Here is a 144179-nt window from a genome sequence, read left to right as displayed (position 1 = left end):
GAGGCTGGAAGAAGGGGTGTCTCTGGGTCTGTTCCCTCCAAACACGGTGGAAGCAGAAGACAGGTCCGGCGCAGAGGGCACTGCCCGAGGGTATTTTTCCAATGATTTTTAGGGAGAGAGGAAGACTGAGGGAACATCAATGTGAGAGAAACACATGGATTGGTTGCCTCCTGCATGAACCCCAACCACGGTGGGAGCTGGGGAGGAGCCCACAACCAAGGTATGTTCTCTTGACCGGAATCAAACCCAGGACCCTTTGGTCTGCAGGCCGACGCTCTATCCACTGAGCCAAATTGGCTAGGGCTACTTTTTCTTCTTTTTATTGATTTTAGAGAGGAAAAGAGAGGGATAGAGAGATAGAAACATTGATGAGAGAAACATCCAGAGGCTGCCTACTACACGCCCCCTTCCCCCCGTTGGGGATCAAGTCCACAACCCTGGGAATCAAACTGGTGACCTCTTGGTTCATGGGTCTATGCTAAACCACTGAGCAACACGAGCCGGGTAGAGGGAGCCTTCTTATTTATTTATTTAACTATATTTTTATTGATTTCAGAGAGGAACGGAGAGGGAGATAGAAACATCAATGATGAGAAACATTGATTGGCTGCCTCCTGCATGACCCCCACTGGGAATCGAGCCCGAAACCCAGGCATGTGCCCTTGACCAAAATCAAACCCGGGACCCCTCAGTCCACAGGCCGATGCTCTACCCACTGACCCAAACCGGCTAGGGCGGAAGGAGCCTTTTTAAAATGTAAGCCATCAAAAAATATTTACCCGGTAAAATAGGATATTATTTCTGTGTATCTGCTCCCACAAACACACTTCCTGTTTTATCAGGTTTTCCTTTGAAAATTACAACATGGGATAGTCCTCAAAATGACCCCTTCATAGTGGAATGTTCTTATTTATTTACTTAGATGGCAGTGATTAAATGAAAGAGGCCATGGTAGCAATGTGTTTATCTTGTTAGTGTATTTATCACTCATCTTTGAAATGGTCATCATCAGAGTATCTGTCTCATTGAGTTGTGGGGGATTGATAAGTTATTAATATATTCCTGGCACATAGTATATGTTCAGTAAATGTTAGCAATTCTTGTTATGGAAAATGATTATTCATTTTGTAAATGTGTTTGGGTGGAAAGGAATCTACATGTGTAAAGTGGAAAGGGCAGCGGAATAGAGTGTTTTGGCGTGGCAGTGGAAAGCTGGAAATCGGAGCCCTGTGGCTTGAATAGGATGTATTTTGGGAGCCACTAAAGCCAGAGAAGGTATGCAGGTCACCCACGGTCTCAGCTGAAATCCAGGACCCTTCTTCTCATTAGGATGCTGGCTGCATCCTTTCACTACAGTGCCGTCTGAGAGCATGTGAGAGCCCCTCAAACCAGCGTGTCGATCGGTATGTTTCTAGAAACACTGTGAGCTAATTGCTAAACGCAGACATTATTAAAATTTAAATTACATAAGCTTACAAAAATTAATTATAGTAAAATAAATATCATACATACTCAAAACTTAACACTGCAAAATTATTTTCCATCAACTTACTATTATTTATGCTCCTGAGGTTATTGCCATTGGCCACCGTGGAAGTATGATAGGATGCTGTGCTACTGTGTGTCTCTTTCTCACTCCACATCAGGTGAGGGCCTGTGGATAGCTTGAAGTTGGCCCTAGTGGCAGGACCAGGCTGTTTTGAGTACGGTGGCTTTGTGGTATAACTGATATCTGGTATTGTGATCCTTCCAACTTTGTTCTTCTTTCTCAACATTGCTGCAGCTATTTGTTTTTATTTTTTTATTTTTATTCCATATAAATTTTTGGAGAGTTTGTTCTAGGTCTGTGAAATACACCATTGGTATTTTAATAGGGATTGCATTGAATCTGTAGATTGCTTTGGGTAGTATGGACATTTTAATGATGTTGATTTTACCAATCCATGAACACAGTATATTCTTTCACTTGTGAATCTCTTCCTCTATCTCTTTTTTCAACGTCCTGTAGTTTTCCCAGTACAGGTCTCTTATCTCCTTGGTTAAGTTTATTTCTAAGTATCTTAATTTTTAGACCAATGGAACAGAATAGAGAACCCAGAAATCGACCCAAGCCATTATGCTCAATTAATATTTGACAAAGGAGGCAAGAGCATACAATGGAGTCAAGACAGTCTCTTCAATAAATGGTATTGGGAAAATTGGACAGATAAATGTAAAAAAGATGAAATTAGACCACCAACTTAGGCCATACCCAAAAATAAACTCAAAATGGATTGAAGACTTAAATGTAAGACATGCAACCTTTGGCAGCAAAATTTCAGACATCTCTCGTAGCAATATGTTTACTGATATATCTCCTAGGGCAGTGGTCGGCAAACTCATTAGTCAACAGAGCGGCAAACCGCGGCTCGCAAGCCACACGTGGCTCGCGAGCCACAGTTTGCCTACTGCTGTCCTAGGGGTTGCCACCTTGATCCCTAGTAGGGGGCATGCAGGAGGCTGCCGATCAATGATTCTCTTTCATCATTGATGTTTCTATCTCTCTCCCCCCTCTCCCTTCCTCTCTGAAATCAATAAAAATATATATATTTTTAAAAAGGCCATGAGGTACCACCTTACACCTGTCAGAATGGCTAGCATCAACAAAGGACAAGTGCAAGCAAGGATGTGGAGAAAAAGGAACCCTTGTGCCCTGCTGGTGGGAATGCAGACTGGTGCAGCCACTGTGGAAAACAGTATGGAGTTTCCTCAAAAAATTAGAAATGGAACTCCAATTTGGCCCAGTGATCCCACTTCTAGGAATATATCCTAAGAAACCCGAAACACCAATCTAGAAAGAATGTATGCACCCCTATGTTCATAGCAGCACAATTTACAATAGCTAAGATTTGAAAACAGCCTAAGTGCCCATCAGCAGCTGCATGGATTAAAAACAGTGACACATCTACACAATGGAATACTACACAGCTATATAAAAGAAAAAAGTCTTACCATTTGCAACAGCATGGCTCGACCTGGAGAGCATTATGTCAAGCAAAATAAGCTAGTTAAAGAAAGATAAGTATCACATGATCTCACTCATATGTGGAATCTAATGAACAACAGAAACTGATGAACAAAAATAGACCCAGAGACATAGAAGCACCCAATAGACTGTCAAACCTCAGAGGGAAGGCAGGGGATGGTGGGTGGGTGAGAAGAGATCAACCAATGAACTTGTATGCATATTTGCATAACCCATGGACACAGACAATAGGGGGTGAAGGGGTGGGCTGGAAGAGGTCAATGAGGGAAAAAGGGGACATATGTAATACCTTCAGCAACAAAGATAAAAAAAAAAAAAAAAGAAATTGGCCATAGTGGCAGTATTTATACCCCACAGAGCTGAATTCTAGAAATCACTCTCCTTCTATGTATTCTTTATTTTATTTTTTGTAAGCTGGTTGTAAAATATTTACTAGTACATCACTGGTTGGATATTGACCCCTTTTGTTAGTGGAGAAAGTGGGATTATAGGTATTAAATTGAACCAACTTGTTAGAAAGAAATGCTGGGAAGATGATTTCAGGGCAGTAAAATGAGCAGAATGGGAAATTGATTTTAGCTGTTAATGAATTCTAATGAACAGCAATGCTAGAATACTGAGCTCCTGGTGTAAATTGATCCCTCATAAAGGACTGTTTAGATCAATGGGTGAGACACTGATGGGAAATCAAGGGGGGGGGGTTGTTGTTGTTTTGTTTATTTATTTTTAGCCAAAATTCTCCCAAAGATATCTGTTTGTTCACAGTATTAACAGCAAGAATGTACTGAGTGGTTATAGCTGGTGGATAAATGAAATGAATGACAGTGATGTTACAAGAATGGTGGGGAGGAATTGGGAATACTCTTGTTCTAAGGTGCTTCTGCGAAGGCATACAGTTTTACTTGAACATAAGTTAAGATTAGTTGTAAATGTATATTGCAAATTTTAGGGCAGCAACTAACCTTTAAAAAAAGAAATATAATTGTTAATAAGAGGGGAGTTATATAAAATGCTCCAATGAAAACAGGAGACAAAAAGAGGGTAAGATAAAAGAAGCAAACAAGGAACTGATTTTAATTATATGTAAGGCAAAATATTTAGACCAGCAAACACAGTATTAAAGGAGAGGAACAAAGTTAGAGGATGGCACTACTTGACTGCAAGACTTACTATAAACTTACAGTAATCAAGACAATGGGGTAGTAGCAACATAATAAACAAATAATCAATGGAACAGAATAGAGAGCCCAGAAATAGATTCACACAAATACAATCTACTGAATATTGGTAAAGGAGCCAAGTCATCAATGGAGATAGGATAGTGTTTTCAATAAATGGTTCTGGAACTTTGGAAATTGACATAGAAAATGAATTTAGACACAAATCTTATACTTTTTTTACAAAGATTAACTCAAAATGGATGATAAACTTAAATATAAACAATATTATACATTTTCAGAAGATGGCGTAGGACCAAGTTTAGGTGACCTTCTGTTTGGTGATGAGCTTTTTAGCATAGAACAGCAAAAGCATGATCCATGAAAGAAAAACAACAAAATAAGTTGAACTTTATTAAAGTTAAAACTTCCTGCTCTGAGAAAGAGAGCGTTAAGAGAATGGAAAGACAAACCACAGACTGGGAGAACATATTTGCAAAACAAATATCAATAAAGACTTGTAATCAAAATATAAAAATAACTAGAGGCCCGTTGCATGAAAATTCGTGCACTCAGGGGGGTCCCTCAACCCGGCCTGTGACCCTTGGGGGATGTCCACCTGCCGGCTTACCACAGTTGGACATCCTTAGTGCTGCCGAGAAGGCTCCCGCCACCACCGCTGCACTCGCAGCCCTCAGCCTGGCTTGTGGCCGAGCAGAACTCCCCCTGTGGGAGCGCACTGACCACCAGGGGGCAGCTCCTGCGTTGAATGTCTGCCCCCTGATTGTCAGTGTGCATCTTAGCGACCAGTCCTTCCGTTCTGCTGTTAGGGTCAATTTGCATATTACCCTTTTATTATATAGGATTCTTAAAACTCAACAGTAGGAAACCAATTAATCCAAATAGAAAATAGGCAAAAGAGTTGAAGAGACACCTCATCGAAGAAGATATAAGGGTGGCAAATAAGCATATGAAATTATTTTCAGCATCATATGTCATTAGAGAACTAGAAATTAAAACAACAACGAGATACCAGTACACATCTATTAGAATGGCTAAAATCCAAAACACTGACCGAGTGTTGGTGAGGGTGGGTAGCAACAAGAACTCATTCATGGCTGATGGGAGTGCAGAGCAGCATGGCCACTTTGGAAGACAGTTTGGCAGTTTCTTACAAAGGTAAACGTGACCTTACCATATGCCTGCTCCCAGGTATTTACCCAATTGGGTTGAAAAATTATGTCCACACGAAAACTTACACATGAATGTTTATAGCAGCTTTATTCATATCTGCCAAAACTTAGAAGCAACCAAGTTGTTCTTTAATAGGTGAATGGATAAACAAGCTGTGGTACATCCATACAATGGACTCTTATTCAGCAATGAAAAGAAATGAGCTATTAAATCATGAAAACCCAGGTAGGAACTTTAAATGAATATTGCTGAGTGACAGAAATCACTTTGAAAAGGCTATATTCTGTGTAGTTCCAGCCATATGACATTCTGCAAAAGGCAAAACTATAAAGACAGTAAAAAGATCAGTGGTTGCCAAGGGTAGGGGGGTAGGAAAGACTAGGTGAAGACATTTTTAGGGCAGTGAAATTATTCTGTATGATACTGTAGTCATGGATACATGACATTATGCATTTGTCAAAGCCTACAAAAGCCTACAATACAAAGAGTGGACCATAATGCAAACTGTGAACTTCAGTTCCTAATGATATATCAATACTGGTTTCTTAATTGTAACAAATGTACCACATCAATGCAAGATGTTCATAATAGGGGACACTGTGCCTGGGGGAGGGGTATATAGGAACACTGTGCTATCTACTCAATTTTTCTGTAAATCTAAAACTGCTCTAAAAAACAAAGTCCATTAAACTTTAGGGGAAAAAAGTGTTCATTTTCTAGATGAAAAATCTGAGGCTCAGTGTTAGAGAAATTAAGTAGCCTGATGACAAACACTAGCAGCGAATGTAGTGGAAAGGGGTTATCCAGGTGAAGTCAGCAGTGGTCTCAAAACAGGACCCACTTTTCCTAATCCAGGTGCAAACTCAGGGCTTAAGGAAACCAAGGAGAGCCTGGCCAGTGTGGCTCAGGGCTTGAGCATCGACCTATGAACCAGGAGGTCACGGTTCAGTTCCCGGTCAGGGCACAGGCCCAGGTTTCATGATGGATCCCCAGTGATGTGTGTGCAGGAGGCAGCCCATCAATGATTCTCTCTCATCATTGATGTTTCTCTCTCCCTCTCTCTCTCCCTTCCTCTCTGAAATCAATAAAATCATATTTCTTTTTTAAAAAAAGAAACGAAGGAGAAGCTCTTTTCCTAAACAGGTATATTCCATTGTGGCATGAATTTCGGGTCCCAGAAACCATGGTGTAACAAAGCCTCCAGGTGCTCTGATACCACGAAGGCTTGATAGGGCAGAGCTGGAGGCAGGCTGGCTGGACAGTGGGGGGAGCAAGCGGCTGGGGCTTTGGATGGACACCTGTCTTCTCCAGGAAGCCCCACCCACGTGCTGTGCGGGGCTGGGCTGCGGGGGGGGGGGGGGGGTGCGCCTGCAGAAAGCACTCAGAGCAGAATGTGTCCTTTCCCGTGTGCAAAAGTTGTCTATGGAGTTTAGGAGAAAAACACTCTTTCAACTCATTTCTTTGCAGTGAGAGTAAGAAGGGGATGCACTGTCCTTGTCCTTATCTTGGTGATTTAGTGTTTGAAGCAGGAACCATTCAGTCATTTAACACATATTCACTGAGTGTTCTCTATGCCGGGCCTTACACAGGCTCAGGGATGCAGTGTAAACAGATGATACTGGTACTGGTCTCAGGGAGCCTTCATTTTCATTCTGTTTATTATTATTTAATTTTAAAAATCTTAATTGTGGAAAGTATTACATATGTCTCCCATTTTCCCCATCGACTCCCTTCACCCCCCCCCACACCCCTACCCCCACCCCAGGCCCTCACCACCCCACTGTCTGCGTCCATGGGTTATGCATACAAGGTTGGAGAGTTTCTTTTCAAGGGGACAAACAGACGAATAGTAGGTAGGTTTTCAGGCGGCATTTCCAGGTCCTTTTCGTCTAATAAAGCCTGTGTGTGCTTCTCTCCTGAAGCGTGTGCTGGGAGGAGCCGCCGGAAGTCCTCCTCCTCAGCTTCTCTGCCATGTCAGGTACCGCGTGGCTCTGCGGTTGGGGTGAGCAGATGTCCAGAACCGCCCCCCATGCAGAGAAGAATTACGTGCTTGAGTTGTTGCTGAATTCACTCTCCATGTGAGCAGGGAGGTACATTTCATGTTGTTTTGAATATTGAATGATAAAAAGGAAGAGGAAATAAACCATACAAGAATAACCGCATGAGATTAGTGCTAAGGTTTTAATTCACCAAAACAAGGAAATTCCAAATTAGGGCCAACTATTTAAGACCACACTGCCTCTTCCACCCCACTGATGTGGGCGCTACCCGCCCGGATTCTTTCTTCACCTGGTGATTTCTTGGCTTGTCATTGGGACACTCGGCAACTGAGTCGCTCCTCAGAGAGGAATGGTCCCCAGCCTCTTAGGTTGGCCTCTCTGTTTTCTTTGCTGGGATTGGCATTTAGAAGAATTTTTAGCAAGCAGCTTCAAACAGACGGGTTTGTTTGTTTCAACGTGGTCTGAAAGTTGATCTCTATTAAAAGCTGTAGTGTTGAAAAGCAAAGAGCAGAATTGATTTCAATAACATTTAATAAAATATCTTCACTCTAACTGAAAATCAAGGAAAGCCAAGGAGTAAATTCCAAAAGAAAGGAGGCCGTTAGAGAAATTGTAGAGGGAGCGCAGCTAAGCCCCTGAACTTGGCCCCAGTGTGTGCTGGGGTAGGTTAGGAGTTGCCAGTTCAAGTCTGTGCTCTACCAAAGAGAAATCAAGATAGCTTCATCCCTGTTATTATAATGTTTCTCCCTGCCTTGCTAAATCTACTCAGACTAGCCTTCTCCAAGTTCGAAATCAGCAGCTTTGAAACTGGACTGCACTCAGAATCACACGGGGAACCTAAAAAAATCCCAATGCCCACGCCACAACCCAGGGCAGTTATATCAGTATTTCTGAGATCTGGGCATCAGCATTTTTATTTATTTTATTTTAAAATATATATATTTATTGATTTCAGAGAGGAAGGGAGAGGAAGAGAGAGGTAGAAACATCAATGATGAGAGAGAATCATTGATCGGCTGCCTTCTGCACGCCCCCTACTGGGGATCAAGCCCACAACCCGGGCATATGACCTGACCGGGAATCAAGCCATGACCTCCTGGTTCATAGGTCGATGCTCAACCACTGAGCCATGCTAGCCAGGCAGCATTTTTAAAGTTCCTCAAGTGAGGCCAATGGGCAGCTAAGTTAGAGAACCAGTGCTCTGAATAACTAGTTAGTAAGCCTCCTCCAAGCCTTATTGTGCCAATGCCCAAATCCCTGGTCTTTGTCAGAGAAGGATGAGCGAATGAATGTCATTGATCAGGTTTTTCTCACCTTTTCATCTGAAAGGCAAAAGAAAGTTAAAGAAGGTTCAAGAGAGACTTGACACTCAGTTAAAATCAAACAAACTTTAACGTACAACTTAGTCCACATAAAGCTGAAAGTGTGCCAATTGGGTTTTTCTTTTCGGTAAGAATGTGCACCCATCATACTAGAGGAAAGAAATTAAGAGGCTGTGGGGATGAGGGATTAAAATACAACCTGAGCAAGCCGAGAAAAACAGTGTTCAAACACGCCTTCATGGAAGGTCTGATTCATCACAGGTGGACAGGCAGCGTGGGGAGTCGGAAGGGCACAGCGCTGATGGGGAGCTCTGTGCTGGCTGCTAATAAGTTCAGGGTGAAGGTCCAGGAAAAAATATTGCTGAGTTTTTCTAACTGAGGTGGGAATGAAAGTAAATGAGAGAATATTTGCACAAATAGTACTTTCCTAGTATTTAGTGGTGGACTACCAGGGGGTATGGTACTGTTAATGGTGATAAAGGGAAAAGGAAGTGGTGGAGTATTAGCACCTGGAATTCGTGTGGCACTTGGTATTGATAGCACTTGTGTAGGATGGGCAGATACTGTTTTCACTACATCCACAGTTGGTAAACCGGGCACAGAGACAAACAGGGCCTTTTTCAGGGTGACATGGCTAATAGGAGAATAACTGGGTCTGACTCTAAGTCCACTGTGTCCACAGAATAAGTGGTGAGCACTGGTAACACCGAGGACCCTTCGGAGTAAATGTGTTTCTGACTAATAAACATATTACTTTCGATACCCCCATCTAAGAGATGAGCACCAATCTCAAAGTAATCTTTTGGTTTTGTGCTTGGAGAGGATGAGGAATAAGGAGAACTGGGGCTTCTCTGGTCTTTTTGGATAACCTGCATTTAAAACCCACAGATTCTCCAGAAGCAAGATTATCTAATCAGAATTACCGGCATAACTGATGATAACTCTTCTGTTCATTATGTTTCCAGATAAAAATGTCTCCAGATAGATAAAAATGTAAATTAAATGGAGTTGGAGGCAGGATGCAGACTCTGTCCAAGTCGCTCTATTACTCTTTGATCTGCCCCCCAGGTCCACGCCCACACAATGTGGCTAGAGGATCAGGGTAGTGAAACAGTAAAGAGTTAGACGGTCCCTGTTGGAAATCTAGTGCTACCTTCTCCTGGCTGTGAGGCCACCAGCAAATTTTGACATCTTTGAGCATCAGTTTCCCCATCTGTGACAGGAAGAACTTACCAGCAACTTTGGGCTCAGACTACCCAGTATTGTGTCTGGCACGTTGGTGGAATAGGCGCTCAACCAATGGCAGGTGTTGCTGTTGTGTTGTTGAATTACTGGTTCTTATTTAAAGACTAGAGGCCCGGTGCATGAAATTCGTGCATGGTGGGGTGTGTCCCTCAGCCCAGCCTGCACCCTCTCCAATCTGGGACCCCTTGAGGGATGTCCGACTGCCTACTGGAATCGGGCCTAAATGGGCAGTCAGACATCCCTCTCACAATCCAGGACTGCTGGCTCCCAACCGCTCGCCTGCCTGCCTGCCTGCCTGATTGCCCCTAACTGCTTCTGCCTGCCAGCCTGATCACCCCCTAACCACTCCCCTGCCAGCCTCATTGATGCCTAACTGCTCCCCTGCCAGCCCAATTGCCCCTAACTGCCCTCCCCTGCCGGCCTGGTCACCCCCAACTTCCCTCTCCTGCAGGCCTGGCCCCCCCCCCAACTACCCTCCCCTGCAGGCCTGGTCCCCCCCAACTTCCCTCCTCTGCCGGCCTGATCATCCCTAACTGTCCTCCCCTGCTGGCCTGATCGCCCACAACTGCCCTCCCTTGCAGACCTGGTCACTCCCAACTGCCCTCTCCTGCTGGTCATCTTGTGACAGCCATCTTGTGTGTTGGAGTGACAGTCAATTTGCATATTACTCTTTTATTAGATAGGAAGCTCCCATCAAGTTGTCCTACCAATAGATGCAATATTTCTATGCGATGGCTACATAGGCCCAGATTTGGCCTGGTGTCTTGAATCACCAGAGACCTATAAATGTAAGATATTTGTTTCGCAACTGCGCATTTGTTGTAAAGTTCATTTTGAGCCCTTTATCATATAGGAAAATGGTGGTTTAATGCATGTCTATAGCTAGCTTGGAGTCAAAATCAACTCTCTGGGTGCTCTTAAGTCTATATAAATTATCAAATGATGTTGAAAATAACCTCTGACTGGCTCACTAAGAGTTTAAAAATGAAGAACTTCAAATCAATAGAGTATGAACACCACCAAATGATCGTTCGGATTTTGTTGGATTTATATGTGTGCAGGCCGACTGGTCACCCCACAGAGCTCAAGGTTGACTGGTTGAGAATGAGAGCTGTAAGTCTAGACAGGAAGCACCCAGGCGTCTTTGTCACTGCATCCAGCCTCATCTAAATTACCCCACAGGTGGGATGTCTAGCAGAGGAGGGGTCATGCCGTGTCTAAGAGTGCGGGGCTTGGGGGTCAACAACGTGGTGCTCAAGCTCTGCCCCTGCTGCTCAGTCACCATCTTATCTTGAGCAAGTTACTTATATTTCCTGATTTTATTTCTTCATCTGCAACAGTAATAAGCACCTACTTCAAAAGACCATGATGAGGCTTAAATGAAATAAAGCACATAAAAGATTTGGCACAGTGGGTGGCAAATGACACATATTAGCTATTATCATCATCATTATTATTGTATCCAGGGACTCCTTCTAGGGAAGAGGAGGTTCAGGGAAAAGGACATGTAAAAGTTACCCCCAAAAAAGAAAACTGAGTTGCACGTGTACTCAAATGTAATCCAGCTGATAGCCATGACATATCAATTTGATGTAGGTTGTGATGTGGATAGGAGTCTGTGTACTCTTAGACCATGTGCTCCATGTGCCCTTTTTTAAAATCCAAAACTACTATCACCTTAGAAAATTGTTTCATCATCACAGAAAGATGGAAGACGTACCTCTTGATAACTTATAATCCTGTCACTAAGATGAACATATAACTGAAGGTTGTTGCCTCCTTTCCTTGCTTTCTTTTTGGAAATTTATTTTGTAATGTACAAAAATATATTCATGAGATGTCTGTTTCTCCTCAAGTACACACCACATCTAAAGGAACCCCAATAACACTGCAGACAAATTTCAGTCAAGTTGCGGAAGCCAGGTTGGTCGCCTGGAATTCTTACCGGCTGCCTCGTGTCTAAGGGGAGAGTTCCTTTGGGGAGTAAGACGCAGGGGCAAGAGGCCACCAGGGCCGCCGGGAAGGCCTCTTAGACCCAGGTGTCTGGGTTTCCAAAGGCGGCCGAACAAAGTGCCACAAACTGGGGGCTTACGACAACAGATTGGCTCCTGGTTCTGGAGGCTGGAAATCTCAAATCAAGATGTCGCAAGGGCCATACTCCCTCTGAAACTGATAGGGGAACCCTTCCTTGCTCCTTCCTCACTTCCAGTGGTTTGCCAGCAATCTTGGGCTCTCTTAGCTTATAGATCCATCACTCCAATCCCCCATCTTCACACACGCCATCCCTGTGTCTCTTCACATTGTATTCCCTCTGTGCATATCTGTCTGTGTGCCCAAATTTCCCCCTTTATGAGGACACCAGTTATACTGGATTAAGGGCCCACCCATCAGGCTTCATTTTAACCCGATTACCTCTGTAAAGGCCCTATTTCCAAATAATAGCTTAGCTTCAATATATATATAGAAGCTAAGCTATTATATATATAAAATTATATATATATAATATATATATAAAATTTTTATAGAGGGACACAATTTACCCCATAACACCAGGGATCCTCATGCTTAGCCTGGATGAGTCTCAGAGACTCTACATAGAGTTGTGACAATTGAGGGAGGACAACATGCATGGGACAAATTCAATGTCTCTCCAAACTACAGGGCCATACATTTCAATTCCTTAAAAGTAAATCTTGTCATTATATTTTTTGGGGTTAAAATGTAAATTTGGAAAGGGTAGACATTTAGAATTTACTGTAAATTTGGTAATTCTGCCATTTTGATTACATCAGGGGCCTAAGAGTGAGAGTGGCTAAAGCCTTTGAAACTGAGTCAAGTGTATCTCCAGGACTTAAATGACTTGATTCTCTTTTTCAAGGATTTATTGCAAGGAGGCAACTCTCATCCCTTAATCTTCACTTTTCAGTGCAGAAACATTCAGAACAGAAAGTCATGTGATATCCTCCATGGTTAAGATAAATTTCAGGAAAAGGGGATAATAGTTATAATAATCACAGAAAGACTGAAGAGCTACCTCCTGATAACTTATAACCCTGTTCTTACATGTGCCTACCATTGGGCTAAGAGCTTTCCTTCCATTATGGAGCCCCACACTGCTAATGGTTCGACTGATGGAATTTCATTATGTTTCGTGGTGAAATACAAACGTGTGATCCAGAACTTTATTGACTGTGTAGCTATGAGAATAAATACAGAAAAATCTCTCTTTTTCAATTCTTGGTTACCTAAAAACTCAGCATTCTGATTTTTTCCCCCCTTTCTGCTGCTTGACTTGATGACGGTGGGTGTTGTTTTCACAATTTCTCTACCTCTTGTTCTAAAAATCCAGAAATGGGACTCAAGGGGAAGTCAGTTTCTGCCTTCCTGGCACCTGACCTGCATTGAATAATGATCGAGTGGCTGTATTTAAACAATGGAGATGTGATTTGTGCATTTTATGGAAACATGTACATGTTTAAACACTGTGTGAAATGTCGTTGTGTATCCTATTCTTACATTTACTCTGAAACTTCCCAGTCCTTGAGGTATTTTTATGGTCAGGCACATATGCATGCAATGCCTGTGTGACCACCCTTGGCTTAGGTATTGCATCTAATGAAATTAGCTTTTCTGCTCACCCCTGGGCAACCTTTGGAAATAAGACAATAGCATCAGTTGTTTATTTCCTGGAGAAATGTTAATGATTAACTTGAAAAAGGAAGAATTTATTTTACCTCACTGCCTAATTTTTCATAATTCCCTACAATTGCTGTGTACCTTATCTTTGTGTAATATGTCCCATGCAAGTTATTAACTTCTGTAACACTGGTGTGCATCTATTTCTGGCTAAGGAGAAAGCACTACTGTACCCAAAGACTTTGGTTCCTTCAGTGGGGGTGATTGTTCTTTTTATATGAAGCCTTGTCTGCAGCCAGAAATATTGAATCCAGGTTTTGCTTTAATGGTTGTTAGATAAAGCATCAATCTGATTTATTTGGATACTAACTACCTTTTGCCTGAATCCACAGAGCAGCTAATGTTTTCCACATGTGCTTGGCAAATCTTTATTGGCGGACTGACTCCGGCACGATCTGAACGAGTGAGGACATGTGCGTTACTATGAGTGGGCTGAGGGTCTTCAGCATCTTGGGAGTATCTTCAGGGCAGGCTTCGAAGGGCAACTCGATGCAAAACCCGGGAGATGACCTACGGCCCTGAGGTAGATGAAGCATTTGACCTGTAGTCATGGCTGTTTGCAGGGTCTTTTGTGATGGAGGGGAAGGGTTCTCTGTTTTGGATTAGAGAGAGTGGTCTCTGGGCTAACCCAGGGGTCCTCCAGAACAAGCTGGGCTGAAGAGAGAAGCCAGTTTGCTTGTCTGATGGCTTGGTGTCTGTATGTCTGGACTGGGCATGCTAGAGGCTTAGCCCTGAGCCTGTATCTGTACTGCCTCTTAAGAGCACTGTGAGGGAGATACTAGTACTCACTCCTATTTTATTAGGAGGAAACTAAAGAACAGAGAGATTAAGTGCCTTCTCCTTGGCCACAGAGATAGCAACAAATGGAGCACAGATTTGAACCCTGGCAATTGGACTCCAGGTACCCCTTGTGTGGGGGGGTTAGCTCTTTATAATCCCCCAGGGAGGCTGTATGATAGAATGCAAAGGGCATGGCATTTATGTATAGACAGCCCCGAGTTTGAATCCCAGATCCACATTTATTAGGTAGGTGTCTCTGAGTCCATTATTTAAACTTTCTGGGTGTCAGTCTCATCATCTGTAAATAGGTTTTCTGTGAAATTGCGATGAGGTTAATCCATATTACTATATAGCCTGACAACTATTATGTGTTCAAAATTGCCAGCTCTCATCCCTTCAACCTACTGGCTTATCTTCCACAAGGACCTTAAATAAGGGTCTCCCCATATGGCCCTTAATGGTTGAGATGGGAATGGCACCCCAGTCACGCTGCTCAGCTGCCATCACTCCAATAGATGCTTCTCAGATTTGGGGCTTGGCCAACGTTACAACATTTTTATTTCCACTCAAGCAGAGGTAAATCCACCCAGATGTCCTTCTTTCAAGTGCCGAGGGCTGCATCTGTTTCAGACCAAAAATAATACCTTGTGATTAGAAATGTTTCAGAAACATGATTGTGTGTTTTATTGAAGCAGAGGTTACAATTATTAGCGACACCAGGAATGTCAGACATTTAAACACAGTCTTGACTTCTCCCGAGCAAACCACATCCCTGGGCAACTATTAGTTTATCTAAACACCTTCCATCCAAGCCCTGAACCGAGCCGGCCTCTGTGGGAGGTGGTCCCTGGGAGGACAGACTCTGGTCCGGGCCGTCGGTGGCAGCAGGCAAACCTGACACTCAGCTGGGGGTCGCATGAAAGGTGACTTAGGTGACTTGGTTCTATTCGCTAGCAACGTGCTACCTGGCTTGGGTCACTTCCTAGTCACTCCCAATTTGTCTAGGTCTCCCGACTCCCTGTTTGAAGCTGACCTTAAAGATTTAAAAGAATTAAAAACAGCGTTTTCCTTCCCTTGGAGCCCACCCCTTCTGTCAGATGATCTCTTTTAGTGTCCATTTCAGCCTGTCTCTCATGACCCAACATCTGTGCGAGAGAAGGAAACTCAAACAAATAAAAAAAAAACAGCCCACCTATCCCTCAAAGCCTCAAGATCTGAGCCCCAGCCTTGGGCTAAACATTTTTGTTGTTATTTTTGCATATTTGTTTCATTTTAGCAATAGTTTTTAATAGAAAGAAACCATATGCCTTCTAAGTTTGATGTAAGTAATCCAAATAGGTGGACATACTGTATTCCCAGAGAAGGTAAGTTAGGTGTCCTTTGAAAGGGGCATACCCACCAATTGATCCTCACCATTAATTACCATAATATAAGAGTATGGTCTCCACCTACAGACAAGGGACCGAGGCTCACAGGGAGTAAGACCCGTGTACATGATCACACACAGGTGGTAATGCCAGGCTTTTGACCTCGGTCTATGCCACTCAAAGCCTGTAGTTTTCTAACCTCTTCCCACTGCTTACGTTTGGGAAAGGCCAAGAGGCAAGGCTTGCAACCACAATCACAGACCCCAAGCACATGTCACCAGTGATGGACCCTGACAGGCGATGTGTGCTGCTGCTGTTGTTCTAAACCTGTCTATTCTCATTTAAAAATTAAACACTTACCTGGACAGTCTGGAAGTTACTAATGCCCTTATGTTCAGCAGGAGGTGGGAGTTGAGTGTGCTGTGGGCTGCCCTGGGAGGTGGGAAGGCATTCTCAGAACTGGGGCGAAGCTGGGAGCGACGGAAGACTCTCAAGCAGGAGTGTGAAGCGAACCTACTTGAGGGTCAGGAAGACAGTTGACAGCAGTATGGAGAGTGGAGTAGGAGAAGGCCGAAGGGAAGGTACTTCTGAAGGCATTTTCTGGCCCAGGCAAGAAGTCACAAGGGTCCAGCCAATACTCGCTCACACCAAAATTAAAGAGGAATAGTTGGAACCTCCTGTGGACTAATGCACCTGGCGGGGTTTCTTAGTAAGCTGTGCCAATATTGGCAAGTTTCCCTCTTTACCTACCCACCTCTGCCATTCCAGCACTTGGGGGAGGCAACTATTGCCTCCCTTTTTCTTTTTTTAAAATATATTTTTATTGATTTCAGAGAGGAAGGGAGAGGGGGGGAGAGAGAGAAACATCAATGATGAGAGGGAATCATTGATTGGCTGCCTCCTGCACACCCCACCCTGGGAATGGAGCCCACAACCTGGGCATGTGGCCTAATTGGGAACCAAACCATGACCTCCAGGTTCATAGGTTGATGTTCAACCACTAAGCCAACTGGCCTACCTTCCTTTTTCAAGGCCTAACTCATCTGGTGTTGGGGGCACGAGTGGCATTTTGAGGATGAAACAGCCGTAGCCACTGAGAAGCCCTGTGCAGCTCACATGGCTGGAGTAGAGGAGGGAAGCAAAGGAAGTCTCTCTCTCTCTCTATATATATATATATAGAGAGAGAGAGAGAGCACGAAATTCATGCACAGGAGGGGGGGTCCCTCAGCCCAATCCAGGACACCTTGGGTATGTCCGACTGCCGGTTTAGGCCTGATCCCACAGGATCCAATAAAACTGGCAGTTGGACATCCCTCTCACAATCTGGGACCACTGGCTCCTAACCGCTCACCTGCCTGCCTGCCTGATCACCCCTAACCACTCTGCCTGCTTGATCACCCCTAACCACTCTGCCTGCCTGATCGCCCTTAACCCCTCTGCCTGCCTGCCTGATCACCCCTAACTACTCCCCTGCTGGCCTGATTGCCCCTAACGGCCTCTGCCTTGGCCTCCGCCACTGCGGCTTTGTCCAGAAGGACATCCAGAATGACATCAGGAAGGTCGTTTGGTTGTTTGGTCTAATTAGCATATTACGCTTTTAATAGTATAGATTACTCTCATAATTCAACTTTCCTCAACCTCTTGTATCACAACCCCTGCAAAATACCTGAGATGCCCTGTTGTAAGACACCGGGCACTTTATTCTAAATGTCATTTATTTGTCCAATTTTTCCACTAAAGATTTATTGAGTACCTCCTACATGCCAAGCGCCATTCAGGCCCTGGTGTTGTAGTGGTGTAGTAGTTAGTCCCGTGGAGTTTAAGTGATAGTGAAGGGAAATTATCAGAAAACATGGGAACAAATCAGGAAGTAAATGTCAGCAGTCTGTTGGAACGTTGCCATACCCCTGTACCATCATCGCATGAGGCTTATTTATTTATTTATTTATTTATTTTTTAAATATATTTTATTGATTTTTTACAGAGAGGAAGGGAGAGGGAGAGAGAGTTAGAAACATCGATGAGAGAGAAACATCAATCAGTTGCCTCCTGCACACCCCCCACTAGGGATGTGCCCGCAACCAAGGTACATGCCCTTGACCGGAATTGAACCTGGGACCCTTGAGTCCGCAGGGCAATGCTCTATCCACTGAGCCAAACCAGTTAGGGCGCATGAGGCTAACTTAAAAGAAGAGACTGTTGGTGGAATGGGACGTGCATGCAGGCTGTCGTGGACTTCCGGGCCCTTTCCATGGTGCAGTTGTCTGGGATCTGTTGATCTCTGGGGAGCACTCATGTGCCTTTCAGTTTTTTGTTGAGGTTCCTGAACTGACTCCCCCCAACTGCTTCTCGGCTAACTGTCTGCCTGTGGACCCAGGGAGGGAGGAAACAAGTTGTGAGATGCTCCCTCCGGGGGCTGGGAGGGCGCCCCTGGGCGCAGCGTGGAGTCCCCCGGGGATGTGCACACGCTCCCGCTCCCAGGAAGTCCTCCGTGGGCACTGGGAGTGGGAGTGGGCGCCCGGAAGGGGGGGTGGACCTGACTCGCTCACCCAGGTGTCTTTAAGCAACCTCTCCCTTAGTTAGCACGCAGACGCAGACCTTTTCAAAACAAAGCTCTTCAAACCACAAAACCAGGTGATCGTGCATTGAGGCAGTGGGGCCAGTCAAGACTGCGCTTGATGAATGAATAATCCGAGGGCTTCTTCAGAAAAGTGACGGGTTTTTAAATGGTCACCATATGGGGGCGGGCAGGTGGCTGGCAAGGTTTCCGTCCCGCTCTCACTAGACAGGCTGCCCTCCAGCGTGCTGTCAGCGAAGGGCAGTGACACGGGAGCCCCCTGAAGCCATCGCCAGGCTGTGTCCTGACAGAGGACACCCCCTCTGAGCAGGCGGCAGGTGCGGGGCCGGGCTGAGCCCCCAGCTCGCCCGCAGTTACGCTGTCAGCCTCTCTCAGCTCTAATGCTCCGTGACAAGCGCCTACCTGGCCCGGGATGACGGCAGGAAACCTCTGCAGCGTTGATGGGGATTTCACACGGCAGAGTGGCTGCTCCTGTCCGCTGAGGCAGAACGCTCTGCTTCTGTTCGCCAGAGGGGGACAGACGGGCAGGGTCACGACCTGGGCAGCGGTGGAGATCTGAATCCAAATGGGCGGCGGACACGACCTCCTCCCTGCCTCTGCGCGGCACATGCATTTGTTTTCTCTCCGGTGCCCGAGCCTCGGCTGCTCTTTAGAGAAAACGCCAGCAGAAGATGATCTCTGAACTGGATGCCACGTGGCGTTCAGGAACAGAGAAGGCTGACAGCAAAGGCTGTGAGGAGCCGACGCTTCCCCTCAGGATCAAGCAGGAGAGAAACCTGCATGGTCCTTGGTCGTCTGGATCGAGCGTGAATTGCACAGCGGATAGAAGCATGTTCAGCGGATCACAGGTGACCATTTATGCGTGGCCACTTAGCATCCTACTTCTGTGTGCATCCAAAACACCTCCAAACCTCTGTTGGCATTTGGCTCATCAAAATGATTAAAACTAGCCTGGGGGTATTGCTCAGTGGTTGAACACCGACCCAGGAACCAAGAGGCCACCAGTTCGATTCCTGTTCAGGGCACAGGCCCGGGATGCAGGCTCGATTCCCTGTGGGGGGGCGTCCCGGAGACAGCCGATTGATGATATTTCTCTCTCATCGATGTTTCTCTCTATCCCTCTCGTTTCCTCTCTCTCTAAAAAATCAATAAAAACATATGTTAAGAAATTACTAAAATGAAATGAAATGGACCTCGTTGTTTGGTTTCCTGGCCTTTAGGAATGGGAACGATAGCGCTAACCTAAGACGCTCCGAAGAGCTAAGGCGTAATCAGAGAAGTAAACTCCGAAGCCCTCGTTATGGAAAATCAAGTGAAATAATGCTTGAGAGGCGCTTATCAAGATGCTCCAATAACTGGCAGCTTTCCCCGTTTATTATTACACACTGCTGAATTACCACCACTGGCGTGCCAGTCCTTGTCCGGATGCTGGCATTTCCCCTTCCTGTCACCTTGGTGGCGCAGAGGCAGGGACAGCAAGAGGGCTCACCGGCCCGTGCATCCCTGTTAGACTCTCACTGAGCAAATCCTGTCGTTTTCTTTCAGAAACTGGAAATTGCTCCGAATTGGTTGCTTTAACTTTCAGCGTGTCAACGTTTTAGTGTAAAATATACCTCTGCTGTGGCTTGAGAGTGTACAGGTCTCTAAAACAGATGAAACTTGAGGCTTTTGCTAATACTGTCTAATTGATGGAAATACTGTATTATTCTATCATCACATCGAAAACGGCCTCTAATGAAAACATAAGCCGAATAGACTTTTTCATTTCCTTCGTTTTTAAAGTTATTCAATTACAGTTGACATGCAATGTTATATTATTAGTTTCGGGTGTACAATGTGGTGATGAGACATTTATCGAGGAAACATTTTAAAGTAAAAATATCCACTTCCTCCCTCGTCTTCCCTCTCCCTGGAGACCCCTGGCATCCCAGGACTGGCTGTGCCTCTGTCCTTGTCTCATCCACCAGAGGATTGCTAAATAGGCAGCCAGGAACCCACTTCGATGGCGAAGGTATTTTGGAAAGATAAAAAGTCAATGATATGGCTATCAAAAATTTTCCTTCGGCGTTCACAGCTTTCAATACTGATATTGTGCTTATTTTATAAAACAGAGGTGTTGGTAGTGTTTATTATATACCAGGTACTATTCTAAGCACTTTCCACATACTGAGTCACTGAACCTTCACAAAACTGTGAGGTGAGTATCATTATGAACCCATCTTACAGGTGATGAAACGGAGGCAACGACAATAAGAGGAAAAGGCTGTGTAGTTACCACCACCTGGCCTCCGTATTCAGTGTTGGGGGGACAGCCATGCTGGGCTTCAAAGAATACATCAAGCTTTAAGGCCGAATTTTCCCATAAGAATTTGGGGGTCTTACAGGCTATCTTAGTAAACTTCAGAGAAGTTTTGATTTTGTAATTTTCTCTTTAAAATGGTTTTAACTTGAAGCATTTCAACTTCGACTGTAACATTTTTGTCTTTAAGAGGCTTTGTCATCATAGTCCTTCCCTATTCTCATCGCCTCAGGTAGTTTTAAAATAAAATTGAAAAAAGGAGCTGACAGCCTGGACACGTGCCCGTGACCGCCCTGTACCTCTGGGCACTGCGGGATCCACTCAGGTGGGAGGAAGCTTAGCCGCGGAGGTCTGGGGGGCCCGGGGAGGCGCTGCGGGCACACAGCACCCTGTTCCCAGGGCATCGGAGGGAGAGCCTTGCTCTGGGGCCGGGGAGACGGGGCAGGTCCTGCGGCTGCTGGGAGGGCCGCTCTCGGTGCAGAGGTCCTTGTTGGCTGGTGGCACTTCAGGACTGGTCTCCTAGGAAGCCTCCTGTCACAGCCTCCAAGCCCCCCGAGCTCCCCAAGCCTGAGTGCCTCGGTGCTAATGGACCTGCTCTGTGACATGAACACGGACCACATGGGACAAGCAAAGGGGTCCCAGGTACTCGACAAAGACAGGCCAAGCTGCCATGGATGGAGGAAGACTTAAAGACAGAAGTAGAGGGAACTTAAGGAACAAATAAACCAACAAACGTATTGCAAATGCTTTAGCAACACGGAAAGATAAGAACAGTAAAGCCAACATTGTCAAGTGAAAACAATTCACTGGCAGAAGGGAAAGGAGAATCCATACCACTGAGGAGAAAACGAGTGATCTGCAAGGTTAAATGGAGGAACCGTTCCAAACACGGAGCAAAGAAATGAAGTGCAAGAAATGAACAGCAGCCATGACCCATTTGGCTCAGTGGATGGAGCGTTGGCCTGCAGACTGAAGGGTCCTGGGTTTGATTCCGGTCAAGGGCATGTGCCTCTGGTTGCAGGCACATCCCCTGTGGGAGGTGTGCAGGAGGCAGCTGATCGATGTTTCTCTCTCATTGATGTTTCTGACTCTCTATCCCTCTCCCTTCCTCTCTGTAAAAAAATCAAATATATTTTTTTAAAAAAGAAATGAACAGCATGGCTGTAAAGATGGGATGAGAAATAGGTCGACAAACCCAGGAGATCTACTAAGCCAATGATAACCATGACTGAGGAGATAAAGGAGGAATGGAAGCAAAGAGTGTGGGCATGCTCATGACCATCCATGTGTGGATGTGTGAGGATAAATCCCTGAGCTGAGGAACCACTGAATTTTCAGATTGATGGGGCTCATCAAATCTCAAAAAGGATTAAAATTAAAAACGCTGTCAAGTAAGCACATCATTCTCCCCTGCCTCCTCTGGGTGATTACCTACTGAAGATGATTTTTCCTGCCTTGCAAAAACAAAACACATCAACAAAAAACTCCCCCAAACCCACACATAATAATAATCCAGTTAGTTTCAGTGCAAAGCACTTTTCCACAAGGTAGGATTACAACAATGAATAAAACAGATTCAATCCCTCCTCAGAGCTTAGAATCCAGTGGGGTAGACAAATCAGTATTAAAATGTTGTGTTGCCCAGCAGGTGTGGCTCAGTGGTTGAGAGTTGACCTATGAACCAGGAGGTCAAGGTTTGATTCCCGATCAGGGCACGTGCCCAGGTTGCAGGCTTGATCCCCAGTATGGGAAACGCAGAAGGCAGGTGATCAATGATTCTCTCTCATCATTGATGCTTCTCTCTCTCTCTCTCTCTCTCTCTCTCCCTCTCCCTTCCTTCCTCTCTGAAATAAATAAAATATTAAAAAATATTGTTTTATACAATGCATATTAGGATAAACCCAGGGAGCTGTGGGCATCTGGGTGAGGACCACCTAACTCGGACTGGAGGAGGTGCTGTCTGCACTGAGACCCTAGGTAAGGGAGGGCATGTTGGAAGACCTGAAAGAAATATTGCTGGCAAGTTTCAGGGGTGAGGAGGCAGAGAGAGATTAAGCAGAACCACTCTGGCGCCATGTGAATTGTCAAGAGCTTTCAAGCTTTGGGCACTGCTCTGGGTGTTTTAATCCTGTGATGGCCAAGCAATATAGGCACAGACCCACTTTCCAGATGAGGACATTGAGGCAAGGAGAGGTTAACCGACTTGCCCAAGGTCACCCAGATAAATAAATGGTGGAGCCAGGCAGTCTGGCTCCAGAGCCCACACCCTAAGAATGTTGACAAAGGAAGGATTGTATTTTTCAGCACTGGTTGACCTTAGGAACCGTATCTAGTGGTTTCAGACATAAGAGGATAGTCTTGGCGAAGCCACCCCTCACGCAGCCCCACTGCAGTAGCTGACACATGCCTGCCTGTCGCATCTGCGGACTTATCTGCATGCTCTGAAGCCAGGGTGAACGATCCCCAGGCTGTCTTTACGATAATTAGAAACAAATGGAAAATAGTTCTCCTCTATTATCAAGAGCATATCAGCAAAACTTGTGTCTTAAAATGTGCATTCAATTTCTAATATTAAAAAACATAGTTGAAGCCATATGTTGGATATTATCACGCATCTTTGTGAAATTAGTAGGGGGCCCATTTGAATAACCATTTTGTTTAAATCAAACTTACTGGAGGTTTTTTGCTTAAGTCTTTCCTCTCCTTTTCCTCCGACCCTCTGCAAATCGAAATATGAAAGAGAACTTCCGTGTGTAAATGTGTGGGTGTGTGCGTAGGTGGGAATCATATGCGGGTGCCTGCAATGGGTATGAATTGTCAAAAGCCAGAATCTTATATTTGGGAAATTGTCATTTGGAGATACGGGTGAAGCAATTGTTCAAGAAGAACATAGTATGCTGGTCATTAATGCATGGTGGACCCCAAAGGGCTCTCCCCTCCCCTTCCCTCCCCTCCCCTCCCCCTTCCCTCCCTTTCCTTTTTCCCTCCCTCCCTTCCTCCCTCCCTCCCTCCCTTCTTTCCTTCCTTCCTTCCTTCCTTCCTTCCTTCCTTCCTTCCTTCCTTCCTTCCTTCCTTCCTTCCTTTCCTTTTTGCCTAGAACTTTGGTGGCGGGGAGTGCTGCTCTACTTTGGTTAATCTTATAGTTATTCCCCTAAAAGCCTAATGACCATATCATGTGGCTCTAGGAGAAAGCCTTTAAAACCTTGGCCCAATCAAGGCTTGGGAAACTTTAATCATTGTTGTTTTGCTAATTCCCCCATTTAAGGCCCTAATATGGAAGTAAACATTGGGTAGACTGGATTTTCTGAAATGAGCAGTCCCTTGAAAGATATGCCTTCAATATTCCCTTCTGTTTCTAGAGAATGAGAATCATGAAAGGAGTTACATTGTTACATATGAGAATACCATATGGTAAACAACCATTTGTACCAACTAGTGAGCCATCTACATGTTGAGCAGACATAAATTTACAGTGGGCCCTAATGAATGCTGGGAAGAAAATCCATCAATATTATCAGCCAGGCTATTAGAAAGCAAGAGTCCTGCGGATTCCTACAAATTAAAAAAATATCACGTTTTGTAACAAATTAGTTGGATTTCCATAGAAGGCATGAGCAAAGAAGTAGATGGCTTAAAAAAATGAAAAGGATAAAAGCATATGTTTGATCACCAAAACTGAAAGGGCCTTGTAAAACACAGAGTTTAGCCAAGGTAAGAAAAACAAGACTCAGGAGTAAACATGGAATCAGTTGATTTAGTCTGCCTTAAGTAAAATTGAACAACAACAAAATCTCTTGATTGTAGGAGCTGAGTCAGCAAATAGAAGAAAAATCTCCCAAAGAATCAACCCTATATTTACAACCCACTTGAGGTTTTTCACTCTGACAGACGAGTCACTAAGTATAGACGGTCCTCCCACTGTTGGTTTGTACAACTTTAAATTTGTCTCTTTCTTTGGTCTGGGCCCCGGGATATATTCTAGCTTCAGACTGTGTCACTTTGTGCTTTTTAATTGGTGCTTCATCTGTAACAAAGAGGCTAAGATTTTCCGCGAGAAGCTTTCCCATGGAAAAGCCTTGTGGACAACTCACCTCGTTGCCTACTAGGGGCAAAAATCAAGAAGGCCGTGCGATTCCATGCCATTTGCTTTGGTAAATATGTATGATACCTACTTTGTGTGAGACACTCAGATAGATCAAGATAAGCAGGCCATCGTTCCTATCTCCAGGCTGTGTGCATTCTGGTGAGAAGATAAGATGGGTGAATATTCCAGTTGGAGATAAGCAGGGCTAGAAAAGAAATAGGGTTTAAAAGGTTAAAAAAAAAACACCAGAAAATTGAATGTTAACGATATTGAGTCTTCCAATGTATGAACACATTATTTATCTAGGTCTTTAATTTCATCAGTCTTCAGTGGTACATTATTTTAATGATTAGTAGAGCATAGACTGTGGACTCAGATCTGTGTTCAGCTCATGGCTCTGCCAATGACTATGTACGTGACCTTAGGCAAGTTACTAAGCTTCTGTGAGTCTCCGCTGTCTCAGTTATAGGGATAGTACCTCGGTGATGTTTGCAAGGGTTAAGTGAAATAATGTATGTAAAGGGCCTAACATGGTGGGTGGCAAAAAGTTAAGTGCAAAATCAAAGTTGGTTGTTGTCATCATTGAAAACAAACAGACAAGCAATCAACCCCACAAAGTATTATGTATGTTAAAAAAGGGGGGGGGGGGAGCATGAGCACCTGCAGATGAGAGGCTGAGGAAGACCCTGAGGAATGAACGGGGTCTGAGAGGCAGGGCTGGGGACTGGAAGTTTCGGAGGAGAAGGGTAAAGAAACTTGCAGAAGGAAGTTGGTGGTGGTGCACAGCCACAGGGCCTGGGAGGTGTGAGTGGGGAGTAGTGGACAGAAGTCATTGCTTCAGAGCCTCACGTAGTCCCGTAGACATTGGAGAGTTGCGTTGCGCTGTAGAGGAAGTAGTGCTAGCAAACACTGTCCGTCTTGTTTCACAGAAGGCAGCGATGTCAAAGAAGAGAACAGCATAACAGCCAAAAGGTACACTAGTCCCCCTTATCTGCAGTTTTGCTTCACAGGGTTTGGGTTACCCATGGCTTGGGAATATTAAATGGAAAATTCCAGCAAGAAACAATTCATGAGTTTTAAACTGTGCGCTGTTGGGAGTAGCATGAAGAAATCTCATGCCATCCAGCTCCATCCCTTCCGGAAGTGAGTCATCCCTTTGTTCAGTGTCTCCACGTTAGACGCTCCCTGCCTGTTAGTCACTCAACAGCCATCTGGGTTATCAGATTCATTGCTGTGTATCGCAGTGTTCATGTTCAAATTGCCCTTCTTGTACTTAATAATTCCACAGTCACATAAATTTTGTATTAAGTATATTTTTATTGATTTCAGAGAGGAAGGGAGAGAGAGACAGAAACATCAATGGTGAGAGAGAATCATCAATGGGCTGCCTCCTGCATGCCCCCCTCTGGGGAGCAAGCCCAAAACCCGGACATGTGCCTTGACCAGGAATCGAACCGTGACCTCCTGGTTCATAGGTTGATGCTCAACCACTGAACTACACTGGCTGGGCTCACATAACTTTTATTACAATATGTTGTTGTAATTGTTTTATTTTGTTAGTTATAATTGTTAACTTCCTACTAATTTATACATTCAGCTTTATCACAGGTGTGTATGCGTGGGAAAAAACATAGTGTATGTATAGGATTCAGTACTAGCAGTGGCTTCAGGGACTCACTGGGGGTCTTGGAACTTGTCTCACACAGATAAGGTTTATTACTATAATTTTAAAAGAATGGCAAACTTTGCTTATCTTTCAAAGCTAAGTTAAAGGGATCTGACTCATGACCCCAGCCACCTTTCTCCTTTCTTGGTTTCTCTCCTCAAATTCCTCATGTTCAAGCTTTCAGAACCTCCCATCACCATCCTCCTTATTCCCCACCCCCAGTTGATATGGACTTTATCTCCTCTCTCCTTCATCTCTCTAGGCTTATATCTTTCCTCATAAGCTGTTGGAGTCTCTCTCTTGAGTTTCTTTCCTCCTTCGGCCCTTTTGTCCTGTCAATCTTTGCTCATTTGAGGGTGGAAATTTAATCCAGGGCTAGTTCTCTTTTGTTCTCAAGTCCAAGGGGCATAAAAGAGGACTGAGATAGTGACAACAGAGAGAAAGCGGTATATCTAGAGACCTTTAGTGGCAGGAAAACAATAGCATTTAGCAGTGGATCACGTGAGAGCGACGAGTGAAAGGCAGCTTTAGGATTTTAAGTGAATGGCAAATGGTTGGCAGGTGGACAGGAAACTCTGGGAGAGGAAGTGTGGAGGAAGGTGATGATTTCCATCTCAGGGGTCAACATAGTAAACCTGAGGTTGGTTTAGATGGAATATTACAGATGATAGAATTTGAGAAGGGAGAACATTTTCCCAAGTGAAAATTAAAAATTATAAAAATTGAAAAAACATAAACCACATAAAATTCCTTGCACAATGTCATAAAACTGGTTAAGAATGTAACAGTGGTGATTGGGAAGCATGGAAGAATCAACAGAACCAGGTCCTAATTGAATCTGAGTGAATGGAAAGGAGTCATTGATGAATGTTGAACTTCGGTTCCTGGAAGTGAGACCATAGAAACAGAGAAGGGAGGAGGGGGAGCTGAGAAGGGCAAGGAGGGCGGTCCTGCCATGTTGAATGGAGGAGGTGGCCTTGCCCTCAGGACCTGAGGAGGAGATGTCAAGCCCCTGGCCTCCAGGCCCATGATGGAAGTGGCCACCAGCCTCTGGACAGCCCCAGGGCCATTCTTTCCTCTCTATAACCTTTACTCATGTTTACTGCTGCTAGCTGTGCCTGCCCATTCCCTGCTGGTAGACTCCCAAAGGCATTCTTTCATTCTGTCCTGGTCTGTCCTCTTCGGTCCAGGCTGGCACTGTTTGAGCTGAGCTCGTTGATTGGATCCACAAGTCACATGCTCATCTCTTTAGCGGGTGGTTGTCCACACACACCCTCGAAGTCTTCACCAGAGCATGCTGTCCTTGTTTGCAACATGGGTAGGCTGAGTATTTTTCAAATCTTCAAGTTGTACCTCTTCAGCATATCTCTCTCCTCTTGCATGTTATTATAAGCAGCAAGGAGAAGCCAGGTTGTGCCTTTAAAACTTTGCTTAAAAATCTCTTCAACTAAATATCCAGGTTCATTAGCTGAAGTTCTGCTTTCCATTCCATAGAACACGATTCAGCCAAGTCCTCCACAGCTTTGTAATAAGGACCCTCTCCTCCAGTTTCCTCCTTTTCACCTGAGACTTCACCAAAAGCACCTTTAACGTTCACATTTCTAGCCACAATCTCTTCAAGGCACTCTAGGCGTTTTCTATCATGTACCTCAAGCCTCTCCCATGCTCTACTCCTTACCCAGTTCCAAAGCACTTCTACACATTTAGGTGTTTGTTACAGCAGCCCTCTGCTTCCTGATACCAAAGTCTGTATTCATTTGCAAGGGCTGCCATAACAATGGGCCACAACCGGGGTGTTTCAGCCAATAGAAATGTATTGTCTTACATTTGAAGGTTAGAAATCTGAAGTTGAGGTGTTGGCTGGGGTGGCTCCTTCAGGGCTGTGAAGGAGAAGCTGTTCCAAGCCTCTCTCCTTGGCATATAGATAACTCAGTGCTCCCTGTTCTCTGGGTACCTCTTCATATGGCATCCTCTCTAGGTGAGACCCCTCTGTGTCCAAATTTCCCCTTTTTATAAGGACAGCAGTTGTGTTGGATAAGGACAGCGGTCATGTTGGATTAGGGCCCACGTTAATGATCTCATTTTAACTACTTCTGTAAAAACCCTATCTCCAAATAAGGTCACATTCTGAGGTGCTGGGAGTTGCGACTCCAACCAAAATCAATCAATCTCTCTCTCTCTCTCTCTCTCTCTCTCTCTCTCTCTCTCTCTCTCGATACAATTCAGCCCATAACAGCTGAATTATGAAGGTTGAATCAAGGGTGTCTTAGAAGCAAATTGTTTACATAGAGATTTTCTAAGTTAGTCTTGTGATTTCAGAGACTACAGTCTTTGACATTTCTCATCTGTGTTGATGAGAGCCTTCAGGTCCAGGAGAAAGCAGGCGAAGAGATAGCGTGATGCCTTTTGTGGATGATAGTATCATAAGGGGGTGGGGGGAGCAGTGAAAGGGTAAAACCAATTCATTTGCAGCCTTGCCCATGTGTGGGTGTCTTGGCTCCTGACACAATGAGCTTCCTTCGATGATCTGCTTTTCCATTTTAGTCTTTTTTCTGCCAGAGTAGAAGTCCCTTCTGCATGGAGCCCTTAATGAGGACATGCAGAATTTACACCTCTTCGTAGACTTTCACTGTCCAGTGACCTGCCTCAGATGCTTTCATGTGCAAAAGGCATCATTGTCAATAGCTATTTTAGAGTTTGTATTGGAGGTGACCTTATAGAAATTACAGAATAGGCTCTTTATGGTGGAACATCAACTGAGTGTTGCATGATTTGAAAGAGGGTTCTAACAAGAGAAAACTCCCGAAATTCCAATGTATTTGTGCTCCAGTGATGATATTAGAAATATTAACTTCTGAAGCATTTTTCCCTCATGTCATTATATTATCCTTTATGGATCCAAAATACTCAAGATTTCTGTACTGTACGTGTAGTTATTTGTTTTTCCTTTGTTTTCCCCCTTCCTTCTTGCCCCCTTTCTTTTATTTTTTGCTGTGATATACTTCCTGTACTATGTGAAATAAGGCACTTGACCAGAAATATTCAAATCTATGCGCATACACACGGAGCCGAGCCTGCTTATTATCTATGAAATCTGGATCAGACGCGTCCTGATTGTCTGCGACACTTTGTCAGCCCCGCCGTGAGTCCTGGCACCTGGCACAGGGCCCTTCCCGCACGGAAGGCCTTCCCAAGCCCGTGTCTGGTTGTCAGCTCCTATCCTCTGACTGACAGAGCCGACTTTCTCTGCGTTGATCGTCACCCCCTTCACCATGCCAAGGAGACAGATGGAACGAAAGAAATAGGAATCAATAAGATTTAAAAAAGTTTAATTTCCTTGGTCTTCCCACAGTTGCCACCTTCATGCTAAAGCCAGAGTTTTCAGAGGAATGAATATGGCTCCTTTAAAGAAAATTAGAGCTTTGGAAGCCTCTTGATTGCTTTGGAGTTTGCTTTGCCACAGCTTGACTGTTTTCTTCTCCTTCTTTTTTCTTCATAATTACAGTATTTATTCTGAGTCTAATTTCCCCTCACATTCACTTTTGTTTTGACTGCATGTTAGTTATGAAGGATGAGAAATATGAAAGAGCCCCAAATCTAAGTGTGACTATATGCACGGAGGTTGTGAAGTGGAATAGAAAGAACACAGACGTTGAAGTCGAACAGTCCATTGTTCAAGTCACGGCTCCGTTATTTACAGACTCTGTGATTGTGGCAATTGGTTGAATCTCTTTGAGCCTCAATTTCCCCACTTTTAATAATAATCGATTTTGCCGTGTTGCTGGTGGGTTTTGAGGGGAAGCCCAGGGAGTATCTTGAAGAGTCTGATACTCTGCTGGCACCCACCGATGGTGGCCATTATTACTATTTACCTGTGGACCACTGACACACACAGGCAGGCACAGAGAACAATGAACATACAAGAAATGGAGAACCTTCTGAAAGGTGGTTATGAGATTTGCTACCTGTCTTTCTTTTTCCCTTTCTCTCTTTCTTTCTCTCTTCCTTCCTTCCTTCCTTCCTTCCTTCCTTCCTTCCTTCCTTCCTTCCTTCCTTCCTCCCTCCCTCCCTCCCTCCCTCCCTCCCTCCCTCCCTCCCTCCCTCCCTCCCTCCCTTCCTTCCTTCCTTCCTTCCTTCCTTCCTTCCTTCCTTCCTTCCTTCCTCCTTCTTCTTTTTTTTTTAGGGAGTGGGGAGGACGAGGAGGAGGAAGAGGAGAGATGGAGAGAGAAATAGAGAGACATCGATATGGGAGACACACATCACATCGATCTGTTGCCTCCTGCATGCACCCTGAATAGGAAGTGAACTCCCAACCTAGGCATGTGACCTGACCAGGAATCAAATCTAGGACCTTCTGGTGCACAGGATGATGCTCTAGCTAATTGAGCCACACCAGCCAGGGCAGTTTGCTACCATTCCATCTAGAACAGAAAATAAACCTTTTGTCACAAATTAAGAAACTGATAGTAAAGTTTTAGACACATGCTAAAATATTTTATAGCTTTTAATGACCTATGGGATTTTTGTGCTTGGAACTGGTTTTCTAATGTTATTGAAATTATAACCATATACAAAGAAGCCCAATGCTTCCAGGGGGATGCAAGGGGAAAAGGTATCTAACCACGTGTAAAACATGTTGATTGACAGCATTGTCATGGAACTCTCTGCAGAAATAAGTCATAACTAATTTTGTTAGAATATTTGGTTTCCCTATATGAGCTGAAATGGTAGAGAAGATAAGAATAAGCTTCTGTGGAAGATCAGACACTAGTGGGAAGGAAAGATTTTCATCAGTAACATGCTCTTACAACAGGGGAGAGGGGCCAGCATGAACTAAATGAACTTCGGTTTGTACAGACGTGGTGGGAGTTTGGAAGGGAGAATGCAGAGGTAGTGAGGGGGGTGAGTTGGAGCTCAGCAGAGGAGGGGAATGAAAAATTCCAAAGGTTTGGTCAGTGTGAATGCTGACGGTCAGCTGTGCCTGTTGCGGGCAAAATTATCCAAGTAAGGCCTCTATTCTCCCAGAGTCTGAGACACACCGGCCCTTTCCTGCGTGATGATTACCTCATACAGGAGTGGCTTTCAGGTCCTTCGTTATAGGGGATGCATATACATCTCAAAGGGACAGAGGAGAGATTTGCAATCAGAAGCCCCCCTTAGTAAATGCTCTAATGAAGAGTGGTCAGGGGTCTATTCTGAGGCTTTGGCTAGAACGGACAGTCCATTCTTTTGGCAGCTTGAGCTTTCTGAGGCAGGCACTTTAAGGGGGACTGTGATGTGGCCTTGAACTGTTAGGAATTATATTCATGTTTGTTTAAGTCTTTCAATGTGGGGGAGGGGGGGTGGATGATGTCATGCATATTGCGAGTCTGTAGTTTCCCTGGCCAGGTGCAGGCCTGGTCAAGAACTGCGCTCAGAGGACCCTGTTTAGAGTTTGGTCAAGGAGACAATCTTCGTCATCTCAGGTCAAGCAAATATGCTGATCTAGCCCTGGCTGGTTTTGCTCAGTAGTTAGAGCGTGGGTCTGAGGACTGGAGGGCCTCAGGTTCGATTCCTGGTCAAGGGCATGTACCTCACTTGTGGTTCCATCCCTGGCCCTGGTTGGGGTGTGAGCAGGAGGCAACTGATCAGTGTGTCTCTCACTTAGATGTTTTTCTCTCTCTTTCTCTGCCCTGCCTTCTCCCTCCTTTCCACTCTTTCTAAAAAAAAAAAAAATCAATGGAAAAAATATCCTTGGTGAGAATTAAAAAAAAAAAATGCTGATCTACAAAAGCTCTTGTAAATAAAAATCAATCATTTTTTAATGAATGACTTTGACCACTAGTTACCAGGCCCTTTGCTAAGGTCTGATAGGAATCTATCTGCTCTCATAGAACTTATAGTCTAGAGGGGAAGACAGATTAAAAAAAAACAAAATCCATAATTTAATTATAAATATAATTTATTTTTTAGATATGTAAAAAATTTAAAAGATAGGTCAAAGAAAACCATAATCTATCTTTTTTCTTTTCTTTGTTTTTTTGTGGGGGGAGGGGGTGGTGTCCTTGCCTTGGTAAAAAATTTAAAAAACTGATAAAATTGAGGAAGTTATTAAGTTAAATACTCTCATAGTCCATTGATCAAAACATACATTGGTACCATTATTTCTTGGCAACTATTTTGGCAATATATGGGAAGAAATATGTAGGGAAAGTATATATAACCTATCTCTTTTTTCTATAGGAGCAATTTCTGGAAGTGGAAATGAGAACTAAAAGGCATGAATATGTTTTATATATGTGTGTGTGTGTGTGTGATGTTCCAGTATTATTTAAATGGTCAATAATTAGAAAGAGTCTAAATGCCCAATATGATGGATTATTAAATAATCAGAGTTTACCTTGTATGTTTTATCACATAAGATATAATTTTATATTATTTATTAGGCATGCCTAAAAAGAAATTTAGCAACATTTTGTTGTCGGTTTCTCTCTATATGAGTGCATGGTGTTAAAGTGCTTTTAATTATCTTCTTTAAAATTTTCCATGTTATTTTTTTTATAAGAAACGTGTTTTATCATCGGACATAATCACTGCAAAACTGTGTGAAATTTTTTGAAGTACTGTTGCTTAAATGAAATTCATCTTCAGCTCAAAGTGCTTTCTAAACTGTACAGTGCAATCAAATTGAAAGGGATTCCTATTACTGTTACTAGAATGGCTGTTTGTGTGTTCAGTGGACTGCATGTAAAGTCTTAAATATTTAGGTGGGCGCTTGACTCTACTCAGGTTTTGTCTTGGCATGTACATTTTTGGAAGGAAGTGTAATTCTAATACTATTGTAATTAAAAAACTACTTTATATTCCTCAGATATACAATATGGCATAGAATTCAATATAGAAATGGACTGGACATAGTAAAATACAACTTACATTCACTTAAACTGCATTTGGGTGAATGTAGACAGCCAGAAAGTCAACCTCTGACCACTGTCAAGGTTTTTTCCTTCCTTCCTTCCTTCCTTCCTTCCTTCCTTCCTTCCTTCCTTCCTTCCTTCCTTCTTTCTTTCTTTCTTTCTTTCTTTCTTTCTTTCTTTCTTTCCTCCTTCCTTTCTCTCTCTCTCTCTCTCTCTCTCTCTCTCTCTCTCTCTCTCTCTCTCTCTCTCTGTTGCTGCTTCTCTATTTTGGATGCTGCAAAGTTTTCAAGACATTTAGGAGAGGTATGTGACTATTACCAGCCCTTTGTGATACCTTCAGAACCACAGATCCTTCCTGCTGAGACAACTAATTAAAGGACGCCGCCCTCTGTGTAGGTAGGCAGGGTCACTTGTCTCAATTCCTCGCAAATGTGCCATGTCTTAAAGTTTCCGTTTCTCTCAAGAGCCTCTCTGCCTCGCTCCAACATTCTGCTCCGCGAGTCCTCATTCTTGCGATGCCCTTTGGTCTTCACGTTGCATCTTGTGGCTACACCATGAATAGCTATTCTTCGAGCCTTTCCTTAGCTGCTGATGGCTCAGCTGTGCACCAGTGAGGGTTGCACGAGATATTAAAGGGTGGACAGCATCTTCAGAAAGGTTCATGGACCTTGGCATAAGTAACAATGAGCATGTGAGGAGGGAGTAGGGAGTTGGGTACCACAGGAATCTTCACTGGGTGGCAGGTGTTAAGAGGCCTGTAGAGGTGGATGAGGATTTTTATTATTATCTTACCAGGCTTTATGTTCAGTGGTTGAGCTGCCATAGAAATACTCACAATGCTCTCACTGCTTGAATCAAGGTTAAATAGACAAATGCATAGTAATGTCCCTGGCCCCTTAGTTAAAGCTCTCTTAGGTCCTTTCTAACAACCTGCCACATAGAACAATATGATTTTCCTGGTTTATAATATCAGTGGCTATTGAAGTCATGTAGGAATTTCAATTGAGATAGTGTCTGTTAAATACTTACAACATATGCTAAAAAGGATTTACTCATTGCTTCTGATCTTCACATTTTTGATAAAAATTTGAAAACATAGTCCCAATTAAAATAAGAGAATAGCAAAGCACCAGTAAGAATCCCCGAAGACTTGACTTGTATTCAAGAAAAAAAAAAAGGTTTTAAAAACATCATCAAACTTCGCAAGACATGGATACTAACTTGTCAATATATGATATGAATAAAGGAGTTCACACTAACAATTGTAATGAAGAAATTGGAGACTTTTCTATTAACAGTTTAAAGAGAAATATACAATAATTAGTAGACTGCATTGAGCAATATGAAAAGCATTCAGGACAAATGTAAATCAACTTATTTAGCGCATACTTGTTTGCCACTACCGTGTGCTAGTCCCCATGTGAAGGATATGGAGATGCGAAGCTGAGTCACACACACAGCCTGCACAGAAGGAAGACAGAGTGAAGACACGTGGAGAAGACAGCCGTCTATGCAGCTACACCTTCTAGCCAGCCAGTTGGGTAAGATTATTGAGGTCTTTGTATTTATCTGATAGTGGTTATATCTTATGTGATTGTCACTTCATGGTGGGGTTTTGTTGTAGAGAGTGAACAAAATAATGAATGAATTAGGATGTCGATGCCGAGGATCAAAACATTTCAAATTCCTCTTCTTCTCTAGCTGAGATGGCCACAAGGGAGAACGGAATGCTTAAGAATTCTCTGGAAGGCCATCATGAGACGTAGACAGAAGAAGGAGAAAAGGGAATTAATTACGTAAAATAATAAAATAAATGGAAGATGAAAATTACAGTGACAAGAGAAAGAAAGGTAGGAATTATATGACTGGATATGGGAAGGGAATGGAAGGCTATGAGTGCTACCTCAAATAGTACTGGGGTTTGTGGCCTGATTGTTTCAAGACTAAAGACGTTGTAGTTTTAATAAGGTTTCCTGTTTTCTAGATTCCTTAGATATTTCAAAACATCTCACTGTACGTAACCATAACACATTGGCTATAGAACGCATTGCCCCATGGTTGTTGTGGTATTTGGCTTTCAATCACCTTTAAGTGTAGAGGACATTTAAAATGAAATAATCCATGAAGTCATCTAGAAAATAAGAAAACATGAGAGTGCCATGCATTTATTGGTGATTCCTTGCTGTCTCAAGCCAGTGTGACTACATGAAAAGAAGCCTTTTGTAATAATCCAGCTGTAACCACATGCCTCATTTAGAATGTATTAGAAATATACATCGTAATCTTACTGCTGATTTAAAAAGAAAGGCTATCAGAAAATTATCTCTTCATTTGAGTTTATTAGGAAATTGGGTATAAATTATGCCAGTTATAATTAAATTTCTGCAATTTATTATATTATACTCTGCATGAGTAGTCAAAGAGGTCATGGCATAATATATATATATATTGCATGTCAAAGATGACATGGTATAGAATATATATGTTATATTATACTCTGCATGTCAAATAGGACGTGGTATAGAATGTATATATTGCAAGGATAGTTTGAGTACTATGGTGGAATACCTATTCACAAGATCAGGATCCCATTTGACCCTGGGATCAGAGTCAAATTCTAATAATTTGTATTGTGCAGCCGTGAGACCTTGTGGTATAACACATGGTGTAATCTTCTCTTGTTGTGCATTGTGTGTTAGAAATTATTTGTGGGAGAATTCTTCAATTTTGCAGCTCTCTTTGTCTAGGCTCTGCACGGAGCATCTATACTGTATAATTTTTTCACTTTGTTTATTTTGCAGCAGCTGTTTGCTATAGAAACATAAGGAAGGGTTTTGAAAACAATTGATGTTTTTAAAGGAGATTGGGGGTTAGGGATGCTTTGGAGATGTTCATTCTCTTCCTATTTGAATTTAAAACCGCTCTGAGCAGGCAGTTCATTGTTAGGTGTTGTGATTGAACGGGGCACCTCTGTGTGAAACTATCACGTTCTTCTTACAAGACCTTCCAAGCAGAAAATAACCTTTCATTTCCTGGCCTTCACCTCCCAGAAGGAGGGGGAAAGGGTTGTAAATAAACCCAGGTTTATGCAAATCAGGAATATATAGTGTAATCCATTGGGCCTTTGGAATGGCCAGCTTTAACTACAGAAGAGTGGTCTTCTGGCCAAACCATTTAGAGTTCACCAGCAGACTGCTCTTCTAGAAGTTTAGGTGATCTAGCCATATTGTTTTGTCTTAATCTTCCTACAGTATTAATACAGGAAGCAGGAAATGTAAACAACAATGAAGCTGATGGCCAGATTAGAAGTGCCATTGTTTAACTGATCCTCTCATCCCTGTCTCTTCTTCTTTAACATACCTGAATTATTTAGTTCTACCCAAGTTATTTCTTGGAGGGACTTAATCATAATAATTGTGCTTCTGAGTCTTGCTGCTTGTAATTAAGTGCAGTTTGCATTCTATCATCTATTAACTTCTTCTGTCTGTTGAAACTGTAGGAAAAGGCCTGTATCAGTGCAGTAAATTCTAGATTTTTTTTTTTTTTTTGGTAAATTTGATATATGTAGGAAGAGGTACTGGGACTTATTATAAACATGGATACAATTCTTTACAGACCTGTTTGAATGCTTTTACCTAGTCCATGGCTGGCCTGTTCATTTTACTAGTAGTTTTTTTTTTTTTTTTTTTTTTTTGATAAGCAGTTTTCGGTTTTCATGAAGTCTATCAGCTTTTTGTGTTATGATTCCTACTGTCTTAGTCTTCTATAAAAATTTATATCTGCCTTGAGTCTTACCTTTTGTGTTAGGTTAATGGTTCATCTCTAATTAATTTGCCCGTATAGTTTGAGGTTGGAGCAAGATGAAATTTCCCATCAGATGGCTAGCTGTTCCAGCACCACTATTGAGAAGCTATCCTTTTTTGGCCTAATGGTTGGTTTGGCACATTTGGAAAAAAGAACTCACCATGTAAGGGCAGGTCTATTTCTATTCCATTATGTGTTTGCCTATTCTTAACTCAATGTCACACTTACTTGATATCACAGCTTTATAGCAAGTCTTCAAATTAGTTAGTGTAAGTCCTCCAACTTTCTTTTACTTTTTCAAGACTGTTTTGACTATTCTAGTCCTTTTCATTTTTAACATAAAAATTTAAAACCAGCTTGTTAATTTATTTTAAAAAAAAACCTTGTTAAGATTTTTTTAATTAAAACTATTTTTAGAGCATTTTATGATTCCCAGCAAAATTAAAAGAAGGTACAGACAGACATTTCCCATAAACCCCTTGCTCCCACCCACACAGACTCCCCCATTATTACTATCCCCCATCAGAGTAGGACAATTACAACAGAGGAACCGAATTGACACGTCATAATCACCCCTAGTCCATGGTTCACATCACAGTTCATGCTTGGTGCTACACATTTCATGGGCTTGAACAAATGCATAATGACATGCATTCATCAGTATGGTATCGTACAGAGTATTATTATTGCCCTAAAATTTTTCTGTGCCCTGTATATTTATCTCTTCCTCCTCCTCAGTCTCTGGCAACCACTAATCTTTTTACTGGCTCCATAGTTTCATCTTTTCCAGAATGTCCTATAGTTGGAATCATACAGTAAGCAGCCTTTTCAACCTGGCTTCTCTCACTTAGCAATATGCATTCAAGATTCCTGTATGTCTTTTAATGGCTTGGAAGCTCATTGTAGTTTAGTGCTGAATAATATTCAATTGTCTGAATGGACTACAGTTTATTCATTCATTCACTTTCCTGAGAGACATCTTGGTTGCCTTTGAGTTTTGGCAACTATAAGTAAAGCTGCTATAAACATACCCACATGGGTATATTAATGTATTTGATTGGATAACATTTTAAAATTATTTTTGCATCAATTTTCATAAGAGATAATGGTCCATAATTTCTTTTCTAGTAATTGTGGACCATTATCTTGTCTGGTTTTGGTATAAAGGGTATGGTGTCCTTTATAAAATGATTTAAAACTGGTCCCTTATTCTCTCATTTCTGAAAGAGTTTGTATAACGTTGGTATTACTTTGTTTAAAGTTTTTTGATCAAAAGTTTGACTTCTTTATTAGATGTAGAACTATTCAGAATTTTAGTATTATTGTATCAATTTTGATATTTTTATCTTTTAAGGAAATAATCTATTTTATTTAGATTGTTGAATTTATTGGCATAATGATGTTTATTCAATTAGTATCTTTCTAGTATCTGGTGGACCTTTTTATTGCTAATATTTCTTCCTCCCTTTCTTTATTTTTGATTATTAAAACTAGAGTTTTATCATGTTTAGAATTTCTTGAACTTTTTGAATCTTATGTTGATACTTTTCAAGAATCAAATTTTTAAAAAATTAGTCATTAAGTTTTCTGTTTTATCTTACCCCAACCTCCCCCTCACCCTTTTTCTCTGGCTCCAATCACATATATAAGACTTCCAGAAACCTTCTCATTGTCTTTGATACAATGTTCAATTTTTCCTCATTTGTTTTTCTCTCTGGACTTTATTTTTTCTTGAAGTTTATTGATGCATTCTTTTATTTTGTTAAATCAGTTATTAATCCCACTCAAAATTATTTTGTTTCAAATATCAAACACATTAGTTATAGTATTTCTCTTTTCAAATCACTCCTGAAATTCTCCATTGTTACTTCTTCCTTTAAAGCATAACCTTCCTTTGCCAACCCCCTCTTTTAATACAATCTGATTCAGTTCATCTAAAAGAGCTTGTTTTAAAGAAGATGAACAAAACTGATATCTCTAACCAGACTGAACATGAAAAAAGAAAAAAGAACCCAAAGTACCAATTCAGAAATGAAAGAGGACATCCCGGCCGACCTTGAAGACATTAGAAGAATAAGGGAATTTTATAAGGAACCTATGGCCATACATTGGATAAACTAGCAGCAATGGACAAATTTATTAACAGACACAATTTCCAAAGCTTACTCAAGGAGAGAGAGGTAACATGAATAATTCTTTATTTATTTTAAAAATGGAGTTCATAGTTAAAAACCTTTTAATGAAGAATGCTCCTGGCCCAGACGGCTTCACTGGTGAATCCTGCCAAACATTTAAAGACGTCATACCACTCCTCCACCAGCCTTTCCTTAAATACAGAAGTGGGGGAACTATTATTTTTTCATTTGCTTCTTAAATATCCCATATTGTTGTTCAGTTTTTCATGGGTGGCTGTCTTTCTATCCTTTGAACACACATCCCCTCCCCCTCTCCGCACCACAGGATGCCAGGAGACACTGTGGCTCCCTTCCCCACAGCCTCCTCCTGTCCTGAATGCTCAGAAAATAGCAGAGCTTTGCACACAGTGGATGCCTGATCCATGCTTATTGAACGAATAAATACGCAATTCTCTGGCCCAACGGGAGCAGTTTTAGAATTTGTGCTTAGAAGCAGACGTACCCATAGGAAGGAAACCTTACTTGGAACCCCCACACATGAACAAGAGACAGCAGAGTCTCCAGCGGCAGCTTAGGGGAGGACTGGGGTGCTGGCAGGGCTGGGGTGGCTACCAGAGAGCTGAGTGCTGTTCCTGCTGGATCCTTGCCCTCCACAGGCCCTCCCTTGGGCCCTAAGGCTGCTTAGAGGAACCAGCAGGCCCCCTGGGATGGCTGGAGCACCTCGCTCCTCGGGCAGTTATTCTGGGGGGGATGGAGGAGGAGGGCTGTGTGCCACATTCCTGGTGACTCAACAGCGAATTCAAGACGCGCTCTCTGCATCAGAGTGAGGGCTGCGACCGTTTCCAGGCATGCTTCTATCCCGGCTCTTTAATCATAAAATGTTTATCTAAAAGTCAACGGAAAACACCCTCTCCCTCTTGCCAACTCTTGTTTTATCTCTTCTTGGTCAGAAGCACTTAAGGGGCAAATTCATAAAATGAGTATTGAGGGTTATTTCCTCTTGCGCATCCAACACCAGGCAAATACCTTGGAAAGAGCGTTGTTTCGGGCAGTCACATACATATCGTAGCATTTCATTAAGCCCTGTGCATTTATGCTCCCGACTCTGTGAAGGCTGCTGACAGTTGATTTAAAATATGTATTACGTTAGCAGGGGAGAGGACATAAAATCACTAAATCAAATTTGCCATGAGCATCAACTTGAAAAAATTAAGCCTGTGGACAGTCACCGAGGACAAAAGGCCAGGGCACACCCATGTATCTTCTCTTCCGATGGTGCCAAGTGGCGGATTCTTCTTGCCTTAAGCGCGACTGTGAAGTTTCCATCCAATAACCTCTGTAGTGTTTAGTGGCTGCTGCTTCATGCATCAGAGGGACCAGAGCAGATGGCATAGAAAGAGAAGTGTTACAAACCTGCTCGTTTTCCAAGGTGCAGGGAAATCAAAAGTGTGCTTTACAGCAAAAGTAATCAATGGGCCTCTTGTGTCTTTTTTGTGTATTTTGCTGGAGCCAGAACACGTTACTTCTGACAAGAGTCCTTGGCAGTACTTTGTTCTGTCAAAAAGCGATGCCAATGTTCACATAGTGACACATTGTGAAATACCCTTTTTATCCCTGCCTTCTTCCCAGGCCACTGCCTCTCTTCTTACCTTTTTGATGTCTGACATTTCATTGCACAGACTGCCGGGTGTAGGTGAAGGAATACGCTTGTACATGTCAACAGAAAGAGAAAAGCGGACTTCTCCTCCATGCTTCTTAGCTGCACTTTGTGGTGGGCCAGGTAGCAAGAGATCGAAGTGCACCAGGGCTGGCAGACGTGTCCTTCACAGATGAACCAGCTCAGATGAGAACCAGCTCAGTGACTTCAGCGTGAGTGGCTATGGGTCAGCATCACTCGGTTGAAAAGGCACTAACACATTTTTTCGTCAAGTGCAAGCTGTATTCTGAGGAGTTCCCATGCTCCACCCACGTGGTAGGTACGGAGGTTCTGGAACAGCCTCTGCCTTCAGCGCACTGGTCATTGGCTGCTGGGAGAGAGGGGATGCAGAAGAAGCGGTGCAGTGCGGTGTGGCATACTATGATAGAGATCTTGCACTGGATCCTGGGTAGGGCTACTGGGTAGGGCTACTTCAGGTTGTACAGGCCCCCAGGCATGGATTTGTTCAGTGATCCAGTCTATGTCAACAACTTGATTTTACAACGTATTATAAGATCCATACGAGTTTATTGCCTTTTTGGTGAAGATCTAAAATAGTGGGGACAGAGGAAGTTTGCTACATTATTACTCACGATGCCATGGCTGTTGGGGGCTGTTTGTATTTTAACAACACAAATCTTTCGGCTTCTGCAGAGGCAGAGTTATGACAGTGGGTTGGAGGTGCGTGTTGGGCTCCGCACGAGGCAGATTGAAGAGACTAGGATGATAAGCGGTCATCTGATTTGAGTGACTGGGCAGAGAGCAGTGAGGCGAGGAGCTGGGATGAAGAGGTTTTTTCGGAAGAAGATGTTGAGTATGCTCGAACATCCATTCCACTGTGAATAGATGTTTGGGTGGTTTCCGGTTTCAGGCTATTACAAACAGTGCTGCTAACATTCCTGTACGTGACTTTTGGTAAACATATGTCCATATTCTAGGGGCATGTTTACCTGGAATTCTGGGACATATATCTTCTGATTAGTCGTTACCATCAATTTTTCTAGTGGTTGTACCAAGTTATACCACCACCAGCCAACAGAACACAGTGGCTCACGTTTCTCTATGTTCTCATCAATACCTGGTACTGTTTATTTTTCTTAAACAGCCAGGCTGCCGGCTGTGCAGTGGCATTGAATTTTCCTGAGGACTTGGTGAAGTTGATCACCTTTTTCTGTATTTATTGACCACTTAGATAATATCCTTGTTGAAGTTTCTGTCCAAGTCTTTGTCCACTGCCTATTGAATTGTCTGCCTTTTTCTTACAGGGCCTGGACTTTTGAATTTCAAAAATCTCAGTCTTCTCTGACGTAAGGCACGTACTGTGTAGTTAAATAAAATGTACCAAACAATAGTAGACGAGACAAGCGACCTGGCTGAGATCAGTCCTTTGAAACCAAGGATAACTGATAATCTCAAATAGAACGAAAACAACAACAATAATAAAACTAATACATGGTAGAAGCTACAATTTAACATGTACCAACTCTGTATAAGACACTGCTGTTTTCTGAGAAAAAAACATCCTCACACAATGAAAAGAGGTAGGGGGGAAGCTGATGGCTAGAAGAGATAAAAACAACCACATTTATTCCTAGAAAACTGAAAGCTACAGATGGACATACACAAAAGAGAATATGTGATTATTTAAATCTCGATGTTAATTTTAAAAATGACTGTTATGAGAAAACAGATAAACAGCATCATTTAAGTTTTAAAGTAATGAATGAACTCGTATTGTCCCCAATTTACTAATTATCTTCTTGCATCATAGCTTAATTGTTCCCTAATGAATGCCTTGCCATTTTCAAATACTGATTAATTACATTAAAAAATTCATAATTTTCTGACTTCTTTGTGTAGATTGATTTAGATACACAGACTCCAGTTACACATTCTGGGTGGGGCACCCCAAAAATCTAATAAGGACATTGTTAATGAAACTATTACCCAATCCATGCTAATTCTGGGAAGAGATGCAGGAACGAATTACAAACTCAGTGAGTGAAAAACAACCCCCCCATGTTTACGTGTTTACTGGTGTATTTTTTATGTTAAAAGCTAATGAACAAAGGGACAAAATCCCTTGTTTTATAACTTCTTCCAGTTCCCATAATATGTGCTATGTTTTGCTCATTGCACTGGTATGTCATCACTGCTGAAGGGCCACCCTACTTTGTAGTTACAGATATATCTCCTCCTCGTTATATAAAAGCACATTTTAAAATATACTTTTATTAAATTCTGACAGGAAGGGAGAGGGAGAGAGGGAGATAGCAACATCAATTGCCAGGAACCAATTCCAGCATGTAATAATTACAAGAGTTTCACCAAAAGGTTGGTGAAGCTTGGGCGGCTCAACAAGGGTGAGCCACATATGTAATTTACCTGTTGGAAACGGCTAAATGGCACTTCCCCCAAACCTGAATAGGATTGTTAACTGCCAGACAGCTCAGGGCATTTTATTGCCTCCTATTGGACAAACACCAGAACAGCTGTAGGCTATTCCCCAAACTGACAATGCTTCTGTATATCCTTTGGTACCTTACCCTTTGAAGTGTATTATCTCCACCTTGCCTTAGGACAAATTGTATTAAAAAAAACAGGGTCCTGAGTCGAGGAAGGAGTCTTCAGTTTCTTTAGCTGAAACTCCTCTGACCCCCAATGCCATTCAAAATTATCTTTCATCTTTGGACTCCTTCTTAATCATCTATGCGCAGCCCCTTTCTCTAGAATGCTGAACCCTTTGTAAGGCTGGGAAAAGAACCCCGGCAATCAGTGATGAGAGAGAATCATTGATTGGCTGCCTCCTGCATGCTCCCTACTGGGGATGGAGCCCACAACCTGGGCATGTACCCTGACTGGGAATCGAACCGTGGTTCATAGGTCAACGCTCAACCACTGAGCACACCAGCCTGGCTGAAAACATTTTTTAAATTGAAAAACCCACAAACACGGCATTTTAAGAACCTGGCTTCCTGTCCTGTAATCTGTCTGAGTGTCCAGGTTTGAGTGGGAACCACGTAGAGGAGCTTATCCTTAAACCATTAGAGGGTCCCAGCACTCCGAAGGGTAGGGACCAGGTAACCCACATTCTCCCTGATTTTGAAATGGGGCTGAGCACCTTAGGAACACAGGCTCTGACTCTGTGGGCTATGCACACATTTTGACCTTGGCCTTGACCTCATTAGCACATGGTGCAAATCACCGAATTCCCGTTACTGATAAGCTAATTGATTGACTGATGGTGATTTACCTAGTATTGCTCGTTGGTGGCCTCAGGTTGGAATTCGTTAACCCTCTGGAGAGGAAAATAACTCCTGAAACCAGATGTTCTTTTTTTCTCTCTTTGACATTATCGCTGTCTGTCCCAGAGAGCACTGCTGAGTACCATCTTTGAAGTTCAGCAGACACTGGTTTGCATACGTCCTCTCCATCCGCTCAACAGCAGTGTGACCTGGGACAAGTCATTCACAGAAACTGGGCCTCAGAGGCTCTGCATATTGATGGAAATACAAATTAGTTACTAGGTGCTCAATACTTGGTACAGTGTCATGCGGTAAATGCTGAAAAAATGGTGGATGGCAATATTATTATTATTCTCATAATAAACCTTGCATCGAAATTATAGTCCCTTAAAGGGAGAAGAAAGCATGAAGATTATATGGGGAAAGAACTTGAGGCCCAGAGATCTGAACTGACTTTTTCAAGGTCAATAACAGAACTGAGTCTAGAAGAACAAGGTTTCCAAATTCCTTCCCATCTTAGCATGTGGCTTTCTTGTGTGACATGACTGAGGTCTTCTGCAGTGAGAAAAAACATCCAAAGCTCATGCTATTAAAGAAAGAAGGTACATCAGACTAGTTAAGTGCTAAAACTGTCTCCTGCAAAGAGATGAAAAGCTGGGGTTAGATTAGATGAAAGAGCAAAGAGGGGCCTGCCTTGTGAGACCCCACAAACAAGGAAGCTCAAAACAGAGTTGGGGTGATTTAAATAACTCCTTATAGAAATAACTCATTCATTTCATGGAAATGTCCATTTTACTGCCAATGGCCACCCCTGATCACAACTAATTATCTTTCTGCTGTTTTTTCTCTCCCCTCCTCTTTCTCAATCTCACTCTCTCCTTTTCTTCCTTTTAAATTTTGCTGGAGATAGACCACCGCACTCATTCTACATTGGTTTCTTCCCTGGGAAGAGCTGCTTGAATTTTTTCTTCCCAGTAAGACAAAGTGAACACTTATCTTCCAGTTTCGAATGCCCCAGCACAACAGGAGATACGAACGTATGCATTTTGCCTGGGCTTAAGTCCTGAGAGACTCTGGCTAGCACTTTAAGTTGAGGCATCGTCTATCATGAATGCTGAAGATCAGAGACAGAGCGCAGGACCGTGATGAGCTCATGATTTTAGAGCAATGTGAAGCACCAATACTTGTAGTTCTCAGATCACCAACATAGACATGTTAGACAACTGATGCTTGTGAAGCTCTACGTGCCGAGTATAGTAAGATAGATGATTTATTTCTATGAATTAACATATTAATGACCCATATTTTTTTAGCCTTTGGAATCTTCCTTAAAACGTAGGATAAAATACATTCCCCTCTTTCCCCAGTAGATTCCAAATGAACGCAAGAGGTCCCTGGCCTCTTCTATCCTCACAACTTCCCATTCTAGTCAATTTCCAAATATGTAGATTGGGCTGAAGTAACGTCAACCAAAGCTACTACTTTATTTATGTGTCAATAACTTTAAATGGCACTTTCAGGTACTGTTCTAAACACTTTGTAAAATATAAACGTAGGTAATTTGCATCACAAATTGGTCAGAGGGTACTGCTATCATGCCCATTGTACAGATGATAAATCAGAGGTGCCCAGAGGGAAAATCACATGCCAAGGTCACACACAGCTCATACGTGGGAGAAGCAATATGCAAGGTTAGCAGTCTGGCTCTGGGGTCCCTGCTCTTACAGATGAGGAACCTGAGACGAGAAGAGGTCAAGCAGACAGGTAAGGGGCAAAGCCAGGACTAGGAACCAGGGTTTCCCTCTAGCACCACCACCTCTTGCTTTTGCCACCCTGTCTCTCTGCTCTCATAAGCAATATGCTTCTGCTAAGTTAAAAGACAAATGATGTCCCTCCTTTGGCCAACATTTAGTTATTGCCGTATTCGTCTTAGGAGCTGAATGCGCTGACCCTGGGGATTGAATTCATCAATAGATCTGGATCTGCCTTCGGAGAGTTCCTAGTCTATAGAGAGACCAGGGCCAGAGAGGTTCAGCAGGAGGCATGGCAAGCATGTGTCACCCGAGAGGCAAAAATGGAGGGTGGAGGTAATTTTGTCTGGAAGAAAAAGAGGGAGGAGACTTCAGAGGTGGAGATATCTCTGCTTGACTTTGAAGGATGTGGACTGTGGATGAACAGGACTGACGTTTGTACAATATTCACTCATTTCCGGTATTTCCTCCCTCCCTCTGCACCTCCCTCCCCCTTTAATCCAGGGCACTGCCCATTTAAACCTCAGGAAAGGATGTAGCAACAAAAAGAAGGGGAAAAGGAGTGTCCTCCACTCCTCCTGGTGTCTGACTTTCTCAATCTCCGCTCTTAAAAACAAAAAATTCCAAGAATGAGAGGTTCCCAAGATGGCCTCCTCTCCCTAACCCTAACATCATGCTGCCACCCTAGACATACTTGCCACAAAAATGCCTTGTGCAGAGAGGGGGGTGAGGGAAGTAATGGAGAGAAAGGGTGAAGGGGGAAGTCGGGGGAAGTGGAAGGAAAAGGCGTGAGAACTGAGTCTGGTGCTCCTGGTCTGAGCTCCAGGAAGGCCAAACCATTCTGCAAAACCTAAGCACAGAGGAATCATCCTTTGTTTCTTGGATCAAGCTCCCTGGGGGTAAAGGGCTCAGGGGGACAGCCTCTGTCTGGTGTGTGGCAGATGGGGCCTAACACAGCTTCTTCAAGGGAGCATTCTGCCCTCAGTGCAGTGTGGGAAGAGCCTCACCCCCAGGGAACCCCGCCAGGAGAGAAGAGTGTGGGATGGCAATAAGAATGTCACTGGAGCAGATATAAATAAGGCCTGAGAACCAGGACCAATAGGATGAGGGATGTCAGCAAATGCCCTGCAGCCAGGTGACACAGGCCTCTTCTCCCTTCTCCCATCAACGCATTGCCACTCTGCTAGACTCCTGGAACTCAGCGTGACCCCAGGGGAAGGGGAGAGCCCCAAACTAAAATGACATTTACTTTCCAAAAACCCATGGGAGTCGGGCTGGGGGAGTGGAAACAGATTAAGATATACAGTCAGACGAGGACCATCATGTTCTTGCACAGCTGGGTTCATGGATTGACACCCATACCTGCTGCAGACTGATCCACGCCCCCCATTTTCTCACTGTTAGATCATCTCTTCATTTGTTGAACAAGCGTTTATGAGGGACCTCTGGCTGCCAGGCTCGGCACAGGTGGATGTCAGAACGCAGTCCTAGATGTGAGACTCGCCTGAGAGTAAGGTTTGAAATGGGCACAGGGGAACAGAACACCATTACCTTGCTGTTTAAACTCTCCCACTTGAAAGGTAAACTTTGGCATTTTGAGTCTTCTGGGAGAAAACCAGGAGTTAATAGCACTCGTTAAAAGAAAGCAAAGTTTCCTTCCTTGTACCCTGGACTGTTATTTATTAATCTATTCTTAGTGAGTGTTAACTTGCAAAATTAACAATGCAGCGGATTAATGGGGAAAGGAGCACAAATGTTAAAAACGAGTGCTTGAACTGCCAGCGGAAATGTTTTTATTGGAATCATTAACTGCATTGCCACTCGGACTGATATGGCACTGGCCGCCTTTACTTTCAGACAATATGCTTCTGACGAACAGGCTGTTCATTGTGAGGCTCTTTTGGAAAACTGGTTGGCGTTCCATTTAGGTTCTGAAGCTCTGATCAATATTTATTCAGTCTCACTCTGTGCACCCTGATTTCTGTGTTCACAGAGAATCCCCTCGCCTGCTGCCAGCACCCTTAAATTCTAAAATTCTCTCCATCTCTAAGCACGGAACCCACTTCCTGGGTCCCAGCCACGCATGCTCCGTGTTTCAGCCACCACACTGAGGCTCAGAACATTAATGCCTCTGGATCCCCGTAGGCAGACCTTGAGATGAGTGCTTGTGTAAGTGAGAGAGTGCAGTGGGACCAGGAAGGAAGGAGGATGAGGGAGAGCACAGCATTCTCTAAAGTCCCACAGAGAATAACTTGGGCTCAATTACTCAGGGGAGGTCTGGAGACACCTCAGAAAACCTCCCCCCCGCCCCCCGAAACAATTTTGAGAGAGAATTAAGTCCTAATTCCCTATGGTTTCCATTGTCGGTGATGCATTAATTTCTCTTCCATGCCTCTTGAATGGTATCAGTTGTGCACCATCTTTGGAAAAAGTGAGAAAGAAGTCATTCAAATTCTGTTGTGTTGGTTGGCTGGGGAGTCCTGGCTTGGGACATCTTCAGGAGGTTCTGATCAGGGGCAGGGGAGCGAATGTGTTTTGTCTTCCATTTCTGTCAGTCACTGGCAGTAGGGGTCCACAATGACCTGAAAGTTGTAGCTTTAGGTTTAGTGGAGCCCTTGATGTTTCCCTAGGTGGGAATGTTCTCCTTCTGATCCCCAAGCAGGAACCATGTCCTCTAGACACACGAAACCTAATGTCACAAGGAGGGAAGCACACGTTCTCCAATAGGGCACCGGACACGATGATGGGAGGGGTTCACTGCAACTTCACCACTTGGTGCTTCGACCGATGGATTCTACTTATTGGGGGCACAACAGACCGTATGATTCAAGTAGATATGTCCACCTGAAGAACGGAGCTCCAGCCCCACAGGAAATCATTTCTAACCTGGGCCTGGGCCTCACTTGCATCCTTAAAGCCATTTTTAAGTTCTATAAGTAAGCAGCTTTGAGATAATATGGTATATGGTAGGACCAGTGGATCCTGTTATCAAGCATCCACCCTTGCATCTTTTCGTTGTTGTTGTTTTGCTGTAAAATGGGTCCTTTGGTCTGAAGCGATGTCACATGGGATCCTGGATGTATAAATCAGACTCTGGGATTCCTCAGATAGTGGTGATGGCTAAGGTTCTTCTGATAGAAAATTCGAATCCCTGTCCAGAACATGTGTCCATCCTGGTTCATACAAATTAATGCATTGTTATTTTTTCTATAGTAGAAGCGATCGGTTATAATGAACTTGCCACCAAAAGGCTGGTTGGTGTCCTCAAGGGATGCTACCTTATCATAAACTCAGCATTTATCTCTGTTGACAGGGTAGATGAACCCTGTTGTAGCTAGATCAGCCTTGGGGGTAGGAGTCCATGTTATTGGGTCCATGTAGAGTCTGGCTATTCTATTTCCATTCCATTCTTGGGGTCACTGTTGAAGCCCTGATGGTCCAGGGCAGAGGCTGGATGGCATCTTACAGATGAATCTTCCCATCTACTTCATTGTGTAGTGTCTACCCTACAGTGGATGTCTCTGGTGGGCATTTATATATAAAAAAAAGAACCACACACTTGGTGCCCACTTCCACAGGCACATGTCTATACCCACACTCCTTTTACCAGACTTCTTTTCCTCTCTCTTCCAATCTTGCTCCTGGCCAATCTATTTGCCACTTCCTAGGAGCTCCTGTATAATTTGCCTTAGGCTACTTCTTTCTCTCCACAAAGTGAATGGCTATGTGTACGATCAAAGTTCTGCCTGGTGGAAGGTTTTTCCCCTTACCACAGTCTTTCAGGACCACCCATTAGTGAGTAAGAAAGTCAAGGTATTCCTGAGATAAGACCATGGACACAATCATGTGTATTGTTGCCTATTCCTAGTGAATGAGAACCGCTTCTAACATTACTTATAGATGGGTGTTGGAAATAATTCATTAGCTAGATCCATAGCTGCACACCAACCCCAGAATCCTATCTTGAGAGTCTACTAGAACCTAATCTAGTACCAGGATACTTAGATTAGATTCTCCAGAAGCAGAACCCGAGGCAGAGCCATGTGAAAGAGATTTATTAGAAAATGTTTCTAGGAAAAACTGACAAGGAAGTGGGGGCACGTGACCGGGAAGGAAAGGGGGCCAAAGGAAGGTGTATTATCAAGCAAAGTTGTCAACTGGTTCAGCCCTCCCCGCTCCCACCCCCAGTGCTATAGGACCTCAGAAGACACTATAGGTAACAGGTCAAAGTGCTCTGTTGGGGACAAGGGCATTAGTTGGAGTATTATCCTGCCACAATCAGTCAATGTCTAGGACTGCACCTGAGGTGACATGAATCCTGGCACTTCTGGCTCTCTGTGCAAGGAGACAAACAGAGTTCTGGCAGCCAGGGCAGCCCTCCCACGAGGAGATACAGGTTCAGGCTGTGTGTGGACTGTTGTGCAGAAGCATTTTAAAGACATCAGAGGGCATATGGGTGGAGCACCGACAGCATCTGCCATCATCACCTACTGAAAAGCATTTATTAGAAGGTTCACGTACAACTAGGGTAGCATTCCCGTAGAGGAGAGATTATATTTGTCAGCTTTTCATTTATCTTCCCCACACCATTTCTATTATTAGAGGTGACTACCTTTACAATAAACTTATGTGCGTACCAGTTTTTCTCTTAGTCAAATTTTGTTGCAATGAGTAGTCTGCATGAAATTAGAGTCCTACATGAAATCGTTGTGGACAGATTAAGAATGGAACTGAACCTCATCTGCTGCCCAGTGAATTGCTGAATGAAAATAATGCTCTGAGAAAGCTAGAGAGAAGGGTTGGGCATACAACTTTAAGCCTTTCTCTTCTCTCCTCTAGATTGGTTGGTGTTTGGTAAACAGTGAAGATATGGCATTTCTGTGTGAGTAAAATTCTTATGTTGTAAATATTGGATTCAACTAATCTCTTTTGTTATGTGAAAACCATGTTTGTACTGTGAAGACAGTACCTCTTATATTTTTTTAAAGCCTCACCTGAGGATATATTTTTATTCATTTTAGAGAGAGAGGAAGGGAGAGAGCAAGAGAAGCATTGATATGAGAGAGAAACATCCATTAGTTGCCTCCCACCTGCGCCCTGACTGGGGCTCAAACCCACAACCTAGGTATGTGTCCTGATTGAGAATTGAACCCACAACCTTTAGGTGTATGAGATGAAGCTCCAACCAACTGAGCCACCTGGCCAGGGCCAGTACCTCTTGTATTTGAGTTTTAATTTAAATAGCATGTTTCCTTAAAAGAGAGATACACCAATATTCCAAAAATGTAAAAGGAAGAGATTTCAGCCTACTCATTTGATTGAGACTTTGGGTGTAAGTGAGTCTTTCTAGCAAATGGGAAGTGTGCTTACACTAAGCATTGCTGTTTCTCTGGCTTATATGTATGTGACCATCTCGGTGCTCCTGTTGGGGAACAAGCACAGATAAAGGGACAGTCAGTGGGATGCTGATGATTGGGTGTCAATTTGCACCAACCCATGTTTCTTCTTTTATTTTATTTTGGTATTTAAATAAGCACTGGGGTAGAAATTTCAAACACCGTTATCTTCGTGCTGGATAAAGAAGGTTTTCATTCTGAGCTGGCTCAGTGAGTGGTCTCTTGGGTGGAAGCAAAACCATCTGCTACTTCTGTCTTGATTTTCACAGTCCAATGTACACCTTGCTACATAAATATAATCTATGCATGTATTCTTAATAAAATGACACCCTATTTATTTAATGGAAATTCAGAAGGTGACAGGTAAATGGCCAGTCACATGACCAAAAGAGGGTTTTTCATTTGGTCTAAAGCTCTTTTTTCTTGTCTAGAAATTGTCTTTTAAATTTATTTATAAAGAAATGTAATGAAATCGAGTTTTTTTGTGTGTGTGTGTTTTTTTTTTGCCAATCCAGAAGCAGAAAATGGAAGGTATCAATGATTACTTTTTTAAAAAAGTAGTTATCTCATGCTATTTCACTCTCTTTTACTTCCTGCTCAGGTATTTAAAAACCACACAAAGACACACTCATACCAATAAACTGTAGAAGAAAAACTATGAAGAATATTTATTCTGTTGAAAAGCATGCTTTCTCCCCATCAAACGAAGCTTTTTTTTACCAGTATTTTGCAGGCAGTATACATATTATTGGCAAGAATAATTTTTTTAGTAATTACATAATTTTTCATTTAAGATAACTATTTGAAATTGTGATTTTTATCCATGTGGCAATTTGAAAAGGTATTTTAATGTATGAGATGTTATACTTAACTAATACATTCTCTTGGGTTATTTCTAGATTAGATGACTAGATTTCGATCACTTATATAAATGAACAATATAAATGACCAGGAAATTTCATTTGAACTTTTGTTCTCTCTCGCCAAGTTTTCTAGCTCCAATAGCATTGCTTAGATCCCTAGTTTATAGCCAATGTCACACCAACACATTTAATAAAATAAAGATAAATAAATAAAAATCCCTAGTTTAACTCTACATGGGAAAACTCTTTCAAAAATAATTTATTCTCACTCTATTTTTTTCTAGCCCTTCCCAGTAGCTCTTTTTGATAGTTCTCAGAAATTCCCATGTACCCTGTAAACATGAGGTTATTCTTAGTATATTAACAGTTATTATCATGGGAGAAGAATGATTTTAATATTAATAAAAATAATTTCCACTCAGTGCTGGAATAAATTAGTTTATTTTTAAAAGATGGTTCAGTGATTGATATTTATAGAATGTTAATTTTTTTTTTTAAAGACAGCTCTGTGTGGAGTCAGGCAGTTTTGGGCCTCTTTGTCTACCCTTCAGAATAAAAACTCAGAAATCATTCTGCACATCAATTGGAAACCCAATCCCCTAAACCGAAACAATAACCCCAAGCACCGATGGTCTATCATGCTTTGCTGAGTCAAAGCACTTAACAAGAATTAACAAATAAAATCTTCAAAAGACTCCCCTGAGGTAGGTAAATGTTTTCTTGCGCATTGTTTTCGAGACTATATTTCAGCTTCCTTGCCAAAGCTAAAAGGTCACTGTTGCTGATGCCAGGAGTGCCAAGAACCTGCTCGCTAATCCGGTTTTTAGAGGGTTGTAATGAGAGCTGGATATAAACTATGCCTAGTTTTGCATTTGGTTCGAATTAACAATGAAATTTCTTGACCCATTTAAATTATGTTATAGTTAATAGAATTGTAGAGTTGGAAAGGTCCTTCCAAATGATCTAGTTCAAATCCCTTATTTTATAGCTGCTGAAAAACCGAAGCTCAGGGATGTAAAACCCTGCTCAGATCTCAGTCTTGCCACCAATGGACTGGCCTGCAAAGATCTGACAGCCATGGCTTAATCTGGAAACTGCCCAGCAGTTCAACAGACTTTCCAAGAGATGGCATGAGCTTAGTAGAGTAGGGAGTAAGAAAGAAAAAAGGCGAGAGAAGATATTTTATAAAGAGAAAGAATTTGAAGGGTTTTGTTCTGCTTTGTTTCTGAACAAGCTTCTTTCTGTGCTAAATGACACCATGCCTAAGAAAGCCCATATTCTATTTCTTAGAAAAATGCCTCGGCTCAGAGCCATCCCCACAGTCCTCCTTAGACACCCAAAACTGGCTAGGAATACTTGCTTAAAAGAATTTTTGTAATATTTCCCTTGAAAAGTCAAGGGTGGTAGGAGGCAAGGGAAAAGGGAGAGGCTGTGAGGGGGAAATCTGAGTGCAGATGTAGCAAAGAAGGGGCAGATCCACATGAGGATGAGTGCTGGCTTCCCAAATATGGCATGCTCTGTGCTGCTTGCAGGACACACCCTCTGAGAACCCAAGCAGCACTTCGAAAGTCTCCCTATCTTTCTGTAATATATATGTATATAAATATAAATTTTTAAAAGTTGATTTCAGAGAGGAACACAGAGGGAGACATAGAAACATCAATGATGAAAGAGAATCATTGCCCTAGCCAGTTTGGTTAGTGGATAGAGCATCAGCTTGCTGACTGAAGGGTCCCCCATTCCATTCTGGTCATGGACACATGCCTGGGTTTTAGGCTCTAGTAGGGGCCATGCCGGAGGCAGCCGATCAATGATCCTCTCTCATCATTGATGTTTCTATCTCTCCCTCTCCCTTCTGCTCTGAAATCAATAAAAATATACCTTAAAAAAAAGGAAGAAAAAGAAAGAAAAAAAGAAAGAAAAAAAGAAAGAAAGAAAGAAAGAGAGAAAGAGAGAAAGAAAGAAAGGAAATCATTAATTGGCTGGGGATTGAGCCCAAACCTGGACATGTGACCAACCAGAATGAAACCTGGTTCATAGGTTGATGCTCAACCACAGCCATGCCAGCCAGGCCTGCAATAATATCTTAAGCAACATCCAAACTTCTTCTGCACTCCCTCTCATTCCAACTGCCTACTTGAAAGATCTATTTTAATGTCTACTAGATATCTCAAAAGTAACATGTTTAAAACTCACTTCTCATCTCTGAAACCTTCTTCTCTCAATGTCCTTCCAAACCCAGGAAATGACAAGTCCATTCTTCTAGAGACTTAGGCCAGAAATCTTGCAGTTATCCTTAAATCTTCTCTTTTCACACATCATATCCAATTTGTCACGGATTCCTATCGATCCATACCCTCATTCCGGAGGGGTCTGGAGCCTTTGGTTATCTTGCTCCTCTCAGACCATGGCTGCTGTCTTGTTTGCTCATTTACTATGAAAACTGGGAGGAGGCATACCAAGAGTGACCCTCGTGAATTGTTTGCCAACCACATCCTTTCTACATCATACAATGAATAAACTTGCCTCCTGTTGATAATCATGGCCAGTGTCTACTATCAGGATTGCGTGACTTTCCTTAAATGCTGGTCACTCATTCAAGGAGCTGAACATAACAGAATTGGAGTCATAGCTTAAATTTTTAAAGATTTTTGAAATATACCCTGGTTGAAATAGTCTACATATTTCAATAGTACCTCCAGGGCCCAGAGTTGTGGGAATGGGAAGCAAAATTCCCCAAATGGGTCACCAGGACTGATGTTAAGGAGAGCTACTTCTGCTTCTATCCTTTGGTTCCATTTATTTTATTTTTAAATATATTTTTTATTGTTGATAGTATTACAGATATCTCCCATTCCCCCTCCCTGCCCCCCGCACCTAAATCTTCTCCCAGCCCCTACCCACCCCACCACCCCAGGTCTTCACCATCCTATTGCCCGTGTCCATGGGCTATGCATATCTCTGGATATAGAAGGCTAATATGCAAAGTGTCCTCTCAGGAGTTCAACCAGGAGAATGGGAGTTCAATTGCTCACTATGACGTGCATTGACCACCGGGGGACAGTGCAGAACATGGTGGGCTATCAGTGGCGGTGGTGGGGCGCTAAAGGAGTGAGGGAAGGCCCTGGCTCAGTGGATAGAGCGTCAGCCTGTGGACTCAAGGGTCCCAGGTTCGATTCCAGTCAAGGGCATGTACCTTGGTTGTGGGCACATCCCCGGGTAGGGGTTGTGCAGGAGGCAGCTGAATGATGTTTCTCTCTCATCGATGTTTCCGGCTCTCTATCCCTCTCCCTTCCTCTCTGTAAAAATCAATAAAATATATTAAAAAAAATAAAGGAGCAAGGGAAGGAGGAGGTGGGGAGGCGGGGAACATGATAGCTGGCCAGGCCTAGGGACCCTACCCATGCGTGAATTTCATGCACCGGGCCTCTAGTAAGTATATAAGTTTTTTAGTTTATCTCTTCTTGTCACCCAGCTCCACATTGAGGTATGTCAGTCTGTTCCATGCCTCCATCCTTTGGGTCTTATTTTGTTGGAAAATTAATTTTGTTCATTAGATTCTATAAATAAGTTAAATCATGTGATATTTGTCTTTCTCAGATTGGCTTATTTAACAGAGTAATATTCTCCAGGTCCATCCATGCTGTCCCAAAGGGTAAGAAATCCCTCTTTTTTACAGCTGCATAGTATTCCATAGTGTAAATGTCCCATAGCTTTTTTTATCCACTCATGAACTGATGGGCACTTGGTCTGTTTCCAAATCTTAGCTATTGTAAATAATGAACATAGGGGTGCTTATATTCTTTTTGATTGGTGTTTTGGGGTTGTTAGTATATATTCGCAGAAGTGGGGTCACTGGGTGAAACGGAAGTTCTGTTTTTAATTTTTTTGAGGAAACTCCATACTGTCTTCCATAGTGGCTGCACCAATCTTCATTCCTACCAGCAGTGAGCTAGTGTTCCCTTTTCTCCACATCCTTGCCAGCACTTGCTGTTAGTTGATTTTTTGATGATAGCTATTCTGACAGGTGTGAGGTGATATCTCATTGTGGTTTTAATTTGCATTTCTCTGATGATTAGTGACTGAGCATTTTTTCATATGTCTCTTGGCCATTTGTATGTCCTCTTTGGATAAATTTCTATTCAAGTCTTCTGCCCATTTTTTAATTGGATTGTTTGTCTTCCTTTTGTTGACTTGTATTTTGGATAATAACCCCTTACCAGATGTATCATTGGCAAATATGTTCTCCCTTACAGTGGGTTCCCCTTTCATTTTGATTGTGGTTTCTTTTGCTGTGCAGAAGCTTTTTATTTTGATGTCCCATTTGTTTATTTTCTCCTTAGTTTCATTTGCCCTAGGATATGTACCTGTAAACATAATTGCTATGTGAGATGTCTGAGAGTTTACTGCCTATGTTTTGCTCGAAGATTTTTATGGTTTCATGCCTTACATTTAAGTCCTTTATCCATCTTGAGTTTATTCTTGTGTATGGTGTAAGTTTGTGGTCTAGTTTCATCTTTTTGCATGTGTCTGTCCAGTTTTCCCAGCACTATTTGTTGCAGAGATTATCTATACTCCATTGTATGTTCTTGCCTCCTTTGTCAAATATTAATTGACCGTAATGGTGTAGGTCAATTCCTGGGATCTCTGTTCGATCCATTGGTTTATATGCCAGTTCTTATGCCAGTACCAGGCTGTTTTGGTTACAATGGCTTTGCAGTATGGTTTGATATCCAGTATTGTGATCCCTCCTACTTTGTTATTCTTTCTCAAGATTGCTGCAGCTATTCAGGGTCTTTTATGGTTCTATATAAATTTTGGAGTATTTGTTCTAGCCCTGTGAAGTATGCCATTGGTATTTTAATGGGATTGTGTTGAATCAATAGATTGTTTTGGGTACTATAAACATTTTAATGGTGTTAATTCTTCCAATCCATGAACATGGTACACACTTCTATTTTTTTGTATCTTCCTCTATTTCTTTTTTCAACGTCCTATAATTTTCCAAGTAAAGGTCTTTTACCTCCTTGTTAACTTTACTCCTAGGTATCTTGTTTTTGTTGTTGTTGAAATGGTACATAGGCTTGCTTTTTAAATTTCTCTTTCTGAGAGTTCATTATTGGTATATAAAAATGCCATCAATTTCTGGATGTTGATTTTGTATCCTGCTACCTTGCTGAATTCATTTATTAAGTCTAGCAGTTTCCTGTGTAGAATCTACAGTGAGCAATAAAATGATATTGGGATGCATTGATTGATCATAACTCAAACACCCTGGAGAATAAGTTATTGAACTGTCTATTCAATACCTTATTCTAGTAGTTTGTTTTTCTAGGGATCAGTCTATGCTTGCTAGTGCGCAGTTTCTAAAATTCTAACTCATTGTGGATCTAAAAACAAGTAGAGTGTTACTTTATTTTATTTTAAGTATTTTGTAAAAAATCACATTTATATGATTATTAGACATTTTGATGTCTAATACTAGTGCAGATTTTTCTCCCTCTCTCTCCTTTTCATAATCCCAGCCAAGTGGGTGCTATTGAAAGGCTTCCCACCATCCTGCAGTTAGGCCAAGCTCCTCTCACGGCCCAACCCAGTTTTCACCAGTGGGATTTTTATCTTGTCATGCCTACTTCATAAAAGGAAAGAGATGGAAGCCATCACTTATTGGGATATTGAAACATGATGCATCACAACACAGGTGGTAAATAAGCCATTTAATTATTTCTTTTACATCAGGACGAACACATTCAGCAAAGCACGGATTATTTCCATGGTGTTCAGAAATACCAGTGGTAAGCCTAGCACTCATAAGAGGATTCATCTTCCAAGGGTCTAGAAAGCCATAAACATACAGCTAAGCAGTGGTCTTGAGGAATTCTTCCAAATGAGCACACCATCAGACAATTTGTATTCTATTGTTGTTTGTGTGTAGAAATCATTATTAGTTCTTATTGACCCTTGGGTTATGAGATGAATGTGAGGGTGATTACAATTCTGGGAGGTTTGGGTAGCACTTTATGTGAAACTAAGTGGTTAATTAACTAGAACATTTGATATATGAAAAAGCTCAGCAGGTTACACATTTTATAAAATGGCACTCCTGAAAAAAATGATTATTTATAAAATTCTGAAAAATGCAGTTTCACCTACTATTTCTTCCAAAGTTCTGGAGCAACTTAATATTATTTTGTACACCAAATTGGTCTAATAGAATAATCAGCTTAGGATCATTACACCTATTTCAACATGCTACTTATTGGTTAATACTTCTAAAAATTAGAGTTACAAACCGTGAGTGCTGTACCACTATAATTCTGTAATTATTTTCTTCCATCTTTAATTGTTGGCTTTGGCAGGAACTCTCAGAGACATCTAGGTCACCTGGTCTTTCTAGCTGCAGGCAGTAAGACTATAGAGTTCCCAGTCTTGTTCCAACAGTGCAGGAGAAATTGAGTTGCTTTCTTCCTTTATTCTGACTTTAGTCCTAAAGAGACTAAAATCCTCTTCAGTTAGATGAATGTCTCTTGCATACAGCTGTGAAAATTTTCACACATCAGGAGAAATCAGCAATATGTACTGCTGAAAGAAAAAAAAGAAAAACAACAACAAAATACAAAAAAAAAAAACAACAAAAAACAAAAACAAAAAAAAACAACCCACACGGTTACTGCTAAGTGAAGCTTAAAGGGAACGCACCCCAATGTTTGTGCAGGCAAATGAGTGAACACAGACTCTGGGGCCCCAAACTCACCATTTTGGTGGATTATTATGCACGATTTGTCCATCCTGACAAAATGATTAACCATTTTGCATCTGTGAATCCCTGACCCCAAGCAGATGAAAGGTAACTATAGCTATGTTGACAAATGGCTTGGTTGTAAAATTCTGGTACAAACAAAGGCATTATAAGGTGGCAAAATCTGTATGAAATAAATTCATGTCAGTTTTCTTATCAACCACTAGGACAACCTTCTTATTTTTTTTTTTGAAGAATGATGTTTTGGTATCAATTATTAATTATATGTGGAGGGAAGATATTGAGGGGTAGAAATTTAGGGTGAAAGAGATAGATAATAAGATGTTAAGCAGGGCTCAATTTCAGGTTGGAAAAGCCTTAAATAACCCACCTCATTACCAGCAAAGTGGGTGAACATGGAAATAATTCTTTTAAAAGATTTTTGAAAAATTTTAAATTAATTCCAGAGAGGGAGAGAGAGAGATAGAAACATCAACAATGAGAGAGAATCATGAATCAGCTGCCTCCTGCACGCCCCACACTGTGGATCGAGCCCATAATCCAGGCATGTGCCCTGTCCAGCAATTGAACAGTGACCTCCTGGTTCATAGGTCCACACTCAACCACTAAGCCATGCCAGCTGGGCCTGGAAATGATTCTTGACTCAATCTCTAAGGCATCCTTCCAATATATTCTGGCTTTGAAAAATCCAGTGGGTTCTTCATACTATACCTTTCCCATCTCAAAAGAAAATAAATATGGACTACAAAAAGCTGGGCTGACATTCCTCGAAGAGAAACTGTTGAAGCGATGAATAATTTCTTTTTATTTTTCATTGTTTGCCAAAACATCTAATCCTACGACATTCATTTAATAGGTGACAATTAGGATAGTGTGATCCTGGGAATGTGTGTGAGTTACAAATTGTAGAAAACTAGCTAATTAAACTAAAAAACAAACAAAAGAACCCTAAAGGATGAAGAAGGTGAAGGGATTGAGAAGTACACATTGGTCATTACAAAATAGTCATGGGAATGTAAAGTACAGCATAGTAAATAGAGTCAGTAATGTTATAACAATTTATGGTGCCAGGTGAGTACTGGCAATATTACGGACACTTTGTATTCTATATAATAAAATGATAATATGCAAATTGTCCACTCGACTGGGAGTTCAACCAGGAATTCAACCAAAGGGTGGGGCCAGCTTGCTCAGCCTGATCTACCCCGATCAGGGCAGGCCGGCCAGACCCCACCCATGCATGAATTCGTGCACTGGGCCTCTAATAGTATATAATTGTCTAAATACTATGCTGTATACCTGAAACTAATGCAAAATAATATTGACTATAAACTGTAATTGAAATTTTTTTTAAAAAAGAACCCCAAAGGAAAGGACATTTATAGAGAATTAAATAGATCTTGCCTCAACAATCTTAGGTTTCATGTTTAACCCATCACACCATAACAATTTCCCCAAAATGATAATAACAAGAACAGACATTTCATGGATCCACTTTATTCAAACGTGTGAAACAGTCCTCAGTTCTAGTTATTAGATGACATCTAAGCCAGTGTTTCCCAAAGTTCGGATGTGTATGAATCATCATAAGATCTTGTGAAAAATGCAAGTTCTAATGCAGGTGGCCTGAGAGTTTGCATTTCTAATAAGTTCCCAGATGACCCTGATGTGGAAAGATCAAGAATGAGTCTCCGGGTCTGTTTTTGTTCATCAGTTTATGTTGTTCATTATGTCCCCTAGATGAGTGAGATCATGTGATACTAGAGATACACTTATAAGAACCGAAAATGAGACAAGCAATAATGGTTATGCTGGGAGGCAAATGAATCAGTCTGTAGTGAGTTTCTTTCTGGGCCAACCATTCTTTTGAGTCCCAATTTCAATGTCAAACAGTTCCTTATGTGTACATGTCAGTGATGATAAGCATCGATGAGACTGTCAAACCTCAGAGGGAAGGTAGGGGAGGGTGGGGGTAAGGGGGAGAGATCAACCAAAGGACTTGTATGCATGCATATAAGCCTAACCAGTGGTCACGGACAACAGGGAGGTGGGGGCATGCGTGGGGAGGGGTTTGGGATGGGAATGGGGGGATGAGGACAAATATGTGATACCTTAATAAAGAAATTAATAAAAAAAAAGAATGAGACTCTGACAAGCAAAGAATTAAAATACTTGGAACAATTCAGAAGAGCATCTTAAGGGTTATTAATTAACAATTGATCCATTAGATCTGTGAGGGAAAGTAATGACTTCCAGGAAAAATAATAAATGTGGCAAGAGAGAGAAAAATGAATAATAAGGTGATTAAAGCACATATAGGGCTTGTAGCAGAGTTTTTTTTTATTCCACAGGCAGCACAATTACAAGTGAGTTTCCATGAAGCTTCAGGGTCTATGTAACATCTGGAAGAATTTTATGACAGTGAGAAGTGCTGAATATGAAAAAAAGGTTGCTCAGAGAAGCCAGGCAGTCTCATATTAGGAGTTTGGGGTGATTTAAGAATGTCCCTTCTCAGAAAGAATGGATTTTCTTCATCACTTCTTAAAATCCTCTTCCTGGTAAACATGGGCAGAATTGCCCTATCAGTTTGGTAATTTTAATAATATGTTTGTATTTAAAAATCATTTGGAAGCCAATTCTAAGTATCAGAGCTGATAACAGACCTCACCACAACACCATTGTTAGCTATGAAGTTTATTTATTTATTTTGGTTGTATTGGGGGGTCTCTCTGGGAGAAAGACATTTTATTAGTTTACTACGCTCTGCATGTGATGGTCCTTTAAGTCTCCATGCTCTTATTTCCCCATTGGCTAACTAGAGGAAAAATAAATGCTACATGAATTTATATCATTTTTAAAAATAAAACTTCACAATTTATGAGTGCAAGGTACAGAAATATAGTCTCAATTATTAAAAATGCAATAAACTAGAGAGAGAGAAGCAGAGGCAGGCAGGCAGGAAGGAAGGAAGGAAGGAAGGAAGGAAGGAAGGAAGGAAGGAAGGAAGGAGGAAAGGAAGGAAGAAGAAAATGTTGAGGATGTCACTACCCAACTATCCCAGAGTGCACTGGATGCTGAGACAAACATTTCAGTAAAGCTCTAACCCTTATTTAACTGCTTAATTTTAGCATATGAAATATGAGTTTCTAAGCCAAATTAAAAAAATAGATTCTGTTTAAAATAACTTATTTGAAAAATTAGCCAAAAGTCCCACTTTGGATAGAAAAAAAGCTATTCCTCACAATTAATATTATTAATGATTGCTTAGTTGTGAGGTCTCAATGCCTGCTTATTTAAAGGGATTTGGAATCTTCCAGATACATACTCTTCTGTGTTAAAAATAATAGCTGGAGAGTCTTTTGCCACCAGTATGTGGGTGGTAGGAGGAAGTGGAAAAAATAAAACTTCACAATGCCTTATGACTTATTAATAAGTTTCATCTTCTGTTTGGAATGTGGACCACTAATTACATGTGTGTCTAATCACTCACTGGTGGGAGGAAGGGGTTCAGCCATCAGCTCAAGAGACAGACGCCCTTCATTTTTCGCAAAAGGGAAACTTTACAAGTGCCACTTCGTAAGCCATTCTCAACCCCCCCACATTTGTAGGCGAGCTGGCCAACAAGAGTTGTCCTTGAGACTCCCCATCTGGGCCCACTAACGTTGATTAGCAATTGAAAGCAGGTTTGTTTGTTTGTTTGATTTGTTGTTTTTGAATGTAAGAGTTACCCACAGCTTTCTGCTAATGATGATGCATGGTCTTGCTTTGCTGGGTGACATGGCCCAAAATAGCCCATTGCTCTGCTATTACCATCCCAGAGGCGGAGGAAAACAAAACAACAAAAAAACCACCCAGGATGTCTAATTGGAATCAATTAATTAAATAACTTATTCAATAAATCTGAAATCAATGAAGTCAAGACTGCATAGATAATGTCGGCATTTAAATTTTGTAAGGAGCCCCAACAAGTAATGTATTCTTCAGACGGGCCTGTGTTTTATGTTCATGGATCTCTAAAAGAGGTAATTTCCAAAGAATATCCGCGTAGGTAGCATGAGGCAGTGTGCAGATGATGTTTTGTGAAGTTGGACCCTTGAAACCTGTTTGGTTTTGTGAACCAATGTCACCCAATACATTCAATTTAAAAAATAAAAAATAAATAAAAAGAATACCTGCTCAGAAACTTACACCAGCTCTTTCTTATTGATGTTTTAAATATCATAACAAACTCCATATCAGGTGCTTCAATCCCCTTCCCGAGTTACCTTCATGTTTTGTTACTGTCAAGAGGAGTTACTACTTTTATTAAAAATGTTTACTTGCTTGTTCACTCAAATTGCCAGCCATTCCTCTGGATTGCACTGAGCTGGCTTCCCCTTACCCTGGCTTCCCCTTACCCTGGCTTCCTCACATATTTAGTGACTTTTACCTTATACAACGCAGGGGTTTGGGGTGCTGGTCCCCCTCAGTTGAAAATTCCTCTATGACGTTTTGACTCTATAGTTACCCTTTTTACTGGTGGAGTCATCCAATCTCAGATGGAAAACAGGCTTTTCTATCCATAGTTGAGGATCTGCAGTTAGTTGAATCTGCTGATGCAAAATCATGGTTAGGACTATATTTATGGAAAGAAATCCATAGTAGTGGGCCTGCACAGTTTAAACCAGGGCTGTTCAAGGGTCAACTGCTGTATTGCATAAAACAAGACCTCTGCCCTTGGGAACTCAGGTTCTGTTGCGTGGAACTTATAACTTCCCGCTTCCAAAATCAATTACTCTCTTTTTCAAAATTCTGGTATCCTTGTTCCTCCACTCTAAGTCTTTCATGATCAACTCCAAACAATGGACTATTGAATGGCAGGAATCGTTTCTTTTTGTATTTGGCGTGGAGGGAAAAAAGATTGGCACATGGTAAGTGTCCTATTAGATATGTGTAAAATGAGTGAATGATTCTATCCGATCCAGTCACTCTCTGAGATTGTGTGTAGAGATACACTTATAATAACTTAAATGTCTTTGGAGCTTTCAGATTGTACGATGTTTCATATGCCTTACCTCATTGGATCCTCATTACTTTTCTAACATCCTAGGTGAAGCAGTCCTAAGCACCCAGATGAGGAAACTGCCTCTCAGCCCGACTAAGGAACCTGCTCAGGCTCACACAGCTGTTGTGCGAGGAAGCCGGGACCTTAGAGCCCTCCTGTTTTCGCTGTCACCTGTCTTACTTGTCAAACTGTGTTAATGTTCATTGTTTCCTTTCCTCCAACCGGTGTTTTTCACATTTCATTCTTCAGAATTACCTGGGTGGGGGCTGGGGATCTTGTTAAAACAGATTTGGGGCCCTGGCTGGTTTTCTCAGTGGTTAGAGTGTCCACCCACAGACTGGAGGGTCTCGGGTTTGATTCCAGTCAAAGGCTCATACCTTGGTTGCAGGCTTGATCCCAGACCCCATTGGGGTGCATCCGGGAGGCAACCAATTGATATGTCTCTCACATCGATGTTTCTCTCTGTCTCTACCTCTCCCTTCCACTCTATCTAAAAATCAATGGGAAAATATACTAGGGTAAGCATTAATAACAACAACAACAACACAACAACAACAACAACAACAAAACAAACAAAAAACCCCAAAAATAGATTTTGGACCCCAGCTCTAGAGTTTCTGATTCAAGTAGGTCTGGAGTAGGGCCCGATAATTTGCCTTTTAAACAAGTTCCCAGTTATCTTTGTGCTTCGAGAACCACCATGCTAAGACTCTAAACTCTGCAGGAGCAGCATTGCTTTCTCTTCCCTCAGTCAGTCATCCTGGATCTGTTACTGTCAGTGCTTCGTTGTGTCACCTTTAACAACGAACTCACTGTCGGGGAGTGCTTCCTCCTTCTGGAACCAAGTCTCATGCAGTTGAGATGGATTCACTTGTTTCATGGCAGAGGTTCCGAACAACTGTGTGGGCTCCTCTCCTACTTATTTGGTAAGCGTTTCTCAACTTGTTTTTCAACAAGTGTCTTCCAAGAACCACATGCACTGGCATCATCGGGGTGCTTAATAGAAATACTCATTCCTGGAACCACTAAGTCAGACTCTGTAGGGTTGGGGCCTAGGAATGAGTCGTTGAACAAGCGAGTGGCTGACATGCCAGAGTTACAAACCTCTGCATTAAAACCATTTTAACATCCCCTTTTCACTTGTATTTCTTCCCAGAGGAAAAATTCCAGCTCCTTTAAGTTTCCCTCCTAACGTCCATTTTCCAGATTTTCTCTGAACCCGCTCCAGCTTGTTTGAGTAGCAGGGGGTGGATTTTTAGGCATATTTTCAAAGAGTTCTTCTGCATGCCGTTCCATGTGTGGGTTTCTGCCCAGTATTTACAGAGAAGTTTTTTAATAGGCAGTGTTTTGGAAAGTGACTACTGAAGATGTGAAATGGCAAGGAAAATGAAAAAGTTGCTTTAACTTTCACGTAAGACTTCCTTGAATTTTGTATTTAATCTTTAGCCTAAAACTTGGTTCTTCATCATTATTATCTTAAATGAACCTGACTCGGCAAACACTACTTAAAAGTATTATATTTATTTATTCACTTTAGATCTCAAAGTCCTCAAAGTCCCCTTCATTATTGACTCTGCTTTTATGAATTTTATTTTGAAAAATAACACTGTTTCAGGGAATAATTTTTTTATTATTTGAGAATAGACCATTAATCATTGGGCTAAATCCATGAATTTGTTTGTTTTTTCAAGTCAGTGTTTTCAAGAGTGCCTTCTCAGTTCAGGAAACTGTTTCTTTAAAGTGTCCTGGGAATTCTGGAGCCAATATATTGACAAATCTTTCATTGGTCTGGAGTGGCTGATCTGAACAGAGCTTGCGCCTTAAAAGTAAACTTGTTTTGGCTTGTGTCAACAATAAATATCATCTTCTTCTCAGCCCACCCAGGAGTTCATAAGACTTAGCAGAGGGCTGGTAGAACCCTCCTCTTGTAACTAATACTGACCCTCTTCTACATCGTAGGACCAGTGCAATGACATTGGACCCACCTAGATAATCCAGAATAATCTCCTTCCTTGAGGTCAGATGATTAGCAATTTTAATTCCTTTAGTAACCATAATTGTCCTTTACCTTGTAATGTAACATAGTCATGGGCTTCAGGGAGTGGGATGTGAACATCTGTTAAGGGGCCATTATTCTGTCTACCATAGATTTCATCAGAGAAATAGCTAATAATTATCATTCAGATCTCCAAGTGTGGCCCCTCTACCAGCAGCATCAACATCACCTGAGACCTTGTTAGGTTCTGCCCCAGTCTACTGAATCAGAAACGTTAGCTCTGGGGCCTGGAGATCTGTATTTTAACAAACCCTACAGGTAATTTAATGCCCACCAATGTGTAAGAATCATTGTTTTAAGTAGTATCATAGGGAACCAGAACACATAGTCAAGCGAACACTCTATTTTGACCTAGTACTGTCAGGTGGTAAAGAACTTTACATTTTAGTTAGAATTTAAGGTTCCAGGAAGGAGGAGTGTAGACTGCAGTGCCTGACATTTCCATCTTCTCAAGTCCACACTGACCTAGGTGGCTTGATTTTATTATTTACTTATTATTTTTTATGGGGGGGGCAGGTTGTATAAAGTTTTATAAAGTTTCATTTGGAAAAAGTTACCACTAAGTGTTTTTTTCTAAGAACAATTAAGTCTATTGAATGTTATTTACAACTTTATGAATTCGGTCCAGCAGAAAGTCTCCCACACTTGTATGGGTGACTTTTGCTGCAGGTCTAGCTGAGAAAGGTAAAATGCAGAGCAATCTAGAACACTATGTCAACATAGATAAAAAATATTTAAGACTGTCTATTCACCTTTTAAAACAAACAAAAACTCCCCATCTTTGCTTTATCTCCTGCAAACTGAGGCTCTGAGGCAAAGATCAACTTCCCCAAGCCTTACAACTAGAAAATGGAATGAATCTGACATTATACACCCTATTGAGCCATCAGCTTATCATTTGTGGCTGATTGTGGTACCTGAATGGAAAGATGATCCACTTAAAAAACACACCCAAATAAACAAAGGCTTGTCCAACTGCTGTGTGCCTGAAGCTGGCATCTGAGAAGAACATTCCCAGGAACTGGCAGCACCTGAAGTCACCAGGCATAAATATGATGGGAAGAATAAGCATGAAAGAAGCTTGAAAAATCCATGGATTTAGTGTTTGCGTCTTATAGCTTTGCATAGGGCTGGGTTTCTTTAACATGCAGAGAACGCTTCAGCATCAAGGAGCTTCTCTGGGACTCTCATGCCCTTGGATTTGCTCCCTTCTACCATGGTCTCTCCTGTCCACGCCAGATCTATGAGGGGACCATCCTGAACATAGCAGGCTCTCTTGCTTCTGTCATTGTAAGTCCTCTTGGATTTACGTAAAGCCTTCAAAGTCTTTTCCAATTAAGAATTCAAAATTTAGCCCAAACCGGTTTGGCTCAGTGGATAGAGCGTTGGCCTGCGGACTGAAGGGTCCCGGGTTCGATTCCGGTCAAGGGCATGTACCTTGGTTGCAGGCACATCCCCAGTGGGAGGTGTGCAGGAGGCAGCTGATCGATGTTTCTCTCTCATGGATGTTTCTAGCTCTCTATCCCTCTCCCTTCCTCTCTGTAAAATATCAATAAAATATATTTAAAAAAAAAGAATTCAAAATTTAAGAATATTAATGGAAACATTATGTGACAGGAAACTTGCTAAATCCTGGGATTTTAAGACTGAGCAAAACAGACATAATTCCTGGTCTCACTAAGCTTAAATAAGGCCATGCATTTATTTCCCTGTATTCTACTACTGGATTATGCAAATACCATATATATACATTTTTTTTTCTTTCTACTAGTCTAATGGCTATAACCACTTTGTGATGTTAACTATTTGTTATTTTCACCTTTACCTCTGATATGAACACATTTTTAAAGCAAACACCCTGTTGATCTGAAATCATATGCTATTTTAAGGAAGACTACTTGGATTATATTTCCAACTGCCTTCAGGCTGTGTCCATTTTTATGTGGATTGATTCCTCTCCTTTGTTTTCTAAATCTAATTAGGCTTGAGAGTCATTATGAAATAGGTTAGACAAATGTAGATTTGAATCTTAGTTTTGCTTCTTTGTCTCTCTCCCTCTCTCCTAATTTTATTTATGTAGATGGTAACTTTAATGTAATATTTCTAAGTCTCAGCTTTCTCAGTAAAAAGGGAGATTATATATTACCATATTAAGGCGATTGTGAAGGTTAAAATATATGTGTATCAATACTTATATGTATATGTATAGTTGGACATATACTTTTAAATGGAGAGATGTTTATTAAAAACTATGCCTGACATACAATGGGTGCTCAATAAGAACTATTTTCCACACCCCCAACTCCTCCTAGTCAATTATTCTTATGAAATACGAACTCTTCGGGGCCCTTTCTTGTCAGTCCCATCATGGTAAGTCTTGTGTACAGATCTGCACTGGCCTCCTATTTTTTTTTCTCTCCAATCTTTCACCTGTGATTTCCCCAAAGCATTGCTCTCACCGTGTTACTCCCCTGCTCGGGTGCGTACTGCAAACACTTATTGCTCCTTGCAGTACTCTGTCTGGTGTTCTCTGTGCTTTACTTTTGTTTTACCCTTGAAAAAGCTGCTTTCGTCATCTCCTTTGCAAAATCTGTTCACTGTGCTGATACTTGTTGCTTTTTTGCCCCTAGATTACCCTGCTCAGTTTCTCCTCTGAGTCTTTGCTTATACTGTATGTGAGCCAACCTTACTTTTGAGAGAAAATACTTGAAAGTTCAGTTAAAAACTGCATATGCTTAATATGCTTTATTAGGTAGGTCTCTTTGATTATAAGCTTGAGAAATCAAATAAGCGTAGGCCAAAAAAGTAAATTATTATTGTATGGAATCCAAGAATAATTTTCACGACTACACTGTGGGAGGACAAGGATTCAGCAGAGTCATGGGAAACGCTGGGCCCAGAGACCAGACACGCATCAGGACCCACTCCATGTCTCATCACTGCTTGTCTGGGCCTTCTGATTTCACACTGTCTCCCTGGAGACTTGGTCCTTTCACATCTAGGGCCCTTTGCCCATGGCTCTTCCCAAGAGGGAAGCTGACTTTCTTTTAAGGACTGTGATTGGTCCAGCTAAGAGTAGGTGTTCATTCCTGTAGTGTAACTGCCTTGGCAGAAGGGTAATGTAGAAGATGGAAGTTCCCACAGTAGCTTTGTGTGTGTGTGTGTGTCTGTGTGTGTGTGTGTGTGTGTGTGTGTGTGTGTGTGTAGGGTAAGGTAGGATATGGCTGGGAGTAGGGAAGGAAGAATGCTTGATGTCAATACTGTAGATGTATTATTATTAACAAAATAATTTTGACATTGTTATGCTCTTCTGAGTTTGTCATCATGGAAGGTAATGCCATCTTCACACATGTCCTTTGGTATTAATGAGAGAGATGCTTTTCTGACTTGATGGCCTACTGGCATGACTAGAAAAACATGTTGTGCTATTATAACTCTGCTTGCAAGGGATTCATGTGAGAGCTTGGGAATATAATTATTATTTATCTTCTGGATGTAACTATAGTATTCAGAATAGTGTCCTAATTGTAATATTCATAGTAGTGTCACACAGTTTAAACTTAAGGTTTCAACTGTTTTGAACATATACTTCTGCAACAAAATAACATGTTAAGTCATCTTCTATGTACACCAGCTGTTGTGTCCAGGCTGCTGATGAACACCAAATAGCCCACCAGTAATACTCTGTGACAGTATTTTAATAACTAGATCAGCCTTGTTTTAGATAATGTCTTTTGGTACAATGATTATTACAAAGAACAAGAAGGATAATTATAGACTCATTCAAATATTTATTCTCCAAAATGGAGTCACATTCATTAGATAAAGAAAGTTGATTCTAGTCACATATTGAAGTTCCATTTAACTTTGTGATAACACTTTCATCTTGATGAAACTTGAAATTTAGGAAAATCTTCATTATATTTCCATCTGTCAAAATTAAAGAGAAAACAAAAGAAATGTAGGCATCACATTCAGACTTCAGGTTGCTAATAGCCCTGTGGGTTTCTCTACCTGTACATTTAATAACTGAAATGAAATGTTAGTACTTAACAGTTGGAATCCTCTATCATTTTGGTTCTCACTAAATAAGCTGCTGACACAGCATGAGAGCTTATAAAAGATAAAAAAGATCCTCTCTGGTCTGAGCTAAGACACCCTCTCCTACTGCTTTGCTTTACATATGTCTGTGTGGGGCTAAACATCTGGTAGACCACTTATTTGTGAATGAGGGCAATTATCCATGGCACAGGTGCGTTATCCCCTGAAAGATCTTATTTCATTCTAATATAGACATGTCTGCAAATAATTTATGAGGTGCACTTATTTTATAGTCATTTATCCCGTGGAGAAAAATTGCTAATCTGCTTTCTTCCCTTTTCATTTTTCCCTTCTTTCCTTCCTTGCTTCCTTCCTTCCTTCCTGAATGGTTGAGTTGTGACATCTTTTAGCTAGGATGTGGTATATTTTATGAATATATATGTGCTAAATAAGACACTGATCTTTCCCTGTAAACCTTAGAAGAGATGCTGTAATTTCCAAAGTAATCTATTTCAAGACCACACTGTCCTTATAGGCAGTAGGTTCTTGGTAGCACTTCCGTTTTGGTAGCACTTCTCTCTCTATTGATGTCAGCGGGGGATATAGAAGTCAGCATCATACTTCTTTTTTCAGATGTGCAGATTCTATTAGCTTCCCTCTTGTTCTGCTTTTTTCTTTTGTGCAAAGCTTGAGTCTGTGGACATCTCCTTAAAAGTCAAGGAGCTACTAATTCTTTGAAAATGGCAAGTTATCATTTGCATTTTACATGTTTGCAAATAATTAATATAGCTTATTAACAGACGTGGCAAGACTTTGGACTTATTCCCTAACAGGCAGCATTCTTTTTAAAGTCCATTCTGAGTTATTTGAAATGAAAGGCAATGGAATTTTTTCTCTTTACTCAGGCTGTATTGTTCTATATAGAGCCTCTCCTATAGATATTTATACATTGAGATATTTAACTATAAAATGGAACAGAAATGATGGGTCAACATCAGTGCTTAGTTTGTCAGATTATTTTGGACAAATCATTTAAGCTCTTTGAATTCAGCCAACTGGTTAAGCATATGCCCTCGGGAAACATAGACCCTGGGTTTGAGTCCCGCCTCTGTCCAATCACACACTATGTGACCTCTCTTAAACTTAAATTTTCTAAGAAAATGAGGATAAAAATCATGTTAATGTATGACAAATTGTCTAAAATGCTTATCACAGCCAAAACCGGTTTGGCTCAGTGGATAGAGCGTCGGCCTGCGGACTGAGGGGTCCCGGGTTTGATTCCGGTCGGGGGCATGTGACTTGGTTGCGGGCACATCCCCAGTGGGAGGTGTGCAGGAGGCAGCTGATCGATGTTTCTCTCTCATCGATGTTTCTGACTATCTATCCCTCTTCCTTCCTCTCTGTAAAAAATCAATAAAATATATTTAAAAAAAAATTATAAAATGCTTATCACAGTGCTTTAGAGACAAAGAATTACTATTATTTAGTGCTCATTACCTATTAACCATTATTACCAGTAAATGCAAAATTAGTAATACCTGCCCTGCCTATCTCAGAGGTTATTGTCAGCATCAAATGGTGATGTATTTATAAAATTCTACATAAGTGTAAAATACTATTTTGATGTTTTGTAAGCTATAACTGCCCTCCGTAAAAGAACCCTGCTTTCAGTGGTGCCACATTTTTGGAAACTCTTTCTTGTTCACTGTTGTATCCACAGCAGTTAGCATAGCGCCAGGCACACGGAGGGGCTCCAGAACTTCGTGTTCAATGCAGTGATTGTGCTGCTTACTTAACCCTGTTTTGGAGCTTGGAACAAATTCTAGTCCTTCCTTCTCTCAGTGAGGTTTTTAAATTTCACTTCGTTGGGAGTCACTGGGAAAAAGAGAGGTTACATTCAATTTTTGAGGATCTGGAGAAGAAGTCAGATGGGATGGAACACAGAATCTTTAAAGGTGAAGCAGACGCTCATAGAAACGTGGCTTCACCTCACTTTCTCAGTCTGTCAGTTGGTATTGCGTGGATTCGAGGAGTACAGGTGGAGAACCTACTGGGGCTGAGTGATAAGCCGGGCCGGAGATCTGGCCGAGTTGGGGTTAGGGTAGGAAGTTAGGCTGCGCCATGTTAGTAACAGTAAGAAAATGCATGACTGATTTTAAAGACTACTCCTCTCACTTTTATTTCTCTCTCAAAAGAGAGAATAAGTAGAGCACTAAAAGAAAAGTTATTACAAGATCATGGGAAGGAAGGTGGGGGGGGAAGAGAGAGGAACTATTTTTTTTTAAATAGCCAAAGAATAATACCATCTTTATTTGTTGCAGCAAATTTAGTTTAAACATGTTGAATATTTGGTATCTTATGAGCCTAGAATATGAGCCTAGAAAATATACTCACACATCTTCCTGTAACTTCTTTTCTACCAAATCACAGTCATGTCTCCTGTGATATGTACCTGGAGTGATAGGATGTCCATTTCTGGTGTTTATTTTAGCCGATGTTTCTGATCTTGAATGAAGATATCATTGGAAACCTTGAGTTTGTCTAATTTAAGTTAAACAGCAATGCTGATAAAATAATCTAGTGGTTCTCAACATGAGTTGGGCATCATATTTGCTTGTGATACTTCTGAAAAAATGGCTCAGTAATTGGGGAGTTTAGGGTTTAGGGTGAGTAGGGTGAGGGAGGCTGGGGGGTGGATGGTTTATATTTTGAAAAATTCTGATGCAGGTGATTTTTTTAAATCCTCACTGAAGACATGTTTTTATTGCTTTTTTAGAGAGAGAAAAGGGGGAAGAGGAGAGAGAGAGAGAGAGAGAGAGAGAGAGAGAGAGAGAGAGAGAGAGAGAGAGAGAGAGACTGGTCATTGTACACACCCAGACCAGGGATTGAACCCACAGCCGTTTGGTGTACGCAACGATGCACCAACCAACTGCACCACCTAGCCAGGGCAATGCAGGTGATTTTGATTGTGGAAACCCCCAATTTGGTTCAACCTCAATGTTTTTACAAAGGAGGAATTTTGAGTGAAGAGAAGGGAAGTGGTTTTTTTTTAAGAGTGTGCTGTCCAGCCACTGAAGAGTTGCCAGTGCTCCAAGCAAAGAGGTAGGAAAATGCCCAGAACAGCCATGTGCATTAGTAAGGGCAACTGAGAGATTTTGCACCTGATCAAGACCAGAGCCCCAAGCAGATAATCAGTCCTCGAAACGGAACCTTTCCCCTCCCTCCCTCCCTCCCTCCCTCCCTCAGATCTCCCACAGGGCATGTGACAGCATTGCTGGAATAGGTAGGAGCTCAAGCATAGTGAGAAAGCAATTAATGCCTCACCTGCCGGAAACAAATGCAAGAAATGGTGAGGCTCTCATATCTCCTTACGTAACCTGTGTCCTATTAGTTGGGGCTTTGGGTGCAAACCTAAATATTAGTTATCTTTCTCCCATTAATTATTGTCACACAGATTTAAAGGGTCAGAGACTTGGAAGTTAATGCTTCATGCAGTGTGGGAAAAGGAGCACTCTGCCCTTTGGCTGCTGTTTTTCTTTCTGGCTGACTGCAGACCAGTTGTTTGGGGCCCCATCTCAGCGGGCTGGCAAAATGCTAATTTGCATAGGGCAGCAGTTCTCACGTTGGGAGGAGGCAGCATCCAACTCGCTCCTGATTTCAGGTGAGCACATGGATCCCAGCACTTACACCCGGTCAGTGTATCTGGTGTGTTTTATGCCTGTTCTTTCTTTATATACACAGAAGACATCTGTGTGTTCCTGCACTGTGACCACCCTGAGTTTCTCTTGTGGCAAACACCTTTCTTTTCTACAAACAAACTAAAGCCAGCGCAAAGTTTTTTGTGTTGTTTTACTTGGAGTCATGTGATGTGGCATGGGGTTGGGAGGTAGAACACCAAGGTTCTAGTCCAGCCTTGGGCAAACTATGGCCTGCGGGCCGGATCCGGCTGTTCTATTCGGTTCTCTTGCTCTCCCCTCTGCTCCTTTACTTTGAACTTATATTAGTTTACACAAACACTCCATCCATGCTTTTGTTCCGGCCCTCCGGTCCAGTTTAAGAACCCATTGTGGCCCTCAAGTCAAAAAGTTTGCCCACCCCTGGAGCTAGCTTGAGGCTTAAGCGTGTTGATTAAGCTTTCAGAGTTTAGGATTCATCAGAAAATGAGAACAAGAATAGCTACTTGGCTTATCACATGGGGGTTAAATGGGAATTTTGAAGTTGAAATGATAAAGCAAGTAATTATACTTTATTGCAATAAAAAAATCTGTATTCAGTCTTGATCATCCCCATCATTGATTGCTGTCCTCAATAGGGGCTGAATTCTGCCATTGAACTCCTTGGGAAAATCACACTTTATGGAATCTTTATTAAAAATCAAGTCCAAACTAAAGAATACACTTGAAAGAAAGTGTTGAGGAGTCAGGTTTTAACAGGTGGTGAGATCTTATGAAGATACCACCACACACGTGGACAGGCCCGCAGGGAAGCCTCACCTGGCAGCCGGACAGGGGGAACAGGGGCTGGATATGCTCACCTGGCAGCGGACAGGTGGAGAGGCAGCGGGAGAGCAACACCATTGGCTCTGATGCTTGACATTAATCACATTCCTATGGAAATTCTGCAATTTTTACAGCACGCTCCTGGAAGGAAACTGTCAAACTCTATTGGATGTTCACGTACACTTTGTTTAAGGATGAAACAAACAACCAAGTACAATCACCAAGTGGTTTTGCCCCAGCAGCATCCTGAAGCAGAATGTAAGTAATACAGAGTATATTATGGTAGCCAACCCTGGAGCCCTCTGTAACGTTTTGAGGCCATAGGCCTCTCTCTTGTGGTGAGAAAAATCTTTTGCTGGAAAAGTACTGGCTAGTATACAGCCTGTTCCCTTCTCCAACTGCAGCTCTTAGTTGCAGATCTGAGTTTAATTTCTCTCCAGAAGCACTGGAGGGTGTTGCTGCTAGAATAGGGATTTGACTTCTTTGCCTGTTGAAGGAGCAAACTGGTAGCCATTAGTAGAATGATGAAATAATTTGTTCAGGCAATGCGATTCCATGGCTTGCTCCTATACCCTTTGGGTTACACCTCTTTTCCATAGAGGAAAGGTGGGTTCTCTTGAAGACTATGGAGTTTGGCTGGTAAATATTAATAAAAGCTTATTAATAAAGGAAGGAATGCATAGTATTTCTGTTGCTTGCTTCCCAATGTGCCTACTGTCTGTAGGCTTCTACTCCAATATTCATAACTTGTTAGTGAATGACAAATCTTTAGCTGGTGGTCTCAGGTTTTCTTTGCATTTTAACAATATCAGCAAAGATCTGGCTCCTTCAGTCCCTCCGTTCTGCCATACTCAATAAGTTAATGCTATCTTCCCCCACAATCTGAAGACAAATTGTTATAGCTCCAAGCATCATTTTAAAGCAGGAAACAGGGTTAAGGGAAGGGAGGCCTTTCTTTTCTCCCATTTCTTGTATCATGGAAGAAAATCATTTCCAGAATTCTCTCAAGGCTACTTTGGCTTAGATCTCATTGACCAGAATGGGATCACATGTCTGTATCAGCTGTCACTGGCAAAGGGGAATGGGTTTCTCATGGTTGCCTTACCTGTCATGATTTTTACTGAGGTTAGGCAAATTCTCCCTCCCATAACAAAATTGGGGTTCAAAAAGAGGAAGTAGGAAATGACTACCATCACTTTCTACCGTATTTCTTGAAGGCAGCACCTACATCGTATTATTTAGTTATCCTTAGCATCTAGCATAGTGCTTGGTCCATGGTAGAGCCTAAAGAAATCTATAATAATAAAAGCATAATATGCTAATTAGATCTTCCAGACGAAGCTGGGGCTGCAGCCTCGTCCACAGCTGCTGTGAAGGAGGGATCCAGGCAGCCACTGCAGCTGCGAAGGCCTACTCTTGCATGAATTTCATGCATGGGGCCTCTAGTTATTAAATAAATGGTAAATGGATGGATCCAGAGAGCCAATAAGTAACTAAGAATTGATCCCAATAATAGTGGCATTTATTGAGAAACTAACATATTCCAGATAAACAATAAATATAATTTCTAATTCTTGTAGCCACTCTGTAAGGTGGGTTTTAATATCTTCATTTTATTTATCAAGAAACTAGGCAAAGAGAATTTGAGGAACTTGCTTGAGGTCATAAACCTAGAAAGTGGCAAGCCTGTGTGGTTCCAAAATCCAGTTTTCTTCTTAATACCAGAGTGTCTCTCCATGTGGGGACATGGTTTTTGGCTCCCCTTGGCTTGCCTGATATGATAATTTTATTTAGTGTCTTCAAGGAATAGAGAATCTCTGGTAGAAACAGAAGTCTTTAGCTTGTATCTCCCCTAAGCATCCATATCTGTAAATGAATCAAATTGAATGAGAAGGCAGCAGGCAGAAGTGAAATATAGGTAATACATCAGTTTCTGAGTTATTTTTTAAAATTGAGTTTCTAACCTGTTCAACTTACTTATTAAGTTTTGAGACTTTGAAAAATAAGCTACTTAAGTTAGGGAGAATATATAGTTTCCTTAACTTAAAATGGGGAAGATAATAGTATCTATTTCTCATGGGGTTATGCAGATTAAATATTTGGTTATACACATGTAAAGTACTTAGCACAGTGACAGACACATTCTAAGTCCTATTTAACATGGCTATCTCTGTAAGAACAGAGACTATGCCTTCTGAGCTCACCATTATTGCCTTACCATAACCTCACCAGAGAGCCCAGAGCATGCATATAGTAAGTGCACAGCAAACAAGATGAATGGGTGAAGATAGGGACAGATACTTTAACAAAAATATCATTTTGTGTGTTGTTTTTTTTCTCAGTAATTCTTATAGTCTATCTATAGTACATAATAAAAGGCATAGCTGGCTTTTGTAACTTGGGCATGCAAGATTTTAATGTCCATCCAGGCTGTTTGAAAACCTACTTAAATCTTTCAGTTTTGCCTTGATTCTGATGGACATCAGTGCTTGAATCCCGATAGGCTTCCAGCCCATGTAGACAGTCAGCTTTGAACCTTTCCAAAGGTCCCAATGTACTTTTCTTTATTTTAACAGATTTATTACATTTATCTTATTTAGTGAAGCTCTTCATTTCCTCTTCTCCTATTAGAAAGCCCCAAATGTGTACTGTCTAATTGGTTGGCCTTCAGGAATTTATTGAATTTCTTGGCAGGACTTTTGGTGAAGTAGGGTAGATATTTTAAGTGTTTTCAACCACTTTATCTTTGGCCTCATTTTTACACGTATGGTTTCTGTCTACAGACCCTTCAAATTCTTGTAATGGAAAATAGGCAAACCAAAGACATCAATTAGTTGGTGGAAGGTATTGGGCTCTTGGTTCATATGTTGACTAGTTCATTTATTCATTAATCTTATCTATGGCAAATATACTAGTCCCTAGCAGTAGGTCATTAAGACATTCTAATGACTGATATAGGAAAGGGTGTTGACTGAACCTTGATAGGACAAGATCCAAGGGGCAGAAGATAGAAACCTCAATAGGACAAGTAAAACCTGGAGGGGTAGGAGGGCAGAGTAGGAAAGAAAAGGAGACTGAGAAGAAAGGGCTAATAGATGAGTAAAATGAAAATATACAAGTAAAACCTTTAGAAACATCCTTTTAAAATGTCAGCCAGTACAGATAAGGTTTTCTTCCACTGTCAATAATGCATGTGAAATGCATTATTCAGAAAAGACAATATCACCAAAGTCAATATGTATGGTGACAACTTTGCCTGTTGCAGAAGGAAAAAAAAAAATAGCGACATGGATGTGCTTCAAGTAAATGAAAACGAATCCAGTTCATAATCAAGTAAAAATGTTATGGGTCCAGAGCCAGAGAATATTCTTATAGTGGGCTTTTTTCAGCACCCTAAATTTAACCAGATGGAATGCTTTTTAAAGCACCACCCTATTCAAACTTTGGAAGTGAAGAATTTGTCTTTTAATGGTAAATTTGCATTCCGTCAAAAGATGGAACACATCATCCTCAGCTTACTTAATTCCCAGAGATAAATTGTAATGTAATTTGTTTTACTTTGTGAGCTATGCAGAATACCTGGATTTCTGAAAAATTATTTCAGTCATGATCCGGCAGAGGTATACAAACAACATGGGTTGAGGCACATTAAAAATGCGAACTCCATTCCTGGTATATTGAAAACCATGCAACCACAAATTCTTGTTGGTTTTAATACGAATATCCTATTTCACAAGCCCCAAATAGTGAGGTTAGAGAGAGAATACTCACTACCCTGAATATGGAAAAATTAATGCAGCTGAATTATTAGGGAGAATCTAGTTGCCGAAATGCAAATGGGTCAACAGCGAGTTAACGCAATCCAACAGGGAACCGTGGGCTCTGTCAAAAGTTGTTGGCTTGGAAGTAGTCCCATGTGCTACTGAAATAGCATCTTGATTTTCTGGTAGACACGGCAAGTGGAAGCTGCAGGGGTGGAATCAGTGCCCATGTCGCTCTCATTTCTATACAATGGGCTGTGCTTTCATTAGTCAGGTTGATTCAGACATCTGTTGGTGCTTGGAGTAAAAACACAATTTTAACAGTCAACAAATATTTATTGAATGTCAAATATGTATCCAGCACTGCGGTAGGCCCTGGGACTGTGAGAGGTGGTAGATACAAAGAGAACTAAGACACTTGCTTATTCTTGTGGAATTAACAAGCCCAGCAAAGGATCCAGTTGTGGAAACAGAGCGTCATATTGTGCTGGAGGCTTTACTTGAGATCTGCACACAGTGCACAGAGGGTCAGGGAAGGCAGCTAGGATTGCTCCTGGGGTAAGTGAGGGAAAGTTCACAAGTATTTTGACGTTGCTGGGCCAAGGAGGAGGAGGCAGAAAGAGCATTCAGGCAAAAGAAGAGTATTTCTAAAGCCTAGCCCTAGGAGGTTTGATAAATCACCTGGGAATGGCGGATGAGTTGGTGTGGCTGGATCAGAGTGCGTGAGAGGGATATTATTATTACTTTTGAGCCTCAAGATAATCCCAGGAAGTGAGTAGACACCGTGACCTCTACTTGACAGATAAGGAAGCAGAGGCTCAGTGAGGTTAAGCAACTTAACCAACATCACTCAACTTGGGATCATTTTCACAGCTTTCATTTTCTGACCTTGAGTAGTAGCTCTATAGGTAAGAGCACACCTGAATTTTGGCTCATGATATTAAAATGTTAATGTGGGAGAAAAGATGAAGTCTTAATACAAACAATGCTAAACATGGTAAACTTTCAAATACTTGAGAGTGAATTACGCGTTACATAGAAGCCTGCCTCCCGCCATCAGGCACAGTTTTGTTTGCCTACTGTTGTCAGAAAATGACCTTTCTTGGGCTCCATCGAGACGAGAGGCTTCCTTCTGAGATTTACTTGTGATGTAAGTGGTCCACTTAAACTTAAATCCATTTGAATGGTTTACTATAATGTATTGATGCACCTTAAAAGGAATTTTATCCTGTAACATGAGAGAAAGAACCTGAGAGATGGGCAGGGGCTCCTGGCCTGGGGGAATTCCTCACAGATAAGAGGAGAGGATGAAGGATGGTTTAGTGCATAAAAGAAGTGAAACACAGAAGTCTTTTGATTTATCATCTAGGTAATGGAGTCAGAAAACAAAGCCCAGGGAAAGAAATATAGTCAGAGGAATATGAATTATAATGAACACTTAAGTGGAGTAATGGGGTTAGGGGAGGAGAGGAGGCAAAAGAAAGAAAGTATGAGGAGAATGGGCCTTATTATGTGGTTATGTGGGAAGAAAGAAGTCATGTAAGAAAGTTAATGACCTGTTTAGAAAGAAGAGGAAAAGCAGGCTCAATTCCCGGGATAGGCCACCCCAGACTCAGATGGTAGTTGTTGACCCTTGGAAGTCAACATGATAGTCAAATTCTGCTCTGCTACTGGAGAGGTCTTCAAATTTAGACTGGAAAATTTAATGAGCTCATTTACATATAAAAATTATCTGAGCACTCTAAAGTTGGAATGAGAATATTTTTAGATTTTTCTACTGTTTTGAATTATTCCATTTGGTTTTATCTGTATTGATATTTGTATTGATATTTGTATTGATTTTGTAATAAATTCCTCCATTGGGTAATTCATCAGTCGGATACTTTATTTTTCCACAAAAATATATAATTACATACCTCCAGTAGTAAGACTAAAGAGAAAATTCAAAAATACTTTAGAAGAGACACATTTTTGTGTGTGGGTTTCTGAATCAAGAGAAGAGATTTACTAAGTAGCAATAACAAACATGCTATTCTTACACTACAAATCGAGTAATACAGAAATAATTTGCTAATGAGATTCACATTTATATAATATACAGTTATAAAACACTATCCCAAGAATGATAATTTCATCAAATTGCCATTTGACATGTTGTATAATCACTAAAATAAGAGCAATAAAACAAAATTCAACACTATTTTAGAAGACAAAAAATTCTTTGTGTATTTCTGGAATATTTCAGTAAACTTTTCATACATTAATTTCACTACCTACAAATAGACTATAATAGAAGCAATTAACTTTTCAAATTCAGTTTTAAATAATCTATAGCCATAAACTATTATCTTAAAAACTGTAATGCCTTACATTTGAATCATTGTATTGTCACTTAATTGCTATTAGCAATAAAACTAGAAGAGAAATAAATGAAAATTATTTTAGTGGAGAGACAAAAATTCATCTTCCTGTGGCTCTGGATTTTCAGAAGTAGTCTTATTGGCAGCTGAGATTAACTCCAAGGATGATGTACAATTTCTGGTGTGTGGAAGAAGACCAAACAAAGTTAATGGTTGCTGTAGGGACATTTCCTGCTGGTGGAGAATGTGCTGGGCCAGAGAAGTCCCTCGGTGAAGATGACTCCTGAGATGTTCCTCCTCAGTTTCCACTTCTCAGAAATTTCCCCCTGGGATTCCTCGCATGGGAGGATGAGGTGGAGGACTCTGGACCAGCATTTGTGTGTACAAGGGGGAGGGGCAAAGTATCTGTCAGTGTGAGGAGGGCTAGGAAAAGCTCTGTCTTACAGAAAAATTGCTGCCACAGGGTGAAGTTGGCCAGGTGGGAGGATCCTGCTCCTGATGTCCTGACCCTGGAAAGATGGTATATGGTCCAAACCTGGCACTGGACCCTGCATCCCACCACAGCCTGATTTTCCTCCTTCCTCAGGACCTGGTTGTCTAGAGGATTACCTGGTAGTCCCCATGCACCTGATATCCCATTTGGAACATCAGGCACATTAAGGATACGTTTTGAGGCATTTAAATTATTCTTCAGTAACATTTTATCTCATGCATGAATTTTCCTTTTTAAGTTAAGAAGGTTTTTCTCAGATAACAAAGTTGGATTTGATAATAGTGAGTGATTCTTCTGACTTTTTCTGAAAGAATCTAGAATTTTACAGGTGTCCAGCTCTTTACACGCATGGCTGATCTTTTTATCTTCCTTGAAAAGATTTACTTCTATTTTTCCATAGTAAATTCTTTCTAAGTTGGATATTTAGTGAAAATTCGTTTCCTCCATTGCATTTCAAGAAGAAATTGAAACCACTGCTCTTCCTTTCTCTCACTGCAGCAAAGTTCTTTCAGTTTGATGACTTTTAATCATTAACAGTATCGATTATTTTATTTTACACAACTAATTTAATGTACATTTTCTTTCTGTTTTCTTCGAAAGTTCTTAAGAGTTTAACTCATCTGTATCAATCAGTTTTTTCGCAACCCCTTTGGATTGATCTCCTGAGTCTCCGTTGTCTAATGCACTGGTTGCCTCCAGTTTCAAGTTCTTGCTATCAATGAACAGCAACCCAATATCTCATCCCAATGCTTACCCCAACACTTGATCTGATTTTCTTCACCATTTTGATTTTTTAATGTCACTTTAGTCTTTTAAAATACTTTAAAATAAATGTTTGCTTTTCTTTTTCCTTCTTTAGTTTTTGTAGAAACAGCTTTGTGCATCCCTGAAGATGAGAATGTTCATCTAAAGTATCTTTTAGTGCTGTCTGAAGTTATTCTTTATTCTAATAATATATTATGAAGGAGGTTTTGCTTGTAGCTACTTGAGATTGAATGTGTTTTGATACATCTTTTAAATTCTGAATTTTTCTTATAGTGTCATTCATTGGATTAACTTGTCAGGCATATTTAGATATCACCTAGTTATTTTAACTTATCAATTCTATTAAACATGTAAAGAATAAGACCACTTTTATACAAACTGTGTCAGAAAATAAAGAAGGAAGAAATATATCCCAGTTTACTTTATGAGATCAATATAAGACTGAGATCCAAATCTTTTAAAACTGAAAATTATTGATGAAAGAAACTAAAGAAAACCTAAATAAAGACAAAGGTATACCATGTTCATAGATTTTAAAACTTAGGAGTGTTAAGTTGTCAACTCTCCTCAAATTGATTCTTAAATTCAATGTAATTCCAATAAAAATCCCAAAGCTATTCCTTTTAGAAGTTGAAAATTGATTATAAAATAGATATGAGAAAAAAATCTAGAATAGTTGAAAATTTTTGAAAAAGAATTGAGTATGAGGACTCACAGTACTTGAATTCAAGACTTGTGATAAATCTACAATGGTCAAGAGAGTGTGGTATTGGTGTAGGAATGTGCAGAGACATCAATGGAATATAACAGAAAGTCTGTAATTGGGCCTCCACTTTAATGGTCCATTGGTTTTTAAAATAAGTGTCAAAGTGATTCCATGGGAAAAGGAAAGGTTTTGTTGTTGTTGTTTTTAGCAAATGATTTTGGAATAACTGCATATGCACAAGCAAAAATAGACTTTGATCTCTGTCTCACACAAGGCACAAAGATTAGTTCAAGGTGGGTAATGGACATGAGCATAAAAGTTAAAACAAAAAGGCTTTTAGAGGAAAATGTAGGACAATATCTTTGTGACTTAAGGAGAGCCAAAGGCTATTTACACAGGTCAGAGAAAGCAATTACCATAAAAGGCAAACGTCAATAAAATGAGCTTCAGTGTCTGAAGTTCACCTTCTGAAGTCCTGAACTTTAACTCATCAAAACATCTCATTAAGAAAATGTAAAGGCAAGTTACATATTGGAAGAAAACAGTCGAAATGCAAGTATCTGACAGAGGACTTGTGTCTGGAATATATAATGAACTTACTGGTCATATTGTAAAATGGTATAGCCACTTAGAAAACTGGAAGTTTTTAAATGAAGTTAAACAATAAGACTAGCCATTTTTGGAATTTATCCAAGAGAAATGAATTCACGTGTCCACAGAAAGACTTGCACAGTACTCTCCCTAGCAACTGTATACCTTATAGCCCCAAGAGAAAAACTACAAATGTTGATCAACTGAAGAATAGGTAGGTATCTTTTTACATATCTCACACAGTGGTATGAGATATTTCATACAAGAATTCTTATACAATGAAATACTAATTAGCAATAAAAAAGGAATGCGCTACTGTTTTATATAGCAACATAGATGAATCTCAAAAGCATTATGTTGACTGAGAGAAAACAGACACAGGGTATATATTATACGATTCAGTGGATATGAAACTCAAGAACAGGCAAAACTAATCTATAATAGCAGATATCAGAAGAGTGGCTAACTGGAGGAGCGGGGTGGTGGGATGTGAGCCCAGAGGAGCTTTCTGGGGTAAGGAAAAGATCTGTAACTTGATTGTTTTGGTCATATGGGTTTTTCTATTCCCTTCAAATCTTAGTGAATTGTACATTTTGCCTTAAAAGGTCTGGGTGGGGTACCTTAGCCAAGAGAATGAAATGGACACATTCTAAAACCATACAACGGTATCTGGGTGATAACTTGCTTCTTAAGGATCCTTTGGCATCTTGAGAGAGCAATCGAGGAACTATTAACAGAGCTTGAGCACTCTTACTCCCAATAAACAGGATGTTCACAGTTTTCAACGGCTCTTTCCCTGACGTCACGGTAGCTCCTGTTACTAATGATAACCAATATTGGGGGAGAGGGGGGTTATGTGGGAAACAGTCTCAAATTCCCTCAAATTAAGATCCTGTGGGAGTGGGTGGTAGAGGAATCAGTAGCAGAGGAGAAATGGGAGAAAATATGGCATTTAGCTTAAAGGGGGAAAAACCTGTTTGAATATTTACATAAATAGAGATTTTACTTAGAATTAAGGTAAGTTGTAATGTTCATATATCGAATGTAAGTCACAAAGGATTCAGAGGCTGAGAGATACTCACCAGCAGTGAACAGTGTTTGCTATACGTATGTTTCACAATTCTCTGGTATTTAATAGATCACAGGTGTTCTAACACTGTCTATGATGTTCGTGTACCTTTTACATTGTTGTATGTGTGTGTTTGGTTTTTGTTTTGAAATCAGGCTTCAGGTGAAATAGCTTATTTTGCCTTTAAAATATCATCAACTACTTCACATATTGTATGATTCCATAACTCTCCAATAGGTAAAACTACAGAGTCGGAAAACATTAGTAGTTGCCTTGCGCTGGGTAGCTACAGGAGTTGTAACTAAGGGGGTGCAGTGTTTTACTTTTGGCTGATAAAGTTGTTTTAAAGTGGGTTGTGGTGCCCTGGCTGGTTTGGCTCAGTGGATAGAGCGTCAGCCTGTGGACTGAGGGGTCCCAGATTCAATTCCGGTCACAGGGCACAGGTTGCAGGCTCAATCCCCAGTGGGGGGCGTGCAAGAGGCAGCCAGCTGATGATTCTCTCTCATCATTGATGTTTCTATCTCTCTCTCCCTCTCCCTTCCTCTCTGAAATCAATAAAAATATATTTTAAAATAAATAAATAAATAAATAAATAAATAAACAAACAAACAAACAAATAAAATGGGTTGTGGTGATGGTTCCAAAACTGTGAATATACTAAACACCAATGAATTTTACATTATAAGTGGGTGAATTGTAAGCTATTTGAATGATCTATAATAATAAAAGTGTAATATGCTAATTAGACCGGACATCGTTCCGGACGACCTTCCAGACGAAGCCAGGGCTGCAAGGGCCGAGGCAAGCTGCAATGGTTGTGAGGGCCGAGCCCCTTGTACAAATTTCATGCATCGGGCCTCTAGTATCTTAATACAGCTGTTAAAATATTAGCTTTAGGCTGCAATTAATTTTAATTGCTGTTAAACATATCAGCACATTAAAGTCCTTGCCTTTGACAATGCCGGAGTCACAGCACCAGAAAGGATCACTGCCAGAATCCCAGATCATCCCAACCCTGAGGGCCACAGGACAGAGCAGGCAGGGTGGAGGCTGCTTTTCCCTCGGCCTGGGAAGGTGTTTGCTGCCCCATAGTAGCTTCACATTTTTCCCCAAGTATCTTTTCCCTAGGGCTCCCAGGATTGTGTGAAGTGAGCTGAGACACCCCCGCGCCCGGGCCAGGCCCCTGGGAAGCCTGTCATTGAGTGTGGAAGTAGGACGACCTGTGTTTGAGATATCTCTGGCAGCTTTAAATTGTACAAATGTAGGCAAATGGACTACATACTTGTAGCCTCTGTTTTAAAGCCCCATTCTAAAATTTGGACATGAAAACATACAATACAGATTTTTAAAAAATCAATGGAAAAAATATCTTCAGGTGAGGATTAACAACAACGACAAAAAAAAAGCAACCAATAAATGCATAAATAAGTGGAACAACAAATAGATATTTCTCTCTCTCTCCCTCTAAAATCAATGAAAAACAAAAACCAAAACAAAAAAAATACATGGTGTAGCTCACAGAGGGCCAGCGGCTTACTGCATTCTATGTCTTAATCACAGCACCTGGGAGGTAGAGGTGGTCAACAAATGGTTGAAGGCCAATGCGCTTTAAATTTTAAATCCTAATTAAAATGTAAAACATTAATTACTCTGGGAGGGCAGTGCCTACGTTTTGTAACTCTTCATGCTGTTCACAGTGCCTTTTGCATGCCCAGTGTGGGAGCCAAGGAGTGCGGTAGAAATATTTCAGCTTGGGAGTTAGACAAGCCTGGTCTGAATACCAACTGTCCCAAACTATCAAATTACTTAATGCTTGAAGCCTGTTTTCTTCATCAAACGGGGCGGCTGTAACTCATAGAGTTGTGAGATCTAAATCAAAGACCATAAACTGTCTCGCAAAATTTCTGACATAAAGTGCACATTGAATGAATGGTAGTTCTTTCTTGTAGTTAATGGGTAAAAAATAACTGTCCTATTCAAATATAGATATGAATTATTCCCAAATTAAGTATTAAATTATTTAATTGGAAATGTTATGATAAAATTATTATTGTGAAAGACATTCTGAGTGAATCAAATTTTAAATCTGAAAATGATAAGAAATCATAGAAAAATATACAATTTTATGAAAGCATACAGAAGGCCTTTCAAAGCATGAAATGACAACAAATTTGTAAAGGGAAACACTGATCAATTAAAATAACTAAGGATTTAAATCTGTATATGGGAAAATCACAGTAAATAATCTGAAAGACTAAGTACAAATAAGGGAAAATATTTTATTGACAAAAGTCTGATATTGTTAATATATAAGGGCCCTCCATATCAATTAAAGGTCAAACAATCAAAGTAAAAATGGATAAAGTACATAGACATCCAGTGGGAGAATTAAAAAAGGCTAATTATATAAAATGTATATTTACTAATAATTTAAAAATATTAAATTTAAGAGTTATTTTTACTTATATATATTAGTAAAGATTAAAATCAGTGCTATCTGGAACATATTTCAAGATAAAGGATATTCTGGGTCATTAAACAAATACTAACAAATTTAAGAGCAGAGAAATTTTGTTTTCTCTAACCAAAATGTAATCAAATTAGAAATCAATAATAGAAAGATACCAGAAAAATTTTCAAACACTTGGAATCACTTCTAATACATAGCTAAGTAATCATAGATCAAATAGAAAGTCCCAAGGGAAATGAAAAAATACATTGAATTTAAATGAAAATACAACATGTCAAAATTTGTAAGACAAAGCTAATGCAGGAATGAGAGCAACATTTATAGCAATAAATCTATACATCAGAAAAGAGGAAAAGTCTCAAATCAACCCAGAAAAAGAAGAGCAAAATAAACTATAAAATAAATAAAAGGAAAGAAATAATATATATAAGCAGAAATCAGTGAAATGAAATTAGAAAAGCAACAGAGAAAATCAATACAAATAAAGAATTGGTTCTTCAAAATGATCAATAAAATTGACCAACATGTAGAAAGATTGATAAAGAAAAAAGAGAAGGGAATAGAAAAGGTAATAACACTGCATATCCTGCAAACATCAAAAGGATAATAAGGAAATAATATTACAAACAACTCTATATACTACATACATTTGACAACTTAGATGGAATGGACTGATGCCTTGAAAAACACAAACTATTACAATTCACCCATTAAGTAATGGATAATTTGAATAGCTCTATAACTCTAAGAGAAATCAAATTTGTAATTTAAAAACTCCCCCAAAAGGTATCTGCAGGCCCAGGTACTTTTCCTGAAGAATTCTACCAAACATTTAAAAAAAATTAACACCAATTTTACACAGAAACATCCAGAAAATAGAACAGAAGGGAACTCTTTGCATCTTATTTTATAAGGCCAGGATTACTCTGATACCAAAGCAGATAAAGACAATGCAACAAATGAAAACCATAGTTGAATATCTCTTATGAACTTAGATACAAAAATCCTTAACAAAATATTTCCAAACAGAATCAATAATGTATAAAAAGAATTATACAACATGACCAAGTAGGATTTTCTTTAGCTATGCAAGGTTGAATTCAATATTTGAAAATTAGTCAACATAATCCACCATGTTGACAGGCTAATGAAGATAAATTTTATGATCATATGAGCTGATACAAAAGAAAGCATTTTTTTAACTTTTTAATTAAATTTATTGGGGGTGACATTGGTTAATAAAATTATATAGATGTTAGGTGTACAATTCTATAATACATTATCTGTATGTTATATTGTGTGTTCACCACCCCAAGTCAACAAAAGAAAGCATTTGACAGAACTCAATCATGATAAAAACTCTAAGTTAATGATAAAGAGAAATGACTGCAACTTGTTACAAAAAAATCCTACAGCTAACATTATGCTTAATGACAAAGGCTTTCCTTCTAAGAGAGAATAAGAACAAGGCAAGGATGTCTGCTCCCACCACTTTTATATAACACTAGAGGCCCGGTGCACGAAACTCATGCACGGGGGAGAGGGGTGTCCCTCAGCCCAGCCTGCACCCTCTCCAATCTGGGACCCCTTGAGGGATGTCTGACTGCCCGTTTAGGCCCGATCCTACTGGATCCCAACTGCTGGATCCCAACTAGATCCCACAATCCCAACTGCTCACCTGCCTGGATCCCAACTGGATCCCAACTGCTGGATCCCAACTGGATCCCACAATCCCAACTGCTCACCTGCCTGCCTTCCTGAGTGGCCCTAACAGCTTCTGCCTGCCAGCCTGATCACCCCCTAACCACTCCCCTGCTAGCCTCATTGATGCCTAACTGCTCTCCTGCCAGCCTGATTGCCCCTAACTGCCCTCCCATGCAGGCCTGTTTGCCCCTAACTGCCCTCTCCTGCAGGCCTGGTCCCCCCAACTGCTCTCCCCTGCAGGCCTGGGTCCCCCGCAACTGCCCTTCCCTGCAGGCCTAGTCGCCCTCAACTTCCCTCCTCTGCCGGCCTGGTCACCCCTAACTGCCCTCCTCTGCAGGCTTGATCGCCCCCAACTGCCCTCCCTTGCAGGCCTGGTCCCTCCCAACTGCCCTCCCCTGCTGGCCATCTTGTGGTGGCCATCTTGTGTGTTGGAGTGATGGTCAATTTGCATATTACTCTTTTATTAGATAGGATAGTTCTAGAAGTGCTTCATTCATAATAGCCAAAATCTGGAACCAACTAAACCAGGGCAAGGGTTAAATGGTGATACATTCCTACCATGGAATACTACTCAGCAACAAAAAGGGAAAAAACCTCACTATTAATGTAACAACTTGGATGCATATCAATACTATTAACGCTAAGTGAGAAAAGCCATTCTCAAAAGGTTACACACTGTAAGATTCCATTTACATAACTTTCTTGAAATCACAAAATTATAGAGACAGAGAACAGATGAGTGGTTTCCTGAGGCTGATGAGGGGTGGCAGGTCAGAGAGAGATGGGTGTGGCTAGAGAAGGCAACATGGGTAATCCTTATGGTGACAGAAATGCTCTGTATTGTGACAATGTCTGTATCCTGGCTGTGATATTGTCTATAGTGTTATAATATTTTACATTTTGGGAAACTGGGCGAGGGTATAGGAGAGCTCTCTCTAATTGTTTTTATAAGGACTTGTGAATCTAATATTATATTAAAATAAAAAGTATATTTTAAAAACCATTCAAAGTAGTAAGTGTTATTAAAAAGGGCATTATCATACACTGTTTTCTTTTTGGCTAACATATTGGTTTAACATTTTAAAGGAACACAAGATAATAACTATCATAATTTAAAAATTGCATATTTTTTAACCAGTAATTACACTTTTAGGATTCTCTCTTAAAGAAATCCCTTCATAAAAATGCTTACTTTATGTACTTAATGATATAAATTTTATATATATAGTTGATTAGTAGGGTACAGGTCCAACTAATTAGAGTGTTCATGTAAATGAATATTCAGAGATGACCAGAAATATAGTCGTAATATATTATTAAGTGAAAAAGCAAGTTCAGAGCAACAGTTTCCATTCTTGTAGCATAATAATCATATCTATGCTTATAGAAGTATAGGAAAACCCCCCAGAACAAATAGAAATCAAGTTGTAAACTGCTCACCATCACCCCACCCTGGGGCTGGTGAGATGAGAGTATAAGAAATCTTCACTGTGTACTTCATCTATTTCTGCATTGTTTTCCTTTTATTAGGTACTTTCACTGTTTTTATACTAATTATGACATAATATCGGCAGAGGGTTTTTACATTTGGAGAGGCACCTTTTTATACATTTCACCTCATTTAATAATCAAACCGCCTTGTGAGGTAGGTAAGAATATCTGGTTTTGAAAAGAGGAAATGGATGTTCCCAGAGATGGACTAACTTCCCCGAGGACCATCCGCTGGTGAAGGACAGAGCCCAGGTCTAGAAATCTTTGGCCCATACTTTTCCCAGGCTGACCCCGTTGCTCAACTGCTTGGGACTTTTCCTTGCTTGCCCGCATCTCTTTGCCTTGTTGGAATGACTCTTCCCTGCACCCATGTTGCAATCTGCCCGTCAAGACCATGTCCTTTCGAAAGCTTCTAGAGTGGAGTAGACCCCTACTCCTCCTTCAGCAGCTGTCCTTCAACTGCTGCTTTACTCCAGTGGCTTGCACTGCACTTAGGATACGTTGCATGTGGCTAATCTTCTTTAAGTGTGTACCTTGTCTGTCCCCAAGGAGGTCTTAGGTGGTGATATAAAAGACAGAGGACAGATCCACAATTTCTTTTGTTGTCTCCCCAGTGATGGCAAATGCAGTCCTCAGTTCAAAATGAGCCTTATTGAAGCAGTTCAGTATCTGGCTTAACATCATCTTCTAAAGTAGCATCTAATTGCAACCCACGAAGGACTTAGTATTTCTTTTCCATTTGCTACTGATGAAAGCAAGAGAGGAGAATCACAAAAGGCCCCCAAATAAAAATGGACAAGGAATCCTTGCACCCTCCCACTGAGAGCCACCTCCCTCCGGAAGTGTAGTAACATGGCAGATCATTACAGAGAGTTGTTTTTTTTTGTTTTGTTTTGTTTTGTTTTTACTTAAAGATAAAATACTGTTTTGCCAGCAGTCACTTCTATGTGACATCTACTCCGGTTGAGTTTATGGGGCTGATGTTAAAGAGGGAATCGGACTCTGTTGACAAGTTGTCTGACCCTGAAACTGTAAAAGTTCAGCTCTTTTGCTGTTAGTTTGACCTCTCATTAACATTTTTGGCTCCTGCCTGCTTCTGGTTAGGTTAACCATGGGATGGGTTTTTCTATGCAGTTAAAAGATCAAGACGAAAGTTTTGAAATCTGATCAACAGTCCTAGTCTTGTTTATGATCTCTGACCACAAATGATCTGGTGGGCTGTCTTCTATTAATCACCACTCAGAGTGGGGCGGGAGGGGGTCCCTTTGCTCTACCTTCTGTGCATCGGAAGGCTCCCCTTCATTTAACCTTGCTGCAGGAGACTGCAATCATCATTTCTCTTGCTGATGGGTGGCCATTGTGTTATTGTTTGCTCCCTTATTCGAGTTGGTGGGTGGCATTTACAGTGTGAGCATTCCATCCCTGGCGGTTGAGGGGTTGAGGACTGGGGAGGAGAGGTAAGCTAAGGAGGCAACAGCTACCTCTGTGATGAGATTCCGAAATAAGCTGAAAGGGTTCCCATCCTAGCAACGCTCAAAAAATACATAGAAACACATCTGTCCCTTATTTTTTCAGCTTGCCTTAATGGTGAGTCATTCAAGTTCTTAAAACCATACAATTACACATGCTAACAGCAGGGAAAAAGAGAGATAATAAAGTTGGCAGGGGTAATTTAACCAAACCATGCGTATCAGTGGTTTATACCAATAAGGGAGACTTAAGAATTCCTTTCAAGACACACACACCTCCATAGGCATACGTATGTAAAAGAATTGCATGTATATGTATATAAATATATTTATATATACCACCTCTTGTATGTTCAGAGGAGAAAGTAAGTGGGGTATTCTATTACAGAAATGTAATACAAAATAAATGTGGGTATTGATTTAAAACAACGGACAGAATTCACTCCTGTGTGCTAGGTTATCACACTCCTGCGGTTTGGCAAAGATGTTTTGTCTTCTGAAAGAATTATAGTTAAAGAAATTTAGCAGCTTAAGAACTAAAGAACAATTAAAGGTATACAAATCATTGATTTTAAGGAAATAAATAGGGCGCACAAGCTTACTATGCACACTCATGCTTACACTCACATTTTCTAAACTCCCGCTATGTGTGTGTTTGTGTGTGTATGTATGTGTGTGTGTGTGTGTCTGAACTTTTTTTCTGAAGCCATGGTAAAAAAATTTGGAGGTTGATACATCATGGAACATTATTTTTATGCTGTATGATAAACAAATAAAGACATACTATATAACGGTAGATAGGACATCTCATAGGAAAAAGAATTTGCCATAGCACTGGGTCCTAGGCCATCCCTTTAATATATTCAATATATTTAACTTCGCAGATGTTAGTAGGAGTGGCTTAATGGTGCGGAGAAAGTCACCCATAATAGAGAGACCTTTAGACTTTAACATTTATTCTTATAAAATAGTTCTCTAATTAGGTTTTACTCAAATCATAATTTACCACAGAATTAAAAATGAAATTCATGATTTTTCAATGCTTGTAAATATTTTAACATGTTTATTTTAAAAGTATATTTTTGAAAATAGTGGATAAAACTAAAAGGTTGGGAAGTCCTTTATTTATATTTAGTCCACGGGACTTGCATTGCCTCTAATTATAGCTCATTGTATCTTTATCTTCTCTGGCTCATCTTCCTCTACTAGATCAGGGCAATGAAAGGAAGTGTTAAATGCATTTCTTACCTAGGATCATTTTCGGCATGGTTCACAGGCTCTGTATACCTATAATAATAAAAGCATAATATGCTAATTAGACCGGACAGCCTTCCGGATGACCTTCCAGACAAAGCCGGGGCTGTGAGGGAAGCCCAGGTCCCAGGTGCCTGCAGGCGGCTGGAGGGAAGCCGGGGTCCTGGGTGCCAGAGGAGAGCCGGTGCCAACAGCTGGGGGACGGAAGGCCTACTCTTGCACGAATTTTGTGCATCGGGCCTCTAGTAAAATAATAAGAGGTATGGATAAAATGTTAAAGGATAATTTAATTCAGGTCCTGAAGTTGCCATTTATCTATAATGTAAGACCCTCTATTAGTATGATAAATTGTCATGATGTAATTAATGCCTTTTATGCATCAACAACATACAATTGTGTGATATTGGTCCCAGAAGTATTTGAAGGCACATTTTGTACCTGAATATGAAAGTCATCCTAGTTCAGTGTTCTCACTCCTTTCCCTAATTGAATGTTATGTGTGGATGTGTTCTGAGAAAAGAGTTTATGCATAAATCTGAATTCAGGGCACATGAAAAATGTATCTACCCTAGAGCATCTTACCTTAAATATATTTCATTTTTGGCATATGCTGTATTTTCAGCACTTCTTCATGTGGTGCATTTAAGTAGTAGCTTTCCTTTTAAGTTGAATAAAGTCTTTTTGTTCATGTTTTAAATACTTATAATTGAGACTAGAGAATATTTTAAAATGTTTTCCATAAAATTTTAAGTTTATGACAGGACAATTTAGAAATGTACTTTCAAATGATATTTTTCTTATTATTGTGAATTTCTTATCTTAAGTTATTAATAAGTGAAGGGACTTACTAACTGGATTTCTCCAAGTGATCTGAAAGTCACCCTATGTTTTCCTTTCAAGTCCAGTATAATATGTATAGCTGATTTTTAAAAATATATATTTTTGTTATTTCAGAGAGAAAGGAAGAAGGCATTAGAAACATCAATGATGAGAGAGAATCATTGATCAGCTGCCTCCTGCATACCCCACACTGGGGATTGAGCCTATAATCTGGGTATGTGCCCTGACCAGGAATTGAACCATGAACTCCTGGTTCATAGGTCAACACTCAACCACTGAGCCATACTGGCCAGGTATGAATTTTTAGTCCAATCTTACAGTATATGCTATTGTGGGGTTTGAGACATATAACTAACTTAACAGAATTGCTAAAAAATAAATAAATAAAAATAAATAAATAAATAAAAAGCAACACACAAAAAAACTTGCATCAAATGGTATTTTGTGAATCCAAAGCAATAATATTGTGTGTAACAAATAACCATAGGCAGTGGGGATGGCTCTGCGTTAGGCTGGGGTCAGCAAGGCATCTGCGCTAGCTCTGCTCCATGTATCCAACTGGGAAACCTGGGGCAAGTTTTTCTCAAAAGCTGAGGCTAAACGGAAGCTGAGGGGATCCAGGCCTCTGCAGGGCTGGGACACTGTCACTGCCACCCATAGTCCCTTGGCCAAAGCAGGTCATATGGCTGAACCTACTATCAATGTGGTGGGGGAAATTATTTGCCTAATGGGGGTAGGGAGTGAATGGTTGCTAAGCCATAATCTAATCTACCACAGAGCATATGTAGTCTTTCTTTCCTCATTATAACTTGAGAATTTTATACTTGTTCCTATTCCTGGAATTATTATTAGGGTAACTTTGGAATTCCTGGCTCTTCATAGATGGTCTGTCTTTCAAATAGTGATCTCGGGTCCCAGGTTCATGGAAGAGTATGTGCCATTGCTGCCTGGAAATCTTGGCCAAAATGCTATATGGTTTATGGTATTTGTCACCTACTCATGGTTTTGTTCTTAAGACATACATATGTCACAAACTATGTCACAAACATTACACCTAACACTGATAGATCCATTTAATATTTATACTTATAACTTAAAAAATAAAATTTGGGTTGATTTGGAATGACTTTCATAGGAATGTTATTTAAGGATGTCTTGAAAGAAGCAGAAGTCTTTATCTCATCATTAAGCTATTTGCCTTTTAGTATTTTGAAAAATTTAAAGCTATACACAGTATCAAAGGCCAAATCCTGGGGAGAGAGTGATATAGCTGAATATTTCTGTTTGTAATTAAAGACTTATTCCTCAAGGCCCATCCATGCCTTCATCCATGAGAGAAAGAAGGACTTGGAACATGCATTGCTTGGCTTTAATCACATTTAAGAAGCGATTGAAATTCTTTTTACATGCAGTGTATTCATTTTCTATTGCTGTGTGAAAATTAGCACAGATTTAGCCATTGAAAACAATACACACTTATTATCTCTCAGTTTTCATGGGTCAGGAGTCCAGGCACAGGCTCCGGGAACTTCTGCTCAGGGTCTCCCAGGCTGCAAAGTATCAGCCAGTCTTGTGCTTTGTGCTAAGATGACTTGAAATGAGTCTTTTTCTCTTTGTGCTTATGTTCAGAAGCTTGGGGTTCTCTTCCAAACTCATGCAGTGTTGGTGGAATTCAGTTTCTGGTGGTTGCAGGACTGAGGTTCCTGCTGTCTTGTTGCCTGGGGCTGCTGTCAGCTCTCAGGCACTCCTAAGTTCCGGCCTCGGGCTCCTCTCAGGCCTCCTCACAACATAGCAGCTTATCTCTTCAAAGCCCACAGAGAAAGCCCTCACTTCAGCTGCTAAACTGGAGTCTTCCACAATGCAGTGCAATCACAGGAGTGATTAATATATGTATCTTTAATACATATCTATGTGTTTATATGTGTGTGTGTGTGTGTGTGTGTGTGTGTGTGTGTGTGTGTGTATATTTCTATACCTTGATCTTTTTCACTTTACAAGCCTAAGACTCACCAGTATTAGGTCTCATGATTATGGTGCTCTCATTATTCCTTTATGGAGCTGCATAATAGTCCTTTGTGATAATGTACCATAGTTTGCTCAACTAGCTTCTATCAATGGCATTAAGATAATTTCCTATATTTTGCTTTTATAGATAATATTGCAATAAATGTTGTAAATATTATAAATACTATAGATTCTATGTTTCAAAGCCTATAAACTCTAGGATCTTTCCACTGAGTAAATCCATTGATTTTTTTTTTAAAGCTGCCCCTTACCCCGTCATAGAATGGAACCCGACCAAGGGTTCCTATTGGGTAGAAGAAATCAGCAGGATCTTCTCCAACAGACAGGAGGGGCTTAGACAGGGCTTGAGCCATTAGGGGGTCATCTTTGAATTTTGTCTCCCACACACTATAACTCACCAATCAAAGGCCTCAAATCTAGTAATTCCACACTGAGAAAAATTGCATTTCTCTTCAGAAATCCCAGCTTATCTGTCTGGTAGCCATCATTCATGGTCTCAAACGCAATAGGCAATCAGCAGCTTCATAACTAATCTAAGCTTCCTGAGGACTAATTTACATTCCTCAGAAATACTGGAGAAATCTTAGTCTGAGCCCCAGAAATATCATCAATGGTAGGATGGGCATGCACGTGGGTAGCTCCTTTTAAAAAATAGAAAGGAAAGGGAAAAAAAGCAACTAACAGTAACACCTAGGCTTTAAAATCATGCCCAGCTCGTGTTTGACAATCCTTCTGATAGCCCAAATACTATAAATTTAGTTGAGGATAACAGAACAGATGGAAAAAACATATGGCTTGTAGGTAGTGTGTGGTGGTTGATATTTGTGGTACATTAGGGGAATTTAATTTATTTTGTCTCTTTCCTTATGTAACTTTATGATACTTTATCAAGTAAATTTTATAATGCCTATTTTGACTTATCTCTATTGCAGCTATTAAATTCTCTTTGTGACTCGAACATTACATTACAAAGGATTAGTTTCACAATTATTTCACAGCAGGCATTTAGATACACTGGCAGGAAGACTAGTTCATTCAGGAAAACATATCTGTAGCCATGCGGTATCATGTAGAATCCTTCAATGGAGGTTACACATGTAAAGGAAGCAAAAAATTAAGAAGATTAATTAAATTAAGGACTATTAAAGGAGGTCAGATGAACTGGGATTTAGATTAGACATGTATCAAAAATTCCAACAGAATCCAATAGGTCATGATTTAACATTGGTTTCTACAACTTCATGTTTTCTAAAGGAAACGTAGTCAACAAATAAGAGTGTACTGAGAATGCTATCTTTTGCTCCTGTTACAGAAATAAGGAAATTTTGATGTATAGAAAATGGCATAAAATTCTGCATCTCTTTGAAATTTATCTGAATTGAAATGCAACTTCCTGATGTTTGCCTATTAGCAATCTTGTTATTTTTTTTTAAACATAGCTCATTATTTTTAAAAGACCCTTCAAACAGAACATCCCTCTTTAAGGAGACTTTGGGCAATTCAATATCAATTAACTAAGTATGTGTGACATTCCTATTACTGTTGGCTGTCTAATAGCATGTCTACAATGAGGCCATATTAAAATAAAAATTGAACTCTTGTCAACATTTTTTTCTAGGACTCATTCTTGGCATGACTCTTTTTCCTTTGCCATACCTCCTACACCAACACTTTGTGTATTTCTGGTTACCTTAAGTCAGTGGTCGACAAACTCATTAGGTAACAGAGTGGCAAACCGCAGCTCGCGAGCTGCAGTTTGCTGACCACTGCCTCAGGTAAATGAAGAGTTTGCTTTGAATCTCGTCTACATTACTTTTCCTTAAATAGTTAGATTTTATGGGTTCTCCATTTTGAACTCTGCACACTGCCCCCCACATACACACCACTAGAGTCAAGACTGTCTCATTCTCCTATAGAATGTCCATTTACTATTGTTATATATTATTCATCCATTGTATACTCTTCTCTTATTCCCTAAAACACACATGTGAAATAATGTATTTAGGGAAATTTTAAATTCCAATCAAAATATGTTCAGGTTTAACTAGTTGATCATGTTTATTTTGAATTATTATTAAAAGAACCAAACATATTTTCACCTTCTTTGAATTCTATAATTTTATAATAGCATATTTAATCCTACTTATAGGTAAGTGGTATACATTAATAACTGTAAGACTGGTTTGTTTTTTTATTGTGAAATAAACCTGTCACAAAATTAAAGTAAACTTGAGAATTACAGAGTACTTTGGCTCAAAACTCGACAGTAGTCTGTATTATGTAAATGCTGACATTCCCCCCCTCCACTGTGGACATTTTCTCTTAAGAAATGTTATGTTCCACTACCTCTTGATGGGTTTCACTATGGCTTCAAGTTCAGGTAAATGAATAGAGTCCATTATTTTGGGAAGAAGTTCTGTAGAGTTCAATCCTTGCTTTTGAAAGGTGTTCTTTAGACTCATCTAGTTTCCTTTCAGCTTCCACTGTAATCTGTTTCCTCCTGTCAGTAAAGATGAACAGGTTAATAATATCTAGAAGATAATATTCCAATCACTCTTAGGCTTCTGAAAATTGTGTGTTAAGTCCAGTTTCTTTAACCTCCTTAATCTATTTAGTATAAAGTAGTCTCATTGTAAGTGGTATTCCAACTGGATCAAAGAAATGAGTGCTATGTACCTCATTGATGGAGGCATACCGAGATCCTCACACAGCCTTGTTGGGAGAAATGCCGAAATTGACTCGTTCATGTTCATGAAGTTTTCATTATCTCAAGTTTTTCACTGGGAGACATAGTGCTACCAAGTATTCTTATTTACTAAGCTCAGCTACTTCCTTCTGCACCTGTTCCATTGTTGCCAAGCCCAAATCAGTTTCCTGAAGGAAGCTGGGTTTCCTGTGGCTGTGATGACAGTAGACCACGCTGCTCCATTTGCTCTTAGAGTATAAACTACAGAGGATGTACCCTCAGTCTTGTGCTTTGTGCTACGGTCACTTGAAATGAGTCTTTTTCTCTTTGTGCTTATGTTACAAATTTGGTATAAAATTAGCTTCATTCATTTCAAATTGTTTTTCCTTTTTTGAAGATTACTTTTACATTTGGAAAAAAACTTTTTGAATATATAGATTATTTATATGATTGCAAACTCTAACAAAATGTATTCATAAAATCTCCCTTTTTATTAAAGACAACTATGTCACACCTGGCACTCTAGAGTTTACCATTTTTATTAGTTTTGGGTTTATACTGACATTGTCACTTTTCTGTTTTCTTTTTTTGCAAATGTAATGAAGTATGTGTGTATGTATATGCTTTTATCTATCCCTTCCATGTACATACACACTCACATGTATGCACATATTTGTACACATGCAAATATTATATACACACAAACGTATGTTTTATGTATGTTTTAAATATATGTATCTTTAATACATATCTATGTGTTTATATATGTGTGTGTGTGTGTGTGTGTATTTCTATACCTTGATCTTTTTCACTTTACAAGCCTAAGACTCACCAGTATTAGGTCTCATGATTATGGTGCTCTCATTATTCCTTTATGGAGCTGCATAATAGTCCTTTGTGATAATGTACCATAGTTTGCTCAACTAGCTTCTATCAATGGGCATTAAGATAATTTCCTATATTTTGCTATTATAGACAATATTGCAATAAATATTGTAAATATTATAAATATTATAGATTCTATGTTTCAAAGCCTATAAACTCTAGGATCTTTCCACTGAGTAAATCCATTGATTTTTTTTAAAGCTGCAAGAGTAGTTGCTGATCACTTTCATGAATATTTGGTATTATTCTATTTATGTGTAAAATTCAGGTACCTTGTCCTTGCATTTTTTCATCTTTCCTACATATCACACACATCTTGGGGTCATAAATAGTGTCTGGTTTTTACATATTCCACAAATATTGGTTATGATATAGTGTGACTTGTGGATTCTGATCATTGTCTATATGCTTTCTTCTACTTCCATGTTTATGAGTCAATATGTGTGTTGACCCAGAGATTTATTTCTTGTTAATTTAGAAAATGTTTATGAGATGGCTACTGTATGTAGTGTTGTACAGGACATGAAACTATAAAAGATAGCCTTCTGTGGATCTCATGTTATATCTATGATCAGCTTCGTGACTTGAGGGCGGACAACTTACCTTGTTGGGTCTCAGTGTTTTTATCTGAAAAATGGGAACTATAATCCTTGTTTTGATTGTTTCAAGGGACTCCTGAAAGAGCCCACAGCAGCAATAAATGTGAAATAGCTCTCTAAAACATAAAGAGCCATAAAATATGGTGAATAGTTATTGCTATTTTAGTACTACATATTTTCAATGTCTTATATTATCTTCCCCAATAGGCTTAGCTATTTGAGAAACATCAGTATAGTTATTGTTTTATATTTCCTCAAAACAGCTGGTACAGAGGGAATAGACACTAAATTTATGAAACATTTTATTTCACAGAAACACGGTATTTTGTACCAAGGGTCTCAAACTCAAATTCTTACAGTGGTTACTTGGAGGACATAAATTGGATCACGGTAGGGAGTGGTGAGAAATTATGGCCAAACTGGAGAGTGAATTCTAGATTAAAGACATTCAAATTCAAGCTTAAGAAGAGTACTGAGTGAAGTAAACAAACAACTGAAGGCTACATCAGCAGTCTTTATGCCCAGTTTGTGAGCCGTGGTTTATATGAAGTTACATTTGAGAGAGAAATCTTATTTCTTTGCTCCATTCATATTCTGGATGACCTTAAAGATGTGGGATACTGGCAGGCACAGCCAAATCATTATAAATAATTATGAGTAATTAGTAAACTCCTTCCCCCCCCCCCCTTTCTCCCTATCCTATTTTGCTTATTTGTAAGCTGCCTCAAAATCTTTTTGGAAATAGGTGAGGTGTAAATGACAATTCCCAAAGTATATGCATTTGGAGATAAGAAAGCAATAGCTCCCATGTGCTGTTATTTACAAAGAAATGGGGCATGCAGCTGGTGGAACATTCATTTTTATAAGCAGATGCTTAACAATGGAAAAATGCAGGTTTTTCTGTGCTATGCTCTCCAGCTAGCTTTTCTCAGTTTTTTCCTACAACATTTTTGAAAGAAAAATTAATTTTCGTAGAAGACTGGGATGGTCCTAATTGCTGTTCCTCAGCTATTTCTGGCTCTTTGCCTTCAGAAACATGTTAGGATGGTAGTTCCTGGCCTCTTTTAGGTGGGACTACATGTTCAGCTATAGCCAATGAGTAATGAGTAGAAGTGACTGGAGAATGCACCTCTGGGGGAGAGAGCATTGGGTTGTCCTTGTGAGACTGGTCAGCACTCCCTCTCCTGTTGACCGGCAACATTTGAGATGATGGCTGACCCATCCACCAGGGTCCCTGAGTGCTGAGCACTCTTAAGTTGTATTCAGCCACTGAGCGTCTGGACTTTGCCACCCAAACCCAATCTACACCATCCTGAGAGATTCAAAGACAACCCATACAAAAGACCAGGGCTATGGATTCCTTCTCAACGGGGCTTATTCCTGGATGGCTAAGCCTATATAATAAAACCCTAATATGCTAAGTGTCTGGTCCGCCGTTCAACCAATCAAAGCGTAATATGCTAATGATATGCTAAGGCCACTCAACCACTCACTAAGACATGCACTGACCACCAGGAGGCAGTCGACGGGTTGACCAGTCGCTATGATGTGCACCGATCACCAGGGGGCAGATGCTTAGACTGGTAAGTTAGCCTGCTGCTGGGGTCCGGCCAACAGGAACTGAGCGAGACAGGCCGGACATGCCCTGGAGCCCTCCCGTGGTCCCTCCCCAGCTGGCCAACCTCCCACATCCGTCCCCAGGCCCCGATCACACACCGGTGGGGTCCCTCGGCTTGGCCTGCACCATCTCGCAAACCAGGACCCCTCGAGGGATGTCAGAGAGCCAGTTTCGGTCCGATCTTGCAGGCCAGGCCAAGGGACCCAGGCCTCTAGTGAAGATATAAGCAAGGATCAAAGATGAGTCAAATGGGAACGGATATCATCATTTAACATGCAATTCAAAGGAAAAAGAATAGAATCATTCAGAACGAGAAATGTCACCTTTCAGGCAGAAAATGCTTTATTTTCACCTGGGCATTTTCACTGTGCAGCTTTGCTTACCTTAAAACCAAGGACAGAAAAGCTCCCTGCGACAACCCAGTGTCTGGATGACATGTTTACAGACGGTTCATCAGTCCTGTGCTGTGACGCTCCCTGCAGCTGGAGGTGAATGAGAGTCTGGCGGGAAGTAATGAGTGGATTCAGCCCTCATTTGCTTTGACTCCACAGGCAGTTTTTACATTTTCAGAGACTCAAGGGTGTTATTTGGAGAAATTACTTAGGAATAAAGATATCCCACCAGGCAGGAAAGGATTTCATGTTTTTGAGACACCTCTTCCATTTCCAGTTTGCAGGTGGGATGGGGTGGCAAAGGGCGTAGAGATGTGTGGGGAACATCTGCTCCTAAGTGCAGAGCACCCGCTCCACGCAGCAGTGAGTGGACTCTCCACGCAGACAGATCGCCTGCATGCCTTTTTGTTGTTGTTATTGAATTGTTCTGAAGCATTAAAGAGGGGATGCGTCCTTCTCCTCAGGAATTTCTGTATTTCCTGTTGTAGTGACCCCGATGCTGCTCTCAGAAATCTGGCCTTGGAGAAATGACGCTCTCTAACTCTTGATTCCGGGAAGAAAGTGCTCCCATGTACAAAAGGGTGGTGTGACCACGTAGAGTGAGAGTAGAGAGACAGGTATATGAATGGAGACCCAAGTGAGCCAGGTCTCCAGACCTGAAAGATGTTCCTAGCTTAGCAGGAACGTTTGGGCACCCTGACATGCTTTTCTTCTCTTTTATTCATAATTGATGTGCATTAGCGTGTAAGCTTAAGGTATGCAGCATGAAGGTTGGGTTTGCATTATATCGTGAAGTGATTATCATAATAGAGTGGTTAACACCCATCATTTCCTATCCTATATAATAAAAGGGTAATATGCAAATTGACCCTAACGGTGGAAAGACAGGTTGCTATGATGGGAACTGACCAACAGGGGCAGACACTCAATGCAGGAGCTGCCCCCTGGTGGTTAGTGTGCTCCCACAGGGGGAGCACCGCTCAGCCACAAGCTGGGCTGATGGCTGCGAGTGCAGTGGTGGTGGCAGGAGCCTCTCCGGCCTCCTTGGCAGCACTAAGGATGTCCTGCTGCCATCAGTCAGACATCCCCTGAGGGCTCCCGGGCTGCCAGAGGGTGCAGGCTGAGCTGAGGGACCTCCCCCCTCCTACACACACACACTCTGAGTGCACGAATTTTTGTGCGCTGGGCCTCTAGTAGATACAATGAAAAGGAAAGAAAAAATTTCTCCTTGTGATGTTGTGATGAGAACTTTTAGGATCTCTTTGAACAATTTAAAGACATGGAACATGTCATGATTTTTCTGTCCTTGTGCCAGGGCTACGGGGATCTTTCCCGTAGTGTTTCAGTTTTAGTGTATCTGCTGCCAAAGTGAGCAACACCCCAACATTCTTGACAGGCCATCAGTGTGGACTAAAGAGAAGAAAGGTAGGAATGTAATGTGACAGACTTTTTTAATTCCTTAGAAGCCATATCCTCCTGAAACTGAAAAGTTTCATACCCGATGTTGAAATTGATATCTGTATTCCCACTTGCAGCTTTAAACATGTAAGATTGAAATCAAAATCCAAAACTTTCTCTGTAGTTGTTTGCAAACAAAAATTTACTATATGATTCTCAGTTCTTGGCTCTAAGTGATGTATTCATTTAATCCTGTCTGCATACATGAAGCACATGTATTACGTATTTCTTAGTAACTAAAAATTTCACTAAACAAAGACATGCTAGAGTGCTTATTGTAGTGTTGTAGTGCTGCTTACTGTAGCAAATGTTAGAATCCACCTCCACTTATAAAAATAAGAATTGGTTAAATACTTTTTAGTATAGCTATAGAAAGCCACATTTTTTTTCCTCAGTAAGGTGACATATCTCAGGAAGGATATTTCTCTGAGAAAAATAGGTTAAGTTAAAATCAAATTAATAATAATATAATTGAAATTGTAAATAGATAATAATTCTCTCTGTGTGTATACATATAGAAAAAGAACTCCATGGTACTTTTTAATACTTTCTCCCTCAAGGATCAGGCATTGCACTTAATGGAAAGTAAATGGGAATATTAAAGAGATACATTTAGTTGTTCTTTGGCCAGGCCTCCCCTTTGAGCATCAGAGTAATTTAGATCTATTTTTGATGCCTTCACTTGGCTGTCAAGGTCACTTCCCACCGTAAGCCTGTGCCCTCCTGTGCCTCCACCTTAGTAAATGACAAATACCCTCGTCCCAGACAAGCCAGCGAAGGGTCCACTTTGCAGCTTTCACAACCACAAGCCCCCGCTCCCCCGAGGCTGTATCCACATTCTGTTTCCGGCAGATATTCCCCAGAGACTGGGACTAGGTCTGTGTCTCTCCATCTGAAATGGTATCACCTCCGTCCAAGTTCCCACCGTCTCTCCCCTGGGTCACTGCAACATCTGTGCCCTCGTGGCGTTCTCTCCGTCAGTGGCCAGGGAGAGCCTTCGCTACATCAGGGCTTCCCAGGGCTCCTGGGATAAACGCAGTCTTCTGTCCTGATTCACAGAGACCTGAGGATCTGGCTCGGCCTTTGTTCCAGCCTCACCTTGTACTTGGTTCTATTTTTCTCACAATTCTCTGGCGTTCTAACCCCCTCTCTCTCCTGGGATCACTTCTTACCAGCAAGGTCTCACCTAAGGCCTTGGTTTAGGCTTTGGTGTATGCTTAGAATGCTCTGATGCACTTTTCATGTTTAATTCTGATCATTTTTCCAGAGGTTAATTTAAACACTTCCTTTCCCCGTCCCCCCCAAATCATATCATGAGTACTTAATTATTATGTGCTCATTGTCTCTCTCTTCCACTAGAATGAATGCTTCTAAATGTTTGTGGCACAATTTCTTGGCACGTGGGAAAAGCTCAGTACTAAGTTTCTGTTGAACACATCACTACATGAATAGATGTGTCATTGTGTCATTTTAATATTAACATATTTATAAATTGACTGTTCTTAGGCTATGATATAGTTGACTTTTCCTAAATTCCTTTTTCCATTTTTGACTAGATAAGTAGTTGGAAATAAAGTAATATTTTCTTCACTTTTTATTCTATAAAAAATGATAAAATGATTTTATATTCAGATTGACAGCAAAAAAAATAATAGGAATTTTAATAAAAGTATAATGTTAACAGCCCACATCCTTTGAAATCTGAAGCATGCTGGGTTACATGCTATTTCATTGTGATCCATAAGAATTTAAAGATATTAGACTAGCTGCAGGCATACTCCCTATTCTTCTCTGAATGTAATAGGAACATATTGAAAATTACAAGTTAAAATTGAATGTTAGTGCTACAGAGTTCAGACAAAACCTATTCTCCAGTTCAGGAAAATTGGAATTAAATTTTGATCATGGTATATACATCATATATGAATAAAACAATATTATTTAAAAAATAAGTGGGCTTATATATAATAGGATAAATAACATTTGAATTATATAAATAAATTCTTGAGGTTATAATGATCCATTTGATAGACATAGAGAATAGTAAGAACTTTACATGGAAATTCAACTACCAAAGAATTTGAAGCTCATTATTTTCAACTAGAGGCCCGATGCACAAAATTTGTGCAAGTGGCTCAGCCCTCGCAACCCTGGCTTCGGCCAGAAGGTCTTCAAGAAGGATGACCAGAAGGTTGTTCAGCTGTCCATCTAATTAGCATATTTTGCTTTTATTATTATAGATTTGCAAATTCTTTGACATAGAATTTATGTCTGTATTTCATTGGATATCACGTCATCCATATTTAACATCCCCTATATTTCTATTAATAAGCTTTTAGAATATGTGTGAATACATATTATAGTTAAACTTTATCTACACTAATATAAGAGAAACATGCAAATTGACCATACCTCCGTTACACCCACAAGCCACACCCACCAGCCAATCAGGAGCGAGTATGCAAATTAACCCAACCAAGATGGCTGTAGCCATGGAGTGATCAGGGGGTTTGGGTTTCCCCAGCAATGGAGGAAGCCAAGCTTCCCACCCGCCCTGGCCTGCCCTGGCCTCCACTCCAGGCTATAAAGTTTCAATTATAGAAGATAAATAAATCCCAGATACCAGGGCCTCTGCTTGGGTGGCTGGGGGGTGTGGCTGGCCTGAAAACCACCACAGGCCCCTCTCCCAGGCCACCCCATACCCCAAGGGAACCGCCACCATGATCCGGGATACCCTTCAGGACAAACCAGCTGGCCCCCACCAGTGCACCAGGCCTCTATCCTATCTAATAAAAGAGTAATGTACAAATTGACTGTCACTTCAACACACAAGATGGCTGCCCCCATGTGGTCAAAGATGGCTGCCCCCATGTGGACACAAGATGGCCACCACAAGATAGCCAGCAGGGGAGGGCAGTTGGGAGGGGCCAGGCCTGCAAGGGAGGGCAGTTGGGAGTGATCAAGCCTGCAGGGGAGGGCAGTTCGGGGTGACCAGGCCAGCAGAGGAGGGAAGTTGGGGGCGACTGGGCCTGCAGGGGAGAGCAGTTGGGGGGGACCAGGCCTGCAGTGGAGGGCAGTTAGGGGCAATCAGGCTGGCAGGGGAGCAGTTAGGCATCAATCAGGCTGGCAGGGGAGTGGTTAGTGGGTGATCAGGCTGGCAGGCAGAAGTGGTTAGGGGCAATCAGGAAGGCAGGGAGGTGAGCAGTTGGGAGCCAGCAGTCCTGGATTCTGAGAGGGATGTCCAACTGCCTGTTTAGGCCTGATCCTACCGGGATCGGGCCTAAACGGGCAGTCCTACCGGGATCGGGCCTAAATGGGCAGTTGGACATCCCTCGAGGGGTCCCAGATTGGAGAGGGTGCAGGCTGGGCTGAGGGACACACACCCCCATGCACAAATTCCGTGCACCGGGACTCTAGTATCTAGATAATGTCTATCAATGTTAAGCAGATTATTATATAAGACAAAATCTTTTAAAAACTCAATTTACTTTGTTGGGAACCTGCTTGTACTTTTAAGCATTATGGAATTTGGAATTAAAGATATTCAGTAGCAACTATTTGTGTTCATAAAAGCATAAGCATTATTTAGTGTTTTTTCTGTAATTAATAAATATAACTAATAAAGTTACAAATGATAGCATAACTGAGTGATATATTAACTAAGTGTAAATACATTAATTCAAATTACATGTATGTGTGCATATATGTGAATATTCTTATTTCACTTAATACCTTTGAATAGGATGGTATATATATATATATATATATATATATATATATATATACACATATATATCTTTTTAAAGATTATGATTTTGCTGTATACACAACTTTAGATCATACCATTTTCTTATAGCATAATACCAAAGCCATTTTCTCATATAATTAAAATTTTCATCCTATATTTGTTTCATTATCCATATCAACATTTCACTTTGTAGAACATGAGGGTATGATTTTTTCAGTGAATATCTTTAAACTTTTCAAATCAGTTCTCTAGAGCTGTCATTTTTTAAACTTCAGCTTGCGTTAGAATCACCTGTCTTGTTTGGTAAACCACAGATTGCTTATTCCCATCCCCAAAGCTCTGCCTGAGGAGGTTTGCAGTAGGGCCCTGAGGATGGACGTGTGTATGCTGGTACTGCTGGTCCAGGGACCACACTTTGAGAACCACTGATATAACAGTGCATTTTTAGTGTAAGGTTAATGAGTCCACATACCTATTTTTAAGGCTCTTGGTACATATTGCCAATTTCTTCTTTTCAGAAAGACTATATCAAATTGTATTCATATTAGTAAGCCTCATCTTTGTGGAGTATTTTTATTTTAAATCTTTTGTCTTTTTGAGACATGGAAAAGGTTACTCCATTGAAGATTTTGAATCATAATAAAACATTGCAAATATTTCAATCAAAAGAAAACTGGATAAGTAAACATAGGTATATCCATACAAAGAAATTTAATTTTATCAGTTTAATGAATGAATTAGTTCACATGCGTCAAATTGGAAAAATAGTAGACCAATAATTTGAATGAAAACATTTCAAAACATGCAATTGCTTATGAATACATAACTAGTAAATATATAAAGAAACACATATATGCAGTAAGAGCATGAAAAACACATGTGGGAACAATCAGATACCAGCTCAGAACAGTTGTTGCTCCTGGGAAAGGAGGTGAAGGAATGAGCTTGGTGAGGTAGCAGTCAAGGGGCTCTCAATACATTGGTGATGTGTCTTTAAAAAATATTTAAAGCTGCTCTGGCTGGTGTGACTCCATGGATAGAGCATTGGCCTGTGAATTGAAAAGTCTGGGGTCGATTCCAGTCAAAGGCACATGCCCGAGTTGCGGGCTTGATCCCCAATGTGGGTAGTGCAGAAGGAAGCCAATCAATGATTCTCTCATCATTGGTATTTCTACCTCTCTCTCCATCTCCCTTCCTCTCTGAAATCAATAAAAATAGATTTTACAAAAACATTTAAAGCTAATATGACAACATGTTAAGATTTGTTAAAGCTGGATGGGTATTTGCTTTACTCAGCATTAAAAAGAAAATAATGAGACCGGACCAATATTCACTTTGTTAAAGTCCTAAAACATCTCAGTCATTTTTCAAGAATATTCAATACAGTCTCAAAAAGTGATTCTTTTTCAAGTTAAGTATTTTTGGTTTAAAATAAGAAGTATACATACAAATAAAAAAAGGAAAAATAGAAGATTGTGTCTTTTAAAATTGAAGGGTAATTAAAAAATAGAAGTCAGTGTAGCTATGGGTTAATGATATGCTATTTTATACCAAGGCGAGCAGCTCCCAGGGCCTGCAGACACAGGCTCAGGAGCAGTTAGATTCTTGACCTGAGAAGACATAGGAAGTGCTCTTAGTTCCATTCCAAAGAGAGCGTGACTGAGAGCCATAGAAGTTGGGCACGTGGGGTATTTTTCACAGTTCGAGAGGGCTTGGTAATGCTCACACGTGGAATGCCTTCTCTATAATTAATTTTTACTGGCTGATGGTAGATTAAAAACATGAAGATAATAAATGTAGAGCAGTGTATGGACAACAGAACACTGAATTATTTATTTAATCCAGTATTTCAGCTGCTAAATCCTGCTCCACTCTTATGATTCCTGTTTAATTCTTTACAGGATCTTCACCTAATTTAAAACACCAAGGGAACGGGTATCCTTTCTCAAAAGGAAAGGGTTTAGGAGTGGCAGTAGACACTGAAGACTAGCTTGTTGATTTCCTTGTACTGTATTTTTAAGCAAAATATTTTTCCAACTTAAAAGCAAAGCAAAAGAGCAACAGAGGCTGAGACAGAAGAACCCAATAGAAAGGCTGTTACCATGGCATCCTCAATATTGGGCTTAAAAAAGAAAGAGGGTTTCTAATTCTTTGAAAGAAAAGAAAAAGAAAAAGAAACATGATAGAGAAACCGTTGCTATACACATTACTTTATAAATCTGCCATTAGGACTGTAAACACAGGTTTAACAGTGGATTTTGTACTTTTACAGCTGTTCTTTGATAATATAAGAGAAAAATAAATTCTTTATAGCCCCTGATTATCTGTTTATAGCTTATTAAAGATACCAACTCCAGCTATTTTAATGCCTATATATTAAGTTGTCCTTGAGAAAATATAGTCTTAATTTAAAATAAGCCTATTCAAAAATATGACAAATAATGATACAGTTCATAATTAAAGCAAATATTAGTCTTTCATGAAATATAAACCAACTTTTTTAGGGAGTTAGACATTATGTTTATTTTTTTATAGAGATGAAGGCGAAATAAATTTATATTGCCAGTTTTATGAGCTCAAGAATCTAAGTGAAGATTACAAGTAAGTAAATCCTTTATGTTATCAGCATTCCTGGTTAACATTTCAACTGTATCGATGAGATTAGCCTGTGAATCACATCTATTATAAGTTGATAATCAAAAGTACACTAATTAATAATGATTGAATTCTGCTTTTATCTGGTGAATGAGTCATGCCTAATATTATTCCAATTTATTATATTTTATATTTTGAAAGCTCACCATTCTACAGCTATGCAACGCTGGCAGAAAGGCAAGTGTGAAAGGCAGAAGGTGCGGGAGTATGGAACTTGGTATTGGGCTGGTGATGATGGCATAGTTTATGTTTGATTTTATTCCCAAGTGTTTGGATTGTACATGGTTGAAAAACCATGATCAAAGGGACTATAGGAAAAATTAAGTGTGACTTTAGAGTTTTCAAGACATATTCTTAGCTACACTGAAGAGAGGGTTCATTTTCTGATAAATCTTGGTCAACATTAAAAAATAAATTCTCCTCCTCCCTCTCTCTTTCTTTGTCTCTTCGTCATTCTCTTTCCAACAAAACAGAAAGTCATGGTATCTCATGGATAATGGGATGGGAGGGAGGAAGAATAACATTAATTGGATTCCTACTATGTGTTAGTTGCCGTGAGCTTTGATTGACTCCTTCCGACAAGCAGAAATATTCCCTTTTGACAGATAAGAAACTTCAGCAAGGAGAGGTTGTTGGGAAGGGATGCAAATGGAATTTACTTTTCGTCCTCCAAGCTTGGAGTGCAAAGTGCACCATCTTAGAAGCCATTTCCATTTAGCTTAGGAGGTGCTCTGGATCCCCATTTTCTGTGAAAAATGATGTTCATCGCACACGATATTATGTTTTCTACAGTGAAGATGCTAAGAGGTGTGATGAGCCTTGTTTTCCCTAAAGGATCACAAAGTCAGACTCCATATGCTGTTGGCTTTGCAGGTACTCCTGTGGTTCCCCCGAGCAACAGAACTGCCAATGGAGTGTCATGACTCTGGGGAAAGAATGCCATCCTTCATGTTTTCCCATCCATACACGTCCCTGCGTTTAGGAGCAGATTATGTTCCCGGAGTTCTTCTGCAAATAAGTTGTTTGGGATGTGGCATTCTCTTCTTCATTTAAACCAGTGGTTCTCAACCTCTCTAATGCCGCGACCCTTTAATATCTGTGTTTTCCCATGGTCTTAGGCGACCCTGCTAGCGGTTCTCAACCTGCGACCCACAGGTTGAGAACCACTGCTGTAGAGCCTAAGACCATCGGAAAACACAGATATTTATATTACGATTCATTAACAGTAGCAAAATTACAGTTATGAAGTAGCAACGAAAATAATTTTATGGTTGGGGGTCACCACAACATGAGGGACTGTATTAAAGGGTGGCGGCATTAGGAAGGTTGAGAACCACTGATGTGAGAAGTGTTGACTCAGCTCCTTCTGGAAGCTAGCACCTTGGGTAGGCCAGAAAGTAGCAGGCCCACAGAAAGAACAGTGTTCTTAGGGACAGAGCACTGATTTGAACAGTTTCTAGAAGAAAGTACATGTATTTCAGCTTGAGGACAAACGGAAAACTCTGATTCACTGGCCAGTCTTTATATTTTATTCCTTCTCCAAGTCAGTACTTCCAATGTTCTTCATCCCCACAGCTCTGTGGCCTGTATGGCTTCCGTTTCCATGGAAGCAAGGGACTCCACATGCCTTCCACCTTGGCATGCCTGGCTCTGGCTGCTCAGGTGGGTGCCCCGTTTCTGGGTCGGGATTTCAGAACGTGATGTTGGTGTTAAAGACGTGCCTGGTAGAATTCCACGACTAATTATCATTAAATCAAAACTTCTTTCCTTCGATATCACAGGACCTCATCAAGTAAAGGAGGACAGTGAAGCAATCAATAGTAGATATTAAAACTAATAACATTTGAGGCTTTCACCCATGGGGTGGTTAAATAGTACTATTTAAAAATTCTCAGTGTTTGTAAGTGGTGAGCAATATGCCACCCTTTTAAAAAATGAGGTTGGTAGAAAACATATGTCACAAAGTTTAAAAAGAATTTTTTTTATGAGTGGTCTACAACAGTGGTCTCCAATGGGGCAGGAGACATGGCAACCATGTCTGGAGACATTTTTGACTGTCATGCTTGGGGCAAGGGGTACCACTGGCATCTAGTGGGTAAATGCCTGGGATGCTGTCCTTCAATGTACAGGACAATCCCAACAACAAAGCCAATAATGTCAATTCAAAGTGATGTTGTATAGTTTAGTTGTAATTTTGATGTGGTTACGGGAGGACGTGGGTATGCCACCATCTTGATGGGATGTTTGAAGACATTTTAAATGGCAATTAAAATTGGCATGTGTAATACCAACCAAACACACCACTCGGTTGTTATGTTGAAAAACATGAACAGCTCTGATCACGTTCGTGTATGCACAGGAACTGGCCATTGTCGACAACATAGCGATTGTTACTGGGGAGCGGTGGCTTTAAGGTGCCCTTGGTTACTAGATGCTGCCTACTGTCGAAGATGTTGAGGTCAAATAAACATGTTTGTCTTAGACATGATGAAGTAATATACCTGTTTGGATGTAATGGGTTCTGTAGCCCAAAAAATTTGGAAACTTTGGATTCACCACAGTTGGGCAAATTTACTGTCAGACTTCTCAGGGACTTTAATATGCTAATAAGGATTATGAACCTTCCAAGGGAGCAGTGTTTGGCAAAAATTAATTGGCCATAAATACTCTTTTGGCTCTCATCTTCTTGGACCACTAGTTTGAAAAAAAAAAAACACTTTAGAAAATGCCAATGTAGACAGACTAAAAATAAGAATAGGAAGGAAGGAATTTGCAACAAAACATGTCGAGAAGTCAAGGAGAGTAAGAACTAAAAACAGGCCCCTGGGTTTGCTCAGAAGTCACTGTTGAGTTTTTGAGAATATTGTTGGAATAGGACAGTGTGGATGAAAGACATCAGTGGGGCTAAAAGAAAAAGTGAAATCGAGTTAATTAATATAAACCATATTTTTGCAAAACGTTGGCAGTGAGAAATGGAGAACCATGGCTCGAGTTCCGGGTCTCCCAAAGGCTTTCACACAATGTGCCCTGCAGGATGGCGGCGATTGTTTCTAACCTCTCTGCTGAGCTCCCTGACTGTAGGACCACATAAAGAACCCTGGCTCTAGGACCACATAAAGAACCCTGGCTCTAGGACCACATAAAGAACCCTGGCTCTTAGACCACATAAAGAACCCTGGCTCTAGGACCACATAAAGAACCCTGGCTCTAGGACCACATAAAGAACCCTGGCTCTTAGACCACATAAAGAACCCTGGCTCTTAGACCACATAAAGAACCCTGGCTCTTAGACCACATAAAGAACCCTGCCTCTTAGACCACATAAAGAACCCTGGCTCTTAGACCACATAAAGAACCCTGGCTCTAGGACCACATAAAGAACCCTGGCTCTAGGACCACATAAAGAACCCTGGCTCTTAGACCACATAAAGAACCCTGGCTCTTAGACCACATAAAGAACCCTGGCTCTTAGACCACATAAAGAACCCTGGCTCTTAGACCACATAAAGAACCCTGGCTCTTAGACCACATAAAGAACCCTGGCTCTTAGACCACATAAAGAACCCTGGCTCTAGGACCACATAAAGAACCCTAGCTCTTAGACCACATAAAGAACCCTGACTCTTAGACCACATAAAGAACCCTGACTCTTAGACCACATAAAGAACCCTGGCTCTTAGACCACATAAAGAACACGAAAAGCTATTAGCTTGGGCCCATGCTGCTCTCAGTGTCCCTCCTGTTTCTGCTCTGGCTCAAATGCATTACATACAACAACTTCATTAGGCAGGATCCTACATATCCCCCTTCCTTCTCGAAGGTTGTTACTGAGCAATATGTTATTGAAGAGCGGCAGAAATACCTAGCCGGTTTGGCTCAGTGGATAGAGCATCAGCCCGAGGACTGAAGGGTCGTGGGTTCAATTCTGGTCAAGGGCACATACCTTGGTTACAGGTTCCTTTGCCCTGGTCAGTGTGTGTGCAGGAGGCAACCAACAGATGTGTCTCTCTCACATCAATGTTTCTCTCACTCTACCTCTCTCTTCCACGCTCTCTAAAAATCAATGAAAAAATATCCTTGGATGAGGATTAACAAAAAATAAAAAAAGAGCTGCAGAAAGATAGCACCTCATTTATAAATGTAATGGGAGTGGCAGTGTGGGAGGAAATAAGTTCAAGAAGACCCTGACTGCCAAGAAAACCAGTGTCCACAAAGTGGAATGCTGAATTTCTAATTCTAGTGTTGTAGTGATAACACAGATCCTAGAGCTACTAATTGGAGCTAGTAATCGCTTGGATCTATTAAAGACATTTAAGGTAGGACTAAGGCTGATAGCCAGAGCTGTTGAATGTTCATGAAATTTACCATTTTATTGAGGATTTAACTACACAACATCACTTTGAAAAATAAATATCATTATTATAGGTCAAAAGTTAAAACATACACAGAGTGAGTTAAGGAGAATTCCATTATTCTTTTCTTTTTCAGTGCAGCCTCACTAACCACAGTAGAATTTCCCCCTTGTATTTGACAACAGATTAGTCTTAGCATTTAGAAGCATTGTGAATAGCAATTGACAGTGAAAAGGATTTTCAGAGGAAGTTTTGAGTGGTGAAATCCGGTATTGTGAACTAAATCTATTGGAACTTAGATCAATTGGAACTTAAAAGAACAAACAAAACAAAATAGGAGGTAAGTTAGGAGGAAGTTGAGGAAGAAAGTAGATAAAGGTGGGGGCTCATTGAACCTAAGGAAAATGAAGGTTTGTCTTTAGGGATCCAATCTGGAGAATCATAGAGAATGAATAAAACCCTACCCAAGAAACAGTAGGGCTCAGGTGAAATTGACAGTGTGGATTTATAACAACCATGTCACTATAGTGACTTGAGAAAAAATCCATATTGGCCAAAAGTATGACTATCTTGAGCTGTACACATGTCATATGTTCACAGATTCATGTCAAGTCATAAATAAGTTCTTAAGCGTCTGTATATACTAGTATATATACTGTATATACTAGAGGCTCGGTGCATGCACTGGAGTGGGACGGTCCCTCAGCCCGGCCTGCCCCCTCTCACAGTCCGGGAGTCCTGAGAGGTTGGAGGGGACCCGGCGATCAGGGGAAGGCAATGCCCCCATCACACCTCTGCTGCTGCCACTGCTGGCAGCACAAGCCTCGGCCAGCCCTGGTTACCTGAGCCTCGAGTGGCCCTGGGCAGCTGGACAGCTGCCATCTGAGACTTGACTGCACCTCGGGCCGGCCCTGGGTGGCTGGGCAGCCACCATCTGAGATTTGCCTGCGCCTCAGGCTGGCCCTGGGTGGCTGGGAAGCCACCATTGGCAGCTTGCCTGCACCTGGGCCAGCCCTGGGTGGCTGGGCAACCACTGTCTGAGGCTTGCCTGCGCCTCTGGCTGGCCCTGGGCGGCTGGGGGGATGAGGGGACTGGGGGACTCCGGAGGCAGGCGCGCGGAGCGACCAGACCCGTGCTGCCCACCTGCCACCCCAGCGGGGTTGAGGGGACTGGGCACTACCATCTTGTGGCTGTGGGTACCACCATCTTTGAGGGCATGGCAGTGAATTAGCATATTCCCTCCTTATTGGCTGTGGGCACTGCCATCTTTGTGAGGGTGTGATGGTCAATTAGCATATTCACTCTTTATTTGATAGGATATATATACATATATATATTTAAAACAGTGTATAAACTGAATTGAGAATTCATGGTTATTATTCTTTATAGAATAATCTAAAATATCATGACATTGTCAAAGACAAATATGTTGACTATATATAGTAAGTAACATTAACTATACCTTCTTCCATAAAATAAGATTAATTGGTATAACCAAGTAAAGTTACTCTAGGAAAATAAATGTGAGTTGGAAAATTGAACTTAATTCCTATTTGAGTGAATGAAGTTAGCTCCTGAGGTCATTACAATACTTCTGATTACAGAAATTTAGCCATTAATAACTCTAATCTATGAAAGGCAATGAAGGTGAAGACCAGGTAGCCAGAGTTCCTCAATGTCAATAAATATTTACTATTTTGTTGAGAATGTAAAACAGATATTATTATAGGTCAGAAATTTAAACATATACAGAGTGAGTTAATGATACAACCCATGTAAGTCTTTAAATGCCTAAATTATTTTAATGAAATTCTTTTTTAGACATATTACATGTTTCGGTGCTTCTGAAAACAAAAAATACTGAATATGATTTAGCATTTGTTGGTGACGCTGAGTCAGTGTGTGAACTCTGTTGTGCTTAGTCAGTGGGTCCATGCTAAGATCCACGTGGGGGATGCTCACTCCAACACTAGACACACTGCATGACCTCAGTCACCTCTAGGCCAACGCTCTCCTGGCTCTTCCAATTTGCCTCATCTGCTCTGTAACTCACTGGAAAATAAGAATACTACCCTCGCTAGACTTTTAGCTGAAATAACAGTAAATATGCTCAGAGTGAGGATCTGAGGACTTTGCATGAAATACAGTATATGCACTTGTCTAGATGAGGTTAGGTAAAATCTATTCTGATTGCATCTATCACTTTTTATTTTCTGGCTCATTTTCATAAAACGGCTAAATGAGTTCTGTATATGAGAGATTCTGACTTACTGATAATTTGCCCCTGCAGTGTGTGTGCTGGGTTAGTATGCACACTCTCTAGTCCCTGCAGAAAATATAGCAAATGAAGAGGGCATTGTGAGATTTGCAATAACAAAAGTTACCACACTGTCTAATTAATCTGGGAAGTTTAAGGAAAAAGAGCTGTAATATACATTTATATTTGGGACAAAATTATCATCAATGTTTATATCTTTTATTCATTTTTTTCTTTATTGATTAAGATATCATATATATGTTTTTATCCCCCCATTGCCCCCCCCAACCCACCCCCACTCATGCCCGCACCCCCCTGGTGTCTGTGTCCATTGGTTAGGCCCATATGCATGCATATAAGTCCTTTGGCTGATCTCTCCCCCTTACCCCCACCCTCCCCTACCTTCCCTCTGAGTCTTATGTTTGCATTTTATATATACATCACTTGTAATTCAAGTATTCTTATCACTGAGTTTGAGCTGGCCAGCCGAGCTTTTTGTATATTAATATTGACTGGTTATTCGGTAATAGCCTACACTGTGTAGCTCCTGCCATAACATGATGAAAAGTGATCATGAAAAGTGCTTTGGTTTCAAGACTGGTGAGTAAAAGAAATACCATTTCAATTTCCCCATAAGGAGATATCTCTGTTGGTATTTACTAAATGTACAACAGAAAAAGGAAAATACAATGATAAAAGTCATAGGGAGCCTATTAATATTTAACATAATGAAGAAACATATTTCATCCAGATTCCATATAATCCATTGACATTAGAGAATAAATGATCCTTGTACATAGTATTAAATTTTATATTCACATATATGTATATAAGTTAACATATTTAAATCATATTTAATGGAAATAGTATTTTTGATCCCATTATTAAACTTCAAAAAAAATTGCCTTAGGAAATAGCAATGAATGAAGACAAAGAATTAAGTTTAAGGTTTTCATCACAGCATAATTTATAAACCAAAAAAAAGGAAAACCTAAATAATAACAAATAAGTAAAAAATTAAACACATCTGTAACATATTTAATTTTCATGGAAAAAGTAAGGACGAGAGAATAGTGCTAATAATTAATTTGATGTGAAAATAACTAGACATAAAGCAGTATTTATAGCATGACCTTAATTTTCTAAAACAATTTTAAAGTAAGTGAATAAACATAAATAAAGGTGAAAATCAAGCAATTGCCAACAGATGTTGTCTTTGGGTGGCAGAAATCTGAGTGTTTTATTGTGATTTTTACTTCTCTGTATATTTTTTACATTGTATCTGCATTTCAATTGCTAAAATGCTTTTTTCTAAAAAGATTTCTAAAACCAAAAAACATTTATGCAAATATTAAAGTGTAGCATCTAAGAGAGTTTTAAAAAGGTTTCACTTAAGCTAAACTATGAATAATAAAAGAAATTGATGATTTGAGTTTAACATTGGTTTGATCAAAGAATACTTATACTGAAGAAAATTTGTATAGAGAACAAACACTACCCTCTGAATGTAACATATGTGATCCCAATCTCTACTCCTCACGTTCTTTCACTAGAACAAATTTATTTCCAGAGAAGTGAGTTTCAACTAAAACCAAATAAAGCAAAAATAAAAATTTTAAAAATTATTGAACTGAGCCATCATGAAAAGTTCAGCATGCAATTAAAAAACTTGTCATATAGCTGCTTAATATGCTTCCAACAAAAATTAAAATGCATTGAAAAATCTCAAACATTATGCCAAGGAGTCAGTTGTTGTATAATCCGCCACAGTCTTGGTGTCACTGCAAGAATGTATCACCTTCTGAAAATAGTCCCCAAGATGTTTACCTTCTGCGTTTCTGCTTCACCTGCCCTAGCAACGCAGTCTCTCCTTTTCCTTCCCTTGTGGTTGTGAGAGAAGTTCTCCTCAGAGAATTAGTACTCAATATGGCAAATATTCTAATTGTTTAAACTCCAAATAATTGCTGTGTCTTAGCGTCTTGATAATGTGTCCTGCAATAAAGGAAGCAGTAATTTTTTACGATGTGAAACATTTTTTAAGTACATTTTTTATTGATTTCAAAGAGGGAGAGATAGAAACATCAGCGATGAGAGAGAATCATTGATAGGCTGCCTACTGCACGCCCCCCGCTGGGAACCAATCCCACAACATGAGCATGTGCCCTGACCCAGAACGGAACTGTGACCTCTTGGTTTATAAACTGACACTCAACCAATGAGCTGGGCTGATGTGAAACATTTTTGATTTGTTATTTAAGGCACAGACTGGTTAGTTGAATGGGTTAATACAACATTATAGAGGCTCACAATGATGGTAGGCTTCATCCATGGGGTGAGAACGTGTGGGCGAAGTGACTTGTAGAAAATGGCTCTGTTCCACACACACAGATTTTCCTTTAACATCTGGTCAGTCATCTCTCAAAGGTGTTACAGGTGGGAAGTGTCATTAAATCAGCATAAACCCATGTGCCCATTCTAAAAATGCCCTGTTAAACATTCATTTCTGCATTTTTATGACTTTGGCATTCAGAGAAACCCTGTCAGGTATAGAAAAACTACAGTGCTGAAATAAAATTTAAAAATTACAATATTTGTCAGCATGGCAGAAAAAAAGGAAAATGTTAGGGCATCAGTGGAAGTTAGAAATCAGTGGAATAATACCTTCAAATTCTGGGAGAAATAAATATTGAACCAGAGGTCTTTACCTAGTGAACTAATATCTCAGTGTTGAAAGTAAAATAAGTATAATTTGAATTCAAAGTATAATATTGAGAGTATTTATTTTAAATAGATCTTCAGTTAGGTAATTTTAAACAGTGGACTCAGAAGTAAAAGAATAATCCCATAATAAAAGTTGAACACGAGAGGAATGGCGAGTAGAGAAAACGGTAGATATTTAATAAAATATTTGGATTTATTAAACAGAAACAATAATGTCTGTGTAGAGTTTAAAAATGTAAGAATAAAAACTAGAACCCTGTTTTTTTAATATATAATTGCATGAAAATAAGGAAAGGGTGATTTGGGTTAGTGTTCTGATGTTTTTGTATTGTTTAGAGAGAAAAAAGAAGTCTAGAAGAAATATGCCAAATAGACTGTGTATTTCAGAAAGATTTTTGTTCTTATTGCCATTTGAAAAGTGAATCGAGATGAAACAAAAGTAGAAACAGAAGGATTAATCTGTTGCAGTCATCCAGGAGGGCCAGGGTAGTGTTCTGGATAAAGAGATAAAAAGAAGTAAATGGTTCAAGAGGTGTTTTAGGAGATAGGATCCACAGAATTGGATATGGGGGAATGAGGGAGAGGGAGGAATCAAAGCAACGAATATTTCCAATCTGAGCAGCTCAGTGAAGGGTGAAGCTGTTACCTGACATGGGAACACAGGGAGAACAGAAGGTGTGGGATGGCAGATAATGAAGACTGGGAATTACTAACTGTTCCCCCAGGAATGATGGGTAATGTGTTAAGAAGGGTTGTAGAGAAGAGTATTAAGGACCAAACTCTGAGGAAACAGAGTATGAAAAACCTGAAAATTAGGCTGAAAAGGAGGACCCAAGGAGGTAGCCTGGAAAGCAGGAGGACAGGTCTTGGAACCCAAGTGCAGAGTGGATTTCTGAGCAGAAGTGACCAAACACATACAGTGGGACACAGGAGGTCAGAGGAGTCCATTGGCTCGTGATAACAAAAGTTTGCTGGTGACTTCGGTTACAAGATATTTTAAGTAGAGTTTTGAAGAAGGGGGGGCAGTGAGTATAGGCCTTTCTTTGACAAATGTTGGCTTTAGGTGGAAAAGAGAACTAGAGGGATGTGGGGATGTGGGGACACAAGTTTTAAGGAAAGTTTTTGTTTCTAATAAGCGAGTAGAGACTTAAACCAGCTGAAATGCTGTTAGATATAATAAATTCATTAGATATAATAAAGTTGACAGCTTAGAGGAGATGGAATTGATCAATGTATTTGTACAGGAAAGGGAAGGATTTTGTACACAGGTGGAGGAATTGGCAGCTAGAATACAACTCTCTAATTTCAATATTTTAGAGGTACTATGATTTTCATTATCACAGCTTTTCTATTTTAGTTGTATGACTTTTTTTTTTTTCATCTTGGAGCTCACTACATTAGTTCTTTGGAACTAAATCTTGGGCCATTTGACCTTGAACTCATTCATTGAAGGGAAACCTGGGGAGAAGCCCAGTGTGATTACATTATCAAAAGACCAAATTACAAATGTCATCTAATTAATTATCTTAAAATTCATTTTTTTGTTTGTTTATTATGGTGGCGCTTGCAACAAATGGCACTTCAAAAACAAGTTTCTCATGAATATGTGCTACTATTCTATTATATACCATGAACACATTCTCAAGTGGCTATTTCAGAATTTCACCAGTAATCATTTCATTTTGATTGGGTAGTTGCTGATAACCCAGATGAACATCTTGTGTGCAATTTTATTTAGCACATCTCTTAGAATGACTGAGGTGTCAGAACATCCCAGGTACACTGCTGGAGACACCAGCTGCACTGGAGGAGTGTTTCCCAAAAACATCTGGAACATTATTCAGTATGAAAGAGAATAAATATATTTATGGGTGAGACATTCACATCTTCTGTGATCAAGTTCTCTCAAAGATTCCAAAATCCATATGATTTCCACCAACTTTTACTTTTCTGTAGAACTTGTGATAGAATTAAAATTTGTTGGTTAAATTCTTTGCTCAAAAGAAAAGCTAATACTTTTGGAATCTTGGTGTGAATATTGTACCAAATAAAGCATTATAAAGAATAAGTTTTAATAACTGACCTGTTGTATGAATCAGGAGAATCTTATATATAGTTTTCTGTCTATTTTCCTAAAGATTTGGAGGAGGAAAGGGAAGTATAATTGACCTCCTAGGAAAGGAGAGGGATAAGATAAAGTTTCATGGGCTAACTTTTCAGAACTTAATGATGAAGATGACTATTTGTTGAACAATCACTCTGAACCAGTCACATATAGACAATTACTTTACGTATTTTGTGATTTCTGTTCCATGTAGCAATGTTTGCAGGTTAAATATTCTTTTCCTCATGTTGCTGGTAGGGGAACTACTGATCTATGACTAAAGAGATTCATTAATTTACCACTGGGTATATTACTAGTAGATTAGGAGTCAGATACTCGGCTCAATGTCCATCTGATTGCAATATGTCTGCTACTCTTCAAATAACTGGAGAAGAATTTGGAAAAAATGTTAATAATAATATGAGTTCTGAGGTATTGCTTTATTTATTTGATTAGAGAAGACTTAAAGCCATCAGTATTTCATCACTTTGGTATGTATAAGTCTACTAACATGTACCTGCCAATAATCATATAAAGAGAGCAAACAAATGACTGTTTTTATAATATACTACTTATAAATATTGGGTGAAAATAAAGTATATGATTTAGTTTTATTGTAACTGAAGATGCAAAAATAACCTGATTTTTTTTTCTCACTTTGATTCATTATCACTGAGAAGATACTTCCTTAGCATATTGCTAACCAGTGCCGATTGCTAACCAGTGCCGATTGCTAACCAGGGGAGAGCACAGCTGCTACTATGAGTGTGATTTTCAAAAGGTGGGTCTATCTAGCCTGGCCCATGTGGCTCAGTGGTTGAGCATCAACTTATGAATCAGAATGTCAGGGTTTGATTCCTTGTCAGGCACATGCCTGGGTTGCAGGCTTGATCCCCAGCAGGGGGTGTGCAGAAGGTAGCTGATCAATTATTCTTTCTCATCATTGATGTTTCTATCTCTCTCTCCCACTCCCTTCTCTCTGAAATCAATAAAAACATATTTAAAGAAAAACAAACAACAGCAGCCAAAACAACAACACACACATAACAAAATCCAATAAAAAAAAAGATGGGTCTAGCACTACTATTAATTAAGATATCTATCTATCTATCTATCTATCTATCTATCTATCTATTATCTATCTATATAAAAGCCTAAGCAACCACCTGACTGTTCCACTGTTCGCCTGGTAGCTATGATGCGTGATGACCACCAGGGGGCAGACGCTATGACCTGTAGAGGAGGGAGCCGGATTCCTTGCGGAATCCGCTGTGGGTTAGGTTGCTGCTGGGGCACTGTCAGCCCCGAATATGCTTCACCAGCACCTGGGACCCAGAGAGGAGGGAGCCTCTAAAATATTTCTTCTAATTCATTTCCTTTCAATGGGCACGGATTCATGACTGATGTTTTCTTTTTTGTGTGTAAATATTACTGACTATATTCTCTGTGCTGTTATTTACATTCCTGTGAATATTTTGTAACTACCAATTAACACTTCACCTTTTTCACCTGGCCCCCTAACCTCCCTCCCCATTGTCAAATATCAGTTACAGTTTAATTTTTTAAAGTAATGAAATCATTTTCTCAGAAAATTTTGAATCAGTTTTTAATCCATGCTCCTCATTTCTTTTGCCTCTGCACACAATTTTGCCTGGGTAGTTGGGATATCCTAGAAATAAAAGAGGTAGCTAGCCTAGCATTTAACCTCATTTATACAGCACTTTTTTTGACATGTTGGGACCTATGTTTGTAGATGCATGTGGCAAAGATATTCCCACTGATAAAGGCAGGATTGTTTATGACAACCTTAAGACCTTTCTTCCTTCCTTCTTCCTTCCTTCCTTCCTTCCTTCCTTCCTTCCTTCCTTCCTTCCTTCCTTCCTCCCTCCCTCCCTCCCTCCCTCCCTCCCTCCCTCCCTCCCTCCCTCTCTCTCTCTTTCTTTTCTTTCTTTCTTTCTTTCTTTCTTTCTTTCTTTCTTTCTTTCTTTCTTTCTTTCTTTTCTTTCTTTCTTTCTAATTGGAGTTTATAAAACCTTTTTACTCATCACACCTTTTCTAAAAATGTATGTGTTCTTCTCCTTCTGTGCCCATACCCCTTCTCCATTCTTCTCACTGACATTTATGTCTGGGGATATTCTTGCCTCTAATGGTCTTTGTGTTCCCTTAGAACTGGCTTAATTGTGTAGACCCCCCTTAATGATATTCAGTCCAGGTATTAACTTTTTTACTGAATTTGTTGGGCTGACATTGGTTAATAGGATGATGTAGGTTTCAGGTGTACAGTTCTAGAATACATCGTCTGCATATTATATCGTGTGTTCACCGGGTTTTCTTAAGATCGCCATGCGGATTTTCTTTTGAGGGTATTTTCTTTAGTCAGCTTGCTTGTTTAGCCTGAGTATTGAGGGAGAGGGCCCTTTCAAGGCAACTGCTTTATTATTCAAGTCTCATTCTTTAGTTATTATTTAGACACTGGCGACGATGCCCCTCTCTCACCTATGTCATCACTTTCCACAAAGTAGAGAGGACCCAGCTTGGTCTTCGCCCTCTCTGAAAATCCTTCCCTTAACTTGCTTCAGCAACTTGCTCAGAATGTTCTTTTACACCCCAGGTTCCTCATCTGTCAAAATGGCATAGTAATACCTACTGAGGCAGGCTTTTGGCGGGGTTACATGATAGGTTACATAGGAAGATAACATGTTGATACTTGCCACAGATTAAGTGTTCAGAAAGCATTAGTGTAATATGAATCAGAATTGCTGCTGTGATGAAGCTAAACTTCATAGCATACAATCACTTTCATTTTGACGTCTGGTACTTCTGACTTTGGTTTCATCCATTCAGCAAGCATTTAATGGAATGTGTGAGCTATTGGTTTGGGTGTGGGGGAGATGAATAGACAAAACAGATCATGTTTTTTGCCCTTGCTGAGCCATCTCTTTTAATAGGACAGACAGACAGAAAACAAGAGAAAGGAAAATGTGTGACATGTTAGATAGTAAGTTCTGAAACAGAAATAAAGCAGGGGAGGAGGAGAGGAAATAATGAAAATGAATTTGTGATTTATGTGGGGTGACCAGTAATGTCCCTGAGAGGGAACATGTGAGGGACAATATATGAGTGAAGGACCAAGTCATTAGGATATATTGGCGAAGGAGACCCAGGTACAGGGAAGGGCAAACACAACAGCTCCGAGGCAGGAGAATGATTAGAAAGTTCCAAAAACAGCATGGAGGGTGGTGGAGTGTTGTTTTTCTTTAAAATATATTTTTTTATTGATTTTAGAGAGGAAGGGAGAAGGAGAGAGATAGAAACATCAATGATGAGAGAGAACCCCTCTCCCCGCACTGGGGATGGAGCCTCCAACTCGGGCATGTGCCCTGACCAGTAATCGAACCATGACCTCCTGGTTCATAGATCAGCGCTCAACCACTGAACCATGCCAATCGGGCTGAAGTGTTTTTATATCCATAGAAAGGTCAGGAAGTTTTACCAGGTGGATCTGCTTCACAAATCCTCAAGGATCCAGCGTTTATGTCTCTTTATTCCTAGAGAATGGTCTTTATCCCCAGAGTCCAAGATAGCCCCGCCTACATTCCGGAACCCGAGGTTTGCTCCATAGCTGTCCACAAGGAGAGTTCCCAGAGCCTGCAGGGCAAGGTTTGCCTCTCTGCCACTGGCTGGAACTTAGTCACCTGCTTCACTTTGCTACAAGGGATACACTCAGATTTGGGTAGTTCTGCTTGGACGAGAGGTGCAGGCACCAGCAATACCCCAAGAAAGCTGGTATTTTGGGCAGATGCTCATGCTCAGTTTTGCAAACTCAGCTGGTCTATAGAAGACGCAGATAAGCATCTGACCTTTGTTTTATTTCTTAGACCTACTAAGCCTGAAAGGTGAGCTTTCTGAGATTTACCCAACTTTCACTGGAAGAGGAGATTGGCCTTGACTTCTACCCTCTGATTCAAGTCCCAGTTCACATCTGATTCCATATACCCAGCTTAATAGAACCATGTGACTTATGTTTTGAATGCTCCACTAGCATTTAAGTGCGTTCTATTCATTTTCCCAGTTGTTGGTAATTCTCTTTTCAGAAGCTCTATAATTTGGGGGTGAAGTAGAATAGTTTGTTTTATTTTTTTCTAAAAACATTCTCAGCTCTTAAGAGTCCTATAATTGAATAGGTCTTGGAATAGGATCAATTCTTGGGAAGGTCTTTTTTAATGACTTGTTTTATTGTTGTTGTTTTGCTGTTGATATAGAAGACCCAAACCCCAAATTCAGGTTCATTAATGCTCAGTTGACACAGAATATATTATAATGGCTCTGCACAAAAGACCTATAAAGCAAAGTATATTCTTATACAGTGTTCAGCCAGCCAGCCAGCCTTACAGTAGTTACCGGAACCTTTTCCTTTTTTCTCACCATTACAATAAAAATTTTGTCTTTATTGCATTATCCCTTTGGAAGTGATACAACATTAGCAGTTGAGCAAAATGTAGTCTTTTTGACCACAGACGTCTCCATTCCTTCCACACACTTTTTGGCTTTTTTTCAATCATTCTTTGTCAGTTTGATTAAAATATCCTTTAAGAATTGTTGAGCCACAATGTGGTGTTTCCAATAAACATTGTGATTAGAATCTGCGCCTGGTTGAGATGAATTTGATGCGCATTGATTGAACATCCAGCGTTGAAGTTGATGACTGCAGAAAGCTTTTTGACCAACAGCGTTTGCCTTTAGAGGGGGCCACACTAAAGTGCACTGACAGCTGTGTGCGGCAATGCCTGGGCGCCGTCAGCATTCATGAAGAGTAAATGCTGCATCCCATCGGACTCATGTTGACTTGTTGTCATACTTAGCAATCCAATACCTTCCCGCCTTTTGGTCTTACTGATATTATTATTTTATAAAATATTTTCTCTATTTTATTACAAAAGCAATATCCACCCACCCCTTATGGGGATTTTGGAGAATTCAGAAAAACTCAAAGATGAAAATAACAGTCTTGCCATTCATAGAAAAGTATGGCTAACATTATTGTAACTATAATTTTCAGTACAGTTTTACATTTCTGAATTATTTGTGTTTACTTGGTTTTGTTTTATATTTATTTATTTATTTGAGTGTTATTTTATTTTTCAAAGACAGTTGATATTGAATCCTATTCTGCACCAGTTTCTGACTTTACAGGCTGGTCCCCTGCTGCCCCAAGCACCTGCCTGACCCCGCGCCCAGTTATCTTGACATTATTGACTATATTCCCACGTTGCACACCGCATCTCGGTGGCTATGCTGCAACTATCAGTTTGTACTGCTTAATCCCTTCACCTTTTCCACCCGGACCCCCAAACCCCCTTCCCTCTGACAGCTGCCTGTCCGTTCTCTATATCCATGAGTCTGTTTCTATTTTGTTCATCAATTTATTTTGTTTACTAGATTCCACATTTAAGTGAAATCATACCATAGTTGTCTTTCTCTGGCTGGCTTATTTCACTTTGAATAATACTCTCCAGGTCCATCTATGCTGTTGCAAAAGATAAAATTTCCTTTTTTATAGCTGAGTAGCATTCCTTTATGTAAATGTACCATGGTTTTTTTTTTGTTTGTTTGTTTGTTTGTTTTTATCCACTCATCTATTGATGGGCATTTGGGCTGCTTCCACATCTACATCTTATTGTAAATAACACTGAAATGAACATATTGTTTTGAATCAGTGCTTTGTCTCAAATTCTAACAGGAATTCATAGTGCAAAGAAGTACTCCTATATTTTTTTAAAAAAATATATTTTATTAATTTTTTACAGAGAGGAAGGGAGAGGGATAGAGAGTTAGAAACATCGATCAGCTGCCTCCTGCACACTCCCCACTGGGAATGTACCCGCAACCAAGGTACATGCTCTTGACCAGAATCGAACCTGGGACCCTTCAGTCCGCAGGCTGACGCTCTATCCACTGAGCCAAACCGGTTAGGGCAGAAGTACTCCTATATTATTAGCAATAAGTAGTGACACATTTTTATCTCAGACCCTAGGTATTAAATTAGTTTTTTTACAGAATAATTATTTGGTACTGCTGTACATGTCCAAAGAATATATGTCAAGTCATCACGCTTCTTAAAATTCAGTAGTGTAATTAGCATCTCATTTAAAAATGTTATTGTTGCAACAACATTTAAAGTGAGATGTACTTTTTTTATTATCTCCTCTGCTATGCAGAAGCTTTTTAGTTTAATGTAGTCTCGCTTATTAATTTTTGTTCTTGTTGCTTGTTGCTTTTGGTGTCACATCCAAGAAATCATTTCCAAGGTGAATGTCATGGGACGGTCCCTGTATGTTTTCTTCTAGGAGTTTTAGAGTTTTGGTCTTATGCTTAAGTCTTTAACGCATTTTGAGTCGATTTTTGTATATGGTAGAAGGTAAGGGTCAAATTTCATTCTTTTCCATGTGGTATTCAGTTTTTCCCAGCACCATTTGTTGAAGAGACTATGCTTTCCCCATTGTGTATTCTTGGCATCCTTCTGGTACATAATAAGTGCACACCAGTAAATACTTGTGGATCAAATGAATGAGTGAATGAGTGAATGAACATGCAAGGCGATAAGAAAGGTCTGTTCTTTCTGAAATGTCTTAATAGAGAGCTCAAAGTTCTTAAGTTTCTCAGCTGGTTAGTTATAATCTCTGTGATGATTAAACTATTTGCATGATTTTTTTAAACTTCACTTGTTGAATCTGGCTACCACCAACGTCATCATTAATGGCCTAGGGAATAGACAGTGAATTGTTAGACTTTTGGTATTGGGATTTAGATTTTGACCTTCATGTCTTTCCATTAGTGAAACTGGGAGAATGCTTTAGAACTTTTATGACTTTTGGAGACTGCCCATGAATTACATTTCTGCTTTGTTGCTTTCGTGATTCATTTCAGCTTGTTAAAATATTTGGTGTTAATTATTTTGTACTTTCATTTTTATTATGCAAAATTATTCAGAATAGAACATGCATATTCTAAAAAAAAAAAAAAGGTAACATGCGGACAGTGTTGCAAAACTCCAGGTGGGAGCTGTGACTGTCATGTAAAAATGACATATGTAAAAGTTATAAAATATACAACTGAAGTGTTTGAAAGAGAAAGGTGTCATTTGGGGGAGATTTATTCTCAAAGTCAGAAGGAAAAAAATGGAAGTGGTCCCACCTGTTCCTTCTAGAGTCTCTCGTGGCATCGCCATGTTTAATGGCAATTGCTGTGCTGTATTACAAACAATTTAAATAAAAAAAACCGACAAGCTCTTGCCTTCTGGAAAATAGACAAGTTAGAAAAATGAGGCACACTGGCAAAATTAAATACGTTCACTGAGTTTCCAGAATCACTCAAGTTCACAGGTAGTGATATGGGAAGGTACATAAAAGAAGCCAGACTTCCTTTGGTTTATGTGCATGACATATGTAAAAAAATCTTTAAAGATATATACATTTATTCACCCTAGCTGGTTTGGCTCAGTGGCTAGAGCGTCGGCCTGCAGACTGAAGGGTCCCGGGTTCGATTCCGGTCAAGGGCACATGCCCGGGTTGTGGGCTCGATCCCCAGTAGGGGGCGTGCAAGAGGCAGCCAATCAGTGATTCTCATCATTGATGTTTCTATCTCTCTCCCTCTCCCTTCCTCTCTGAATTCAATAAAAAATATTAAAATATTAAAAAATATTATTCTTTTTTTGAGATAGAAATAATCTACAGTGAAGTGCACACACTCTAAGGGTAGGGTTTGATGACTTTTGACAAATGCAGGTAGCCAGCCAAGTATCCTCCACCCCTAAGAACACTGTCATCACCCCGGCAATACCCTCCTGTCCTTCCCAGCTAATCCTTCCCATCACTCTACTGCAATCATTCCTCTGACTTTAAAACTGATTATTTAGTTTTGCCTAATATTTAAATGGATAAATGGAAGTGTGTGCCCCTTTGTGTCTAGCTTTTATTGTTTTGCACAGCATAATGTCCCTTAGCTTTATTCATGTTGTGCATATAAATATTTTTTACTGCTGAGTAGTTTTCTGCTGCAGGAATGTACTAAAATTTGCCCATTTTCCTCTTGATGAAATTTGAGTTTGCAGTTTTTGCCACTGGTGAGTAAAGCTTCGTAGCATTCTTGTGCAAATGTTTTTGTGGCTGTATGTTTTTATTTTTATTTTTGGTAAATATCTAGAGGTGGAATTGCTGGGTGAAAAAAAAAATGGGAGTATATTTAACTTTATAAGAAACTGCCAAAACTTTCCCCCAAGTGTGGGTAGTATTTTACACTTCAAGTTCCCCATTTCTTCTTCTTCTTCTTTTTCCTGCCCATTTATTCTTATTGTTTTTTTTTTTTTTTTATGGTGTAGACTTCTACAATTCATAACAAAATAGAATTTAGATTGCATGCCAAAATCATTCTGTATACACAAGGTAATTTCAAGAGTCGCCTTATTGGACAGCTACTATGTCTATTGTCTCCCGAGAATGAAATGGGGGTTATTTCTTATTTTCTGGGGACCAGCTATGGAACAAAGTGTTGTCATTTTTTAAATCTATGTGTTAAAAGAGTACTTGAAACCCACTTAATATATAAGAAGATAAGGAAGTCCTAAACTATGGCGATTATGGGGATGATTAATTGAGTTCACAATTTCAATCTTTAACCCTAAACTTTTTTTTTCCATGTACTGCTATATAATAATCACTTGTGTTTCTGAGCATGTTTGTAAATGCATTACAGGATGATTTCACATTCATTTCCGGTGGGGGCGGGGGGAGCAAAACTCCTCTTAAGTAGGATGTAAGTAGCATTCTAGAAACTATTCACATGTGTTTCTAAAAACATGAAGTATGGAGCACTTCATGAATCTGTGTGTCAGCCTTGGGCAGGGGCCATGCTAATCTTCAAATCATTCCCATTTTAGTGTGTGTGCCGCTGAGTGAACACCCTCCCCAAACTTTTGGAATTCATCAAACCCGATGTATATTGTGACACACCACCTTTAATTTTTCACCTCCATGTTTGATGGATTTTAGTATTTCTAACTTATTTCATTAAACTCCTCAGCACTTTGTTATCTAAAAGAGTTATTTAATGTTGAAAAGAGCCTAGAAATTTCTGAAATCCCTTCTCCTCTTTGAAAAAGTGAGTTGTGTCTTGAAGGAATTTTGAAAGGAGTTCCGTCTCTAAGTAAAAACCAGTTCGGAAATTACTGACCAGCAGGCCTGGCAAAATCAGCCACCCTCACCTTGCCTGCCGCCATGGCGCTGAAGTAGAGACTCAGGCTAACGGGGAAGTTCTTCATATGCATGTGCTTTCACAAGCCTCTTCTCACCTAAAATGCTATTCTGCAGGGCAAACTCTTGAGGGAAGGTTGGAAACAGGTAGCATGGAAAATATTCTTACTGATTTTTAGAAATGTGTTTGGCAGCAGATGTGTACCGGGTTGTCCAATGTAAGCATGCAGGATCCCACCTCCCCACCCCCCCCGCAGAATTCCCACCCCCCCCCCCCCCCCATTGGTAGTGCGGTGGAGTCTTCTCTCAGTAAACACGTGCTTCTGGAAAATATAAAAGGTCCCTTCTGGACAACCGCATCAGGCCTTCCTCTGCCATCTGTAAGACATTGAGACCTTTCCTTTTTGAATGACCCTTTAAAAACGCACAGGACCTAATTCTATCCTTGAGTCCCATAGAACTCCCATTGGACTCCAGTGGGAACATTGCAAAGTTAGGTTCTGAGGAAGAAGGGCCTTTTCTGAGGCCTGCCTGTGAGAACTTCCTGGGGCAGAACTTGGCCAGCGCATTCCTCCTGAGAGAGTTGTGTGTTCTCATTGGTTCTAGAACTTCAGAACAGACTCTCTGCCCCAGGGCATTATGCTTCTCTCAGATGGGCATGTCCCCGCCCTATCCTCCAGCATTCCAATGCAGTGAGCCGACTCCTGATTCTCAGAGAACCTGCCCTCCCCTCCCCGTCATCCTTGGATCACCCGGTGTGTTCTCCCTGCCCTACCCCATGCTTCTCTAGGCTCTGTTTTAAAAACATGCCATTTCTGAACACTCAGTATGAGCCAGGCACAGTGTCAAAGCTTTACATACGTCGTTTCACCCGATCCTGTGACTGTGGAGCAACGGAGGGCGGCTCCCCATGTCCCGAGTCCACCCAGCAGAGCCCTTCTTGGGCCATGCTTCCTCTGGCTCCAGAGCCGTGGGTCTCCACCGTGGCACATGTGCGTGATGTTTCTGCCCAGGGAGGGGCCTTGTGATGGGAGGGCCTTGTTTATTGACCCGTCTCTCCAATGAGCTTGAGGGAGGGTTCTTGCCTTCTTGGTCTTTGTATGGCTAAAGGAGGATTGATGGGATTTTAATAAATGAAACTTACATGGGAAAATCAACCTTTCTCTGTGAGTATAAAAGTTTACATCCTTTGTAGAGAAAACTGAACGAGAAACAGAAAACATAAGCTGCTCCCAAATCCCATCATTCAGAAATAATTAAAAAAAACCTTTGATAACTGGGTGAATTAAAAAATTTTTTTGAAAACACCAATAGCTTTGTCTGTTCCTAATGCATTTATGTCGCAGTGGCTCACTGTGACTACGCGATGGCTTGATGTTAACGAAGCATCATTAGTGCATGATAAAGCCTTTATCCTTCATAACCTGGGGGGTGAGAGGGGGAAAACAGCAAATGTTTCAATGATAAAAGTATTTTAATATCATAATATAAACTTCCTGAAATAGCTTTCTCTTTGTGAATATACATTTTTGAGTCAATTTATTTCAAACTAGTAAACTGATCTGAGGTAGCTATTGAAACATTATCTTTCTTATGATCAGAAATGTATTTCAGGGTTAACAACACACTTTTTATCCGTAGGCAAAATAGGACCTGACATGCAACAGTTAAAAGCAGTTCACTGGGAAAGTCTAGCCCCTAGTGGACAGGACTCTGGTACACGCCCCCACACTGAGCTGGTGGGACCGCAGGAGGGATGCCGCTAAACCTCCAGGGCTTCATTCAGAATGGACGTCTGCAAACCTCTTGGTGTTAATGTTTTCTTCTCTTTTATTTTTTTCATAAAAGATGCCACATGTATGCCTAGCTTAGAAGAACTTTATGGTATTTTAGTGAATACTAAGACTTTTCTACTCTACCTTTTTTTTCAAGCAGTGATTTTCTTGTTTGCAGTGAAAAGAGTAAACTTTCTCCACTTCCCCTTGTCTTCCCTTCCTTCCTCTTCCCTTCCTCCCCTCCCCTTACCTTCTCTGCTCTCCCCTCTATTCCTCTCCCCTCTTCTCGCTTCCCCTCCCCTCTCCTCACTTTCTCTGCCCTCCCTTTTCCTTCCCTCCCCTCCCCTCCTGTCCCCTTCCTTTCTGTTTTCACTTCACTGTAAGTATCCAACAATTAAGCAACATTAACACTTTTTGTCAGGCTGAATTTAGGTTACATTTATAACTTTATCCCCAATACGCAAATGCACATACACATTTCACAAAATTGACTATTTCTTTTAAAACTAAAAAGAACTCTTCAGTTACTTTCTTTTCCTTTCATAAATATAAAATTTAAAAAATGCTAAAACAATTAGAGTGAAAAATTAAACACGTAAATAACATAGAATGAGCATACTTGTGAATGAAATAACACCCAACATCCAATTGAAAAGCTGTGATTTTCTTGAGCTTGTGAAATCTTTCTCATTATAAGCATTGCTATTAAACCTATTTCATGATTCAGAGACACTATGTGATTAGATTTCTCCAATCACCCTGATGACAGACGTTTGCGACGTTTCAGAAACAACTCCGAAGGGACTACCTTTAAACTCCAAAGGCAGCCAGTTCTGCTGTGTTCCAGGGCTTATGGGATGAAGCACTGAGGGGTTAGGCCACTCGGAAACTTTGCAGTGACACACAACATAGGAACCTAATGAAAATGGGAGCACTGTTTTACATACATGAAATTGTTAGGGCGTATCTATCACAGTAAATACGGCTCTTCACCTCCCCACCCACCCCAAGTTCACTCGTGGGCATTAGAGGGGTTGCAGCTCCTGAATCATTGTGAAGTGTGGCGAGAAGTTCTCTGACATCAGGTGGGAAGTTTTCAACCCAGAGGTGGGTGGGCGTGGCTCAGAGCAGGCTGGTGAACTGAGGCGCGCATGTGTGTGTGTGCATGTGTGTGTGTGTGTGTGTGTGTGCATGTGTGTGTGTGTGTGTGTGTGTGTGTGTGTGTGTGCGCGCGCGTGTCGTGTATTCCTGTGTAGTTTAGATCAATTGGGTGAAGTTTTCCGCATCCATCTAGTGCTGCTCGTGTGTGAGACGGTGCCTGCACAAACATCACATGGGCATTGTCCTCAGCCTGCCCGACTTCATCAGAGCAAACTACCGTCTTCCAAACAGGAGCAGAACTCATTGTTCTCTTTGCAAAGACTTAAAATAGAAGTCTCATCTGGCACGAGAGCTGGTTAAGGTTTAAGAAATGGTATAGGATATTGCGCACACCGTACGCTCTTCTGGAGTGGTTAGCCCCTGCGTGGTGTATGTTTGGCTGCTGCCAGCCTTAGCACCAGCACATTTGCTTTCTCCCTGTTACTTTAAGTCACGCTGTGGGTTTGGTACCATGTAACGTAAGCAGGTCTGAGTCTTAGTTTCTCTTGAGCTGATGCTTCCTGACACGTTCGGTAGCACGCTCTAGGGGGAAGGGGACTGCAGGCAGTTGTCAGACAGGTGCAAACAGACCATGTAAGTCAGTACGGGAAGGAAGGGTGGCCTTGTCTCTTTGGTCAGTTAGGAGGATTAGCTTTACCAAATGCTAAAATTTTAGGAGACTAAAATATATGAGTTTTTAAGTATTTCTAAATTGGAAAAATACAAATGTCTCTTCTTCAGTACATGTTGTCAAAATAAAAGTACCATAAAAGAGCACTTGATGTTCTCCTCCAAATTTGTACCTATGTAAGTCTTCTGAATTCGGTTAATAAGCACCAATATAGTTTCTCAAGCCAAGCCCAAGGGTCATTTTGGATCGCCACCTTTCTCTCCTCCCCACCCTCACATCCACTGCAAGCCAGTCCGCCAGCTCTGTCTCTAAAACACATCTGGTTTGCCCATCCCTGTGCAGCCATCACCTCTCACCTGATAGCAGCAGCCTCGGAGCAGTTCCGCTTTATTCTCTTTCTCCTCCATCCATTCTCTGCCCAGACCTCTAATTTTTATTTACAATAGCTAAGATCAGGAAACAGCCCAAGTGCTCATCGGTAGATGAGTGGATAAAAAAGCTGTGGTACATTTACACCATGGAATACTAGGCAGCAGTAAAAAAAAAGGACCCCTTACCCTTTGAGACAGCATGGAGGGTCCTGGAGAGCATTATGCTAAGCAAAATAAGCCAATCAGAGAAAGACAAGTATCACATGATCTCACGTATATGTGCAATCTAATGAACAAAATAAACTGACGAACAAAATAGATCCAGAGACATAGAAGCATGGAACAGACTGACATATCTCAAACAGAAGGGAGGCAGGGGGCAGGGTGAGAGGAGATCAACCAAAGAACTTATAAGCATACTAGAGGCCTGGTGCACAAATTCGTGCATGAGTGGGGTCCCTCGCCCGATTGGGGCTGTCTTGCCCAGTCCCGATCGGGGCTGATGGGGAACAGCCAGCTGGGGAGGGACCATAGGAGGGCTCCAGGGCGAGTCTGGCCCTCTTGCCCAGTCCTGATCAGCCAGACTCCAGCAGCAAGCTAATGTACTGGTGGGAGCGTCTGCCCCCTGGTTGTCAGTATGTGTCACAGCAACTGGTCGAGCGGTTGACCAAAGGGTCAACCGATAAGTCGGACACTTAGCATATTACACTTTTATTATTTAGGATATGCATAAGCCATGGACATAGACATTAGACAAGTGAAGGCCTGGGGTGGGGTGGGAGATGGGTGGAAGCAGACCAAGGGGGGAGAGGAAATGGGGGACCTCTGTAATATTCTCAATAAAATAATTTTTTTAAAAGGATAACAATTAAATACAATGTATCTTAAATACAAGAACCATTATATACAAACTATTACACACAAACCTAACATCCGTGTAAAGAGCACCACCCTTCCCCCTAAATGCATTTGCTAGACTCTCGAGAGACCCTTAGGTATGAAGCAGTGTATTGATGAACCACATAGGATTTGGGGTGGGTAGCCAGTCAAGCTTACCCTGCATCAGGCATTGACTATCTTTTCTTGCTAGCCTCCAGATTCCAGGAAAGACGTCTGGAAAGTGGCTTGAAATTTATTGTAAAGCTCACGATGCCACTCTGAGCATAGCCTAGGAACGGAAACCAAGGAAAAGGGACCATGACTTTCAGAGAGTACGGTGGAGAGAGAGTGCTGGGTGGAAACACATCTGCGGATGATGAAGGACTGCCGAAACCTGGGAGGGGAGCAGTAAACGCCGAGACGCTGTTTGCATCTCCTGGGATGCTTGCTAGAATCCACCAAGTCGACAGAGTCCAAGCCCAGTGCCAGGAATCGGGAGACAAAGCGCTTGTCTCTCTCCTGCAACAGCATAAGCCACTGTATGTCGGGAGCTCAGTTAATACATACTAATATATAAATAGTGATACTATATTACACTTACCAGCTCACCTGGGTGGAAGCAGAACGCTGGACTAGGTTTGCTTTTAAGGAATATTCTAGCTTTCTTGGACATAATGATAATACTTTGTCGTTCAGAAGAAGAGGAATGGAACCATGGCTATGGGGTTCATAGGGACAGAATTTCCAACAGGTATACACAAACACTTTACGTTGGGGAAGCCTTGACTTGGAGAATTAGTCCTTATTGCCAAACACAATTTTTATATTAAAGCAATAGGAGAAACCCATGAACTACTTCTTTGTTTTTGTAACTGTATTTCTTATAGTTGATAGTATTATACATCTCTCCCGTTCTCCCCACCTTCCCCCCTCCCTCCACAAACTACTTCTGGGGCTGCAGAATCACGGGACCAAGTACCAGCTGTTTGTATTCTTTTAATTTTAAAATTTGAAATTGCAAAAAGCCCATAAGATATGGTTTAACATGTCTTTATTTCTTTGTTTAGTTTAAATATTAGAGCCAAGGAATTAAATTCAGCACAAGGAAATTAAATATTGGAGATGTTGTCATTACACTACACCAAATATATATTATCAAATGAATGAGAGACACTCCTCTGAATGGGGATGTGGGGCTAAATGCTCTGCATGCAATGCTAGTGAATACTTAAGCTTTTTCCCTGATGGGTCGGCGAGGTAGGATGTTACTTCTAAGATGTAGAGCAGGGGGAGATAGTTAGAGAGGTGGCTGTCTGGCAGGAGATCAAGGTCTGAGGGGAAGAAAAAAAAAAGAAAAAGGAGGTCAGCGAGAAGTTAAGTTTGACACATAGCCAAGAAACTTCTGAGAATAGTAATTTTTAAATCCAGTTTTAAATTATTTCCTGATCTACCTTTTTCTGTGATCCTTTCCCATCCCACCTGAAATTTTAATAAGATTGACAAACTGCATTCTGTTTTGTGGCGTAAAAGAGGATAGTCCAGGTGATGTGGTGAGAAGATAGCAGCCGAGAAAGTGAGAAGCTAAGGGATGAAAATGGCCCAAGTGAGAGCAGCTGAGGAGATTCCATCTACCCATGAGAGAATATGTGGAATCTTTGGGGGGAGTTAAGGACATGGGATGGGAACTTACTTCATGTAATTTGATTGTGATAGAAATGCCTTCCCCAGAGGCTAGAAGACTTGATAGTATCCAGGAAGCAGACACGTTGGATTAGATATGTAAATACTTGTATTATAGAATTTTGGGGAGACTTTAGCAAACTCATGACATGACATAGCCACTGAGGAGAAGTGATCATGGGGAGATGGAAGATACAGGAGGATGGATCCTCTCTGAATCCATTCGCCCTAATTCTGGCAGTAGTCCTTTGGGGGTCTACTCCTTCCCTTATTTGGTCCATGTGGTTTGGCAGAGCATCCCCAATTTCTCCCAAGACTCGAAAGTGTGAATTAGACCTACGACCATCAATAATTTTAGTCCTCTGACCACGGGAGTTGGTCAGAAGTATAGGCAATGACCCAAGCTGTTACGGGTGCGATGCAAGAAGGCTTTCTGAGATGCCCAGGAACCCTACATTTTGACTTTCCTCCTAGGCCTTGCACTGGCTTTATCTTCAGGATCCACAGATCCGGATGCACTGTTTTGCTATATGTGGGTCCTAAGGAAGAATAATAGCAGTGCAACAACTGATGAGAACACAGGAAGAAGCGAAGTTGAGTGAGGGAAAGGAGAAGAGTGGAGAGAAACAGAGACTTTAAATACTAGATGCTGTGTGTAGGCTACATGTCCTATTTCTTTTAATCCTCAGAGCAATCCATATTTCCATTTGGCAGATAAGGTACTTAAGTCTTAGAGAGACTGAGTCATTTGCCAAAGTAAGAAACAAGACTTGAATGTTCTAATATTTGATCCCATTGTAGGCTCTGATCTTAACTGCCTCTGAAATTCTAAAGATGAGAAAGGGAGGAATTTGTGGGTTGATGGGCTACAGGTATTTCACTTATGGGCTCAGAGAAAAGATAATTATATTCCTCGATTCTCTGGGACTCTCTATACTGCTCCCAACCTTCCACTCCTATTTCCATGCTGGTATAGTATAGGAAACATGAGTTCCATGTATTTAGCATTTTAATTGTTTTTATGGAAGCCATATATTTCTCTTTATAATCTAGGAAATGGTTTGCTCAGTGGTAAAGCGTTTTAAAATTCTAAAACAAAAAATTCAGCTACTGCTTTTTGGCTATTCTCATTGAATGTAATTTACTCTCCATCTCCACAGTGCAGGTTAGAAAGTATCCGAGTTACTGAAAGTGTTGAATTATCAGGGTGCATTCATGAGGCTGCATCTGTGGTAGTGAGCCATTTGAAACCTGGAGACATGGTGAGGGCATTGATAGTGTGGGCATGTGCACTCTTGTACCAGAAATCTTAAGCATTCTTTTTTGAAATGGGCAAAGGGAATTTTGCAGACAGTGGAGACGGTGGAGGCTGGAGCCCACTGGTTCACACTGCATGAAGGCTGCACACTTTTATTTCTGTGTTTAAAAACTAGCCATGAAAAGGTGGTTTCTAGAAATAGATGTGATTACGATGCCTGTGCTAACTGCCGATTTCTAGTTATAGGAAAGCAAAGGAAGATGCCATGGTCAGCATATGGAACTAATGCCAGGAAAACCCTTTATTGTCCACAAGGGCAGTCATGCTCTTGGGAGCTCATCCCTTGCCTCTCTCCTTAATACAATCAACAGCAGCGATTTAGAGGGGAGTTCATACAGGACAGTTCTTTCATTGCTCCATTTTCTGGGTGTTTTTTGGATTACTTTAATACAGAAACCATCTTAGTGCTCATTATCAATTCGGAACGAGCATTAGCTGGATTGAATGGCATGTTAATGATTAAGGTTAAAATTCAGTTCTTTCCAGAGGAGATCGGGTACTTTTCCTGAGAGCAGCCTTCACTGAGGGGGCAAGAGAAAGCCAAAGTTAATGTACTCCTCTTGGGAAAACTGACTTTTAAAAACTAAAGAGCATCTTCAAACATACTGTTGTTTAAATACACGAAGAGGGCTTTAAAAAGAATCACTGGAGTCCCAAGTGAGATCACGGGGTCAAAATGTTGTAATTTTAAATTGAAAATGGTTTGGGCAAAACACACATTCTTCTCAAGAACACATTCTACAGCGGAGATCATATGTTAGGTCACAAAACAAGTCTTAATACATTTAAGAAGATTGATATTACATCAAGCATCTTTTCTTGTTTTTGTTTTGTTTTGTTTTGTTTTGTTTTGTTTTGTTTTGTTTTGAGGGAATGAATAGGTATACCCAAAGCTCCTATTTGTCTTTCTCTCTTCTTGGTGATGGCATATCACATAGCCAACTTCGGTCTCTCATCCTCTTCTCAAAGGCAGGGAGAAAGTGCCCCATAAAATAAAGACTGAATAGTTTCCTGAATGTATACTCTATGCAAGAGCTGGTTTTCTTATGAATATTTTCTTTCAGAGGATACATGTCATTGGAAGTAGGATTCTCCTTTGCCCTGCCAGCCAATCTGTCCCCATTTTAATTTTTAACATTGCACTCTCTGCTAATGACAGCTATACTTGGAGAGGAGAGTGGACAAAAGCTGATACAATTGGGTACTGATGAATTCATTTAAGCACCCACTATCAACTAAGAGATACCAAGTGCTGTTCACTTCTCAATTCAGAGAGGATTCAAGTAAGCAGTCTTGGATACAAAGCATAAAGATAATGGGTTTTTGCTAAATAGAATGTCTCTGTAATATTTAGCAACAAATAGACCCTTCATATTTCTTTATAGCTTTCACTTATTGGAAAGGGTGAAGTAGTGCTCAAGAATACTGGAGTTTGTTGCTGGAAGAGTATCTTTTAAAATAAACACGATATGATAACAACCCCATAATATAGAAAGCTTTTGACTGTCAATTTAATTAAGTGCATGAAATCCCCTTTGTTGACTCAGTATTGTTTGCAATTTTATGTACGTCAATGAAGAACTTTTAAATTCTAGATTCCACATGGCATCATGCATCCTCTTGTGTGACTTTAACGTGCTAAATTAATACATAAGGTGGCAATTTAAAACTGTACCTCAGTGAGGTTAGGGACATATTTTCCTGGAGTTATTGAAAACCTCTAAGTGCTTAGCACTGTGTAATTCTCAAAATGGGTACTCTCTGCGTGCACTTCGGGGGTGGAGTGAAAACATGGAAAAAGTATGAATGGATATTTAACTTTGTCTTCTGGCATTCTTAACTTTAAAGTTTCTACATTAAAAAATTAAAATAAGACTCTATTTGAAAATACATAACGGTGTGACCTGATAAGTTTATTGGAGGACCTCAGATATTACGCTCAATCAATTTATATACTTTACATCATATACCATGTAAAACCTACACATCATAGCCTGAGGAGATATGATAAATCATCATGTGTTGTCATTTATTTTGGAGAAAATTTGTGGTATGGGTTTTGTCTAAAGAGCTTGTGAGCTATGAGGAAAGTCATATATATTTATAAATTAGATCCATTTGGGAGGAAAAGTAATGCCATATTACTTTGGTTTTGCTGATATGGTCTTTAGCTTTTAACTGGAAGCTGCCTCAAATCTAAAAAATAAACGGCCTTTGTTTAACAAAATTCCTCCACTGTGTGTCTGAGTCTATTTACATTCAGCAAAGGCCAGCCTTTACTGAGGCAGTTTAGGTAACTGAGAAATAGAAGGGAAGTTTGGGCTTCTTTCTGGAAACAATGTAGACAATAAAAATACAGTTATTTGTAAAATTGATTCAGTTGGCTGCCTTATTAAATTAATCCAGCTTGAACACTGCAATCAAGGTCAATTTTTGGTCATTATTTGGAAATAAGGAAACGTTAGGGGGGACATTAGAACAGCACAAAGACGTTTGTTGTGTAGATAGTTGTGAAAGGGCATTTCTCAGCACCCTAGATTTGTCCTCATTAAGTTCTTCGTGAATGACATGCTTCACTCAGGAGGTAGATGATTAATGCTCATTTGTGGTTTTCCAAGCAAATATTTCATTTTTTACTATGGGCCCACATGCACCATTTTGCTTTATGGAATATTGTCTTATGCTGGGAAATACAACCCTTGGAGGAACTGTCTTTCTTGTAAGTCATTCTACCCACGTGAGGGATTTCTAAAAACCCGCATGTGCTTTATCCCTGACCTGTGTTTCTGAACATTCATACCAGGCAGGAAACCGGGACATTCGTATTGTGGATGGAGGTGGTGGGAAGAGGACTGCCTCTGGATATCCTATTGGAAAGTTAACTGACAAAAAGGACAAAGCGATATCTCAGAAAATAACTGCTTCCTGTAAAAGAACAGTGAAGTCAGTAAACTTATTTTAGAAAGCATATCATGAGCCATTCATTACAATCAGGACTGAGAGAGGAGAAAACTTGTGTACAGTGACTTTTGGTACGTGTGTAGCCAGAATCACTTAATGACCCATCTTAGAGAGAACAGCAGGCTGTGTCCCAGAAATAGAGCGATGGCTGTGCATGTGAATGGAGCTGGGAATGAATATCTTATGGTAATAAGTGTAAATTTGCTCTATGACCCCTGCAATGAAAAAATGTCATATTGCTACTCCCTATAGTTGGGCAATTTCCTCTTGCCTCCAATCTTGGACCTCACACCCTCTTAGACAGTTTGGATCACTGGTCCATGAGCCTATGATTTGGGAAACCAGTTCAGTTGTGACTGGAAAAACTTAAGGATATAATCATTGAAAGCATGGCTTTTCTTCCAGGATGGAGGGTTAGGGACAACTTTTTTTTTTTCTTCAGTGTTTGAGTTTACTTAGAATAAAGACACCAAGATAGCAATTAACATTTCAGCAGATCATATTTTTTCTAACATGTTTAGAAGACAGTCAGTTGTAGGTATATTAACAATGTTAACACCAGGTAAGTATATAGGGCAATGATAATTATTTCCAAACACTCTCACGCATGACTAAGTGAATGCCAGAGACTTAAGTGGCTCATTTATTTTTATGGAGTTTGGTTGCATCGTGACATTATGCTTAATTTGCCATTGTTTTAGGAACCTGGCAGAATTTTCCAAAATTGAACCACTTAAAAATTTAACAAAGTAATTTTTTTTTGTAAAAACATTAAATCTGTACCAAATCAACTGGAGTACAAAATGTACTTTGAAGACTTTTAGGAATAAATAGAAATGAAAGGGAAGGCACATTATCATTTTTGGCAAAGTTTGGAGGCTATAAAATGCAGTTCTTACTTTAGAGAGGAATTAAAGACAGGAAGGACAGCATCTGAGACCCATGGATTAAAATATATGTATTAGATTTGAAAATTCCTGCAAGTTTACGTGTAAACCCTTTAACAAATAAAGATTATAAAAAGATTTGATATGCCCCGGCCCTATGTGGGTCAACTGGTTGAGTGTCATCCATTCACCGAAAGGTTGCTGGTTTTATTCCCAGTCAAGGCACATGCCTGGGTTGCAGGTTTGGTACCCAGCTGGGGTGCTTATGGGAGGAGGCAACCAATTGATGTTTCTCTCTCTCCCTCTCCTGTTCTCTCTCTCCAAAATCAATAAAAACATGTAAAATTTTTTAAAAAGATGTAATTTATTTGATTTCCTACTTACCATCCCCGCATGAGATGAAATCAATTAAGGCCATCTTTCTTTACTTCTCAAAAACTAAGTTAGTGTGGCCCTGAGATCAGAAGTGCTAATGACCATGCAGTCAGATGCTATTTTTAAAAAATACATATTTTTACTGATTTCAGAGAGGAAGGGAGAGGGGGAGAGAGAGATAGAAACATCAATGATGAGAGAGAACCCTTGATCGGCTGCCTCCTGCCTGCCCCCAATCTGGGGATGGAGCCCACAACCCAGGCATATGCCTTGACTGGGAATTGAGCCTCCTGGTTCATAGGTCAATGCTCAACCACTGAGCAACACCAGCCAGGCTTCTATTTGTATTGACAGTATAAAGTTACCATTTATGCTGGATTCAAGTTGAAATTTCTAAGACCAATACTATGCTCATGTGGGCATGTGTTGTGGAGAAAAGACAGAGATGCTGAACATCAGTTGGCTGTAAAAATGTCTTAAATCCATGAGTGTTCATGCTAGTTATGTTTATATTCAAGGTTCCGGGGTCTTTTAAGGGCAGCTTTCAGTGGTAACGCCTAATACATAGAGCATGTGCTCTGAATGTCCTCCCATATTACTTAAAGGGTCATCCGTCAGCTCTTCCCTTGATGATAGTTGCATAGTCCAAGGGCAGAGAGACCTATACAGTGACACCCCATCCGATGCATCACCCACCAGGGATAACATTTAGCAGGCTTTTCATCTTTACATGGACTAGACACTTGGGCCCTTCTTTTCTTTCTTTTTTCCCCCATCTTGTTTGTACCGATACTTGTTTTGGTGGCTTTAATGTGACTAATGGATTTAGAGACACTTTATTTTTCTCTGTATTGTCAATATTTGTTACTGTTTCACCTGAATTGGAATTACATCTCCAAGCCTGTTTGATAAACATATTGAGAAGCCTCTGAGCTCAGTTAGCTAATAGTCCCTTTAAACAAAAGGTATTTTTCATGTGCCTAAGGCTATGAAAGGTTTTGTGGGACATTTGCGAAAAAATGTAAAACGGGAGAGCTGTATCAGGAACTTAAATTTTTTCTTGTCAAGAGCATTTGGAGCAGTTTGAAAACAATATAATTAATGGCCAAACATTTTCAGAACTCAAGTCCTCATATAGAAGGTTCAAAGAGAAGCTCCATTGGGGATGAATAGCAAAGAAGGTTTCATGAGGGGCTTTTAATCATAACATAACCTAAGTTGAATAGAAGGGTAGGGGAAAAAGATAGACAATAAAAGAAGTTAACTTGAAATGATTCATTCCACAATTTATTATTTCTGTTTTATTTTGTTTTCTCACTGATTTTTCTCCATTAAGAATAGCTCTGCAGCGATAAACCTAGAGCAACCTTCACTTCACTTTAGATGCACATTGTGTAGACATCTATTAGATCTTAACACATAGTTTATTTCTCTTAGTAGACTAGTGTGTCTCATTCTTGGCGCTATTGACATTTGGGGCCAGATAATTCTGTGTTGTGCTGGTGGGCTATCGTATGGATTGTAGGATATTTAGCAGCATCCCTGGCCTCTACACACTAGATGCCAGTAGCATATCCCAACTTCTCCGCAGTTGTGACAATAAAACATGTCTTGAGACATTGCCAAACATCCCCTGGCTGCCCAAATTGCTTAAAAATAATGTCTGTAGACTGTGAACCTCTTTAAAACAGGGGCAACATCTCTGTAATACCAGTATTCCTAACATAATACCTTGCATATACAAGGTACCTAGTTAAATGAATGAATGAATGGCTAGAAATCTCTTAATTCTACAATGGATGTTTAAAATATTGTTTAAGTTCCACAAAATATTGTACATAG

This window comes from Plecotus auritus (assembly GCF_963455305.1).
Source record: "Plecotus auritus genome assembly, chromosome: 5".
Taxonomy (NCBI): Eukaryota; Metazoa; Chordata; class Mammalia; order Chiroptera; family Vespertilionidae; genus Plecotus; species Plecotus auritus.
The sequence above is the reverse complement of the archived record's forward strand: the minus strand, read 5'-3'. Positions refer to the sequence as shown.